This window comes from Budorcas taxicolor, chromosome X (assembly GCF_023091745.1).
Source record: "Budorcas taxicolor isolate Tak-1 chromosome X, Takin1.1, whole genome shotgun sequence".
In the NCBI taxonomy this organism is placed as follows: domain Eukaryota; kingdom Metazoa; phylum Chordata; class Mammalia; order Artiodactyla; family Bovidae; genus Budorcas; species Budorcas taxicolor.
Window position 1 is genome coordinate 121,536,734 of NC_068935.1, and position 144,179 is coordinate 121,680,912.

The following is a 144,179-nucleotide window of genomic DNA, read 5'->3' on the forward strand; positions in this document are numbered from 1 at the left end:
CTTAGACTGAGCGATACAGCTCCTTGATGTAGGAAGCTGTTGCTACATTTGGGGACCATCCACAAAGCTGTAGGTGACTTCTGTGGTGGGCCTGAGGGTGATGGATGAGATGTCAACAGCTTCAGCTGCTGAAACTCTTCCTAGTTTCCCACAGAATAGTATCTCATTACAGGCTTTATTTTGTGATGTGGATCATAAAGTTGATACATAATCAATTTTGGCCTTTCCTACTGGTATTTTTTCCATATTTAACTTGAGTGTTAACAAGAATATGATAGGATAACACCAGAGTTATCAGAGGGCTTAGTTCTGGATTGCAGTGGGAATTCTCTATAGTCATAAAATTCTACAAACTTGTTAAAAATTGCTTTTCCCTTTCATGTGAATAAGAAGAATCTTTTGCCATTGTAAGTAATAAATCTCTAGCTAGAACTTGGCTAGTGTTGGGCATATTAAAAAGACTGTGAATACAAGATAGGGCCATACTCTTGGTTATTACTTGGGAATATCTGAGTAATTTTGTGTCAGTCATTTACCCTCTTGGAACTTCTGTTTCCTCATCTGGCAAATGGATAAAATGATACCTACTTCACAGAGCTTTTATGAACACTGTATCAGATGACAATGACACTTGCCCAGCTCTGGCAACATGAAAATACACGATAAATGTCAGATGGAGAAATGACAGAATAATTTATCCAGTAAGGAGCATTTTTAAAATGTTTATGGTTTCTTGTGCTTAGGTTCAATGTAATGGTCAATGTGCCTGATTTTCATATTTCAGTGAGCTAGATTTACCTTTAATGTATATGACATTTGGAGCTGAAGGTTTTAAGTAAAGAGATTTGGCTATTAATAAGTTTTGAATGCTTAGTGATGAGCTATTTCAAATCCTGAAAGATGATGCTGTAAAAGTGCTGCACTCAATATGCCAGCAAATTTGGAAAACTCAGCAGTGACCACAGGACTGGAAAAGGTCAGTTTTCATTCCAATCCCAAAGAAAGGTGATGCCAAAGAATGCTCAAACTACCGCACAATTGCACTCATCTCACACGCTAGTAAAGTAATGCTCAAAATTCTCCAAGCCAGGCTTCAGCAGTACATGAACCATGAATTTCCAGATGTTCAAGCTGGATTTAGAAAAGGCAGAGGAACCAGAGATCAAATTGCCAACATCGGCTGGATCATCAAAAAAGCAAGAGAGTTCCAGAAAAACATCTCTTTCTGCTTTATTGACTATGCCAAAGCCTTTGACTGTGTGGATCACAATAAACTGTGGACAATTCTGAAAGAGATGGGAATACCAGACCATCTGACCTGCCTCTTGAGAAATGTGTATGCAGTTCAGGAAGCAACAGTTAGAACTGGACATGGAACAACAGACTGGTTCCAAATAGGAAAAGGAGTACATCAAGGCTGTATATTGTCACCCTGCTTATTTAACTTATATGCAAAGTACATCATGAGAAATGCTGGACTGGAAGAAGCACAGGCTGGAATCAGGATTGCTGGGAGAAATATCAATAACCTCAGATATGCAGATGACACCACCCTTGTGGCAGAAAGTGAAGAGGAACTAAAAAGCCTCTTGATGAAAGTGAAAGAGGAGAGTGAAAAAGTTGGCTTAAAGCTCAACATTCAGAAAACGAAGATCATGGCATCTGGTCCCATCACTTCATGGGAAATAGGAAACAGTGGAAACAGTGTCAGGCTTCATTTTGGGGGGCTGCAAAATCACTGCAGATGGTGACTGCAGCCATTAAATTAAAAGATACTTACTCCTTGGAAGAAAAGTTATGACCAACATAGATAGCATATTGAAAAGCAGAGACATTACTTTGCCAACAAAGGTCTAGTCAAGGCTATGGTTTTTCCAGTAGTCTTGTATGGATGTGAGAGTTGGACTGTGAAGAAGGCTGAGCGCCGAAGAATTGATGCTTTTGAACTGTGGTGTTGGAGAAGACTCTTGAGAGTCCCTTGGGCTGCAAGGAGATCCAATGAGTCCATTCTAAAGGAGATCAGCCCTGGGTGTTCTTTGGAAGGAATGATGCTAAAGCTGAAACTCCAGTACTTTGGCCACCTCATGGGAAGAGTTGACTCATTGGAAAAGACTCTGATGCTGGGAGGGATTGGGGGCAGGAGGAGAAGGGGATGACAGAGGATGAGATGGCTGGATGGCATCACTGACTCAATGGACGTGAGTCTGAGTGAGCTCTGGGAGTTGGTAATGGACAGGGAGGCCTGGCATGCTGCAATTCATGGGGTCGCAAAGAGTCGGACATGACTGAGTGACTGAACTGAACTGAACTGATGTTTTAACACTATAAACAGGCTTGCCATTTTAGCTACCATTGTTATTGCCTGTGTGAATATGTGTGTGTCGGGGGGAGGGTATGTACATGCATATGTGTATGCATGGCATATATGCTCTTGTGTATTGAAAAGAGAAGAAAGGATGAGATAAAACCAGGCAGAGGAAAGAAGAAAATCTTACAGGTAGGATAGGGGTGAGGTTTGTGCTGTTCAATTGCAGATACAAATCCTCCATCTGCAATTGAAGAAGGTCATAGGGTTTAGGTGTGAAAGAGGCAAATAGGTTCATTAGCATGGAGCCATATACCAACACCTCCTACCTGGAGAGAGATGAGATACATCTTCATTCTGAGAAATTTAGCACAGTGTAAATGTGGTTAATATTAAATAGCTTCACCAATTTAAATGCAATTTGGTATAATTTAAACCACCCACACAGTTTTCCTTTGAAAACACAAACATGTGACCCTCTCAAAATTCTCACCCACACTCATTGCTTGTGCTTCAGACTCTTGCAGACTCATTTTGCAACCTCTGAAGTCATCTTCCTGAACTCTTAGCCCTTTGAATGTCCTTAACTTTTATGACAAGAAAGTACTGTTTTTTCAATACAACTTTTCACTTTCACTTCTGGTACCTAAAAACAAAAAACAAAAAACAAAAAAACAAGATGGTTTAAAAAGGCAAGTTCTCTGCTTTCTTTATTTTCTCACTTTTCCTTGGAGCATACTATTTCATGCTCTTCTAGGGGTTCCCTTTCCATGACCAAGGCACATCATGGGGGATGGGAGGCAGTGTCTCTTTTTGCATGATTTTGTGGGTCAGGAATTGAGGTGGGGCTTAACTGGAGTATTCTTCTGCTTACATGTTAATTGAGGTCACTCAGTGATACCAAGCTGGTAGCTAGTTTTGTCTGGAGGGTTCAAGACAACTTCACTCATGCCTGGCGACTTGGTAGGAATGTTTGGAAACATGGGCTCAGCTGAGTCACTTTCCCTCTCCATTTTCATTGCAACTCCATGTGGTCTCCCCATCACAGTAGTCAGACTTCTTCCATGATGGCTTAGGACACCAAGAGACAGAGGTGGAAACTCCCAGGTCTCTTAGTGGCTGGGCCAAGAACTAACACATTATCACTTACCCATTCTTGTGATATGTTAAAATATGCCCAGGCTTGCTTAGATTCAAGGGTGGTGGAAATTGATCCCATCTCTCAATGGGAGAAATGTAAAACAATTCTCATCAATGTTTAATCCATCATAGTTGAAGGTATAAAATTCACCATTAGAATCTTTGTTCTTCTTAAGCCTAAATCTGTAGTGTAAGTCTCAAAAGAAAAATCACAGAAAGATCTCTCTTTTTATTAGAAAGATTTCTAATTACAGAAATGACTCATATCTTGCCATAGAAAACAGAATTTTAAGCCAGTGTATAAGGTCTCAATACACTGTATTAGGTCTCAATTCAGTATTAGGTCTTAATACCGTCAGTTAGATCTTTATTTTCTTGGGCTCCAAAATCACTGCAGATGGTGACTGCAAGCCATGAAATTAAAAGACGTTTGCTCCTTGGGAGAAAAGCTATGGCCAACTTAGACAACATATTAAAAAGCAGAGACATTACTTTGCCAACAAAGGTCCGTCTAGTCAAAGCTATTGTTTTTCCAGTAGTCATGTATGGATGGGAGACTTGGACCATAAGGAAAGCCGAGCACCAAAGAATTGATGCTTTTGAACTGTGGTGTTGGAGAAGACTCTTGAGAGTCCCTTGGACTGCAAGGAGATCCAACCAGTCCATCCTAAAGGAGATCAGTCCTGGGTGTTCATTGGAAGGACTGATGCTGAAGGTGAAACTCCAATACTTTGGCTACCTGATGCAAAGAACCAACTCATTGGAAAAGACCCTGATGCTGGAAAAGTTTGAAGGCAGGAGGAGAAGGGGATGACAGAGGATGAAATGGCTGGATGGCATCACCGACTCTATGGACATGCGTTTGAGCAAGCTTCGGAAGTTGGTGACGGACAGGGAGGCCTGGTGTGCTGCAGTCCACGGGATCACAAAGAGTTGAACACAACTGAGTGACTGAACTGAACTGATTAGGTCTCAAATCCTGGTTCTGCCTCATTTAGCTGTGGGACTTGCAACAAATTGCATAATCTCATGATTTTCTTCATTTTGAAGAATGAAATGATAGTGCTTACTTCATACAGTTGAGAGGATTGCGTAAAGTAATACATGTAGAGAATCTTGGAATCGTGCTCGGAACATGATGAATGCTGTGGGAAGGAATGGGTTCAGCAACTAGTCTGTAATCGATTTCTCTCTTGTTACTGGGGGAACATTCATAGGAAAACAGGAAGGCAAAAGACCTGGCCTCATCTCCTTATGAACAAGCTAATAGGGAATCCCCTGGCGGTCCAGTGCTTAGGACTCCATGCTTTCACTGCTGAGGGTCGGGGTTTGATCTCTTGTCAGATCCCAAAAGCCATACAGCGTGACCCCCCAAAAATGCTAATAAATGATCTGGTGAATAGACTAGTGACATTGGTGAGGAAGAGAGGTCATGTCTTCAGACTGCTTTTGGCACAGTGTCTCTGGTTTAGGGTTGCTTATGGTAAACACACCTAGGGTCTGTGGATTTATGGGGCATGGCTCTCTGGAAAATGTCACATAAGCTGTGTAACTATCTGGCTGTAAATGAAGATGTTTCATAACCTAAAATATTGCCTTCTGTGCAAGGTAATTGTACACCCAACTTAGAGAACTCATCTTTGAACACAGGTCAGAGAGTGCATCTCTTATGTGGGAAGCAAGGGGCAGAGAACCCTGTCCTGGGTGTCCCAGCTTCATACTGCCTCCCAGTGCTTGTATCCTTGAAATGATTAGTAAAGCATGTTACCAGCTAGTAGCTCTGACTCATATTTGGTCTGATTTGGTAATCTCATTCTTTGTGTTAACTCGTGCTCAAGAAATGTTAAGTAAAATGATGATTAAGATGATATACACTTTTTAATTTTTTTTTTTCCCCCATGGAAAAATGAGGGAGGAGGAACAGTCTTAAATATTTTTCTGCCTTTTCTAATTTCACTTTAATTAAGTTACTGGAGGCCCATAGGGCTATATTTGAGGACAGAATATGTCACTCTCTCTTGGGAGTATCCATAGTGTCATGGAATGTATATTTGTTGTATTATGGCTGTGCTCTAGTTTGATCTTGAACTGGTGATCATATTTCAAATGATTCAGGGAGACCGGTTGTGGTATTAAGGAATTCAGTTTTCTCAATTATATTATGGTCTATAAGCTTAACAAAAATTCCGAAGTAAGGCCTTTAGTTTATTATACGTGTAAGTGTAGTTCCCATGTTTTCTATGTTGTTGATAATTCCAAGTGGTTTCTAATCCAAATGCAAGTTCTTTTTTGTCTTAAAATTTGTACTTACATTTGGGCATTGGTAGGCCAGAATTCTAAACCTTCCACTTGTCACAGACATACTGATGGAAGCAGCCCAGCTGCTTTAGATATGCAGTTTACAGAGTGGTTTTATATTCATTTCTGAAACAATCATATGTGAGAGTTAGGAAACTCACCTAGTCCCCTGTCACATTTCTCCCTTTCTTGCTGCTGATCTTGAGTTTCTGAGGCTAAGGGCCTCTGCAGAAAATGTGTATAATGTCTCTGCTTTGTCTTTGAGCTCACTTTATATCCGAAAGAAGTGGTGGTTATGTAAGGAGGAATTCTAAATTCCTTTCTTCTGCTGGAAGAGCGTCACTGGACAAGTGACCACAATTAAGCGTGGGTGGAATTGACACAGACAGTGCTGCAGGGTAGCACTTTGTTGGATGGCATGATTTCACAAAAAAAGCGAAGATTCACTAGGGATAAATAAAGGGAAAACTAATATTGTCACAAAAAGCTTCAAAACAAAAAGCATCTTGAATATATTGCACTGCAAGATAACAAAGAATAATAACAAAAAGTATTTCAGAGGTTTGCCTCATTCGACCTACCCAATGACACCAAATGATAGGCTGGGCAAAAAATGTTGAGTTTTTATCATTGAGAAACCAAAGCTGAGAGAGGTTGATACACCCCAGCTCACATGGTAGTGAGTGGCAGATTCTCTGAACCCTTAAACCATGTTTCTCTCTCAGAAGTCACCCCATAAATATCCTGAACAATTGATTGAATTCAACTGAACCAACTTTTACTGAATGTATCTACAAGGCAGCATTTTAGATGCTTTGGGGGATTAAAAAAAAGATTATTCAGATCCTCTTTCTGTCTTTAATGATTTCATAAGTTTGAAGAGAAAGGAAGTGACATTCAAGTAACCTCAATCAAAGGCACAATAGTGAGATATCATGCAAGTGACTTGATTTATTCAATTTTTAAATAATATCAATTAGAAACCCCATGTATGTAATGATAGCCCTTTGGATCGAGGGGAAAAATGGAATCGTTTGTACTCTATTCACATAGATGCCAGCTCATCACATTAAGAATGATGCTCTTGTGTCTGAAAATGAGTGGGACTCTGGCTGAGTTTGCTGGTGCGCTTAAACTAATTCTAGCCCAGTATAATGAGTAGCTTCCCATTGAAATCTAGTATAAATATTTAGAGAAGAAATTGGACTAGCTGTTGCTAGATATTGTTATCACTGTATGAAGACTGGGTGCTTGAACTAAATGTGGCTTTGAAATGCAAGTTTGTCCTTATTATGTAAATTAGGACTCAGAGTTCTCAGCTGTTTTCCCTCAATACACACAAAGCTTGACTGCAAGGTCCAACGAGCTTTCATAGTCTTATCCAGCTGTCTTGGCAACATTAATTCCTGTAGAAGCCAAAAGAATGTGTTCTGGCTTTGCCTGGAATATTAAAAAAAATAGAAAAACAAAGCTACACTTATGGATGTTGATTAAGATAATGGGACAGGGAGTTTGATGTGAAATAGCCTTGGAAGTAATGATATGATATCTTATTTAACCCAAGTTTAGTTTTATAAAATAGGACCTTATTCATGAATTTTAAGCCTATATTATATACTAAAGTCTGGAAATTATGTTATCATTATAAAACCAGTCTAAATAGAGGCTTGGGGGTTGCATTCCAGGGGAAGTGTGCTATCTTCTCCTTGTCAGCTTAGTTCTTTTCTTCCATGTGGAAAAGATGGCTATCTCCATTTCAGTCTTTATAGCCATGTTCCAGACAAAGGAAGAAGGAAGGATATGTAACCCCACTTCAATCAGTCCCCTTCAAAGGGTTCTTAGAAGCTACACCTACAGACTTTTGCTTCCATCTCATTCGCTATCACTCTATAGTAGGCTGAGGTCTGTAGTCTTCTTTACTCCCTCCTTTTCCCTTCCCTCAATCTCTCCATACCTCCCTCTCTTTCTTCCTTCCTGTACTGCTACAATCTATAAGAAGGAGAAGGAGAATGAACTGGCAGTTTCCTCTACAGATAGACCTTTATTTCATAAATTATAGCTTCTTTTAAGCCTTAACACATAAAAAAGTTTACACATGATGAGAGAAAATGATTTCTCTGAAGTTTTTGTAACAACTCCATTGCTACTGAAGATATGTATGTCTGCTCGATACATCTTGGGTTCGGATTGCTAGGTATCATTGGTTTTTCTTTTCTCTTTTTTATTCTCTCTTTGTATTATTACTACACTTCAGGGATTTTTTTTCTTGTCCTATGACTAGTGTCTTCCAGAAAAGTGAATGCCTTAGTTTCATTCTTGGTTGTTCCTAAAATACATTCATGTTTATTGTCTAATTTTCCTCTCAACAATCCTGCTATCCTGGAGCTAGCAGGATAAAAATTATCTTCCCAATTTTATAGCTGAGGACACCAAGTCTCACAGTTTTAGTGGTCACTCAAGGGCATCTAGGTAGTAAGTAGCAGTAAAAAGACCTGGTATTTGTACCAAATGACTCCATCTTTAAGTTCACCCCTGTTTCCAAGACATCCAGTCATTTTGTTTTTGACAGGGCTTCCATGTGTCTTGTCCCAGTTGCTTCCTTTGCTCCTCCTTGGTGGTAACTACTAGTTGCTGAGCTTCCTCTACTTGCCCACAGCCCACATTGTTGTCTCTCAGACCATTTCACTTTTGTGACGTAACTGAAGACTGTGGTCCACTAATCCTGAACATGAACTTTTGAGATAGACTTGGAGTGCTGGTATTTCCTTAAGAACTTTGATTCCTATAGCTATTTATGTATTTTGCCAGTTCACAGGGACAGGACCAAAGAAAATCAGGGCTTGGCTAAAAATTATACTGTGTGAAATGTCCGAAATTAGGCTTAGCCAGGGGAATTGCTGGATAGACTTATGACCTGTGTCATTTCCCCTGGCATGTTCCATGGAGATGACCATGTTTCGAAGGCTTTTACTGGCATAGTGGGTTATGTTTCTTGCTGAGAAGAACAGATAACTACTGGATTGCTCTCTTACCAAAGGGTGGAAGTAAAATCAATCTTCTCAAGCCTACTTGGAATGATCTTCCAGCTCTCTGACTCCTGCTTGTAATTGGAATAGTGGCTTTAAATGCCGCTTCAGGAATCAAGGAAAAGATAGGGATTGAACTGTGTTTTGCCTCTGTGCTAACATTCCTCTCATCGTCAATCAGAAGTTGACTGTCAAAAGAGGACAGGGACTGAGAGATGATAAAACAGTACTACTAGTCATGGGAAACAAATTTAAGAGATGATCTTCACCAAACTTGCCTTCAGTATGTGTATGGCATGCTTTGCATCTATTTCCTGGAAATTTCTGGAGTGTGCTTTTATGTTTTCCTGGAATATGAGATAGTGTTTATGAAGGGCATCCTCTTCATCATACTGCACATTGTGTTTTCTTCCTTCCAGGCATGAAGTAGAGTATGGTTATAAATGTGGTTGTCTGTTTTCATGAAATAGTGATAGTTCCAGTGTCTCTAACTATACTAGAGTTAAGCCAAGCCTACCATTTGAGTCACATGGCACTTTTGAGCCCATCATGTATGATAGGTAGCTGGAGGGTGAGAGACTAAAATATTGAATGTTTCTAATAGGGCATTGCCATTTGAACAGCAGCAAGTTATGGTAATGTTTGATAGAATGAAAACAATGCCATTTGATGCCTTTTCAGGCATATGGATGCATATAATGTAGTGGCCAGGCACTCTGTTAAGATCATATACATGTGACTCTAAATTGCCTCTTGGAAGTTAAGCAACTTTCAGGAGTGCAGAAATGTGTAATTCTAAAGGCTTCACATTCATACTCTAGACCGAAGGCTCCCCATTCATATCCTAGACTCGGTAGGTGCTGTGTTCTAGATTTGCATAGTGCACAGCTTATACAACAGTTCATAGTGACCCTTTGTACTTTGTTATACAAATCCTGTGAAATGCTCAATACCTTGGGGGATTGAAGATCTATACATTGCTGTATTTACAATGATTAGCTATGTTTTCTCATAAGTGCAGCAACAAAAATTAGCATCCAGAATTTAAATGGTTTTATTTAAGTTCTTTCAATTTCCATATACAAAATACTAAGAATACAAAAAACAAGGAGATATCTACTAGTGTGCAGTCTTCTATTTTTTTCTAATGTTATTGCTGACAATTAAAAATGCAAACAATTTAAGTATTAACTGGATGGTCAGGTGAGGTGCAATGAAAAATATTTAACACTACACTCATCACATTCACATGACTCTCTTTGTGTTGATGAGTTTTGAGGAAATTATGCATGGGAGCAAAGGGAAATGTGTACAAAACAATGAGAGACCATAATGCTTTATGGATTCTTTTCCATGTGTCCATATCTTTTTCATCAGAAAGAGCTCAATGATCTCATTCAAAATAAAAATATATTCACTTTTATAACTCTCAAGTACCTAGCACAATACCTTGTAAGAATAAGTCATTCAATAAATTATTGTTTTTATTTTTATTTAAGCATTACTACTTACCATATTTATTCCACATACCAGATTTCTCTAGGCCATTGTCACTTTGACAAAAATTTCATCATGCTGAATGGTATATCCCCCTCTCTCATTAATTTTTTTCTGGCACCTTACTATGTTACTGATGTTAATTGTTTTAGCAAAGCTTGATTGTGTGAATTCTCAAAAAATTCCATAATTCCATTTGTAAATTTTATTTGCAAAAACATTCTTTCAATTGTTCATCTATCACTATAGTAATAAATTATACAAAATGTGAGTCAAGGATTTTTATCCATAATGTTTATTATACTATGAATTGATTTAGAAAATTGCATGCCCTAGAATTAGAAATTCATTTTATTTGTTTGCTCTATAAATACAACCAGGAACAAAATATGATTTGATCAAGAAGTCACCTCTGCTGTTTGGGATCCAAGATGGGAGGGGTCAGTCAAGTGAAATCAGCATTTGGGTCATGGTTTTGCTAGGTTCCAAGAAGCCTGCAAGTCTTCCCATAGGTTACCTTTCCTCATCTCTCAAGCTCTTTACCTTTGTCTTGCTGGCATGAGTTGATTGCTCATCACTGTTTGCGTTACACTGTGTGGATCCCTGCTGAGATCACTGCAGATGGAGAAGGATGGCCTCCATCAAAGCAAATCAGAGAAACTTCCATGAGGGAAGCCAAGGTGTCATTTCCTGGGACCAAATGGTCAGTACTCCCTTTATTTAGTCTTTCCCAGCAGGCTGCTCTGTAGGTCACCAGCAAATGCACTTTTCCTCTTTACATTTAGTCTAAATGTTCTCACAACTGACACTTTGAAAATGGCATGCCACATATAATTGCCTGTGTCAGTTGCCAATCGATTTTGTGGGTGACCAGTCAGCATCTTTGATTAGGGTGCAGAGTAAATGCGAACAAGGTTATTGGGTTACTGGTTGATTCTTCCTTTGTGGTTACATACTGGATCCCCATCAGGCCTGAGTTGTCACACCCAAGGACGAATGCAAATAGAAGATACACTTCAGTACTGCAGGAAAACACAGTATCTAAGGCGTTCTGACAAGTGGGCTGAGCACTGTAATAGAGAATCCAAAATGATAAAGTCAAGCAGGGTTTCCAGCCTATTTGCTGAATTTTATGCCAGAAATAGCCAGAGTCAGTGTGGTGGAAATTAGGACAGCCTCTTGGAGGTCCTAAGATATTAGAATGGTCATCAAAGCAAGGATAAAGGCAGATGTTCACATAATGCATGGGATATTAATATGGGAGCTGAGACAAAGTGAATCACAGAGCTCTAGACTTGATTCCAATATCCCAGCTGGACTTGTCTGCTGTAATGCTTTTTGCACCCAGGACTTGGGGGATGTCTTAGTCCTCATATGAGAATCAATGGCCTTTAACTGAAGATGGAGGAGGGGTGCAACTGTTGGGAATCATGCTGGATCTGAGAGGCCCTGGCCACTGGAGCTGCAAATAGGTGTCCTTAGTCATAGGGAAGCACATCGCAGGTGTTGAGTGCAGAGATTCTCAAATGCGATCATGCAGCAAATCATCTGGAAGTCTTGTGAAAACACAGAATGCCAGGTTCCACCCCCAGAGTTTCTGATTCAGTAGGCTTAGCATGAGAGAATTGGCATTTCTGAAATGTTTCTAGGTGATGGTGATGTCTATGTTCTAGGGATTGTGCTTTGACTATCACTTGTATAGACAAATGCTATTTCATTTATTGAAGGAACAGCAGAATAATCTTTTCTGGCTTCTGGTTCAAGAAGACAGACCAGGTCCTTGTGGTTTTCTTCTCTCTGTCCTGAGAGGGCAATAAAAATATTTAAAAAAAAACAAAACACCAAATATGGAAGAGAATCTCATTTCTTGAAGAAGGAAATGTATGACATCCAAGGAAGAGGATTTATGGATGTTAATGGATAAAATAAGATGGGAAACAGCAGGCTAGGATATGTATTAATAGAGAAGATCTGTATCATTTTCTCAGATGATTGCTAGACAGCTTCAGGCTCAAAGTTGCCAGCAACAGTGGACAATGGAAGTTAGAAGGGTAATTTTAAATGGGGGACAAGACTGCAAGAGATGATTACATGAAACATTACGTGCAGAATAATTGGCTCCTCATAATCCAATCCCCCCCTTCAGAATGCACAGTAGGCAGAAAGTAGGTCACCCAGCATTTCACTCTGAGGCAAAAATGAAAACAAACCAAAGAAAATCATATGAACAAACCACAAAGACTTGAAAGGCTTTTATTTAAGGAAAATGTAGAAATTTCCTGGGAGGAAGTAGGATTACTGTGGTAGATGCTGGTATCCTCATTGTTGAATTTCGGAGCCTTGTAAAATAAAGTCTACCCATTAACAAGCCCCAACTATGTCAAAGAGTTGTTTATCTAAGGAGAAGTCTAGCAAGATAAGATCTACATGTAGAGCAGCTATTGATTTTAATTATGAAAGTTTAACCAAAGACCACCAGACATGTAACAAAAAGAGCAACAGATAGGAGATAAAAAGACCAATTGACCCTAGAAGTAAGTGGTAGTTTTTGAAATAGAATAACACAACAAAAATAGGTATCTTACAAGTGATGAGAAGATACTATCACACAAGAACAGAAAAATATGGCAAAGAAAATTAAAGAGTGAGCTCTTGGGAATTAAACATACAATTGCCAGAATGTAATTTTGCATAGAAGTTTTAGAACATGAAGTCAAGGAGAACTCTGAGAATAGAAAATTTGTAGAAAATATGAGAGAAAAAAATGACACAAAGGATTTATGGGAGGGCTCACATTGGCTAAGAGGAGTTTGAGAAGGATAATGGAAAACAAAGGGGAAGAAATCATTGAAGACATACTAGAAGTACATTTCCTAAACCTGAAAAAGGAAATGTTTACTGAAGGAATCCAAGGAATTCTGGAGTGAAGGAATAGGAAAAGACGAGGTGGACATGTTATGCAATGTCAGGGCACAACTGATAAAAGATCATAAAAGCTTTGAGGGCAGGGGTTGGAGTTTACCTGCCAAACATTATAGAATCAGATCTGCATCAGATTTCTCTTTGGCACTGTAGAAGATAGGAGACAATGGAGGGAGAAATCAAAGAGAAAACCATTTTAAACTTAGAATGATATACACTACCAAGATGACTAGAAATAATACTACCCCGAATTGGAAGGAGGATAGATGTGAAATTTTATATAAATTTGGGAAGATAACTACCAGAAACAGTAAAAATTCAATCTTTCACAAATAGTTTGCTTCTGAAGAGCTGGACTGATTTTAGTGGGTACAGGATTGTTGTTCTTCATAATAATTCCTTCAGATTATTCTTTTTTTTACCAAGTACACATTATTTTTCTAAAATCAAGAAGGAATAAACAAAATCCAAAATTCCTTTGCCACTGAAAAAGGACTGCAGCTTTAAGATAACATGCATGATGAACACACACTTTTTGTTGTGAATTCTTCCATTAAGGAAACATTGGCTGAAATAGCTGCCTGTTTTAGAAAAAGAAATCTTTAGGAATTATAGTGCAGAACTAGCTGTTGATATCAACAACAACAGCCCTTTCCCCAGTTCTTTTAAGCTCATCTGCTTAGCAATATAGGAAACCTGGAGTCAGATTGGAAAAGTACTTTTCTTTTATGCCTACAATAAGTGGGCTCAAGGCTTAGTATAATTTGGAGAATTCATAAAGTATACAAATATAGATGAATGTAGGCAGTGCCAGTATTAAGAGGAAATCTGAAATCAATAAATTAGCTTTTTTATATGCCAGAATAAGCAGATGCTTTATTGTAGTATCAAATTATATGTACCCTGGAATATAGACTATGTTGATCAGAAACTAGTGTAGCTTCTGAATAAGTAAGCACTCACATGGAGAAGGCAATGGCAACCCACTCCAGTACTCTTGCCTGGAAAATCCCATGGATGGAGGAGCCTAGTAGGCTGCAGTCCACGGGGTCGTGAAGAGTCGGACACGACTGAGCGACTTCACTTTCACTTTTCACTTTCATGCATTGGAGAAGGAAATGGCAACCCACTCCAGTGTTCTTGCCTGGAGAATCCCAGGGACAGGGGAGCCTGGTGGGCTGCCATCTATGGAGCTGCACAGAGTCGGACACGACTGAAGCGACTTAGCAAGCACTCACAAACCTAATTTCTTTCTGTGACAGAGAGATGGTTTGGTAAATGAAGGAGAGGCTGAAAGAGTAGTTTCAGTTGATTGAAGGAAAGCTCATAGAAATGGAGGTGACACTGTAAATGGAAGATGACTATGAACTGGCATCTGTTTTCCTGAAGAAGGTGCTTCAGATTGTTGTTGTTGTTTAGTCCCTAAGTCATGTCTAAATCTTTGTGACTGCGTGAACTTCAGCATGCCAGGCTTCTGTGTCCTTCCCTACCTCCCAGAGTTTGCTCAAACTCACGTCCATTGAGTCAGTGATGCCATCCAACCATCTCATCTTCTCTCACCCCCTTCTCCTCCTGCCCTCAATCTTTTGCAGAATCAGAGTCTTTTCCAGTGAGTCAGCTGTACACATCAGGTGGCCAAAGTATTGGAGCTTCAACATCAGTCCTTCCAATGAATATTCAGGGTTGATTTCCTTTAGGATTGACTGGCTTGATCTCCTTGCTCTCCAAAGGATTCCCAAAAATCGTCTGCAGTTCCACAATTCAAAAGCATCAGTTTTTCAGCACTCAGCCTTGTTTATGATCCAACTCTCACATCCCTACATGACTCCTGGAAAACCCATAACTTTGACTATACAGAACTTTGTTGGCAAAGTGATGTCTCTGCTTTTTAATATGCTGTCTAGGTTTGTCATAGCTTTTCTTCCAAGGATCAAGCATCTTTTAATTTCATGGCTGAAGTTACCATTCACAGTGATTTTTAGAGCCCAATAAAATCTGTCACTGGTTTTACATTTTCCCCATCTATTTGCCATGAAGTGATGGGACCAGATGACATGATCTTTGTTTTTAAAATTTTGAATTTCAAGTCAGCTTTTTCATTCTCTTTTTTCACCTTCATTAAGAGGATCTTTAGTTCCTCTTTGCTTTCTGCCATTAAAGAGGTATCATGTGCATGTCTGAGGTTAATATTTCTCCCTGCAGTTATGATTTTAGCTTGTGAGTCAACCAGCCCAGCATTTTGCATAATGTACTCTGCATACAAGTTAAATAAGCAGGGTGACAATATACAGCCTTGATGCATTCTTTTCCTAATATTGAACCAGTCCATTGTTCCATGTCCAGTTCTAACTGTTGCTTCTTGTCCTGCATACAGCTTTCTTAGGAGACAGGTCAGGTGGTCTGGTATTCCCATCTCTTGAAGAATTTTCCACAGTTTGTTGTTATCCACACAGTCAAAGCAGTCAAAGGCTTTAGCATAGTCAATGAAGCAGAAGTAGGTATTTTTGTGAAATTTCCTTGCTTTCTCTGTGATCCAGTGGATGTCGGCAATTTGATCTCTGGTTCCTCTGCCTTTTCTAAACCCAGCTTGTACCTCTGAAAGGTCTTGGCTCATGTACTGCTGAAGCCTACCTCGAAGGATTTTGAGCATAACCTTGCTAGCATGAGAAATGAGAGAAACTGTCTAGTAGTTTGAGCATTCTTTGGCACTGCCCTTCTTTGGGACTGGAATGAAAACTGACCTTTTCCAATCTTGTGGCCACTGTTGAATTTTCCAAATTTGTTGGCATATTGAGTGCAGCACTTTAACAGCATCATCTTTCAGGATTTGAAATAGCCCAGCTGAAATTCCATCACCTCCACTAGCTTTGTTTGTAGTGATGCTTTCTCAGGCCCACTTGACTTCACATTCCAGGGTGTCTGGATCTAGGTGAGTGACCACACCATTGTGGTTATCCCAGTCATGAAAACATTTTTTGTATAGTTCTGTGTATTCTTGTTACCTCTTCTTAATCTCTTCTGCTTCTGGTAGGTCCTTACCATTTCTGTCCTTTATCATGGCCATCCTTGCATGAAATGTTCCCTTGCTATCCAATTTTCTTGACGAAATGTCTCGTCTTTCCCATTATGTTGTTTTACTCCACTTACTTGCATTGTTCATTGAAGAAGGCCTTCTTATCTCTCCTTGCTATTCTCTGGAATCCTGCTTTAAGTGGATATATCTTTCCTGTTCTCCCTTGCTTTTCACTTTTCTTCATTCCTCAGTTATTTGTAAAGCCTCCTCAGACCACCACTTTGCATTCTTGCAGTTATTTTTCTTTGGGGTGGTTTTGATCACTGCCTCCTGTACAGTGTTACGAAGTTCTGTCCATAGTTCTTTAGGCACTCTGTCTACTAGATCTAATCCCTTGAATCTATTCAGCACCTCTACTGTATAATCATAAGGGATTTGACTTAGGTCGTATCTGAATGGCCTAGAGTTTTCTCTACTTTATTCAATTAAAGTACAGGCTAGCAGTAAGCCAGCCAGGACGAAGTGCAAGCTTGGAGTCATCCAATCAGGGCAAAGTACAGACTAGGATTCAGCCAATCACAGCAAAGTACAGGCTAGGAGTCAGCCAATCAGGGCAACATGCAGGCTAGAAATCAGCCCAAACAGAGCCACGTAGAGGCTAGGATTTGGCCATTCAGAGCAAAGACAGGCTAGAAGTTAGCCACTCAGGGCAAAATACAGGATAGGAGTCAGCCAATCAGGACAATGTACAGGCTAGGAGTCAGTCAAGACTAAGTGATAGGAGTCAGCCAATCAGGGTTAAGTACAGCATTTTTGTTTTTCAGTTGCTAAGTCATGTCCCGCTTTTTCAGCCCCATGGACCACAGCATGCCAGCCATCACTGTCCTTCACGATCTCCTGGAATATGCTGAAATTTATGTTCATTGAGTTGGTGATGCTATCTAAACATCTCTTCCTCGTCACCCCCTTATCCTTTTGCCTTCATTCTTTCCCAGCATCAGGGTCTCTTTCCCAGTGAGTCATCTGTACACATCAGGTGGCCAAAGGATTGGAGCTTTAGCTTCAGTGTTAGACCACAAAATTAATATTCAGTGTTGATTTCCTTTAGGGTTGACTCATTTGATCTCCTTGCAGTCTAAGAGACTCTCAAGAGTTTTCTCCACCCCCACAATTTGAAGGCATCAATTCTTTGGTGCTCAGCCTTCTTTACGGTCCAACTTTCACAGCCATACATGACTACTGGAAAAATCATAGCTTTGATTATACGGAACTTTGTCAGCAAAGTGATGTCTCTGTTTTTTAGTATGCTGTCTAGGTTTGTCATAGCTTTTCTTCCAAGGAGCAAGCATCTTTTAATTTTGTAGCTGCAGTCACCATCTGCAGTGATTTTGGAACCTCCCCAAAATAAAATCTGTCACTGCTTCCAGTTTCTCCCCATCTATTTGCCATGAAGTAATGGGACCAGATGCCATGATCCTAGTTTTTTTGAATGTTAAGTTTTAGGGCAGGTTTTTCACTCTCTTCTTTCACCTTCATCAAGAGGCTCTTTGGTTTCTGTTCCTACTTACTTTCTGCCATTAAAGTGGTATCATCTGCATGTCTCACATTGTTGATATTTCTCCTGGCAGTCTTGATTCCAACTTGTGAGTCATTCAGCCCAGCATTTCACATAATGTACTCTGCGTATAAGTTAAATAAGCAGGGAGACAATAGCCTTGATATACTCCTTTCCCAATTTTGAGCCAGTCTCTTGTTCTGTGTCCGGTTCTAACTGTTGCTTCTGGTCCAGCATACAGGTTTCTCAGCAGACAGTTAAGGTGCTATGGTATTCCCATCTCTTTAAGAATTCCCCACAGTTGGTTGTGATCCACACAGTAAAAAAAACTTTAGCATAGTCAATGAAGCAGAAGTAGATTTTTTTTTTGGAATTCCCTTGCTTTTTCTATGATCCAGTAGATGCTGCCAATTTGATCTCTGGTTCCTCTTGTTTCCAGATTGTACATCTGAAAGTTCTTGGTTTATGTACTGTTGAAGCCTTGCTTGGAGGATTTTGAACATAATCTTGCTAGCATATGAAGTCAGTGCAATTGCACAGTAATTTGAATATTGTTTGGCATTGCCTTTCTTATGGACTTGAATGAAAACTGACCTTTCCTAGTCCTGTGGCCACTGCTGAGTTTTCCAAATTTGTTGGCATATTGAGTGAAGCAGTCTAACAGAATCATTTTGGGGATTTTAAATACCTCAGGTGGAATTCCATTATCCCCACTAGCTTTGTTTGTAGTGATGCTTCCTCAGGCCCACTTGACTTTACTCTCCAAGCTGTCTAGCTCTAGGTGAATGATCACACCATCATGGTTATCCGGGTCATTAAGACCTTTTGTGTACAATCTTCTGTGTATTCCTGCCACCTCTTCTTAATATCTTCTGCTTCTGTTAGGTTTATACCATTTCTGTCCTTTATTGTGCCCATCTTTGCATGAAATGTTCCCTTGCTATCTCCAATTTTCTTGACTAGACCTCTAGTCTTTCCTATTCTATTACTTTCCTCTATTTCTTTACATTGTTCACTTAAGAAGACATTTTATCTCTCCTTGCTATTCTTTCAAACTCTGCATTCAGTTGGATATATCTTTTCCTTTCTCTCTTGCCTTTCACTTCTTTTCTCAGCTATGTGTAAGGCCTCTTCAGACAACCACTTTGCCGTCTTGGATTTTCTTGGGGATGATTTTGGTCACCACCTCCTGTGGGACATATTAATGCACTGTTATTCCCTAGAAGAATTGTTAAGTGATATCCTTTAATTGTAAGTTTGGGGATAAGTGGTTTGGTATCCTCATATGTGACATGTGATGGAGTCGAGAATGTTTCTTAAAACAGCAACAGAAAAAAAGCTTAAAGGGAGGATGAGAGGGAGAACCCTCTCAAATCTTTGCAAAGTCTATAGGTAACTCTACACATTGGCCAGTTCTCTTCCAACTACATCTAACCAGTTTCACTCCATTGGATTATTTACACATTCAGTGGATGACTATAATAATGGGTGAGCTTGCATGTATAGACACAAATATCAGAATTTAAAGTGAAGCTGGTACCAAGAAAGAAAGTGTGGGATTAGCATGAATTAGTAGTTTGTAGAACTACTAGTAGTTTGAGATTGATACATATATACACTATTGATACTATGTATAAAGCAGATAACTAATGAGAACCTATTGTATAGCACAGGAAACCCTACTCAGTTCTCTGTGGTGACCTAAATGGAGAAGAAATCCAAAGATGGGAATATGTGCATACATATAGCTGATTCACTTTGCTGTACAGTAGAAACTAGCACAGCATTATAAAGCAAGTCTACTCCTATAAAAGTTTTTTTTTTTTTAATGACAAAGTAAAACTGATACAATAGACAAGTTGGAGGAAGGATAACCAGGGAAAGAAAAAAACAGGCCCAGACAGAAAGAGAGAGAGCAGGGCACTTCCCTGTAGATGTAAGGAAATCCAGAAATAATATCTCAGTCATAACAAGTGACAAACTGACCACAATATTGGGAGATATCCTTCTATTACAGTATGCTTAGTTGAGTGCTATGCAGTTTGCTACTTATACAGCATAAAGGATACAGAGGGCATTGAGAGGGTTCTTTTTTTTTCAGATTTTATTTTATTTATTTATTTTTTTACTTTACATATTGTATTGGTTTTGCCATACATCAACATGAATCCGCCATGGGTGTACACGTGTTCCCAATCCTGAACCCCCCTCCCACCTCCCTCCCGATACCATCTCTCTGGGTCATCCCAGTGCACCAGCCCCAATACAGCAAAAGAGACAAAGATGTATAGAGAGGGTTCATTTTTAAACAAAGTTAAGACCTGTGAGGAGAGGATGAAGAAAGTGGAAATTTTAAGAATAAAGGACACAACAACTGAGAAGAATTTATTCATAGCCTTTAGGAATATAATAGAATCTTCCTCAGAACACAGACTGCCTTTTCTGCTGAGGGAAAAACAGCAAGAAATACTCAGTTAAGATCTAGGAAAGGGAGCTTCCCTGGTGTCTCAGATGGTAAAGAATCCACCAGCAATATGAGGTCTGGGAAGAAGCTCTGCTATTATTGCTAAAAGAATGGACAGCATTTGAGCCTGTTCTTATGTTTAAACAACATGGCAGACATCAACCTCAACAATAACCCAATTAATCCAGGATTGTCTGAGAAAAAGTAATTTTTACTTGATGAGTGCTATATTAGCTCGAGAATGAAAAAAAATATAGAGAGATTGATAACAAAGAAGGAATTGGATCACATAGTTATGGAAGCTGACAAATCCCAAGATGTGCCATTGGCAAGAAGAGTTGATGATGTTGTTCAGTCTGAATGCTGCAGAACTGAGACCCAGAAAGAGATGTTTCAGTTCAGTTCCAAAGGCAGGAGAGAATCTATGTCCTGGCTCTGAGCAGTCATGCAGGAGGAGTTTCATCTTCAGTCCAGTTCAGTTGCTATGTCGTGTCCGACTCTTTGTAACCCCATGGACTGCAGCACACCAGGCTTCCCTGTCCATCCTGGAGCTTGCTCAAACTCATATTCATCAAGTCAGTGATGCCATCCAAACATCTCATCCTCTGTTGTCCCCTTCTCTTCCTGCCATCAGTTTTTCCAGGATCAGGGTCTTTTCCAGTGACTCAGTTCTTCGCATCAGGTGGCCAAAGTAATGGAGTTTCAGCTTCAGCAACAGTCCTTCCAGTGAATATTCAGGGCTGGTTTCCCTTAGCGTGGACTGGTTTGATCTCCTTGAAGGCCAAGAGACTCTCAAGAGTCTTCTCCAATACCACAGTTCAAAAGCATCAATTCACTGGCACTCAGTTTTCTTTATGGTTCAACTCTCACATCCATACATGACTACTGGAGAAACCATAGCTTTGACTAGACAGACCTTTGTCACCATAGCAATGTGTCTGCTTTTTAATATGCTGTCTAGGTTTGTCACTAGCTTTTTTTTTTCAAGGAGCAGGCATCTTTTAATTTCATGGCTGCAGTCACCATCTGAAGTGCTTTTGGAGCCCAATGCAATAAAGTTTCTCACTGTTTTCCTTTTTTCTCCATCTATTTGCCATGAAGTGACAGGACTGGATGCCATGATTTTGTGTTTTGATTGTTGAGTTTTAAGCCAGCTTTTTCAGCTCTCCTCTTTCACTTTCATCAAGAGGCTCTTTAGTTTTTTTTTGCTTCCTGCCATAAGTGTGGTGTCACCTGCATATTTGAGGTTATTGATATTTCTCCCGGAAATCTTGATTCCAGCTTGTGCTTAAACCAGCCCGGCATTTTGCATGATGTACTCTGCAATCAAGTTAAATAAACAGGGTGACAATATACAGTCTTGACATACTGCTTTCCCAGTTTGGAACCAGTCTGTTTTCCATTTCCGGTTCTAACTGTTGCTTCTTGATCTGCATACAGATTTCTCAGGAGGCAGGTCAGGTGGTCTGGTATTCCCATCTCTTTCAGAATTTTCCAATTTGTTGTGATCCACACATTCAAAGGCTTTGGTGTAGTCAATAAAGCAGAGGTAGATGGAACACTCTTGCTTTTTTGTGATCCAACAGATGTTGGTAATTTGATCTCTGGTTCCTCTGCCTTTTCTAAATCCAGCTTGAACTCCTGGAAGTTCATGGTTCACATACTGTTGAAGCCTGGCTTGGAGAATTTTGAGCATTACTTTGCTAGTGTGTGATATGAGTGCAATCATGTGGTAGTTTGAACATTCTTTGGCATTGCCTTTCTTTGGGATTGGAATGAAAACTGACCTTTTCCAGTCCTGTGGCCACTGCTGAGTTTTCCAAATTTGCTGACATATTGAGTGCAGCACTTTCACAGCATCATCTTTCAGGATTTGAAATAGCTCAGCTGGAATTCCATCACCTCCACTAGCTTTGTTTGTAGTGATGCTTCCTAACGCTCACTTGACTTCACAGTCCAGGATGTCTGGCTCTAGGTGAGTGATCACAGCATCATGGTTATCTGGGTCATTAAGATGTCTTTTGTGTAGTTCTTCTGTGTATTCTTGCCAAGTCTTAATATCTTCTGCTTCTGTTAGGTCCATACCATTTCTGTCCTTTATTGTGCCCATCTTTGTATGAAATGTTCCCTTGGAATCTCTAGTTTTCTTAAAGAGATCTCTAGTCTTTCCCATTCTGTTGTTTTCCTCTATTTCTTTGCACTGATCACTGAGGAAGGCTTTATTTTCTCCTCTTGATATTATTTTGAACTCTGCGTTTAGGTGGATATATCTTTCCTTTTCTCTTTCACCTTTAGCTTCTCTTCTTTTCTCAGATGGGGATAATCTTGATTCCTGCCTCCTGTAAAATGTCACAAACCTCTGTTCATAGTCCTTCAGGCATTCTTTCTATCAAATCAAATATCTTGAATCTATTTGTCACTTCCACTGTATAATCATAGGGGGTTTGATATAGGTCATACCTGAATGGTCTCATGGTTTCCCCTACTTTATTAAATTTTTTCTTGAGATGCAATATTTTTATTAGCCTAGTGCAATTAGCTTTCTTTTTTTTAATTTTAATTTTTACTTTATTTTACTTTACAATACTCTATTGGTTTTGCCATACATTGACATGAATCCACCACGGGTGTACATGTGTTTCCAAACATGAACCCGCCTCCCACCTCCCTCCCCATAACATCCCTCTGGGTCATCCTCGTGCACCAGCCCCAAGCATGCTGTATCCTGCGTTGGACATAGACTGGCGATTCGATTCTTACATGATAGTATACATGTTAGAATGCCATTCTCCCAAATCATCCCACCCTCTCCCTCTCCCTCTGAGTCCAAAAGTCTGCTATACACATCTGTGTCTTTTTTGCTGTCTTGCATACAGGGTTATCATTGCCATCTTTCTAAATTCCATATATATGTGTTAGTATACTGTATTGGTGTTTTTCTTTCTGCCTTACTTCACTGTATAATCAGCTCCAGTTTCATCCATCTCATCAGAACTGACTCAAATGTATTCTTTTTAACGGCTGAGTAATACTCCATTGTGTATATGTACCACAGCTTTCTTATCCATTCATCTGCTGATGGACATCTAGGTTGTTTCCATGTCCTGGCTATTATAAATAGTGCTGCGATGAACATTGGGGTACATGTGTCTCTTTCAATTCTGGTTTCCTCGGTGTGTATGCCCAGCAGTGGGATTGCTGGGTCATAAGGCAGTTCTATTTGCAATTTTTTGAGGAATCTCCACACTGTTCTCCATAGTGGCTGTACTAGTTTGCATTCCCACCAACAGTGTGGGAGGGTTCCCTTTTCTCCACACCCTCTCCAGCATTTATTGCTTGCAGATTTTTGGATCGCAGACATTCTGACTGGTGTGAAGTGGTACCTCATTGTGGTTTTCATTTGCATTTCTCTGATAATGAGTGATGTTGAGCATCTTCTCATGTGTTTGTTAGCCATCCGTATGTCTTCTTTGGAGCAATGTCTGTTTAGTTCTTTGGCCCATTTTTTGATTGGGTCATTTATTTTTCTGGAATTGAGCTGCATAAGTTGCTTGTATATTTTTGAGATTAGTTGTTTGTCAATTGTTTCATTTGCTATTATTTTCTCCCATTCAGAAGGCTGTCTTTTCACCTTGCTTATATTTTCCTTTGTTGTCCAACAACACATTAAAAAGATCATACACCATGACCAAGTAGGCTTTATCCCAGGGATGCAAGGATTCTTCAATATCCGCAAATCAATCAATGTAATTTACCACATTAACAAATTGAAAAATAAAAGCCATATGATTATCTCAATAGATGCAGAGAAGGCCTTTGACAAAATTCAATATCCATTTATGATTATTGCTTTCCTCCAGAAAGCAGGAATAGAAGGAACATACCTCAACATAATAAAAGCTATATATGACAAACCCACAGCAAACATTATCCTCAATGGTGAAAAATTGAAAGCATTTCCCCTAAAGTCAGGAACAAGACAAGGGTGCCCACTTTCACCGCTACTATTCAACATAGTTCTGGAAGTTTTGGCCACAGCAATCAGAGCAGAAAAAGAAATAAAAGGAATCCATATTGGAAAAGAAGAAGTAAAACTCTCACTGTTTGCAGATGACATGATCCTCTACATAGAAAACCCTACTTTATTAAATTTAAGTCTGAATTTTGCAACAAGGAGTTCATGATCTGAGCCACAGTCAGCTCCTGGTCTTGTTTTTTCTGTCTACATAGAGCTTTTCCATCTTTGGCTGCAAAGAATATAATCAATCTGATTTCAGTATTGACCATCTGGTGATGTCCATATGTAGAGTTGTCTCTTGTATTGTTGGAAGAGGGTGTTTGCTATGACCAGTGTGTTCTCTTGGCAAAACTCTGTTAGCCTTTGCCCTGCTTCATTCTGTACTCCAAGGCCAAATTTGCCTGTTACTCCAGGTATCTCTTGACTTCCTACTTTTGCATTGTAGTCCCCTATGATGAAAAGGATATCTTTTTTTGGTGTTAGTTTTAGAAGGTCTTGTAGGTCTTCATAGAACCTTTCAACTTCAGCTTCTTTGGCATTAGTGGTTGGGGCATAGACTTGGATTACTGTGATATTTGAATGGTTTGCCTTGGAAACAGAGATCATACTGTAATTTTTGAGGCTGCACCCAAGTACTTCATTTTGGACTCTTTTGTTGCCTATGAGGGCTAGTCCATTTCTTCTAAGGGATTCTTGCCCACAGTAGTAGATATAATGGTCATCTGAATTAAATTCACCCATTCGAGTCCATTGTAGTTCACTGATTCCTAAAATGTTGATGTTCACTCTTGCCATCTTCTGTTTTACCACCTTCAATTTACCTTGAATTGTGGCCCTAATGTTCCAGGTTTCTATGCAATATTGTTCTTACAGCATTGGACTTTCCATCTATCACCAGTCACATCCACAACTGGGCGTTGTTTTCACTTTGGCTCCATCTCTTCATTCTTTCTGGAGTTATTTCTCTGCTCTTCTCCAGTAGCATATTGGGCACCTACCAACCTGGGGAGTTCATCTTTCAGTGTCATATGTTTTGCCTTTTCATACTGTTTATGGGGTTCTCAAGGCAAGAATACTGAAGTGGTTTGCCATTCTCTTCTCCAGTGGACCACATTTCATCAGAACTCTCCGCTATGACCTGTCCATCTTGGGTGGCCCTACAGGACATGGCTCATAGTTTCTTTGAGTTACAGGAGGCTGTGGTCCATGCGATCAGTTTGATTAGTTTTCTGTGATTGTGGTTTTTATTCTGTCTGCCCTCTGATGGATAATGATAAGAGGCTTATGGAAGCTTCCTGATGGGAGAGACTAACTGATTGGGAAACTTGGTCTTCACTTGTCCAAGGCATCTTCCCAACCCAGGGATCAAACCCAGTTCTTCCACATTGCAGGCAGATTCTTTACCAGCCAAGTTACTAGGTGAGCCCCAAGTTTTGTCTTACTCAGCCTTTTTGTTCTATTCAGATCTTCACTTGATTGGATAAGACCCACCCACATTAGTGATGTTTCCTACTTGCTCATATGCAGACTTAGGACAGGACAAGTATTGGGAATGGCAATTGATATTTCCATAGGGAATATTGAAAATAATTAACATGCATACAGTAAGTAATGCCCCATAAAAGTATTTTATGAAATGTAAAGCCTCAGACAAATGTTAGTGGATATAAGGATATAGAAAACTAAATGAAATTATCTTCTGACTGAGGCTAAGGATTGTGAAGTCATCTACAGAAACAGGTTAATTCAAAGAGCAAGTCAATAAAAATATAAAAAATGAAACCAGAGTGATAGAGAATAATATAAAAATCAATCATAACATTAAATGTGAACAAGAAAGGTCAACAACTATATTAGACATTGAATCAAAACAAGACATATAAAACTAATATGCATTTACAAATAATTAGATCATATGAGGCCTATTCTATGAATGCAGAATACAACTAGGAGTTGTTATTTTGGTATTAAAGAAGGTAAATTTTGCAAACAGATTGATCACCACAATAAAAGATAAATTAAGCAACCCAAACCCTAATGTCGAATTCATGTATAACAGCTATCATACCATATCATATTTTTTTCAAAATAGGTACTTTTTATTAAAAAAACTATACAAACAGGTTTGTTGCTCACAAATTATAATGAAAAATTTAAAACAATTTGTCTCCTCACTCCAAGAAAGTATGTTTTGCCTGTATAACCTTTTCTGGTAGTGCATGTTGATGGTATAGAAAAAAAACCTCACAAACATTCCATATAACTTTGTTAGAACTTACAGTGAAACAGCAGAATCCAGAATCCTTACACAGCGAATAATAAAAAAAAAACACATTTTTCTTCAAGTTGAAGTGTTTTTGAAGTTATATAAACAGTGAAGATTGCAGAATAAATAGTGTCTAAAAAACAAAATAAAAAACTTTGCTCCTATATGGACAGATGGTCATCAGAGTTCCATCCTGCTCACATTTCCCTTTCCTCTTTGACCTTGACATTTTTTTAGCCACTGTATTGTCACTTGACGCTATACCCAGAAATCCACCTCATTGTCACATTACTCCTTCTGTCTAATCCTGGACCTCAGACCTTCCTGTCTAATCCTGGAAACCCACAGTTGGTTTCCATGTTTACATCAGAATAGAACAAGCTTAAAAAAAAAGACTCAAACTGGAAATTATGTTATTCAGCAGTCTGAAAAAGAAGAAAATTTTGTGTTACTGAGTAGAAAATATATTTTTAAAGTCTACATAACTTTTCTTATGGAAAATAATGAAAGCTATGGACACAGAGATGCTGAGATAATCTATCACATTTTAAGATAAGTAAAAAAATTTATGTCTTAAGATCGGGCATCCACATAGAAATAAGAGTATTTTCTAAATAATGTGTCAATCAGGAAGAAAATCTAGTACACTACTAACAAAAAAAAATGAAAGTGTAACATGAAAATTAATGTGTTTCAGTCAAAACTGTAAGTAGGTTTTTTCCTTTCTCTTTGAATATATATTAATTTAAAAAATTAGGCTAAAACACATAAAAATAAATATGAACAAAGAATAAAAAGGGAAATTTATGCTTCAATAAATGAAAGAAACTATGAAAGGATTGAAAATCAGTAGATACTTAATGATCAAAATTGATAAAATATATTTATATTGTTGGCTCAGTTAATTGAAAGCATAAGTTAGTAATATCACAGATAAAAATATAAAAATATCTTAATTCTAGTGTAATGCCATAGAAAAGAACTGAAGAATTTGTCAAAGTTCTACCCCTAAAACAGCCACCAGATTCATAGTGTTTGTGTACAAGTTCTACCAAATCATTAAGGAATAATTTCCACATTATAGAAACTGTTTCAACACATATCAATAAGATAAAAACAGTGATAACCTGTGAGATATGAAGTAAAAACAGAGAGCAGAAAGTTGGGTGAGAAATGTTGAATTCAGTGTTTAATATGCTGAGTTTGAAAAGCCAAATGGACTGTTTGGCTGTATCTAGTGAGATATTGGCTATTTATTCATTTATACCGAAAATTTTTTTTGAATGCCTCTTTGTGTCAGGCACTAAATACAAAATGGTCTGTACCTTCAAAATTATTATGTGAAAGAGACAAAGAATTGACCCATATAAACAATGTACTGCTAAAAATGCTAATAATATGGGTCTCCTTTTTTAATTTTTAATTTAATTTTTAATTTTTTTTAATTTTTATTTTTACTTTATTTTTGTTTTTTTTATAGTTTTTTATTTTTTTAATTTTAAAATCTTTAATTCTTACATGTGTTCCCAAACATGAACCCCCCTCCCACCTCCCTCCCCATAACATCTCTGTGGGTCATCCCCATGCACCTGCCCCAAGCATGCTGTATCCTGCTCTATTGGTTTTGCCATACATTGACATGAATCCACCACAAGTGTACATGCGATCCCAAACATGAACCCCCCTCCCACCTCCCTCCCAATAACATCCCTCTGGGTCATCCCCGTGCACCAGCACCAAGCATGCTGTATCCTGCATCGGACATAGACTGGTGATTCGATTCTTACATGATAGTATACATGTTTCAATGCCATTCTCCCAAATCATCCCACCCTCTCCCTCTCCCTCTGAGTCCAAAAGTCTGCTATACACATCTGTGTCTTTTTTGCTGTCTTGCATACAGGGTCATCATTGCCATCTTTCTAAATTCCATATATATGTGTTAGTATACTGTATTGGTGTTTTTCTTTCTGCCTTACTTCACTCTGTATAATCGGCTCCAGTTTCATCCATCTCATCAGAACTGATTCAAATGTATTCTTTTTAATGGCTGAGTAATACTCCATTGTGTATATGTACCACAGCTTTCTTATCCATTCATCTGCTGATGGACATCTAGGTTGTTTCCATGTCTTGGCTATTATAAACAGTGCTGCGATGAACATTGGGGTACATGTGTCTCTTTCAGTTCTGGTTTCCTCGGTGTGTATGCCCAGCAGTGGGATTGCTGGGTCATAAGGCAGTTTTATTTGCAATTTTTTGAGGAATCTCCACACTGTTTTCCATAGTGGCTGTACTAGTTTGCATTCCCACCAACAGTGTGGGAGGGTTCCCTTTTCTCCACACCCTCTCCAGCATTTATTGCTTGCAGATTTTTGGATCGCAGACATTCTGACTGGTGTGAAGTGGTACCTCATTGTGGTTTTGATTTGCATTTCTCTAATAATAAGTGATGTTGAGCATCTTCTCATGTGTTTGTTAGCCATCCGTATGTCTTCTTTGGAGAAATGTCTATTTAGGCTCTACTACAAAGCCACAGTCATCAAGACAGTATGGTACTGGCACAAAGACAGAAATATAGATCAATGGAACAAAATAGAAAGCCCAGAGATAAATCCACACACATATGGACACCTTATCTTTGACAAAGGAGGCAAGAATATACAATGGAGTAAAGACAATCTCTTTAACAAGTGGTGCTGGGAAAACTGGTCAACCACTTGTAAAAGAATGAAACTAGATCACTTTCTAATACCGCACACAAAAATAAACTCAAAATGCATTAAAGATCTAAATGTAAGACCAGAAACTATAAAACTCCTAGAGGAGAACATAGGCAAAACACTCTCCGACATAAATCACAGCAGGATCCTCTTTGATCCACCTCCCAGAATTCTGGAAATAAAAGCAAAAATAAACAAATGGGATCTAATTAAAATTAAAAGCTTCTGCACAACAAAGGAAAATATAAGCAAGGTGAAAAGACAGCCTTCTGAATGGGAGAAAATAATAGCAAATGAAACAACTGACAAACAACTAATCTCAAAAATATACAAGCAACTTATGCAACTCAATTCCAGAAAAATAAATGACCCAATCAAAAAATGGGCCAAAGAACTAAATAGACATTTCTCCAAAGAAGACATACGGATGGCTAACAAACACATGGGTCTCTTTTTTGTGTAGTGAGTTGAGGGGAACTTGCAGAGAGGTATTGGGGCGAATTCATCTGGCTTTAGAAATGGTTTTGACATCTGTTAATCATTCATCTAATGTACCTACAGAATCTGTGAGATAAGAGTCTGATATAAACACCTCACTTAACTAATCTATTGAGAGGAACACAGGACATTATAACTGGTCTCTTTGTCCTCACTTTTAGCAGATCTTTGGGTGTTGCCTAAGGGGCCTGGAATGGAGTGTAACCCTGGAGAAATATGATGATCACAGCTAAGAAAATTGCAAAAAAAAAAAAAAAAAATTCCTATTGTCTTAGTTTGAATTCTTCCAAGACAGATCCTGAGATGAGGCTGCATGTGCACATAGTTTATTTGGGAGATGATCCCAAGAAGTATGGTAAGAGACTGAGAAAATAAGGGGAAGGAAGACATTCAATAAAATGGGAAGCCTGTAGTCGATTGAACTGCTACTCTGGTGGGGTGGGGTGCTCTGAGAGAACGGGGGAACGTCCTTTAGAATCGATGGTCCTACCAAGCTGGAAGGAAGCTGGGGTATTTATCCAGCAACTCTCATCCCTCACTGGTTGAGGCCTGTCTTGTAATGCTACTCTTTGGGGCTGCCCTGGGGGCAGGCAGAGCAGACCCTACAGCCAGACCATGCCTGCAGGCAAGACACAGTGCGTGGTTGGTATAGGAACTCACTTTAGGAGGTTCCCAGGGGTGTTCTGGGGCTACTGACAGCTTCTGAAAGGCCGGTGAAAGATCTCCAGCCCCGGATGATATTCCTCTTTCATTAAGGAAGAGAGTCTAGAGACATGAATGTTGCCAGAATCTCAGTTACGTGAATGGTGGAGACATTGGTGGTGGCAGGATTGAATTTCAACAGAAAACTGCAGTTTACCGAGTGAGTGGGCTACACGCATTCATCTGAGGCACACCTCATACCAGACTCAGGTCAGGAAGACAGATTTCATTCTCTGGCTTTCAAGGGCCTGAATCTCCTGACTCAATGGACCATAACTGAAGGAAGGCCAGAAATAGAATTGATTTGCCCTTGTGTTTTCAGTGCTGAGTCAGTGTCTGACACGTGCCCAGACACTTGATTCGTGTCTGTTGAACTAAATTGGTTAGTATTGCTTTGACTAGGAACCAGATGGGGCTCAATCTGCAGAAAGAGGATGGGAAAAGCCCAGAATGACACACTTTACTTAGGGCTACATTCAGGGCTCTGTGGTCAATCAGATTCATGCAAGCAGAAATCTTACCTAGAACTATAATTTGCCAGTAATTAGCAAAGAATATGTGAAAAGAGCCTTGGCAAATCCACATTGCTATCCAGGATGCCCAAATCCGTGAGCTTTGGCTTCCTAATCCCCTTTCCATATCAGAATGTTTGTGCTGGGGAAAAGGAGGAATCTGTGAGCAGTGAAAGATCAGAAGATTCACTCAGTTCAGGAATCTCTCATTTTTAGACCTTACTACCCATGTAGCCAAAGTGCCTAAGTAACTGACTTCCATTTTCCACTTGGCTCATTTATGCATAAACTGCAGAGTTATTTGCAATAAACAATCCAAACAGATCACATATACCCTGGGAAATGGACTCCTTATACAAGTACTGGAAGAGTTTAGTTTGTTTTATAGCTAGTAAATTTTTATATTTTATATATATATATATGTATTGGTTGAGATCAAAATGGATTTAGAGATGGCCCCCAAGGAAGAAGGAATCAAGTTACAGACCCATTGTTAAAGTTCTCTTCCCTACTATGGATCTAGAATTCTTCAGTATAGTTTAAGGATACAGACTATGTTATAGAATAATTTTATAGTTAGATTAATTTTCTGTTTGAACTTAGTAGTTACCATCCTAGTGAAAATCAAGTTTGATGAAAGCAATAACTTCATGTGCTTTGTTCACCAATGTATCTTTACCAGGGCTGACAACAGATCTCAACAAAAGTTTGTTGAATGAATACATGAATGAACCCAGGTATTTTTTATGGTCTATCTTTATAGTTTATCACATTACTTCAGAGATGCCAAGAAGTCATATAAGAAAGTATTAATTTAAACTAAAAATCAAATATCCACATAATTTATTTAAAACTAAAGAATAACAGAAAACAGAGGAATTATTGCCTTAAAAACAGAAAATTTTGAAGTTGCTTTTTGAAATAACCCTCCAAAAAACATAAGGTTACATCTAAAAAGGGATAGAAAATATGTCCTATTTTTTAAAAGGAGCCAATTATCTGCTAAGACTGTCTTAGCAGACAAAAGAAATTACAAGGCAGTAAGCTGGTGCAGGAAAATCTCAGAGTATAAAATGAATTCAAAAGCATTTCACACTGATATATTAATGAAAGACAGCTGGAAGATGCAATGAATACAGAATCTAGTCACAATAACTTTAAAATAATTTTGTGTTAATATAATTCAGGGCACATGGAATTTATTACAGGATATAATTAAAATTATGGGAGATTGAAGAAAGATGTACAAATAAGGTGATACATCTTAGCTAAAATGGAGATGGTAGTTTCTCTAGGGTATTTTATAGATTTAATGTAATCTAATACCTTTGTAGGTTTATTAATACATGTTGAAAGTAGTGATTTTCATCTGGAAGAATACATCTCTAATAATACTAATAAACATTTAAAAATGTAATGATGGTGGGTGGTCTCCATCAGATTTAATGAATTTGTTCAAACTTCAGAATGTATTCCAACTAGACACATATGAGAACTGATTGGTACCGACTTAGCTATAAAACCACTGAAAGAGTGGAATAGAGCTTCCTGAAAAATACTCAAATCACCATATTTATTAGGGTGGGGTATTCGAAAGATTCTGAATCAGAACAAGAAGCATGGTTCTTGTCATGGCTCTGTGGTGCATTGTTGGTGTTAACTTTGGGCATTTTACTTAGTATTTATGAATTCATGTTTTTCATTTGCAAAATGAGGAATTTCTGCTTTCTCTCCAAGAGCTTTTGTTATTGTATGAGATTGTGATATGCATCATAAGCCACATATCAACCATATAATTTATGTACTTCTGTAACTTGTAAGAAATATATATATATTTGAAAAGCTAGAAGCAACTGAGCTATGGGAAAAAGAACACAAAGTTAACATATCTGGTTGGGAAAACTGGAAGGCAATATGGGGACTCATCAACAAAAACACATGCCAAATCTCAGACTGTACATTATAGTGTTTTCTATTTGTAATGAAGGATTAATGTAAAATAATACATATAAAGGTATAAAATTCCTTATCATATCTTAATACTATTCAGGCATGCATTTCTGATTATTGAAGAAATGGAGATTTTGATTACAGAACAACTTAAATATATAAAACTAAGTAGTTTTCACTCTTAAAAATGTAAGACAGCAGCTGCAAAGGGAAAAAAGCAGAACAGCATGTATCCAACATACCTGGTAAATTCTCTTAATATGGATAACCATTCATAAAATTCTCCCCCTGCTAATAAATGGATATGAGAAGCCAGTTTGAATATGAGAAAATCATCCCATGGAACTAGAAATGCTCAGCTTTAGTAGTAATTAGAATGCAAATTTAAACACTTCAGGAACATCATATAGACATTAAATTTAAACTATCAGAAGAAAAATGTCAATATAATCAGTATTAGTGGAGCACTGAAAAAATTCTGCTTTTAAATGATAGTAAGATGCACATCTCAACATTTTAATTTCTTGAAATAAGGATGTCTCCTATGATAAATATCTTTGTAACAGTGAGTCACCATTGAATTGGCAGCTTTTTTTTCTTTTTTTTATACTTTCTAAGTCCTATAGAAAACAATGGTGTGCTTTACAACTGATGGTATCTTAGATTTGATTAAATATGGTAGGCATTGCCACCTGCACTTTACACTGATTTTTGTCTGTGGGGAACAGCCTGGCAATCTATTACAAGAGTCATGATACTTTGACTTGATATATATACTTTGGGGAACAAAAACAGATGAAAAACCTCAAATTAAGAAAGAATTAAATTGTGTACTAGTTGGATAAAAACGCCCACTAGTGTTGGAATGACAAAATCTCTGTCCACTAATACAAAGAATGATGCACAGACATTTAAGTGATAAGCATCAAGTTGATCCATGGAAATGTGTTGACTAATCACTCAAATTAAAAAAAAATTAAATATTATATAAACATCAGTTAAACATAGTAAAAGTAATTTATATATGTAACATAAGTAACAGAAATTGTAGAAATGAAATGTAATGTTCATAAGATTTCTTTCTTTTAAGTCAATTGAATTCATAAAAATGGATTTTTACCAGATAGCTCTAGGGAAGCAAGGCTATTTCTTTTAATATATCCATGAAGCTATTTAATTTTTTTCTTAATATGGAAAAAGACAGTACTTGAATGTTTCTGTATTTCTATGGAGTTTAACTATTCAATTTAGAAACTCTAATATAGAAACAAATCTCTAAACTTAAAACACGTTGCACAATGCATTCCAGTGACAAAAGTTTAGTCTGTATCTTCCTCTGCTTCAGTTTTGGAAGAAATCTAAAAATTACTTTGATTAAATAGTTAAAGTTGAGCAGTTTTTTCTTCCTAATGTAGTTAGGGCTAAAAATCATGTTTAAAACATCTCCAGACTCTCTTTTTGGATCTGAGGCAAATGGCAGAATTTATCATTTTTGGAGAGTTTTAATACCATGATAACTACTTTAGAACCCTAATGGATCCTCCAGAATTGTGCCTGGAGATCATTTTCATGTCTGAAATAGCAGGTATCAAGGATAATTTGGCTGGGGTAACTCTGACAAATTCTCATAACAAATACCCTGATTACTAAAACAGTATATTTTTTTAGAAGCCCATTTATTGAACTGGGCCTGTTATCTACAGATAATTTATAATAAGATGAATTACTTAACCTATATTAGGTGTATAGTTCTCAGAAGTTAGATTTTAAAATAGTTGTATGATTAGAATAAGAGAGCCCTAATGGATGAAATTATGTTTTAGTCAACAATGGTGATCTCAGAGAAAGAACATGGAAATATTGTGTAGGAGAAAAGATAGGTATATTTGGCTCGATAATGGAATAGGTCCTTTCTGAATTTAAGAAGACGCTAACAATGTAGCAGTTTTCATATTGGGGCTGGACCACACTGAAGAGTATTTCTGTGTTTACTTGTTGTTTGTGCTGCTTGGTTGGGGGGAGGAGAGTGCTTATGCCTGGCCACAAATATTTGTCATCCATCCATCCATCTGTCCCTTCCAAATAGCATTTACTGGGCTTGTGCTTATTCTAGCTAAATGCTGGGGATAAAAATTAATAAAAGATGGTGGCTGCTATCAGTGTAGTTCAACAGGAAGTGTTCAGGGAGGCAAGAACCAAGCATAGATGATACACAGAGGATGGAACAAATATGGACTATCTCTAACAGGATCCCTTTGTACAAACCAAGAACAGTACTATTTTTTATAGAGATCTGCCCTCTTGATTCTTCCACCAATTTGGTATCATGGAATTTCATTGTCTTCTTGAAATATTGTCCTCACTTTGCTCTGTCTACATAGACCTGTAATTCAAAGTCCAGTTAGATTATATCTTTCCTTGAAGCTTCCTGTATGTCTGTGCTAAGTGCTATTTTGTTGCTCTGGTGCAATATGGGGAAAACTTTCCTAGATTTGTGTTGGTTACATAGACTGAGTACTTACTGACAAATGCTAATATTTATTGATTATTCCAGTCATGTTGGGCCCAGATGTCCATTTCTACCCAAAATGAAGAACTCTTTTTCCATATTGTATGTGGATTGTGAATATAGTCAGAATATTTTCTCATTCAAAAACAGAAATATTATTTGACAGAGTCTGTCATTTAGTCAAAATATCAAAATTTCAGTCTCCTTTATAAAATTTAGTTTTTGCCTGGGGTTCACTCCCAAGAATTTTGTAGCTCTCATCTTTTGTCAGTAAATTGATTCAACAGCTGGAGGCAATGGTTTGCATGTCACTTCTGATGAAATATTTTCCATTTCCTAATTGCTTAATGAATATTTTGTCGAGTGAGTGAATGAAAGTTTGATACCATGTGAAAGGAAGTAATGAAAAAATTGGAAAGAGAGAGAGAGAGAGAGAGTGTGTGTGTGTGTGTGTATTCCAGTAAATCTGTCATCTTAGTTGTACACATTCAGTAGAGCATTTATTCTCTGCTGGGAGCATGAACCTGCTGGAGTGTCTGATGTGGAAAAGGACAGATGACCCACACTAAGTCTCCTTCCTTGGTGCAGAATTCTATTTCCTCTTTGGTTCCCAGCACAAGCAAAACTTTTCTCTCGCTCTGGCCTTGCCTAACTGTGTGAGTCTCAGGCAGTTTCAGTCTTGGTAAGATTGTGACTCTGACAACTCTGTAATGAGGGATGCCTCTACCTCTGAGCCCCTGCAAATAATGATGACAACTGTAGTGTATTCAGTAAGGTAATGCCAGCTGCTGGAAGAGAAACCTCCCGCTCTCAGTCCCTTAACACAATAAAAATATATTTCTCATTCACGGTGCTGCTCATGAGCAGGCAGCTGAACTTCCGTGATGGTGCTGATACTTGTGCTTCCATCATGTTCTGTTCTTAGCTTCCAAGGCCATGCAGGAAAAAGGACAGAGCAGGAAAGATGATGTGTGGGATGGCTTTTAAGGGCTAAGCTTGGAAGTGGCCTAATGTCTCATTTGCTCACCTGTTATTGGATAAAAAATCAATCAAAGGCTGCACCCACCTCTAACGACAGCTAGGAAACAGTCTAGGTGGGTATCTAGGAAGAAGAAATGGATGGTCAACTCACCATTTCTTTTAGGCATGGGACACATTTTTTCCAACTCAGGTCCAGGGTAGATCATAAACAGTTTAGTCTCTGCAAAGAGAACCTGAATTTAGATCTAGAGTTCTGGCTCAATGAGATTGCTCCCTCATACTCAAAAAGCATGTTGTTGCTGCTGCTATTGTTGTTCAGCCTCTAACTTATGTCTGACTCTTTGTAGCCCCACGAGCTGCAGCACACCAGGGTGTCCTCCACTATCTCTCAGAGTTTGTTCAACTTGATGTCTGTTGAGTCAGTGATACTATCTAACCAGCTCATCCTCTGTTGTCTCCTTCTCTTGCTCTCGATCTTTCTCAGCATCAGGGTCTTTTCCAACAAGTCAGCTCTTAGCATCAGGTAGTTAAAGTATTGGAGCTTCAGCTTCAACATTCAACATCAGTCCTTCCAGTGAATACTCAGGGTTGATTTCCTTTAGGATTGACTGGTTTGAACTCCTTGCAGTCCAAGGGGCTCTCAAGAGTCTTCCCAGCATGACAATGAGAAAGCATCAATTCTTCAGTGCTCAGCCTTCTTTATGATCCAACTCTCACATCCTGTGATTGCATGGCAAGGGTTAAAGATTGTCATTTGCTGGTGAGTAGTATGAGAGGCAATCAGAACTATTTTGAAAATCAGGCTTCCAGGAAATAGAGCTTGGTTGAGAGATGTGATAGCATTTCCCTATCTCATAACAGAGTGCCCGAGAGGCAATTCTTCCCAGCTTGCATCAATAGGGTAGTTCTCTATGAATTAATATTTAGTTAGTGCCTCTTTTATACAGTGGTTGCTTTCAGCTTATTGCCTCACTATCTTTGCATTATCTCATTGCCCGTCGAGACCTTTTAAACTATAACATATTGTGGTTAAGTTTTTGTTTTAATTGACTGTTATTAATTTGTTCCTCTTTACTGTCTTGTAAACATGGTTGCTTAATTCTGTGCATTATGTATATGATAAAAATACCAATACCGTGTACCTTACAGATAAAATAAATCACCAATAAGTTTTTTAAAGGCCTTAAAGTAAATAAAAGAAATCACCAATAGGTTTTTTAAAGGCCTTAAAGTAAATACATATGGATTTTTAAGTTGGATGATGTGAAACATGGGGGAAATGGCTTTATAGGCCATTGGCCGAGGCTTTCCAATTTGATTAATACATTAATCTACTATTATTGTGGAACACACATTACATATAGGCCTGGTATAATAGAATTTCACTTTTAGAAGAACGACTATGTAATTCCTGTGTTCAACAGAAAGTTTTATGCAACCTGGATTGTTGTGTAATGCCTAATGTCAAAGCCTCTTGGCACAATTTTGCTCTCAGTGTTTGGAACTTATTCCCCTTCTCAGTACACACATCAAAATGATTCTTCTATGACAGAAAATAAAGTAGAAGTGACATGGAGTTGAAGTTTTTTTTTTTTCACATAACAGGACAGAAAATAAATTCTTAGATTAAATGATTACAAGGTTTCCAGTTAGGCTCCTAAATTATGAGTAAAATATAAATAGCCAGAAATGATATATACAGAGAAAAAAAATACATATATAGAGAGAGAGGAAGGGAGGGAGGCAGATAACACGAAGGCTTGTAGTCATGGCTTCATTTCTTCTTCCTAAGGTTTGAAAGGAAGTAGCTATTCAGAAACTGGAGTCAAAGAATAGGACATACTGTGATGGTGACCATTTTCCTTGCTGAGAATAATTACTCAGAGTGAGCAGGAAGTGTCAGAAAATCTGTTGCTCAGAAATATCCTAGGCCCTTTGATTGGAAGATCATGGAGGCTTAATCAGGCTTGCCCATCACACCTTCTTCATCTCAAGTAGACCTCTGAATTTCAACTTCCTCAATCATGTAATCTGTAGGAATTTGGATGATACATTGACTGCTCAGTCCCTCAGTCATGTCTGACTCTTTGTGATCCCATGGACTGTAGCCTGTCAGGCTCCTCTGTTCACAGGATTCTCCAGGCAAGAACTAGGTTCTTGGAAGTTAGGAAGGGAAGCATCTATATGCATATGGCACACATCTACATGCTTTTCCGAAAGCTCCAGTCAGGAGGAAGGGAAACAGGAAAGAGTGAGGGTAAAAGAAGGAAAAAGCCCAGAATATCCAAAAAATATTGCCCTACTTCTCCTGACAATTTCCTTTCTCAGGAGGTGGTGAAGAGATAGGGGAGTGCCATGCTTGGCTTTTGTTTAACTAGTGGTCCAGAGATAGTTGGTGATATGTAGGGAATGGGACGTTTGAGGCTACAAGATTGAACGTGGGGTCTGAAAATTTGTCAGCATGGTTAGACAAGGAAAAATGATTTCTAAAAACAAGGAAATAACATAAAACTTGTACAGAAACTTGAAAGGGGAATATAGATCAAAGGCATTGCAAAGCTCTGAAAACTGCATTTTCAATTTCATGATTATGTTTCCTTCAGGGAAGAAAAGAGGGAAGGGATATTTTAAGAAGCTAATGTTAATACCCTTAAATTTTGTCTAAGTGCATGTTAAAAAACTGTGTTCATCAATGTATATATTTTTAAAATTTTTATTTATTTATTTTAATTGGAGGACAGTCACTTCACAACACTGTGGTGGCCCCTGCCACACATCAACACAAATCAGTACCTTTTTATCATAAAACAATCTCAAACTTTCAGAAAAGTTGCAAGTTCAGTACAAAGAACCTTTTTTTTCTAGAATCCTTTGAGAGTATATTGACAGCATGATGTTCTAACCTTCCTGAACACTTAAATACAGATTTCCTAAAGACAAAGATATTCTCCTACATATCTACTATACAACTATTAAAATGATGAAATCAACACTATTAACACTGACATGTTACTACCATCTAATGCTTAGACCTCATTCACGTTTCAGCAGTTGTCCCAATGTTTTTAATAGCAAAAAAGATCCAGTACAGAATCATGCAGTGCATTTAATTGCCATATGTTCTTCTTCAGACTGATGAGCTCAGATTTAAAAAGACATGTTCTAGACTGTGAAAGAATGGATATATGACCAAGGACAAGTTTATGAGTGATATAATCCCAAAGGGAAGATTAAACCCAGAAACACAAGCAACAAAATGATTTTTTAAAAGACTTTTTAGTGCATTTTTAAGTTTACAGAAAATTGCAAGTAAGGTAAGGAGACTTCCAATATACCCTCTGTTCTGGCATATGCAAGTATTCTACCATTGTCAACTTGCCAATCACCAGGATACCTTTTATTTATTTATTTTTTAATTAACCAGTAATAAACCTGTATTGACACATCATAATTACCTGGAGTCCATAGTTCACCCAAGAGTTCACCGTTGGTGATATACATTCAATGGGTTTGGACAAATGTATAACGACATGTATCCATTTTAATATCACATTCATCTCTTCCCACCACCCCTGGGAACCACCGATCTTTTCATAGTCTTCATAGTTTTGCCTTTTCTGGAATATCATACAGTTAGAATTGTATAAGATATAACCTTCTCACATTTGCTCCTTTCACTTAGTGATCTGCATTTTCGTTTCCACCATGTCTTCTCATGACTTGATAGCTCATTTCTTTTTAGCACTGAATAATATGTCATTGTCTGGATATACTACAGTTTATCTTTTCATCTACTGAAAGACATCTTGGTTGCTTCCAAGTTTGGGCAGTTATGAATAAAGCTGTTTTAAATATCTGGGTGCAGCTTGTTGTGTGGAGATAAACTTTCAACTCTTTTGGGTACATACCAAAGAGTGTTACTGCTGGGTTGTATGTTAACAGTATGGTTAGTTGTGTAAGAACTGTCTTCCCCATGCCTGTATTATTTTGCATTTCCACCAGCATTATATGAGAGTTCCTATTGCTCCACATCCTTGCCAGCGTTTGGTGTTGTCAATGTTCCAGATTTTGGCCATTTTAATAAGTGAGCAGTGGTATCTTGGTGTTGTTTTAATTTACAATTCCCTGATGACATGTGTTATGGAGCATCTTTTCATATGTTTACTTTCCACCTGTGTGTCTTCTTTAGTGAAGTGTCTGTTAAGGTCTTTGACCCATTTTTTGAGCAGGTGGTTTTCTTGCAAGTGTTGTTTCTATATTTTGTGTAACAGTTCTTGATCAGATTTGTCTTCTGCAAATACTTTCTCCTGGTCTGTGGCTTGTCATCTTCTTTTAACATCCACTTTCACAGAGCAGAGTTTTTTAATTCTAATAAAGTCTATGCTTATTCTTTATTTCTGTCTTGGTTTGTGCCTTTGATGTTGTATCTAAAATGTCATACCAATACCCAGTATCATCTAGGCTTTCTTCTGTGTTACCTTCTAGTAGTTTTATAGCTTTGCATTTTACATTTAGTTCTATGATCCATTTTGAGTTATTTTTGTGAAGGATGTAAGGTCTGTGGTCTACTGTTTTTTTCTGGTATGTAAGTGTTCAGTTTTTCCAACACTATTTATTGTAGAAACTATCTTTGCCCCTTTGTATTGCCTCTGCTCCTATGTCAAAGATCAATTGACTATATGTGGTTTATTTCCAGGCTTTAGATACTCTGGTACAAATACTCTGGGTTTATTTGTTTACACAATGTGTTTAGTTATCTTCTATGCCACATGAATAAAGGGGAACTTCAGAAAGGTGATATAATGATAATCTATGATGTGGAGAAAAGAGGGCGCAATACCATTGCAAGTTGGAAAGGGTAACAAAAACTCCATTTAGGGCAGACTGAAACCTCAGATGTAAGAGAAGATAATTACAGAGTATTTCACAATTTCAAATGAATTAAACTTTGTCCAGATGAATTACCTCTGAGAAACTGTCAAAATATGCATACACTGTATATCATCATTGTTTATTTTGAAGAATCATGGAAAACAGTAGAGAAGCTAAATGAAAGCCTTGATTCTTAAATCAGCACCTACCTGGAGGATGTTTCTAGTGGAATGCTTCTGAGCACTGTCCACAGTAGTGAAGTGTTCAACATGCTTGTTAAGTATTTCTTGAAGAATATACTTACTCAGTTATTGTTGATCTTGGGATAAATGATATACTACCTGACAAAATGAAGGCATAAGACTTTTTTGATGAGATGGAATGATGGACCAAAATTAACAGTTGAAAGTATAATGAGAGTTATTATCAAGTGATTTTTTTTAATAAAGGTGCAAAGGTTACAGACAGGGAAGTGTTGAAAGTTACTTGTAGAATGAACTATGTTGTAATGGATTATATTTGGGGACATCTGTATGACCTCACATTTAGCTTAATATAGATACATATTGATGATTTTGAAATATCTACAGATATATGTAATGACTCCAGGTGGCTCAGATGGTAAAGAATCTGCCTGCAATGCAGGAGACCTGGGTTCAACCCTTGAGTTGGGAAGATCCCCTGGAGAAGAGGAATGCCTACCCACTGCACTATTCATACCTGGAGAATTCTGTGGACGGTGGAGCCTGGCAGGTTATAGTCCATGGGGTCCCAAAAGAGTCAAGGGAACATTTCATGCAAAGATGGACACAATAAAGGACAGAAATGGTATAGATCTTACAGAAGTAGAATATTAAGAAGAGGTGGCAAGAATACACAGAAAAACTGTATAAAAAAGAGTGACCCAGATAGCCACAATGGTGTGGTCACTCACCTATAGCCAGATATCCTGGAGTGTGAAGTCAGTGGGCCTTAGGAAGCATCACTATGAATAAAGCTAGTGGAGGTGATGGAATTCCAGCTGAGCTATTTCAAACCCTAAAACATGATGCTGTGAAAGTGCTGCACTCAATATGCCAGCAAATTTAGAAAACTCAGCAGTAGCCACAGGACTGGAAAAGGTCAGTTTTCATTCCAATCCCAAAGAAAGGCAATGCCAAAGAATGTTCAAACTACCATACAATTGCACTCGTCTCATATGTTAGTAAAGAAATGTTCAAAATTCTCCAAGCAAGGCTTCAGCAGTACGTGAACCGAGAACTTCCAGATGTTCAAGCTGGTTTTAGAAAAGGTAGAGGAACCAGAGATCAAATTGCCAACATCCGCTGGATCATCATAAAAGCAAGAGAATTCCAGAAAAACATTTATTTCTGCTTCATTGACTATGCTAACACTTTTGGCTATGTAGATCACAACAAACTGTGGAAAATTCTTAAAGAGATGGAAATACCAGACCACCTTACCTGCCTCCTGAGAAATCTGTATGCAGGTCAAAAAGCAACAGTTAGAACTGGACATGAAACAATGGATTGGTTCCAAATAGGAAAAGGAGTACGTCAATTCTGAATCTTGTCACCCTGCTTATTTAACTTATATGCAAAGTACATCATGCGAAATGCTGGGCTGGATGAAGCACAAGCTGGAATCAAGATTGCCAGGAGAATATCAATGACCTCAGATATGCAGATGACACCACCCTTATGGCAGAAAGTGAAGAGGAACTAAAAAGCCTCTTGATGAAAGTGAAAGAGCAGAGTGAAAAACCTGGCTTAAAACTCAACATTCAAAAAACTAAGATCATGGCATGTGGTCCCATCACTTCATGGCAAATAGATGGGGAAACAATGGAAACAATGAGAGACTTTATTTTCTTGGGCTCCAAAATCACCACAAATGGTGACTGCAACTATGAAATTAAAAGATGCTTGCTCCTTGGAAGAAAAGCTATGACCAGCCTAGACAGCATATTAAAAAGCAGAACTCAAACAGGGGCTCTGTATCAACCAAGAGGGGTGGGATGGGGAGGGAGATGGGATTGAGGTTCAAGAGGGAGGTGACATACGTACACCTATGGCTGATTCATGTTGATGTTTGACAAAAAAACACCAAAATTCTGTAAAGCAATTATCCTTCAATTAAAAAATAAATAAATTTAAAAAACCACCCCCAGACGTGGAACTGAAGACAATTAAAAAAAAAAAGCAGGGACATTACTTTGCCAACAAAGGTCCATCTAGTCAAAGCTATGGTTTTTCCAGTAGTCATGTCTGGATGTGAGAGTTGGACCATAAAGAAATCTGAGTGCCGAAGTACTGATACTTTTGAACTGTGGTATGAGAGTCCCTTGGACTGCAAGGAAATCAAACCAGTCAATCCTAAAGGAAATCAGTCCTGAATATTCATTGGAAGGACTGATAGTGAAGCTGAAGCTCCAATACTTTGGCCATCTGATGCGAGGAACTGACTCATTTGAAAAGACCCTGATGCTGGGAAAGACTGAAGATGGGAGGAGAAGGGGACGACAGGATGAGATGGTTGGATGGCATCACTGACTCAATGGACACATGTTTGAGTAAACTCTGGGAGTTGGTGATGGATAGGGAGGCCTGGCGTGCTGCAGTCCATGGGGTGGCAAAGAGTCGGACATGACTGAGTGACTGAACGGAACTGAATGTTTCTGTATCAATATCTTTCATTTGTTGTGATGAAAGTATCATACTTGTGTAAGATGTTAATAGGGGAAACTGGGTCTAGAGCATATGGGATCTTTCTGTACTGTCTTTGCAATTTCTCTTGAAATTTAAAAGCATCCTAAAATTTAAAAAATCTAATAGAGATGAATAGCAAACCTCTGTACTTGGATTAACATTCTAATCCTAATACTCACTCTTTATCACTGAAGTCTTCAATTCAGTCTTTCTGTTCCCATTCTTCATCTCCTCTCCACAGAGGAGCCAGAGAAATTTTTCCTAGTGTCAATCCTATCACATTTTTCTGCCCCACAACCTTAGAGTGTCTTTCCATAATACCTCAGATAAAATCCAAACCCTTGACCGTGGTATATAAAATCCTACATGATCTGGCCACTCATTTCCTACAACTCATCTCCTACCATCCTTCCTCTTATTCTCTCTTTCCCAGCTGCAATGGCCTCCTGTTTCTCAAGTATTCAAATGTTTGGTATATAACAGAGCCATTATTGGGTTGGCCAAAAAATTCATTTGAGTTCCAGAATAAGCTTCTTGGCCAACCCAATACTTTGCCTCAGAAGCTCTCTCTCCAATCTTTGGATGGCTTCTTACTTTATATATGTCAGATGTTTGTTCAAATATCATCTCCTAAAAGAGGTCTTCCCTGAACCTCAATTTACTGTGGCTTCTTGTTAATCCCTTTTTAACTCTTTACTTTGCTTCATTTTATTAATAGTACTTTTTACTAATCATGATAATGATTTCAAGCTTTGAAAAAAATGCATATATGTAACAGTACATGTTTGGCTTGTCTATTCATCCTGTACTCTCATTGTCTGCAACAGTCTGAAAAGTAAGTTAGTGAAGGAATAAATAATCTGGTTGTTTTAATTAAGTGCAAATTCTTAGTGTGAGCCAGTAGTGGGGTTATCAGACATGCTAACACATACATTCCATTAACAGAAATACATTCCTTAAATAAAGGGAAAAAAAAAAGAATGGACTGATTTGGCCATTGTCTTATCAACCAACTTCTGGAGCTATTTGTTAATCCTGATTATCACATTTTTATATGTTCATGTACAAATTGAATTTGTCTAAATGAATGCAATCAATTATAATGTATTTAGAAGCCATCAATTGGAAATTGAGAGAACTGGGCATGATTGTCCTGAAGACTTGGGGAGATCTTGATAAATGGCTTTTAAGAATTTGGCTCATTTAAGTTCTCCAATAACTTTGATAGCCTATTATGTGCCAAGTACTGTGCTCAGTCCTGGAAATGAAAAGAGTAAACACATGAATGAGGTAAAGATTTCTTTTTCCTCCTATGAGTGTTATCAGCTTTCATTTGTGGATGTTTTAGTTGTGAAGATTTTGATTTAAAGTAATAAAACAAATTTTTAATAACAAACACTTAAAAGAATATTTAAAAGCTGACATTGGGTTCCCTCAGTTCAGTTCAGATCAATCGCTAAGTCGTGTCCAACTCTTTACGACCCCATGAATCACAGCACGCCAGGCCTCCCTCTCCATCACCAACTCCTGGAGTTCAGTCAAACTCATGTCCATTGAGTCAGTGATGCCATCCAGCCATCTCATCCCCTGTCGTCCCCTTCTCCTCCTGCCCACAATCCCTCCCAGCATCAGGGTCTTTTCAAATGAGTCAACTCTTCACATGAGGTGGCCAAAGTATTGGTCCTTCCAATGAACACCCAGGGCTGATCTCCTTCAGAATGGACTGGTTGGATCTCCTTGCAGTCCAAGGGACTCTCGAGAGTCTTCTCCAACACCACAGTTCAAAAGCATCAATTCTTCAGTGCTCAGCTTTCTTCACAGTCCAACTCTCACATCCATACATGACCACTGGAAAAACTATAGCCTTGACTAGATGGACCTTTGTTGGCAAAGTAATATCTCTGCTTTTGAACATGCTATCTAGGTTGGTCATAACTTTTCTTCCAAGGAGTAAGCGTCTTTTAATTTCATGGCTGCAGTCACCATCTGCAGTGATTTGGAGCCCAAAAACATAAAGTCTGATACTGTTTCCACTGTTTCCCCATCTATTTCCCATGAAGTGATGGGACCAGATACCATGATCTTCATTTTCTGAATGTTGAGCTTTAAGCCAACTTTTTCACTCTCCTCTTTCACTTTCATCAAGAGACTTTTTTGTTCCTCTTCATTTTCTGCCATAAGGGTGGTGTCATCTGCATATCTGAGGTTCTTGATATTTCTCCCAGCAATCTTGATTCCAGCTTGTGCTTCCTCCAGCCCAGCGTTTATCATGATGTACTCTGCATATAAGTTAAATAAGCAGGGGGGACAATATACAGCCTTGACGTACTCCTTTTCCTGTTAGGAACGAGTCTCTTTTTCCATGTCCATTTCTAACTGTTGCTTCCTGACCTGCATACAGGTTTCTCAAGAGGCAGGTCAGGTGATCTGGTATTCCTATCTCTTGAAGAATTTTCCACAGTTTATTGTGATCCACAGAATGGCTTTGGCATAGTCAATAAAGCAGAAATAGATGTTTTTCTGGAACTCTTGCTTTTTTGATGATCCAGCGGATGTTGGCAATTTGATCTCTGGTTCCTCTGCCTTTTCTGAAACCAGCTTGAACATTTGGAAGTTCACATTTGGAAGGACATCACCCCTTGCATAGAGTCTTCTCTTGTGTTGTTGGAAGAGAGTGTTTGTTATGACCAGTGCGTTCTCTTGCCAAAACTCTATTAGCCTTTGCCCTGCTTCATTCGTGTTCACGGTTCACCTATTGCTGGAGCCTGACTTGGAGAATTTTGAGCATTACTTTGCTGGTGTGTGAGATGAGTGTAATTGTGTGGTAGTTTGAGCATTCTTTGGCATTGCCTTTCTTTGTGATTGGAAGGAAAACTGACCTTTTCCAGTCCTGTGGCCACTGCTGACTTTTCAAAATTTGCTGGCATATTGAGTGCAGCACTTTCACAGCATCATCTTTTAGGATTTGAAATAGCTCCACTGGAATTCCATCACTTCCACTAGCTTTGTTCGTAGTGATGCATTCCAAGGCCCACTTGACTTCACATTCCAGGATGTCTGGCTCTAGGTGAGTGATCACACCATCATGATTATCTGGGTCGTGAAGCTCTTTTTTGTATAATTCTTCTGTGTATTCTTGCCACCTGTTCTTAATATCTTCTGCTTCAGTTAGGTCCATACCATTTCTGTCCTTTATCGAGCCCATCTTTGCACGAAATGTTCCCTTGGTATCTCTAATTTTCTTGAAGAGATCTCTAGTCTTACCCATTCTGTTGTTTTCCTCTATTTCTTTGCATTGATCACTGAGGAAGGCTTTGCTATCTCTCCTTTCTATTCTTTGGAACTCTGCATTCAGATGCTTATATCTTTCCTTTTCTCCATTGCTTTTTGCTTCTCTTCTTTTCACAGCTATTTGTAAGGCCTCCTCAGACAGCCAGTTTGCTTTTTTGCATTTCTTTTTCTTGGGGATGGTCTTGATCCCTGTCTCCTGTACAATGTCACAAACCTCTGTCTGTAGTTCATCAGGCACTCTATCAGATCTAGTCCCTTAAATCTATTTCTCACTTCACTGTATAATCATAAGGGATTTGATTTAGGTCATACCTGAATGATCTAGTGGTTTTCCCCACTTTCTTCAATTTAAGTCTGAATTTGGTAATAAGGAGTTCATGATCTGAGCCACAGTCAGCTCCTGGTCTTGTTTTTGTTGACTGTATAGGGCTTTTCCATCTTTGGCTGCAAAGAATATAATCAGTCTGATTTCGGTGTTGACCATCTGGTGATGTCCTTGCGTAGAGTCTTCTCTTGTGTTGTTGGAAGAGAGTGTTTGTTATGACCAGTGTGTTCTCTTGCCAAAACTCTATTAGCCTCTGCCCTGCTTCATTCCGTATTCCAAGGCCAAATTTGCCTGTTACTCCAGGTGTTTCTTGACTTCCTACTTTTGCATTCCAGTCCCCTATAATGAAAAGGAAATCTTTTTTGGGTGTTAGTTCTAAAAGGTCTTGTAGGTATTCATAGAACCATTCAACTTCAGGTTATTCAGCATTACTGCTTAGGGCATAAGCTTGGATCACCGTGATATTGAATTGTTTGCCTTGGAAACAAACAGAGATCATTCTGTCGTTTTTGAGATTGCATCCAAGTACTGCATTTCGGACTCTTTTGTTGACCATGATGGCTACTCCACTTCTTCTAAGGGATTCCTGCCTACAGTAGTAGATATAATGGTCATCTGAGTTAAATTCCCCCATTCCAGTCCAGTTTAGTTCGCTGATTCCTAGAATGTTGACGTTCACTCTTGCCATCTCCTATTTGACCACTTCCAATTTGCCTTGATTCATGGACCTGACATTCCAGGTTCGTATACAATACTGCTCTTTACAGCATCGGACCTTGCTTCTATCACCAGTCACATCCATAACTGGGTATTGTTTTTGCTTTGGCTCCATCCCTTCATTCTTTCTGGATTTATTTCTCCACTGATCTCCAGTAGCATTTTGGGCACCTACTGACCCAGGGAATTCCTCTTTCAGTATCCTATCATTTTGCCTGTTCATACTGTTCATGGGGTTCTCAAGGCAAGAATACTGAAGTGGTTTGCTTAATCAGTGACTGCCTGGTTATCTTCCTACATCTTAGGGGGAAAAATCTTTCTTATAAAAAATAAAAACTGAATCAGTTACCTCTATATTTCTAAGTCTAAAATTCTATGATTCTAGGGAATTGTAGGTTTTGTGTGATGATAGCATAAGCTGTTAAGTAGAATAATCCTAAGATCTTACTTAGAAAATGCCACATTTTTCCTACTGCTGGGAGTAGAATGCTTAACCAGTGTTTTTTCTGTGTGGCATTCTGACAGCCTTAGGTGCCTGCAGTATTTCAGCAGAGAAGAGATTAGATTAACTATTGTTAAAATTCTTTACAAGGAAGTGGAGGAGGTCCAAGACTTGATTTACAATCTGATTTCCTTGGCAAAAAAAAAAAAAAAAAAAGAAGAAGAAGAAGAAGAAATATGGGCCTCCAAAATGCTGTCTTCATGCTGCAATTAGAGCCATGATCTCTCTTCAAATCTGAGGGATAACTAAAAAAGATAATGACAATTAGACTGCTGAAAAGTGTCCAATAACTTCAAACTCTCTTCTCACTCAAGATGCCCCATTGTATGGCAGAAAATACTAAGCATTTACAGAGTTATTTTCAAAAGAATATTTGAGTAGTGGTAGTGGAGAAGGCAATGGCACCCCACTCCAGTACTCTTGCCTGGAAAATCCCATAGACGGAGGAGCCTGGTGGGCTGCAGTCCATGGGGTCGCTAGGAGTCAGACACGACTAAGCGACTTCACTTTTACTTTTCACTTTGATGAATTGGAGAAGGAAATGGCAACCCACTCCAGTGTTCTTGCCTGGAGAATCCCAGGGACAGGGGAGCCTGGTGGGCTGCAGTCCATGGGGTCACTAAGAGTCAGACACGACTGAGTGACTTCACTTTCGCTTTTCACTTTCATGCATTGGAGAAGGAAATGGCAACCCACTCCAGTGTTCTTGCCTGGAGAATCCCAGGAACAGGGGAGCCTGGTGGGCTGCCATCTCGGGTCGCACAGAGTCGGACATGACTGAAGCGACTTAGCAGCAGCAGCAGCAGCAGCAGCAGCAGCAGCAGCAGCAGCAGCAGGCAGGGTTAAAGGAACATTGTTGAATGGTCAAATACTTAGTAACAGCAGGAAACCATCCCTACCCCTGGGCCTTAAAGGGAGAGGGGAAGAAGTTGTTACTAGAACTCAGTGAGAACTATGACTATGCCCATGAACCTGCCTGACATGGTCTGTTGTCAAAGGTAGGTGAGTTCCTGAACTGCACTGAGAGGAAGCAGGGGAATGAACACTTCAGATTCTCTCTGTTCTCTGATCTCCTGCTGGTGCTTCCCTCTAACCAGACTTACCCGGAAGCCAGGGGGCAAGGAGGCCTTGCTGATAATCCACAAAGGTCAGCATCCTGGGAGTGGTGTGGAGAAGAGAGTGGATTTAAAGAGGCAAATGGAAAAGAACCAGCACTCTAATTGTCTCCTTGATAATGACCTTCATGGACTCCAAAAGCAAGCAATAGCACTTTTGCAGACAAGTTAAGGTTCTATTCATCATACCATGTTGCTATCTCCTGGAATGCTATTCTTATTTGTATGAATACAATTTTCTTCCCAGTTCTAGGTCCTTGTTTCAGCCTGGAGAACAGGAAAGAGAAGTGGAGGCACATTGTTCTGTACTTACAAGGATGTTGGACACATCATTTTGTTCATAGTCGAATACCACAAAACATTCACATTCATTTATTTAACACATGTTGATTAAATGCCTATTGCATGCCAGGCACTCTGGGCACTCGAGATGCCAGAGAACAAAACAGAGATCCCTCTCTTTGTGGAGATTGCATTCTAGTAGGGAAGACAGACAATATATAATAATAATTTAGTAAATTAGACTGTCTAAGGAAGTGATAAGTGCTATGAAAAGAATTACAGTGAGAACAGGGTAAGGAGTAGTGGGACTGCTGCAGGAAGAAGGATTACAATTTCCAACAAGGTAGGTAGTTAGGCCTTTCTCTTAGACGTGTAAGTGAAGTGAAGTGAAGTCACTCAGTTGTGTCGGACTCTTTGCGCCCCCATGGACAGCAGCCCACCAGGCTCCTCCGTCCATGGGATTTTCCAGGCAAGAATACTGGAGTGGGTTGCCCTTTCCTTCTCCAGGGGATCTTCCCGACCCAGGGATCAAACCCGGGTCTCCCGCATTGTAGGCAGACCCTTTACCGTCTGAGCCACCAGGGAAGAGTGGTAAGACAATATCAAATAGGGTTTTGTAGGACATTGTAAGAGTTGGATTATACAGCAAGTCAGCCCTGGTGACTCAGCGGTAAACAATCTACTTGCAATGCAGGAGTATTGGGTTCTATCCCTGGGTCAGGAAGATCCCCTGAAAGAGGAAATGACAACCCACTCCAGTATCCTTGCCTGGGAAATCCCATGGACAAAGGAGCCTGGCGGGCTACAGTCCACAGGGTCACAAAGAATCAGACATGGCTTAGCAAGTAAGTAACAACTACAGCAATGTTCAGTTCAGTTCAGTCATTCAGTCGTATCCGACTCTTTGCAACCCCATGAACCACAGCATGCCAGGCCTCCCTGTCCATCCCCAACTCCCAGAGTTCACCCAAACCCATGTCCATTGAGTTGGTGATGCTGTCCAACCATCTCATCCTCTGTTGTCCCCTTCTCCTCCTGCCCTCAATCTTTCCCAGCATCAGAGTCTTTTCAAATGAGTCAGCTCTTCGCATCAGGTGGCCAAAGTACTGGAGTTTCAGCTTTAGCATCAGTCCTTCCAGTGAACACCCAGGACTGATCTCCTTTATGATGGACTGGTTGGATCTCCTTGCAGTCCAAGGGACTCTCAAGAGTCTTCTCCAACACCACAGTTTAAAAGCATCAATTCTTTGGTGCTCAGCTTTCTTCACAGTCCAACTCTCACATCCATGTATGACCACTGGAAAAAGTATAGCCTTGACTAGATGAACCTTTGTTGACAAAGTGATGCCTCTGCTTTTTAATATGCTGTCTAGGTTGGTCATAACTTTCCTTCCAAAGAGTAAGCATCTTTTAATTTCATGGCTGCATTCACCATCTGCTGTGATTTTGGAACCCATAAAAATAAAGTCAGCCACTGTTTCCCCATCTATTTGCCATGAAGTGATGGGACCAGATGCCATGATCTTAGTTTTCTGAATATTGAGCTTTAAGCCAACTTTTTTACTCTCCTCTTTCACCTTCATCAAGAGGCTCTTTAGTTCTTCTTCACTTTCTTCCATAAGGGTGGTGTCATCTGCATATCTGAGGTTATTGATATTTCTCCCAGCAATCTTGATTCCAGCCTGTGCTTCCTCCAGCCCAGCGTTTCTCTGCAACAGGGAATTGTAAGCTAAACGGAAACTCATTATAAGTTTTGAGCAGGAGGGTGAATGATCTGACATAAGACGTAAAAGATTTTGTTGGGTGCTTTACTGAGAGAAGACTGTAGGGACAAGGGTAAAAGCAGAGAGCCCTGTTCGGAGACTGTTGCAGGAATCCAGGTGAGAGATGATGGTAGCTAGAACCATATCTCTTTGGACATCATGAAAAACTCTGCAGTGGCTTCCCATTCATTTAGAGTAAATGGCAAGATATGCAAATATGTGAATATAGAACAATTTGGTATAAAACTGTGATAATAATGTGTAATTTATGTACTTCAAATCCAGGTAAAATGATAATATTGGAAAATATTAATGAAATTCTTGCAGTGTGTGGTTGAACTTGGGATATTTTAGAATTGTTGCATTGTCCATGAGAAGGAAGGATATTGTAGTCATCATTTCGCAGTGTACATGCATATCAAATCCATTGAACACCTTAAATACATCCAATTTTCATTGAATAAAAGTGGAAAACAATTTTAAAGGAGATTGATTAACTTTAAACTTTGAAAGATTTAGTATGTTTCCTTTATTATCCAGAGTGACCACTAAATGATTAAGACAGAAACTTTGTTTTGCCAAAAAGTAGAAAGAAAAAAAATACTGAAATCAGTTTTTAAGGAGGGATTGGGGGGAGGAGAAGAAGGGGACGACCAAGGATGAGATGGCTGGATGGCATCACTGACTCGATGGACGCGAGTCTGAGTGAACTCCGGGAGATGGTGATGGGCAGGGAGGCCTGGCGTGCTGCGATTCATGGGGTCTCAAAGAGTCGGACATGACTGAGCGACTAAACTGAACTGAACTGAACTGAACTGAAGGAAGAAAGAGGAAAAGGGGATGGGGAGGAATTAGAGATGCAGGAAAATAGTAAGGACAGCATAAGATTGTGAACTCCATATGTGACTATATATGTGTATCACAAACTTTATGTAAATTGACTAATCTTTTAATCTTTTCAGTTCAAAGAGTAAGATTGAATTTTAAAAAATCATCCAGGTAAATCATGAGAAGCATATCTATCTCAAAAAAAGCTGTTGAGCCTTGAAAGTCAAAGGGTGGAAAAACATACTATGGAAACACCAATGACAAGAAGATTGATCTAGCTCTCTGAATATTGGCTCTCTGAATATTTTCAGCTAAAAAGTATTACTAGATATGAATAAATTCACTACCTTTAATAATTAATAGATGGGTGAGCTCAGCAGGAAAATATGACTATTTTTAGTTGCATGCTGCTAAGAGTATAGCTTCAGATATATAAAGCATTATGTCAACAACTAATATTCCTTGAATAGTTTATCAACTAAGCAAAAAACAAAAAAATTCTGTACTCCAAACTGAAGAGTGTATTTTGTGTTCTTCAAAAATATATGTGAATTTATCTCATATTAGACTACTAAAAATGTCTGACCAAATATTAATGAATTGATATCTCCTAGACCACATTGTCCTGTCACAGTAGAATTAAGTTGCAAAGGAACTAGATTTTTACATTTAATAGCACCTCTAAATTGCTTGTGCATGAAAGAAGAAATCATAGTAGATATAAAATAAACCAAATTATAATTATAATGCTGTGTATATAAAAATTTGTGTCATACAGCTAAAATAATAGGGGAACATTTGTAACCTTAAATATATATAGTAAATGAGAAAAAGTAAAATGATTTAAGCCTCCAACTTAAGATGTTAATAAGAGAACAGAGTAAGCTCAGATGATGCAGGATGAAAATAAATACAGAAAGCAGAATTAAACAGGAAAAAACGTGTAGTAGCCAAAAGCCATATACTGTGTTTTTTAAAAGAATAACAAAATTTACAAACCTCTGGCAAGACTGATGAAGAAAGAGGATACAAAAAAGCAATAAATTGGAGACTACAAATAATTACAAGGGCCAGAAAGTTTGAAAATTTATGTGAAATGGACAAACTGCTAGAAAAATATTGCTGAAAATGAGTCGGAAACCCATCAGTGGTTCTATAGCCATTAAAAAAAAAAGTTGAATCATTAAATCCAAAAATTCCTACTGCAAACACAAGGTCCAGATGATCTACCAAACATGGCAGGGACTGATAAATCTAATCTTTCACAAATTCTCCCCAAATTCTTCAACTCATTTTATGTGGCAGATGTAACCTGGCTACCCATTACTAAATCAGGACTGTGTATGAAAGGAAAATTACAGGGCAACCTCACTCATGAATATGGATGTGAAAACTGTAAACAAGTTATTAGCAAGGAAACTAACAACCCACAGTATTCATAATATGTCATGACTAAGTTGGGTTATTTTAGGAATGCAAGGTATTTTCAACAGTGGAAACATCTAATAATGTAATTCACCACATTAGCACATAAAAAAAATGAGGAAACAATCATCTCAGTAGAGGAAGAAAATAGATTCAATAAAATCCAATAATTAATGATTAAACAAAAAACTTAGCAAAATAGGTATCAAAGGGAATTTCCTATCCCTTATTGGTAGTACAGAATATCAAGGGCTTGCCTAGTCATGATGCCCAGACAAGACTGCCCATTCTCATTCAGTGTTGTAATGGGGTCCTAGGCCATCCATTTGTGACAGCTCAGGCAAAAGAAGATGCAAAAATTGTAACAGAAGAAACCCAATTATCATTTTCAGTTGATGTGGTTCTCTACCTAGAAAAGATATAGAAGAACCTGCAGAAACACATTTGAAATAAAGAAGGATGTTTAGCAGGGTGACAGCTGCATTTAAATACACTGCAACAAACAGAATATAAAATAATATGAAATAAGAGATAGCAACTTACAAGTTTTCAAACTTGGTGAAGGAGCATAGGTGGATAGTTCCCTCCCTCAAACGCAGACCTATACAAACCACAGAAATGGAAGCAAGCCTGGATCAGAGTGACTAACAGAAAATCTGTGGGCTTTCCCTGGGGAATCTGAAAGCTGTTGGTTGGGTGATGGTAGACTGGAGCCAGGGCCAGCAGATATAGTGATGGACCGAACTTGCAGGAGACAACTTTTGGGTTCACTTCTTGCTTCTCTCACAATGCCTGGAGAGGAAAATTGCTTGCTCCATCTCCCTCAAGACAAAAGTCAGAAGTGGCTCATCAGATGTGGCCTTTGTATGGAAGTATTATGGCAGCACCATAGCACTGCTGGAGGGTGAGGAACAGATGAAAATTATGGCAATTCTCTCAGGATCTCTTGGGGGAATCTCCACTGCTCCCCTACCAACCTATAAGACTATAGCACTGCTTCAAAGTGTTCAGAAGAGAATCCTTGAGCTCTGTGGAAAGGCAGCAATGATGGTAGGCCAAGGTGGTGGCAGTGAATTAACTTGCCTCTTTCTTATGGAATTACTATTGGATACATATTGGACCTCTTAATTACACTCTTCAAGTCTTTTAACCTCTAACCTCGAAGTCTTTTAATGCTCAGTCATGTCCAACTCTTTGCAACCCCATGGACTGTAGCTCCTCTGTCCATGAGATTCTCCAGGCAAGAATACTGAAGAGGGGTGCCATTTTCTCCTGCAAGAGATCTTCCTGACCCAGGGATCAAACATGCATCTCTTGCATCTCCTGCCTTGGTAGGCAGATTCTTTACCACTAGCACCACCTGGCAAGCCCCTTTAACCTCTAATATTTTCTATTTCTTTATATGTCTCTATATTACCTGTATATATATAATATATAAATCTGTCTATATTACATATACATATATATAATATATAAAAATCTATACTGCTTTGTATCTTGTTTTTCTGTTTTCTCTTTTTATTTTTTTAAATGCTGTTTACTTGTTTTTTATTCATTTCAGTAACTTTTATTTATGAAAGTTCTAATTCATTCTTTTTTTAAATGTACCTTTTGTCATGATATTTATTTCTTATGGCCTTTAAAAATTTAGGGGAATTCATAACTTTAAATACATGTACTTTAAAGATTCTTTCTGACTGCTAGTCTGTTAGGTTATTGGATTTTCATTTCTCTGCTGTGTCATTGCTAATTCTCACTGATGGTGATGGGATTTTCTCTTGTCTCCCCCATCTCCTGGTCCCTCATGAAAATCCTATGATACCAGGATTTGGGGTAATGGAAGTATTACTCCAAAGTATTTTTGCTTTTGCCAGGAGTCCCAGGATATCACCATCGTAGGACAAATATTTATTGTTATTTTCCCAGTTTGAGGGTTTCTAGCCCATGTAGGTTGTGAAAATTTGAACTTAAACCTTTATGAGATGCAGAACTATGGCAGAGGGATCTTTCTCTTTAAACTTTACCGGTGGGCAAACTTTTTCTTGCTAATCCCTTCACCAAAGGTGTAGTCCCTTGTTCTGGGATTTCTTTGAGTCTCAGTGCCATCTTGCTCTTCACGGATACTAGGGCTTACCTCCTTTTTCTACATGAGCATTAAAATCCAATCTCCTGTATTACTGGGGCTAACAATCACCACTACATTTGCTTCTGTTTGAAATACACAATAAAGATTTTTAAATGATGCGTGAATGAGGATATTTTTTGGGAAAAACATAACTCTTGAGTCTCTCAACCACATATTAAATGGTAGTGGTGGTTGGTGTTTTAGTTGCTAAGTTGTGTCTGACTCCTATGACCCCATGGATTGTAGCCAGTCAAACTCCGCTGTCCATGAAATTCTCCAGGCAAGAATACTGGAGTGGGTTGCCTCTCCAGGGGATCTTCCCAACCCAGGGATCAAACCTGTGTCTCCTGCATTGGCAAGTGAATTCTTCACCGCTGAGCCATTAGGGAAGCCCAAATTATCTCTACTACATTTTTATGGTCAAAATATGGGACTATGTTCCATCTAAGCAGTTCTTTTCTTTCCAGTTGTGGTTTTTTTTTTTTGACATTTATCTTTTGCGAGTCTATATATTTATATTATTACTATATTTATAAGCACAATTTTAAGTCACCTAAAGCTAGAACATGGAGCATTAAGCATTATACTGCAGGTATCTCAAGTTTGGGACATTTGGAAAAAGGTTTGTATTAAAATGGCATTTATTTGTAAAATCCATGTACTTTATTAAATCATTTGTTAATTTTAAGATTTGACTTCATTGTAAATAACTCTGAGATTAAACACAGAGACATGTCACAGTCTTCATTATTTGCAAAGTATTCATGTGTCTAGGAAAGCAAATGTGCTAAAATAATATAGTTTGAGCCTGTGGTGAGTCCTAAATTAAATGATGCCTAGATTGCTGCCAATATATAGATTTTTATCAAATTTATATCCTCTTTTCTATTTATCTGTCAGATGACTATATATTAGATCAGTAAGCAGACTTTGTATGGCTACAGTTGTGATTCTGAATAATATAAAAAAGCAGTCCTGAATTGGTTAGGATTAACCAAACAATGCTGTAGTAAGAATATTACAGTGTGACAGACATGGACATAGAAACCTGGATTTCATTAGTGTATATGGAATCATCAAAGTTCTAGAAACCAGAAAGAATGTGTTAAATGGTGTCTGTTTCGTGTATGTGTGTGTGTTGAAGGAGAGGGGGCAGAGAGAATCCTCACTAGCTAGGAATCACTTCTTTAGTAGTCAGTGGTATGATGACTTTAGGGTTGCGTGTTGGCAATGCCTGAATCAGAATTGCTTGTCGAGCAAAAAAGACAGATGTGTATAGCGGACTTTTGGACTCAGAGGGAGAGGGAGAGGGTGGGATGATTTGGGAGAATGGCATTGAAACATATATACTATCATGTAAGAATTGAATCACCAGTCTGTGTCCGATGCAGGATACAGCATGCTTGGGGCTGGTGCACGGGGATGACCCAGAGGGATGTTATGGGGAGGGAGGTGGGAGGGGGGTTCATGTTTGGGATCGCATGTACACCCGTGGTAGATTCATGTCAATGTATGGCAAAACCAATAGAGTATTGTAAAGTAAAATAAAGTAAAAATAAAAATAAAAAATAAAAAGAGTATTAAGCAAAAAAAAAAAAAGAAGAAGAAGAATTGCTTGTCTATGTAGTTATGTTAGCACGTGCTATTTATTCATGGGCTTTGCTTATAGATCCCTGAGAGAAGTGAGATGAGATTTCTAAATTATATCATTGGTCCTAAGGGCAACTGTTTACTTTGATCCTAGATGGAAAATAATTCTGGAGAGGGTAGTTTCACTGAGAACTTTTAGTAAAACAACATAGACTTCACTCTGGTTTCCAGATTAGGCCAATGCATATTATTCTACCATTAAAAACTCATGAAAAATGATTGCCTTCATAATAGCTAGTGTTTGCTCCATTGTGAACCAAGGATTTTATGTTGGGTGCTAGTTGGTTGATTGTTGGATAAGAGCAATGTGAGTATTTTCTACTCTTCCCTTACTTTTTAAAATTTTTTATTTTTATAAATTATGAAAGCATGATAACACATTTATGGGAAACTTGAAAAATACAGAACAAGTTTACATAATTGTTGCACTATGTATTACAATTTTTTTTAAGTAGGTAAATTAAGATACTCTTCCCTTGTTGTGAGTGTAAAAGCAAGCACAAGTGAGCAGTCACTCTCACAGTGTCCTTAGTAAGGACACTTAGACATAAAGAACAATTACAAACCAAGAACTAGCAACCAATTAGCAATTCTTTATTAGAACCCTGGGTCCATTTCTTCTTTTATTAAATCAGCACGTTGATACCCAGGAGTAAAGAATAATCCTTTTGAAGGGTTTGTTTTGCATTTCAGGGAAGGGGTCCAGGATTATTTAGCTTTTTCAAGTACTGATGCCTTAAAACAAGATTTACTTAGTCCAGTTTAGGTCATTGACCTATGACAGTTTGAAAGCATCATACATGCCAGTATTTTTAGCTTTCATAGATTGTCTCATCTCATAGTATCTATTATCTTTCAAAGCAAACTTAAAATTCTTAGTAAGAATTAACTAGACAAATCAGAAAACATAAAAAATTTTAAAGTTTAGGTAATTGTAAAGAATAAAAACTAGAGGTCACTGTGATTCTTGTTTGCAACAGGCTGGCTTTAGGATAATGTAGTTTTTATAAAATTTTATGCAAAGTAGGTGCTTCCCTCATTCAAATATAATATACTTTAAAAGAGGAACAAATTTGGCATATTGTTTAAAAATCCAGATGCTAGCTTATTTTCTTCTAAAACTTTCAACCTTTTAACTTAGACAACTCTCTGCTTAAAGGAAATTGTCTTTGCTATAGCTGTTTCAGAACAGCTTCATGGAGGTGGGAGAAATTAATTTGAGCTACAATAAACATATGGCATCTAGTAGGCAATTGGCTTTTCAACCTTAACCATAGCAGTCTCCTCCATACATGGCATTATGTTTTATTAACGTAATTTAAATAAGGATGTTCTGGGTTATCATTTACACAGATTAAATTCCCCACCTAATGTACATGTAACTAAATGCACATTTACCTACATAATAGCTATTGGTCACAGTTTTCATGGTGGTCGCTCAGCCAGAAAATAAGGTTGTAGTTCTTTATGTGTATGTGTTAATGAATACATGTATACATGCTCCTTCACAAATCCCTGGGCTGGTATGAGGACTACTCCCTCACTCAGCTCTCAGGAAGCCCTGCTGATTGGTTGACATCATCCCCAAACCAGCAGCAACCTTTCCGTCCCCCAATCAGCTGCTTCAGATTTCAAGAAGTTGATAATTTTGTTTTCACTGAGCAAAGTGTTTTAACTGAATCATTTGTAATCAAAACCATTCCTCACTTTGAGCCAAAACAGAATTTTATGAGTGCATGTAGTCACTCAAATTGAGGACTACATGCTATAACCTTTCTCAACTGGACTAAATTAAATATGTAATACTCCCAGGAGCAACTTTTGAGAAGAGCACTTGGCCTTGCTTTAACTAGTAAATCATTAAAACACACGTGGAAACATTCCATATTATTTTGATTTGACCCTTTGGCAGTAAATGGCCACTTCCTTACAACTTATATTCTTTTTTTTCCAAAAATTATTTACTGCCACCTGGTTTGCCTTTAGGCATTTTCCTGTGTGTTCAAAAACATTAATATGTTTCTCTGGATTTTTATAAGATCCATATATTCTTTTGAGTCAGCTTCTTCTAATTTCTTAATATTTTATCTGCATAATATCTAAGTGTTAGTGACATGAAAACTCTGATTCTATGGTTTTAAAGAGGGGACTATAAGCTGTTTGCCCTTTAATTAGTGAACTTTTAAATATCCTTCCTTTGTTTCTTACATGAGCAGAGAATAAAAATGGCATAGTTTTCATTAGTCCTGACTTAAAGTAAAATTAATTGCTGATATTCTTTTCTTTCTAGATATCTTCCTTATTGCTGAGACCAGTATTAAATTCTGTATCAAATAAGTACTTCTAAACAGATATTCCTCAACGTGACAAATTCATGTAAAAACTACTCTTAGGTCAGTGTAGTGCTGTGAATTAAGTACATATGAATTTCAGCAGAGCCTTTGAGCAAGTCTCTGATGATAGCCGTGTTATTTAGATGGTGAAATAGGGCCTATCACCAAAGACAGTGAAATACACTTGACCTCTTGGTGTTTTGAACAATCTCCTATTCCCTGTTGAGGTTATGAAGCTGAATCCGGCCTCTGTAACCCAACACCGAATTAAATCTCAGAGACAAGAGTTTGGAATGAAGTAGAAAAGAATAGCTTTATTACTTTGCCAGGCAAAGGAGGCCACAGTGGGCGAATGCCCTCAAAACTGTGTGTCCCCATCTGAAGGGGGTAGTAAGAAGTTTTATAGTAATGGTTCAGCTCTTGGACATTCTTTTGACTGGCTGGTGATGAGGTGTGTGGGCATCAGCATCATCTGTTCTGATTCCAGCCAGACTGGGGTCTAGTGCTTGTGGGCAGCACACAGTTAGCTTCTCCCACTTGGTGAGGGTTTCATTCTCTGCAAACAGCTCAAAGATAATTTTTTGTGTGTATTCTTTGAGAGGGGACCAGGACCCTGCCCCAAGGCTGTTCTTTTCTTCTGAAGACTCCTCCCCAGTCTCTGCATCTAATTAGCATCTGTTTGAACCTGCTCTTTGGAACTCAGGGAAGGTCAGGGAGGCTGAATGAAGCATATTTCCTGTAGTCAAAAAATGGGGGACGCAGAAATAGTTTTGTGCCCAGGAACCCCACAGGGTCCTGCTGGGTATCATTTACTGAGAATTCAAGCCTCTAAAAGTCTCTTGTCTCTTCCCCACAACTCCTCCTCATTCTTATTGTTGATAGTATTATTGTCCTAAGTTATGACAAACAAAAAATAAAAGGGAGAATTACAAATAACAATAAAAAGGCATGTTACCAAACTGTTGGATGGCTCTGGAGAAGATATGAAGACTGAGCACAGAGACAAAAAATATGAAATATGAAGATGAAAATGTAAGAGGCATATTAGGAAATGGTGAAAACTACTAGCATAGATATAACCAGAGTCAGAAAAGGTATTTTGTATATAGATAGTAAACATTTTAAATTGTACAGTTAATTATTGTGATATGCCATTTATATTTATATTTTTTAATATTTTGAAATTTACTTTGGTCAAAGAAGTGAGAAGAGGGATTGATTTTTAAAAAAAAATATCATTAGTTTTCCTAACATCATTTAGTATATAATTCATTCTTTCCACAAGATATTAAAATACCCTCTTTGTGTGTGTGTGTGTTCAGTCATGTCTGACTTTGTGACCGCATGGACTGTAGCTCACCAGGCTCCTCTGTCCATGGAATTTTCCAGGCAAGAATACTGGAGTAGGTTGCCATTTCGTACTCCAGGGGATCTTCCTGACCCAGGGATCAAGCCTACATCTCTTATATTTCCTGCATTGGCAGATGGATTCTTTATCACTTTAAATAATAAAATAAATTTAGGGAAGTAATAGTAAAATACCCTCTTTAACATATATAAAATATTATATATTTTGGTATTTCTGAGCTTGCTATTCTGCGTAGAAATGGATCTTCCTTGATCTGTGTGTATAAATGAGCAATGGCTGGATTTTTAACTAATGTGGTTTTATGTTTAAATAATTGATAGGATGAAGTCCATTCTTATCCTTCCCTATCAGGGAGATCCTTGACTTTCAGTGTGCATTTGTCGTTTGAACTGGTCCTAAAGTCATTTCGTCAATATAAAAACATGCTACTGGGATTTTTAGTATAATTATATTAAACTTACAGGTTCATTTGAGGAAATAATAATATTGAAACTATGAATATTCCTATAGAGATTCATGGTATCAGTTCAGTTCAGTCACTCAGTCGTGTCCAGCTGTTTGTGACCCCATGAACCACAGCATGCCAGGCTTCCCTGTCCATCACCAACTGCCAGAGTCTACCCAGACCCATATTCATTGAATCAGTGATGCCATCCAACCATCTCATCCTCTGTCGTCCCCTTCTCCTCCTGCCCCCAATCTTTCCCAGCAGCAGGGTCTTTTGAAATGAGTCAGTTCTTCCCATCAGGTGGCCAAAATATTGGAGTTTCAGCTTCAGCATCAGTCCTTCCAATGAATATTCAGGACTGATCTCCTTTAGGATGGACTGGTTGGATCTCCTTGCAGTCCAAGGGACTCTCAAGAGTCTTCTCCAACACCATAGTTCAAAAGCATCAATTCTTCGGTGCTCAGCTTTCTTTATAGTACAACTCTCACATCCATACATGACCACTGGATAAACCATAGCTTTGACTAGATGGACCGTTGTTGGCAAAGTAATGTCTCTGCATTTTAATATGCTGTCTAGGTTGGTCATAACTTTCCTTCCAAAGAGTAAGCGTCTTTTAATTTCATGGCTGCAATCACCATCTGCAGTGATTTTGGAGCCCCCCAAAATAAAGTCAGCCACTGTTTCCACTGTTTCCCCATCTATTTGCCATGAAGTGATGGGACTGGATGCCATGATCTTAGTTTTCTGAATGTTGAGCTTTATGCCAACTTTTTCACTCTCCTCTTTCACTATCATCAAAAGGCTCTTTAGTTCTTCGTCATGGTATAACTTTCTGTTCATTCAGTATTCATTTGTATTCCTGAGTAAAGAATTGTAATTCCTTTCATATACATTTTACATGTTTTTGTTGTCTCTTTCCTAACTATTATATATATTTTATCATTAAAGAGAATTCAATATTATATTCACAGTATTTTCTATCTGGTTATTTCCAGTATATAGGAGAGATTTTTAAAAATAACTTGTAACTTGCCACCCTATTGAATCTCTTAATAGTTTTAATTGTTTTAAGATGATTCTCTTTGAATGTCCAAAAAGATAATCATATCACTTAATTACTATTTTGTTTCTGAAATATTTAAATCTCTAGTGCTTTTATCACATGGCATTTTTCTAGAACTTCTGAGACAGTATTGAATAAAAATGATAATTATTAGCCCTGTGTTCTTGATAAATTCTCTCATTCACTTATTCAAAAGATTCATTAAGTGCCTACTATATTCTAGTCTATAAGGTTAATGCAATTCCAATAAAATTCCAACAATATTTTTCATATTGACCAAATGACTTTAAAGGTCATATCAAAGAATAAATGCACAAGGCCACAAGGGAATGTAACTGATTAAAACACAAAATGTTTCCTTTAATGCATGCATTACCTGGCATCTCAGCTGGTGAAGAATCCACCTGCAATGCAGGAGACCCCGGTTTGATTCCTGGGTCAGGAAGATCCACTGGAGAAGGGATAGGCTACCTACTCCAATATTCTTGGGCTTCCCTGGTGTCTCAGCTGGTAAAGAATCTGCCTGCAATGCAGGAGACCTGGGTTCGATCCCTGGATTGGGAAGATCCTCTGGAGAAGAGAAAGGCTACCTACTCTAGTATTCTGGCCTGAAGAATTCCGTGGAATGTATAGTCCATGGGGTTGCACAGAGTCAGACACGACCGAGCAACTTTTACTTCCACTTTCACCTTAGAAGGAACTTAAATTCTAACAGAGGGAAGCAGCCAACAAATAAGTAAGCAGGAAATACAGATTTGCATATTAATGTGAAGATTATGAAGAAAATATAATTGAGTATCTCAATAGATAGAGACTATGAGTGATACTAGTGGTGAAGAACCCACCTGTCAATGTAGGAGCTGTAAGATTTGGGTTCGATCAGTCAGAAAGATCCGCTGGAGAAGGAAGAGGCAATCCTCTAGTATTCTTGCCTGGGAAATCCCATGGACAGAGAAGCCTGGCAAGCTTAGGTCCATAGGAATTGCAAAGAGTTGGACATGACTGAGCAACTAAGCACATGAGCTAGAGGGTGCTGTTTTGTAATTGGAAAAACCTTTCAGAGGAGGTAGCATTTGAGGTGAGATTTGTAAGAGGAAAAGGCAATCATATGAAAATCTGGTGCAAGAGTGTTTGTTGCTGGAATGAGGACAGTAAGTACAGGCACTCTGAGCTTGAACAAGCTTGTCATGTTGAAGGCACCAGGAGGTTCCTGTGGCTGGATGTGGTTGGTCAGTGTGAAAGAGGTAGACTTTAGGGTCATAGAGGTGAGGTGCAGATGCTCAGTGCCCTTCTAACTACAGGGAAGCCACTGGAAATTGGTAAGCAAGGGCAAGATACAAATTGAACTTTAAGAATACTCTGGATGCTCAGTGGATGACAATAGAGAATCTAGAGTGCAGACAGGGAGACTAATTAGGTTTTTGTAATTAGCCAAGTATGAGAAAGGTTGGCGGCTTATGCTAGGTTGTAAGCAATGCTAATATGAAAGATGCTCAGACTCAGCAAACATTTTGGTATTATGACAGTGAAACGTGCTGATAGGTGACTAGTTACAGTTAATAGGTGACAAGTTAGGGTGCACAGATGGCAGGTGCATAGATCTGCAGCCTAAATGACTGGTTGTACAGTAGCACCACTTACTGAGATGGGGGCGGCTTGAGGAGGAGTGCATATTAAGGACAAAGGCCAATAGTTCTTTTCTAGAAGTGTTAAATAGCAAAATGAGAAGGCTAAATTATCATACAGAAGACATTTAAAGCCATGGGACTGGATGATGTCACCTAGGGAGCATATATAAAGACCGTGATGTCCAAGGGAAACAGAACTGGGAAGATAAAGAGAAGCTAGTGAGACAGAAGGAAAACTAGAAGTATCAGGTCCTATGCTAGATACAACGAATACAATGGTAGCCCTACCACTTACTGCTTATTGTCTAGTCTCTTTCGATTCTAATGATGATGGTAGTGCCTCTCATTTTACCCTTCACCATAATGATGTGGGCAGCTGTTCTTTTGATAGATACATTTTCAATGTTAAGCAGGTACCCTCTAATTTCTAATGGACAAGGAGATTTTATTATTTTACAATCATGAATGCTTGTTGAATTTTATCAGATGGCCTGTCAACTTCTATCAGGCTGATCATACATTAATAGATATCCAGAAGTTAAACCAATTTGCATTTCTGAAGTAAACCAATTTTGGTCATGGTGAATTACTTTAAAATCTTCTGATGGGTTGACCCTGCAATTAGTTTTAGATTTTTGCTTCCATGCTTGTGTGTGTTCTGGCTTCAGTTTATGTTATACTTTTTAAGGTTCAATATTATGGTTTTGCTAACTTCATGAATTAAATTGGACAGCTCACTTTTATTATGTTTGAAAGTGAAAGTGTTAGTCACTCAGTCGTGTCTGACTCTTTGCAACCCCATGGACTAGTCTGTGAGACTCCTCTGTCCATGGAATTCTCCAAGTAAGAATATTGGAGTGTGTAGCCATTCCCTTCTCCAGTGGATCTTCCTCACTCAGGGATCAAATCTGGGTCCTCCTGCACTGGCAGGCAGATTCTTTACCATCTGAGCCACCAAGGAAGTTAAATTACACAAAACATTTTTTTCCTTTAATATTAGATAGATAATCCTTCCATTCTCTGATAGGACATCTGAATTCCAAACTGTTCTCTTCAGTGAGTGTTGTTTTATTAAAGTTTTTTCTTTCCTTGGTTAGTTTTGCATATTGATAGTTTTTCTTGAAAAGTTGTTCATTTCATGAAGATTTTCAAATTTATTAGAATTAATGTATTTATATAATATTTAAAATCTCCATTCTTATCGTTAAATCTTGTTTCTGACTCTTGTTGCATATTTGCAGTTTCTATTTTCTCTCAGATTTTCAGGAGGCAGGCAATTTTTACCAGTCCTTTAGAAATACTACCTCTTGGTTTCATCATTTCTAGTCTTTGCTATTTTATTTTGCTTCCTAGTTTAAAAATCCTTCCTTCTTCTTTTAATTTATCATACTGTGATTTTTCAAAATTCTTGAATTTGACTTCTTAGTTCATTTATTTTCACATTTTTGTATAGCCTTAAAAGTCTTTTAATTCTATAGGTATCTGAGCAAGCTTTGCCTGAATTTCATATATAGGCTTCTTAGTGTCATTAATTTATAAACACTTTACATATGAAATTTAGGTTTTGTTTTAATTGCAGTCATTTCAAATAGAGTATTTACATTTCCTAATGGCTAGAACTCTTTATTCTTTGTTATTAATATCCAGTTCTATTAAAGTTGTATAGTAGATTTTTAAAGGTCCCATCTGTTTATTTTTTGTAAATGTTGAATACATTTTGAAAAATAAGATATTTTTTATTACTTCTTTGTAGGATAACATTCTTGACCCTGATAGTTTAAGCTAGTCTCATTATTTATAGTATTTGAAGTCACTGTTACTCTTTTTCTGGCTTGCTTATTTGATTTGCCGGTTTCTTAGAGAGATACGTTGAATTCTCTATCAAGACTGTTTTATTTTTAAACTTTTCATTTCTCATAATTTTGCTTCATATATCCTAAAATATTCAATCCTACTTTTCCACTGGCTGACTACAGATGGAAATTGTATTTAGTTCTGGTTGTCACTTTTAAGGAAAACAGACTATGGATCATAGCTAAAAATAAAAAAGTGATCAGAGTGATCAAAGAACTGAAGTCATGTCACTTGGTGACTAGTAAAAGGAACTGGGGCATTCCATTTGGATGTTAAATGGGTATAACTTTTTGATATGCCATTGGACAGTGAAGTTAAGGTTGATCTGAATAACTTTAAATAGCAGAACTGGAAAAAGTTTGGAAAAATAATAAGGAAGCTGGGTTTGTCTCAGTATACGGAAGGTATTCTGATAAAGTTGTTCTGAAATGAAGCTGAAAGCTGCTAGAAATGGTGAAATTGATGTCACTGAGCTAGGCTAGCAGAGGCTAAATTACTACTTGCCAGGCTACTATGGGACTTCCCTTGTGGCTCAGATAGTAAAGCATCTGTCTGCAATGCAGGAGACCCAGGTTCAAGCCCTGGGTTGGGAAGATCCCCTGGAGAAGGAAATGGCAACCCACTCCAGTACTATTGCCTGGAAAATCCTATGGACAGAGGAGCCTGGTAGGCTACAGTCTATGGGGTCGCAAAGAGTCAGACATGACTGAGCAACTTCACTTTCACTTTTAGGCTGAGGAGAGCGAAAAAGTTGGCTTAAAGCTCAGCATTCAGAAAACGAAGATCATGGCATCTGGTCCCATCACTTCATGGAAAATAGATGGGGAAACAGTAGAAGCAGTGTCAGACTTTATTCTTTTGGGCTCCAAAATCACTGCAGATGGTAACCGCAGCCATGAAATTGAAAGATGCTTACTCCTTGGAAAGATGCTCAACATCACTCATTATCAGAGAAATGCAAATCAAGACCACAGTGAGGTACCATTTCACACCAGTCAGAATGGCTGCGATCCAAAAGTCTGCAAGCAATAAATGCTGGAGAGGGTGTGGAGAAAAGGGAACCCTCTTACACTGTTGGTGGGAATGCAAACTAGTACAGCCACTATGGAAAACAGTGTGGAGATGCCTTAAAAAATTGCAAATAGAACTGCCTTATGGCCCAGCAATCCCACTGCTGGGCATACACACTGAGGAAACCAGAATTGAAAGAGACACATCTACCCTAATGTTCATTGCAGCACTGTTTATAATAGCCAGGACATGGAAACAACCTAGATGTCCATCAGCAGATGAATGGATAAGAAAGCTGTGGTACATATACACAATGGAGTATTACTCAGCCATTAAAAAGAATACATTTGAATCAGTTCTGATGAGATGGATGAAACTGGAGCCGATTATACAGAGTGAAGTAAGCCAGAAAGAAAACCACCAATACAGTATACTGACACATATATACGGAATTTAGAAAGATGGCAATGAGGACCCTGTATGCGAGACAGCAAAAGAGACACAGATGTATAGAACTTTGGACTCAGAGGGAGAGGGAGAGGGTGGGATGATTTGGGAGAATGGCATTGAAACATGTATACTATCATGTAAGAAATGAAGTGCCAGTCTATGTTTGATACAGGATACAGGATGCTTGGGGCTGGTGCATGGGGATGATCCAGAGAGATGATATGGGGTGGGAGGTGGGAGGGGGATTCAGGATTGGGAGCTTGTATACACCCATGGTGGATTCATGTCAATGTATGGCAAAACCAATACAGTATTGTAAAGTAAAATAAAGTAAAAATAAAAATAAATAAATAAATAAAAAATAAAAGACACACACACACACACAAAAGAAAAGTTATGACCAACCTAGATAGCATATTCAAAAGCAGAGACATTACTTTGCCGACTAAGGTCCGTCTAGTCAAGGCTATGGTTTTTCCAGTAGTTGTGTATGGATGTGAGAGTTGGACTGTAACAAAGGCTGAGCGCCGAAGAATTGATGCTCTTGAACTGTGGTGTTGGAGAAGACTCTTGAGAGTCCCTTGGACTGCAAGGAGATCCAACCAGTCCATTCTGAAGGAGATCAACCCTGGGATTTCTTTGGAAGGAATGATGCTAAAGCTGAAACTCCAGTACTTTGGCCACCTCATGCGAAGAGTTGACTCATTGGAAAAGACTCTGATGATGGGAGAGATTGGGGGCAGAAGGAGAAGGGGACGACCGAGGATGAGATGGCTGGATGGCATCACGGACTCTATGGACATGAGTCTGAGTGAACTCCGGGAGTTGGTGATGGACAGGGAGGCCTGGCGTGCTGCGATTCATGGGGTCGCAAAGAGTTGGACACGACTGAGCGACTGAACTGAACTGAACTGATGAAAGAATTCAAGCATTGGCTCAAAGGTAGGATGAGGGGATTGTTATCACTTTTAGTGTTAAGGAGACTTGTTCTTCATTGTTGTGTATTTTCTCGTTCATACTTTCTCATATGTAAATAAGATATTTACAAGGCTCAACTTAGTATTGCAGGACAAAACTGTGTTGTTTCATGTCTTCAACCTGTGGGACAACAAGCAAGGGCAGAGCTTATATAGACCTCCTTCATCCACCTGGTATGATTGACAGAATCCGAAAATGGCAGCCACTCTGTGGAATCAAAGAATGATAGCAATAAATGTGGTTTAAAAGACCATCTAAACTCACCTCCCAGTCAGGCAGATCGTAGGCCTCAAAGCTATATTTCTCATTATAAAAGTTATTCAGTTTATTTTTACATCTGACAGTTTTTTTTTTATCTGCATAGAATAGTGTTCTTTCCTTGTAGTGTCCTTTATGAATTTTTGTGTTAATTCAAAGATTTTGTGACCCATTCCTCCTCTTTCATGTCATATTTCCTGCCATTTTTTTTGTTATTTGAAGTTTCTTGTGATGAATCATGTCTTCCTTTTTTTAAAAAAATCTTCTCAACATCTTTAGCAGGGTTTTGTTTTTTTCCAGTAGGAATTAATGTGCCTGAATTATTGAACAATACACAGAGTGGTTTTCTGGTTGCTTATTCTAGTCACTCCAGGAGTATTACTGGCTCAGGACTAATTTTTTGGTTAATATCTGAACTTAAAAAATCCAGCATCACTAAGGAGGGCACATTTCAATTCTAAATTGGTATGTGACACCATCTTGAATTTTCACTTCCTCATGAGATTTGTTTTACATTTAGAGACAAAGTGAAAGTGAAGTTGCTCAGGCATGTCTGACTCTTTGCGACCCTGTGGGCTGTGGCCTACCAGGCTCCTCAGTCCATGGAATTGTCCAGGCAAGAGTACTGGAGTGGGTTGCCATTTTCTTCTCCAGGGAATCTTCCTGACCCAAGGATCGAACCTGGGTCTCCTGCATTGCAGACGCTTTACCGTCTGAGCCACCAGGGAAGCCCAATTTAAAGACAAAAGGCTCAGTCAATTTTTCTTGCCATTTTATTGAGCTGGTGGAGTATGTCTTTCACTATATATGCAACCCTTCTTTTGAGGGTTCTGGTTTTAAGAAAAATGTCTCAACACCAAATTCTTGCTTTGTACCCATCTAAGCCTTCATTTATTATCTTTTTTTGTTGATTAGAACAAAAATTCCATATCAAGAATATATGAAAAATCTTAAAAATTTAAAAGCTGAACAACCCAATGTAAAAACAAAAAATTAGTGTAGTATTTAAACTAACACTTTACAAAAGGAGATAAACAAATGGACTATGAAAATGTGCTCAATTCATTACTAATCAGGAAAGTGCAAATTAAAATCACACCTTTTTAGGCTAAAATTCAGAAGGCTGTCAAGACCAAGTGTTGATAAGCATGCAGAACAACTGAAAGTCTTAGCTATTGTTTGTAAAAGGTAAAATAATACAGCATCTTTAGTGAACAATCTAGCAGTTTGTGAGAAAGGTAATCATATACTTACATGTAACCCAACAATCCCATTCCTTAATATTTTCCCAAGAAAGTTGAAAATATATCTCCACAAAAATGCTACTCTATGGAAACAACCCAAATGGACATAAAGAGGTGAATGGATTAACAAAGTAGTGTGTATTTATACAGTGGAGTATTACTCAGCAATAAAAAGAATGAACTACTAATACATTCTTTATTAAGGAATCTAAAACACATGCAAAGTGAAAGAAGCTAAACATAAAAGAGTACATGGAGTAATCTACTATTTATAAAATTTTAGAAAAGGCTAAGCTCCATTGGTGATAGTCTGGACTGGGTAGAGGCACTTTTTGGGGATTTGAATATGCTCTATAGCTTGAATATCGTGGTGGCTACATGGCATGTACACTGAACAAAATGCATTGGATTGCACTGCAAAATATATGCATTTTAATCATATGTAAACTGTATCAAATGTTATTAAAAATATAAAACAAAGATAACATCCCCTGGCATGGCTAGCATATCAGTTAGTGTACTACTTTGACTTTTAAGTCCTGCATTTCTGGCACATAATATTTTTCTGTTTTTCTTCTTGTGCATTGTCATTTTCTTCAACTTTACTGAGATATAATTGACATATAACATTGCATGTGTTTAATGTCTACACTGTATTGATTTGATATACTTAGCACTGATTAACACTATAAGGTTAGTTAACAGCTCCATCACTTCACATAGTTGCCTTTGTGTGCGTGTGGCGAGAACATTTAAGATTTATTCTTCTGTCCACTTTCAAGTATATAATTGGAGAAGGCAATGGCACCCCAATCCAGTACTCTCGCCTGGAAAATACATGGACGGAGGAGCCTGGTAGGCTGCAGTCCATGAGGTCGCTAAGAGTTGGACACAACTGAGTGACGTCACTTTCACTCTTTACTTTCACGCATTGGAGAAGGAAATGGCCACCCGCTCCAGCGTTCTTGCCTGGAGAATCGCAGGGACGGGGAAGCCAGGTGGGCTGCCGTGTATGGGGTCACACAGAGTCAGACAAGACTGAAGCAACTTAACAAGTATATAATACAGTATTGTTAACTATTATCACCTTGTTGTACAATGTTGTTGTTCATTGTTCAGTAGCTCAGTCTGTCTGACTATTTGCGACCCCAGGGACTGAAGCACTCCAGGCTTCCCTATCCTTCACCATCTCCTGGAACTGCTCAAACTCATGGCCATTGAGTTGGTGATGCCATCCAACCATCTCGCCCTCTGTCATCCTCTTCTCCTGCCTTCAGTCTTTCCCAGGATCAGAGTCTTTTTAAATGAGTTGACTCTTTGCATCAGGCGGCCAAATTATTGGAGCTTCAGCATCAGTTCTTCCAATGAGTATGCAGGGTTCATTACATTTAGGATTGACTGGTTTAATCTTTGCAGTCCAAGGGACTCTCAAGAGTCCTGTCCATCACCAAAGCTCAGGAGCATCAATTCGTGGGCACTCAGCCTTCTTTCTGGTCCAACTCTCACATCTATACATGAGTACTGGAAAAACTAGCTGTGACTAAATGGACTTTTTGTCAGCAAAATAATGTCTCTACTTTATAATATGCTGTCTAGGTTTGTCTTAGCTTTTCTTCCAAGGAGCAAACATCTTTTAATTTCATGGCTGGGGTCACCATCTACAGTCATTTTGGAGCCCAAGAAAATAAAGTATCTCACTGTTTCCATTGTTTCCCTATCTGTTTTCCAAGAAGTAATGGGAGCTGATGCCAAGATCTTAGTTTTTTGAATGTTGAGTTTTAAGCCAGCTTTTTCATTTTCCTCTGTAACTTTCATCAAGAGACTCTTTAGATCTTCTTCACTTTCTGCCATAAGGATTATGTCATCTGTATATCTGAGGTTATTGATATTTCTCCTGGCAATCTTGATTCCTGCTTGTGCTTCATCCAACCCGGCATTTCACATGATGTCCCCTGCATATAAGTTTAATAAGCAGGGTGACAACATACAGTTTGACATACTCCTTTCCCGATTTGGAACCAGTCCTTTGTTCTATGTGTGGTTCTAAATGGTTGCTTTTTGACCTGCATACAGGTTTCTCAGGAGGCAGGTCTGATATTCCCATTTCTTGAAAATTTTCCACAGTTTGTTGTGATCCACGCAGTCAAAAGATTTAGCACATTCAATGATGCAGAAAGAGTTGTTTTTCTGGAATTCTCTTGCTTTTTCTATGATCTAATAGACACTGGCAATTCGATCTCTCGTTCCTCTGCCTTTTCTAAAGCCAACTTGAACATCTGGAAGTTCTAGGTTCAAGTACTGTTGAAGCCTAGCTTGCAGAATTTTGAGCATTTCTTTACTAGCATGTGAGACGAGTGCAATTGTGTAGTAGTTTGAACATTTTTTGGCATTGCTTTTCTTTAGAACTGAAATGAAAGTTGACCTTTTCCAGTCCTGTGGCCACTGCTGAGTTTTCCAAATACTGAGTGCAGCAGTTTCACAGCATCATCTTTCAGGATTTGAAATAGTTCAACCTCCCCTAGCTTTGTTCATAGTGATACTTCCTAAGGCCCACTTGACCTTGCACTCCAGGATATCTGGTTCTAGGTGAGTGAGCACACCATCATGGTTATCTGGGTCATTAAGAAATCTTTTGTATAGTTCTGTGTATTCTTGCCGCCTCTTCTTAATATGTTCTGCTTCTGTTAGGTCCATACCATTTCTGTCCTTTATTGTATGCATGTTTCCATGAAATGTTCCCTTGGTATCTCTAATTTTCTTGAAGAGGTCTCTAGTCTTTCCCATTCTATTGTTTTCCTGTATTTCTTTGTATTGATCACTTAAGAAGGTTTTCTTATCTCTCCTTGCTATTATTTGGAACTCTGTATTCAGATGGGTATATTGTTCCCTTTCTCCTTTGCCTTTAGCTTCTCTTCTTTTCTCAGCATCTGTAAGGCCTCTTCAGACAACTGTTTTGTCTTCTTGAATTTCTTTTTCTTGGGGTGGTTTTAATCACTGCCTCCTGTACAATGTCACAAACCTCTGTCCATAGTTCTTCAGGTACTCTGTCTATTAGATCTAATCCCTGAATCTATTTCTCACTTCTACTGTATAATCGTAAGGGATTTGATATAGGTCATACCTGAATAGCCTTCTGGTTTACCGTACTTTCTTCAAGTAAGTCTGAATTTGGCCATAAGTAGCTCATGATCTGAGGCACAGTCTGCTCCTGGTCTTGTTTTTGCTGACTGTATAGAGCTTCTCTATCTTCCACTGCAAAGAATATAATCAGTCTGATTTTGGTATTGACCATCTGGTGATGTCCATGTGTAGAATCATCTCTTGTGTTGTCGGAAGAGAGTGTTTGCTATGACCAGTGCATTCATTTTGTACTCTAAGGCCAAAGTTGCCTCTTATTCCAGGTATCTCTTGAGTTCCTACTTTTGCATTGTAGTCCCCAGTGACGAACATGATATCTTTTTTTGGTGTTCTGAAAGGTCATGTAAGTTTCATAGAACTGTTCAACTTTAGCTACTTCAGCATTAGTAGTTGGAACATAGACTTGGATTACTGTGGTATTGAATGGTTTGCCTTGGAAATGAAGAGAAATCATTCTGTAATTTTTGAGATTGCACCCAAGTACTGCATTTTGGACTCCTTTGTTAACTATGAGGGCTACTCCATTTCTTCTAAGGGATCCTTGCCCACAGTAGTAGATATGACGGTCATCTGAATCAAAGTCACCCATTCTAATCCATTTTAATTCACTGATTCCTAAATTCTCAATGTTCACTCTTGCCATCTCCTGTTTGACCACTTTCAGTTTACTTTGATTCATGGAGCTAACATTCCAGGTTCCTATGCAGTATTGTTGTTTACAGCACAGTACTTTCCTTTCACCACCAAACACATCCATGACTGAGTGTTGTTTCTGCTTTGGCTCAGCCTCTTCATTCCTTCTCGAGATATTTCTCTACTCTTCTCCAGGAGCATATTGGGCACCTACCGACTTGGGAAGTTCATCTTTCAGTGTCATATCTTTTTGTCTTTTCATATTGTTCATGGGGTTCTCAAGGCAAGAATGCTGAAGTGGTTTGCCATTCCCTTCTCCAGTGGACCACGTTTTGTCAGAACTCTCCACCATGACCCATCCGTCTTGGGTGGCCGTACATGACGTGGCTCATAGTTTCATTGAGTTAGACAAAGTTGTGATCCATGTAATCAGTTTTGTTAGTTTTCTATGATTGTGGTTTTCATTCTGTCTGCCCTCTGATGGATGAGGATAAGAGGCTTGTGGAAGCTTCCTGATGGGAGGGAAAGGCTGTGGGGGAACTGAGTCTTGCTCTGGTTGGTGGGGCCATGCTCAGTAAATATTTAATTTACTTTTCTACTGATGTTGTATATTAGGTTTCCAGAATTTAGTTATCTTAAAACTGGAAGTTTTTACTGTTTGATCAACATCTTTCCATTTTATCCAACCCTGAATCTGTCATAACAACTGTGACTCTCTCTTTCTATGACTTGCCTTAATTTCCACATGTAAGTAATACTATACAATATTTGTCTTTCCCCATCTGACTTAATGCTGTCAGACTCCATTTATGTTGTTGCAAATAGCAAGGTTTCCTTTTCTCATGGCTGAATAATAGCCCACTGTATATACCATATTTTCTTAATCTATTCATCCATCTGTGGACACAGGTTATTTCTGTGTCTTAGTTATTGTGAATAATGCTGCAGTGAACACAAGAGTGCAAATATATCTTTGGAATCATGTTTTCATTTCCTTCATATATATACCCACCCAGATGTGGAATTGCTGGATCATGTGGTAACTCTATTTTAAATTTATTGAAGAATCTCCATGCTACTTTCCATACTGGCTGTATCAATCTACATTCCTACCACTGATGCATAAAGGTTCCCCTTTCTCCCCATTCTTTCCATTGCATGTCATTGCTTGTCTTTTTTTTTTTTAATCTCTTGTCTTTTTGATAATAGCCATTCTAACAGGTGTGAAGTGCTATCTCACTTTGGTACTGATTTACATTTCCCTGGTGATTGATGACATTGAGCATTTTTTCATGTACCTGTTAATCAGTTGTGTGTCTTCTTCAGAAAAAAATGTCTGTTCAGTTCTTCTGCCATTTTTATTTAACTAATTTATTTGCTTCACCATGCAGCATGTGTGATCTCAGTTCCTTGATCAGGGATCAAACCTGCACCCCTTGCAGTGGCAGCACAGAGTCTTAATTGCTAGACTGCCAGGGAAGTCTCTCTTCTGCTTAATTTAAAATAGGATTTTTGCTATTGATTTGTAGGAATTATTTATTTATTTGGGATTTAACCCCTTGTCAGATATATGCTTTGCAAATATTTTCTCCTATTCCATAGATGGCTTTTTCATTTTGTTGATTGTTTTGCTATGCAGACGTTTTTCAGTTTGAATAAGTCCCACGTGTTGATTGTTTGCTTTTGTTGCTTCCACTTTTGGGTCATATCCAAAAAATTATTACCAATACCAATGACAAAGAGCTTTTTCCCTTTCATTTCTTTTAGGAGTTTTATAGTTCCCAGTCTTAGGTTTAAGTTTTTAATCCGTTTTGAGTTAATTTTTGTCTGTGGTGTAAGATAGGGGTTTAGTTTCATTCTTCTGCATTAGTTCTCAAGTTTCCCCACCACCATTTATTTAAGAGACTGTCATATCTCCATTGTTCTTTGTTCCTTTGTCAAATGTTAGTTGATGGTGTCTGTGAAGGTTTATTTCTGGGCTCTTGATTTGTTCCTTTGGTGTATGTGTCTATTTTAATGCTAATACCATACTGTTTTGATTATTTTCTCTTTGTAGTATAGTTGTGCTGTCTCCACCTGTCTTCTTTCTCAAGATTACTTTGACTATTGGGAGTCATTTGAAATTTAGGCCTTTTTTTTTTTTTTTCCTATTTCAGTTTAAAATATCATTGGAATTTTCATAGACATTAAACCTTTAGATGGTTTTGTGTAATTGGACATTTTTAACAGTATTAGTTCTCACAGTACAAGAACACAGGATTATCTTTACATTTGTTTTGTGTCTTCAATTTCCTTCATCAAAGCCTTGCATATTTCAGTGTACAAATCCTTCACATCTTTGGTTAAAATTGTTACTAATTTTTATAATGCTATAGTGAGTGGGATTTTTTCTTTATTTTTTCAGCAATATTGTTGTTAGGTTAGAAATGTTTTTTATTTGAGCATTGCTAGACAGAAGAACTGTACAAAAAGATCTTCATGACCAAGATAATCATGATGGTGTGATTACTCGCCTAGAGCCAGACATCCTGGAATGTGAAGTCAAGTGGGCCTTAGAAAGGATCACTACCAACAAAGCTAGTGGAGGTGATGGAATCCCAGTTGAGCTATTTCAAATCCTGAAAGATGATGCTGTGAAAGTGCTGCACTCAATATGCCAGCAAATTTGGAAAAGTCAGCAGTGGCCACAGGACTGGAAAGGGTCAATTTTCATTCCAATCCCAAAGAAAGGCAATGCCAAAGAATGCTCAAACTACCACACAATTGAATTCATCTCACACACTAATAAAGTAATGCTCAAAATTCTCCAAGCTAGGCTTCAGCAATACGTGAACCGTGAACTTCCAGATGTTCAAGCTGGTTTTAGAAAAGGCAGAGGAACCAGAGCAAATTGCCAACATCGGCTGGATCATCAAAAAAGCAAGAGAGTTCCAGAAAAACATCTATTTCTGCTTTATTGACTATGCCAAAGCCTTTGACTGTGTGGATCACCAGAAACTGTGGAAAATTCTGAAAGAGATGGGAATACCAGACCACCTGACCTGCCTCTTGAGAAACCTATATGCAGGTCAGGAAGCAACAGTTAGAACTGGACATGGAACAACAGACTGGTTCTGAATAGGAAAAGGAGTACGTCAAGGCTATATATTGTCTCCCTGCTTATTTAACTTCTATGCAGAGTACATCATGAGAAACGCTGGGCTGGGAGAAGCACAAGCTGGAATCAAGATTGCCGGGATAAATATCAATAACCTCAGATATGCAGATGACACCACCCTTATGGCAGAAAGTGAAGAGGAACTAAAAAGCCTCTTGATGAAAGTGAAAGAGGAGAGTGAAAAAGTTGGCTTAAAGCTCAACATTCAGAAAACGAAGATCATGGCATCTGGTCCCATCACTCCATGGGAAATAGATGGGGAAACAGTGGAAACAGTGTCAGACTTTATTTTTTTGGGCTCCAGAATCACTGCAGATGGTGACTGCAGCCATGAAATTCAAAGACGCTTACTCCTTGAAAGGAAAGTTATGACCATAGCATATTCAAAAGCAGAGATATTACTTTGCCAACAAAGGTCCATCTAGTCAAGGCTATGGTTTTTCCAGTAGTCATGTATGGATGTGACAGTTGGACTGTGAAGAAAGCTGAGCACCGAAGAATTGATGCTTTTGAACTGTGGTGTTGGAGTAGATGCTTGAGAGTCCCTTGGACTGCAAGGAGATCCAACCAGTCCATTCTAAAGGAGATCAGTCCTGGGTGTTCATTGGAAGGACTGATGCTGAGGCTGACTCTCCAATACTTTAGCCACCTCATGCAAAGAGTTGACTCATTTGAAAAGACCCTAATGCTGGGAGGGATTGGGGGCAAGAGAAGGTGACAACAGAGGATGAGATGGCTGGATGGCATCACCGACTTGATGGACATGAGTTTGGCTGAACTCCAGGAGTTGGTGATGGACAGAGAGGCCTGGCATGCTGCAGTTCGTGGGGTTGCAAAGAGTCAGACACGACTGAGTGACTGAACTGAACTGAGAGGCTATTGCAAGAGCAATTTCACATCAGTCATATTGCTAGTTCTAGAAACTGCAGCGTCCTATGCTTTTTGTCTTTGGTTTGCTAAATGGTGAATTTATCATGGGAATTAACTTTACCCCTGAAAAATATCCTAGATTATAGATGTTTGATATTTGAGAAATACACTGAGAACAATAATATTTATTTTGTATTTATTGTTTGTTGGGTGCTCTTCTATATGCTTTCACATCTGGTGGTGAATTCAATTTTCTCATACCAACATTTAGAATAAGTATTATTATCCACATTTTTGTGTGAGGAAACTGACATTAATTGACTGACTGACTTTGGTTCCTGCTGGCAACAAATTGCAATCTGGAATATAAACCAAGCCTTCTGATTCCAATTCCAGGTTTGTTTGAGGTTGAAATTTATCACATATGTAACATCGACAGATCATTCATAAAAGTAAAATATGAACATACTTTTATTATTGTAAATAGTCTTAAAGACATTGTTCATAATGTAGTTTGAGTCTCCTTATGTTATGGCCCTGGTAATAAAGTCATTCAGTTGAATACCAGTAATATATTTATCCCTTAAAAAATCTATCACAGTATGATTGTTGCCTGATTTTTTCTCATATTGAAAAGGGTCCTCATGACTTCTGCCTAGGATGATGCTCCCCTAGCTGGGGTTATTTGTGGTAGGCAACAGGATAAATTTATGACCTGTGCTCAAAAATAAGGGCAACCGTTGTCTGTATCCCAGGTGAAGGATATCTGGAAATACAGAAAAAGTCTTAAACATAACACTTTGGATTTTCAATGTAGAAATACAATACTTAAAGTAATTTATAGGCTATAACTTGTAAATAATCCATGAGGCATCATACTTGGAGAGAGAGGGTCTTCTATAGAATGCCTGCTTTTGTAAATGTAGCAGAAAAGGAAATTTTAAAGTGCCAAACTTTAAGTGATAATGATTATGCAACCCTCATGCCCTTCATGCTTTGATTGACAGAAAGTTTACTAAATTTAATGCTCAAACAATAGTAACTACATTAGGCCAGTATATTTGCAAGAAGATAAGTAGATACCAGATCGTGGACTATCCCATGGTGATAGAGTAAGTGGTTAGGATTTTTCCTGAAGTTGATGGGCAACCACTGTATTATTCAAGTGAGGGAATAGCCTGGTAATCTGTACGTTAAAAATTGCCCAGTGTCATTTTGGAGGAAAAATTGGAGTGGGACAACTCAGAAATTAATAAGACCACTGAAAATAATATTACATTAATCTTTTAGAAAGGATACATTTGACCTGTGGCATCTGCAGAGAGTCTTAAAAATAGTCACCTTACCAGGGGGATAATAGAGAAAAGGACTCTGGATTTTGGCTTAGAGACTTAGTAGATTTAAGGGCTAATTAAAATACTTAAGGCATCCATACAATGAATACGGATGCTCACCTAAATATAAGCTTTGATTAAATTAAAAAAGCCTTTGTTATGATAAGGCAAGCTCTAAAGAAGATAGAAAAGAATTTCTCAAATTTTTAATGTGAATATATAATAACTGAGCATCTTGATAGCATGGATTCTAATTCAATAGGTCTGCATTTTTACATATTCTTAAGCGATGGTGATGCTATTGGTGCTCAGAACTCACTTTGAGTGGCAAAGTTCTAGCCATCCACTGCACTCTGAATGTTTTATCTTTATTTTCACTTTCTTTGGTTCTCTTGTATTTGTTTTATTTTTGGCTTTGCTGAGTCTTTGTTGCTTTGTGCAGGCTTTCTCTAGTTGTGGTTAGTGGGGCTACTCTTGGTTGCAGTACACAGGCTTCTCATTGTGGTGGCTTCTCCTGTTGCAGAGCACAGACTCCATGGCACATGGGCTTCAGTAGTTGCAACTCTTGGGCCCTAGAGCCTGGCTTCAGTACTTGTGGCACCTGGGTTTAGTTGTTCCATGGCATGTGGGATCTTCCCAGATCAGGGATCAAACCTGTGTCCCCTATATTGGCAGACTGATGCTTTACCACTGTGCCACCAGGCAAGTCCTCTCTTGTATTTGTTTGACACTATATCTTGTCTCTTTGTTCTCTTTTCTGGGTCCCTTTGATGAATAGCTGATTTTAAATGACAATTTATGGCCTCACAGTGGAACTCAACTTTTCAGTATTGTCCTTCTTTTGAAATGAGAGATTTGGTAGTCTCTTTGCATATGTTGGAGCAGATTCTATAGGTATCCTGCCCATATGTCCTTGGCCCTTATTTCTAGTTCACACTTCCAGTTGTATTTTTTAATGACTAAAGATTTTCCTAGTGTCCAAAGAATGCTCTATTTATGTATCCATGTTCTTAGTAAGCTAGAAGAGCCAAACCAGCAACCCTGACCAATGACTGCTTGGAAAATTCACACTTTGAGGGCTCTTTTCCTCTCCCTTTCTTACTTTGCTCTTCTTTTATGTTTACCAGGATCACGTCCCAAACAAATTGCTTCCATAGAGAATCCAAAGACAAGGTTGGTAGTTAAAACTGAGCACATACATGAAATCATCAGGAGAGAGTATGTGAAGTGAAAGAGAATAATGTCTGAGATGGAGGCATGGGAAATATGATGTATAGTTGTGTGTCAAATAAAATAAGTTCAGAAAAGCAGAAGCCAGAGAGGCAGAATGAAAACCAGATCAGTCCCACTTTGCAACCCAGTTGTAACCCTGGCTTATCTATCCAGCCACTTTTTGGGCGACAACTTGAACATGAAGATTTCTGTGAAACAACCCAAGGTCATCCTTAACTTCTCTGTCTCAGTTACTATGCACATCCTACAGTATTTTGGACTCAGTGGGAGAAGGAGAGGGTGGGATGATTTGAGAGAATACCATTAAAATATATACATTATCATGTGTAAAACAGAGGAATAGTGTGAGTTCTATACATGCAGGGCACCCAAAGCTGGTGCTCTGGGATACCCTAGAGGGATAAGATGGGGAGAGAAGTGGGAGGGGGTTTCAGGATGAGGGGATACACATGTATAACTATGACTGATTCATGTTGATGTATGGCAGAAACCATCACAATATTATAAAGCAATTATCCTCCACTCAAAATATATAAAATAAAAAATAAAACCCACTAAAAACTAATGCTTCTACATGTCACATAGTTATTAAATGGAGTCATCCCTTTCTCTTTGTTCTTTACTATGAGCATTACAAAAGATCTCCAAACTTTTCCCTTTACCCCTATTTTGACCCCTTTAAGCAGTGCTCTAACAGGCAGCCACATTGATCATATGTCCTGCTGAAAGCAGTTCAAAGCTCTCCATTTCTTTCCAAAATAATCCAGAATTCCCTAGCATGACAAATGTCCTCAGACTTCGCATCCTCTTCTCTCATTGCCTTTGTGCCTGACACTTTAAGCTCTTGCCATCCTCAGCTACTGAAAGTTACCCATGATCTCTATTATTTCTTGCTTCTCAGCTCATGTACATACTGCCCCCTTTTCTGGAACTCCTTCCCCAAACCCCTTCCTTGATGACTTGACTAACTCTTCCAGACTCAGTTTGAAAGATACTTGCTATTGAAGTCTTTACCAATGTCCAAAGTGTGCGACTGGAGCCCTTCATTATTGGAATGTTTTATTGCTATTTTGTGATGTTACCACTCGGCATTATAATTATCTGGTAATTACTCTTTTTTGAACGATATACTAAACTCCATTGAGCTTAGAGACTTAAAAAAAAAAAAACTATTGTATTCCACTGCCAGAGATAAAATAAGTGCACAATAATTTTTTTGAGTGAATGAAAGAAATAGCTCAGTATTTTCAAATACTAGAGAGAGTATTTAAGCAAGATAAGACAAAATAACAGATAGTTTCTGCAACTAGAGAGAGTTATCAGTGTCTTCAGCAAAAGCAAGTGTATTTCAATATATGGTATAGTATTTGTGGTGCTTTGAACTGTAAATTAAGATAACATAAAGTGTGGAATTTTGGAAAAATCATGAGGCATGAGGGAAGCTGTTTAAGAAATACTTCACATATTCATTTTGGCTTAATTAATGTTCAGTTTGGGGAAGATGAGAATGCTATACTATGTCTTCACATTAAAAACACATTTCTTGCAACACTAGTTTATTTTGAAAACCTGTATTGTTATTCTTTAGCAGATTTTCAAAAGCTGGAAATAAAGGCAGGCAATTCTTCTCCCTTTGGCACTGCTAGTAATGTGCCTGGGAGGAGGAAATGGCAACCTACTCCAGTATTCTTGCCTGGAGAATGCCAGGGACAGAGGAGCCTGGTGGGCTGCCATCTATGAGGTTGCACAGAGCTGGACATGACTGAAGCAACTTAGCAGCAGCAGCAACAGTAATGTGCCCAAGTGAGATGTGTGAGAACTCTCATGCCATGTTACAGCATCACTAAATAGCAAGGGTTTGCTTGAGGGGCCATTAGTTGATATGAATTTTTTAAAAATGTCATATGTTTAGAGGGAGCAGCCCTAGCTCACTTCTTTTGGAAACGTGGCACACAGGCTTGAGAAATTTTCTCATCCTGTCTGTAGAGATTTTCTAGCTTTCTGATATATAAGATTGAAAAAAGGCCCCTAGATTATGAATTATTATTGGTGTGATGTGTCAAAAATGTGCTCTTATTTCAAGTATGCCTGAGGTATACTTCTTACAAATTTTACAGACATTGCTACATTTTATTCATGAAGTGACTCTTACCAAAATGCTTGGAGCATAGCACATGAATGATAAAAATGTTGGGTGTATAATGAAAAGATTGTAAATTATATAAAGAAAGGAAACAATGTCTTTTGAATGGTTCTCAATCTACATGTCTATCTTTACTTTTAAAGGACAGAACTATAATGAATTAGAAACAAAAAAAATGCTCATTGAACAACTGTATCTACATTTAGATAATCTTGTAAATAAGCTTTGTAAAGAACAACTACTGATCTAGAGTCAGAGTTTGAATAGAAATTTATTTCTTACAGTGTGATTATATTAGGGGGAGAAAACTTAGAAATAGACTCAAAGTAATAATACTTTTTAAAGCCAGTTATCACAACTTTAGAATCAAGATCAAATTACCAATCACTGCAAATTTAACTATATGCCCTATGTAATACACATGTAATATATGAATTATATGTAGTATAGTTGTAAGATGTTTAGATTATCTGTCTCCTTTGTCTATGGTATCTCTTTACAAGTAAAGCACAATTTATCTCAGGGAAATGCAAATCAGAAACTCCAAATCACCTCACACCTGGCAGAATGGCTGCCATCAAAAAGAACACAAATAGGGGAGTTGTGGTCTTTGGGGTTGAGCCACCCTTTCTCCTCCATCCATACTCTGCAATAAATGCTGTACTTTACCCTCACACAACCTGGAGGCAGTAAACCAACTTTGCTGCAGGACTGACAAGTGGATCCAAATTATATTTGAGATCAAGCTCTGAGCCTTTGAAGTGGGAACACTGACTCCAAGACCCTAGACTACCAGAGAACTAACCCTTGGGAGTATCAAATAGTGAGAACTCACACAAAGGAAACAACTTGAATATAAGACCCGGCATCACCAGCACCAGTAGTACCCTGTACAGGACAACTCATCTAAACAATAAATAAAAATACAAACACAGGAATCAGCAGACAGGATTACCACCTCACTCACCCTTGCCCATCAGAGGAAAAAAACAATCAGACAAAAGCTCAGAACAAATCTCACCCTATAAGAAGCTTACACAAACGAACCTTAATTGGGCAGAAACCAGAAGGAAGAAAGAATTCAACCTTGAAGCCTGGGAAAAGGAGACCTAAAACACAATAAATTGAAAAATATAATGAAAAGGCAGAGAAATACTACACAAATGAAGGAACAAACTAGAAACATAGAAATCCAAATAAATGAAGAGGAAATAGGCAAACTACCTGAAAAAGAATTCAGAATAATGATAGTAAAGATTATCAAAAACCTTGAAAACAAAATGCAGAAAATGCAAGAATCAATTAACATAGACCTAGAAGAATTAAAGAGTAAACATACAGAGACAAACAACACAATTACTGAAATTAAAAATACTCTAAAAGGAATCAACAGAAGAATATCTGAAGCAGAAAAACGAATCAGTGAGCTGGAAGATAAAATGGTGGAAATAACTTCTAAAGAGCAGAATAAAGTAAAAGGATGAAAAGAACTGAGGATAGTCTCAGAGACCAATGGGACAATATCAAACACACCAATATTCGAATTATAAGGGTCCCAAAAGAAGAAGAGAAAAAGAAAGGTTATGAGTAAACTTTTGAGAGATGATAGTTGAAAAATTTCCCCAATATGAAAAAGGAAAGAGTCAGTCAAGTCCAACAGGCACAAAGAGTCACATACAGGATAAACACAAGGAGAAACATGCCAAGACACATACTAATCTAACTAAAAAAGATGAAACACAAAGAAAGAATATTAAAAGCATCAAGGGAGAAGCAACAAGTAACATACAGGGAAAGCCATAGGATTAACAGCTGATCTTTCAGCAGAAACTCTGCAGGCCAGAAGGGAATGGAAGGATATATTTAAAGTAATGAAAGGGGTAAATCTACAACCAAGATTACAGTACCCAGCAAGGATCTCATTTAAAATTGATAGAGAAATAAAAAGATTTTCAGATGAGCAAAAGTTAAAGAGAATTCAGTACCACCAAACCAGCTGTACAACAAATGTTAGCGGAATTTATATAGTCAAGAAACACAAGAGAAGAAAAAAATATCTGCAAAATCAACCCCAAGCAATTAAGAAAATGGCAATAGGAGCATCAGTTCAGCACAGTTGCTCAGTCGTGTCTGACTCTTTGCGACCCCATGAATTGCAGCAGGCCAGGCCTCCCTGTCCATCACCAGCTCCCAGAGTTCACTCAGACTCACGTCCATAGAGTCAGTGATGCCATCCAGCCATCTCATCCTCTGTCATCCCCCTGCCCCCAATCCTTCCCAGCATCAGAGTCTTTTCCAAAAAGTCAACTCTTTGCATGAGGTGGCCAAAGTATTGGAGAGTCAGCCTCAGCATCAGTCCATCCAATGAACCCTGAGGACTGATCTTCTTCAGAATGGACTGGTTGGATCTCCTTGCAGTCCAAGGGACTCTCAAGAGTCTTCTCCAACACCACAGTTCAAAAGCATCAATTCTTCGGTGCTCAGCTTTCTTCACAGTCCAACTGTCACATCCATACATGACCACAGGAAAAACCATAGCCTTGACTAGATGGACCTTTGTTAGCAAAGTAATATCTCTGCTTTGTAATATGCTATCTAGGTTGGTCATAAGTTTCCTTCCAAGGAGTAAGCATCTTTTAATTTCATGGCTGCAATCACCATCTGCAGTGATTTTGGAGCCCCCCAAAAGAAAGTCTGACAGTTTCCACTGTTTCCCCATCTATTTCCCATGGAGTGATGGGGCCGGATGCCATGATCTTCATTTTCTGAATGTTGAGTTTTAAGCCAACTTTTTCACTCTCCTCTTTCACTTGCATCAAGAGGCTTTTTAGTTCCTCTTCACTTTCTGCCACAAGGGTGGTGTCATCTGCATATCTGAGGCTATTGATATTTTTCCCGGCAATCTTGATTCCAGCTTGTGCTTCTCCCAGCCCAGCGTTTCTCATGATGTACTCTGCATATAAGCTAAATAAGCAGGGAGACAATATACAGCCTTGACATACTCCTTTTCCTATTTGGAACCAGTCTGTTGTTCCATGTCCAGTTCTAACTGTTGCTTCCTGACCTGCATATAAGTTTCTCAAGTCAGGTGGTCTGGTATTCCCATCTCTTTCTGAAGTTTCCACAGTTTATTGTGATCCACACAGTCAAAGGCTTCGGCATAGTCAATAAGGCAGAAATAGATGTTTTTCTGGAACTCTCTTGTGTTTTTGATGATTCAGCAGATGTTGGCAATTTGATCTCTGGTTCCTCTGCCTTTTCTAAAACCAGCTTGAACATCTGGAAGTTCACGGTTCATGTATTGCTGAAGCCTGGCTTGGAGAATTTTGAGTATTACTTTACTAGCATGTGAGATGAGTGCAATTGTGAAGTAGTTTGAGCATTCTTTGGCATTGCCTTTCTTTGGGATTGGAATGAAAACTGACCTTTTCCAGTCCTGTGGCCACTGCTGACTTTTCCAAATTTGCTGGCATATTGAGTGCAGCACTTTCACAGCATCATCTTTCAAGATTTAAAATAGCTCAGTGGGAATTCCATCACCTCCACCAGCTTTGTTCATAGTGATGCTTTCTAAGGCCCACTTGACTTCACATTCCAGGATGTCTGGCTCTAGGTGAGTGATCATACCATCGTGATTATCTGGGTCGTGAAGCTTTTTTTGTACAGTTCTTCTGTGTATTCTTGCCACCTGTTCTTAATATCTTCTGCTTCTGTTAGGTCCATACCATTTCTGTCCTTTATCGACCCCATCTTTGCATGAAATATTCCTTTGGTATCTTTAATTTTCTTGAAGAGATCTCTAGTCTTTCCCATTATGTTGTTTTCCTCTATTTCTTTGCATTGATCGCTGAGGAAGGCTTTTGTATCTTTCCTTGCTATTCTTTGGAAATCTGCATTCAGATGCTTATATCTTTCCTTTTCGCTTCTCTTCTTTTCACAGCTATTTGTAAGGCCTCCTCAGACAGCCATTTTGCTTTTTTGCATTTCTTTTCTATGGGGATGGTCTTGATCCCTGTCTCCTGTAAAATGTCACAAACCTCCGTCCATAGTTCATCAGGCACTCTATCTATTAGATCTGGTCCCTTAAATCTATTTCTCACTTCCACTGTATAATCATAAAGGATTTGATTTAGATCATACCTGAGTGATGTAGTGATTTTCCCCACTTTCTTCAATTTAAGTCTGAATTTGGCCATAAGTAACCCATTCCATCACTCTTGCCTGGAAAATCCCATGGACGGAGGAGCCTGGTAGGCTACAGTCCATGGGGTCGCAAAGAGTCAGACATGACTGCGCGACTTCACTTTCACTTTCTAAAAGGTCTTCATAGAACCCTTCAACTTCAGCTTCTTCAGCATTACTGGTTGGAGCATAGGCTTGGGTCATCGTGACATTGAATGGTTTGCCTTGGAAACGAACAGAGATCATTCTGTCATTTTTGAGATTGCATCCAAGTACTGCATTTCAGACTCTTTTGTTGACCATGATGGCTACTCCATTTCTTCTGAGGGATTCCTGCCCACAGTAGTAGATATAATGGTCACTTGAGTTAAATTCACCCATTCCAGTCCATTTTAGTTCTCTGATTCCTAGAATGTCAACGTTCACTCTTGCCATTTTCTGTTGGACCACTTCCAACTTGCCTTGATTCATGGACCTAACATTCCAGATTCCTATGCAGTATTGCTCTTTACAGCATCAGACCTTGCTTCCATCACCAGTCACATCCACAACTGGGTGTTGTTTTTGCTTTGTCTCTGTCTCTTCATTCTTTCTGGATTTATTTCTACACTGATCTCCAGTAGCACTTACCGCCCAGGGGAGTTCCTCTTTCAGTATCCTATCATTTTGTCTATTCATACTGTTCATGGGGTTCTCAAGGCAAGAATACTGAAGTGGTTTGCCATTCCCTTCTCCAGTGGATCACATTCTGTCAGACCTCTCCGCCATGACCCATCCGTCTTGGGTGGCCCCACACAGCATGGCTTAGTTTCATTGAGTTAGACAAGGCTGTGGTCCATGTGGTCAGATTGGCTAGTTTTCTGTGATTATGATTTCAGTGTGTCTGCCCTCTGATGCTTGCTTGCAACACCTACCATCTTATTTGCATTTCTCTTACCTTGGACATGGGATATCTCTTCATGGCTTCTCCAGCAAAACACAGCCACTGCTCCTTACCTTGGACAATGTCGTCCCTCCTGACCTTGAATGTGGAGTAGCTCCTCTTGGCCTTCCTGTGCCTGCACAGCTGCCGCTCCCTGGACATGGGGTTGCTCCTCTCAACCACTGCCCCTGACCTCGGACGTGGGGTAACTCCTCTCAGCCGCTGCCCCTGACCTCGGATAGGATGCAGCAAAAGCAGTTCTAAGAGGGAAGTTTATAGAAATGCAATCCTACCTTAAGAAACAAGAAAAACATTCAATAGACAACCTAAATTTACACCTAAAACAACTGAAAAAGAAGAACAAAAAACCCCCAAAATTAGTAGAAGGAAAGAAATCATAAATATCTGAGCAGAAATAAACAAGAAATGAAAGAAACAATAGTGAAGATTAATAAAAGTAAAAGCTGGTTCTGTTAGAAGATACACAAAATTGACAAGCCTTTAGCCAGACTCATCAAGAAAAAAAGAGAGAAGAATCAAATCAGCAAAATTAGAAATGAAAAAGGAGAGGTTACAACAGACAATGAAGAAATACAAAAGATTATAAGAGACTATTATAAACAACTATATGGCAATAAAGTGGATAAACTGGAAGAAATGGATAGATCCTTAGAAAAGTTTAATCTTCCAAGACTGAACCAGGAAGAAATAGAAATTATGAACAACTCAATTACAAGCACTGAAATTGAAGCTGTGATAAAAAATCTCCCAAAAAACAAAAGCCCAGGACCAGAGAGCTTCACAGGAGAATTCTATCAAACATTTAGAGAAGAGCTAATGCCTATCCTTGGACTGCAAGGAGATCAAACCAGTCCATCCTAAAGGAGATCAGTCCTGTGTTCATTGGAAGGACTGATGTTGAAGCTGAAACTCCAATACTTTGGCCACCTGATGCGAAGAACTGACTCATTTGAAAAGACCCTGATGCTGGGAAAGATTGATGGTGGGAGGAGAAGGGGACGACAGAGTATGAGATGTTTGAATGGCATCACTGACTCAATAGATATGAGTTTGAGTGAACTCTGGGAGTTGGTGATGCACAGAGATGCCTGGCATGCTGTGGTTCATGGGGTCACAAAGAGTTGGACACAACTGAGTGACAAAACTAAAATAAATACTTATCTTTCTAAAACTCTTTCAAAAAATTGCAGAGGAAGGGGCACTTCCAAACTCATTTTACGAGGACACCATCACCTTGATAACAAAACCAGGCAAAGACAAGACAAAAAAAGAAAACTACAGACCAATATCACTGATGAGCATAGATGAAAAAAGCTTCCCTGGTGGCTAAGAGGTTAAAGCGTCTGCCTCCAATGCGGGAGACCTGGGTTCGATCCCTGGGTCGGGAAGATCCCTGGAGAAGGAAATGGCAACCCACTCCAGTATTCTTGCCTGGAGAATCCCATGGACTGAGGAGCCTGGTGGACTACAGTCCATGGGGTTGCAAAGAGTCGGACACAACTGAGCGACTTCACCTTCACCTTCAAGAAAATTTTAGCAAACAGAATTTAGCAACACATCAAAAAGCTCATACACCATGATCAAGTTGGGTTTATTCCAGGAATGCAAGGATTTTTCAATATACACAAATCAATCAATGTGATACACCATGTTAACAAAATGAAAGATAAAAACTATATAATAATCTCAATAGATGCAGAAAAAGCCTTTGACAAAATTCAGCACTGATTTATGATTAAAACTCTTCAAAAAATTGCCATAGAAGGAACCTACCTCAACATAATAAAGACCATATATATAAGCCTACAGCAAACATTATTCTCAATGATGAAAAACTGAAAGCATTACCCCTAAGATCAGGAACAAGACAAGGGTGTCCACTTTCTCCACTATTATTCAACATAGTTCTGGAAGTCCTAGCTACAGCAATCAGAGAAGAAAAAGAAATAAAAGGAATCCAGGTCAGAAAAGAAGTAAAGCTCTCACTGTTTGCAGATGATGTGATACTATACATAGAAAATCCTAAAGAGAGTATCTAGAGGTAATCAGTGAATTCAGTAAAGTTGCAGGACACAAAATCTACCCAGAAATCACTTGCATTTCTATATACTAACAATGAAAAATCAGAAAGAGAAATTAAGGAATCAATCCCATTCACCATTGCAACAAAAATAAATATCTAGGAATAAACTTACCTAAGGAGACACAAGAACTGTACACAGAAAATTATAAGACACTAATGAAAGAAGTCAAAGATGACATACACAGATGAAGAGATATTCCATGTTCCTGGGTATGAAGAATCAATATTGTGAAAATGACTAGACTACCAAACGCAATCCACAGATTCAATGCAATCCCTGTGAAATTACCAATGACATTTTTCATAGAACTAGAACAAAAAATTTCACAATTTATGTGGAAACACAAAAGACCCCATATAGCCAAAGCCGTCTTAAGAAGAATGGAGCTGGAGGAATCAACCTTCTGGACCAGATTATACTACAAAGCTACAGTCATTAGGACAATATGGTACTGGCACAAAAACAGAAATATAGACCAATGGAACAAGATAGAAAGCCCAGAAGTAATGGTACTAAAGAATTTACTTACAGGGCAACAATGGAGAAACAGACATAGAGATTAGACTTGTGGACATGGGGAGAGGGGAGGAGAGGGTGAGATGTATGGAAAGAGTAACATGGAAACTTACACTGCCATGTGTAAAATAGATAGCCAATGGGGATTTGCTGTATGGCTCAGGAAACTCAAACAGGGGCTCTGTATCAACCTAGAGGGGTGGAATGGGGAGGGAGATGGGTGGGAGGTTCAAAACGGAGGGGATATATGTATACCTATGGCTGATTCATGTTGAGGTTTGACAGAAAACAGCAAAATTCTGTAAAGCAATTATCCCACAATAAAAAATAAATTTAAACAAATGAATACAAATAACAAATGTTGGTGAGGATATGTGAAAAAGGGAACTCATGTACACTGGTGGTGGAAATCTAAATTTGTATTGCCAATGCAGAAAACAGTATGCAGGTTCCTCAAAAAGCTAAAAACAGCGTTACCATTTGATTCTGCAATTCCATTCCTGAGTATATATCCAAAAGAACTAAAACAGTAATTTGAATAGATTCATGTACCTCAGTGTCACAGCATTATTTACAATAGCCAAGACATGGAAACCACTCAAGCATCATTAACAGTTGGATACAAAGGATGTGGTGTTTGTATACATACACACACACATACATACACACAATAGACTACTGCTAAAGCTTAAAAAAGAATAAAATCTTGCCATTTATAGCACAAATCTTGTACAGATCTTTCATCTCCTAAGTTAAGTTTATTCCTGAGTATTTTTTTTTTTTTTACTATTGTAAATGGAGTTGTTTTATTTAGGTCTTTTTTGGACAGTTCACTGTTAGCGTATAGAAACAAAATTGGTTTCTGCATGCTGATATTGTATCTTATGAGTTTACTAAATTTGTTTATTAAACTCTTAACAGTCTTTGATGGACTCTTTATGGTTTTCTATGTAGAAGATTATGTCATCTGCAAACATTGACAATTTTTCTTCTACCTTTTTGATTTGGATGCCTTTTATGTTTTCCTTGCCTAATTACTCTGGCTATGACTTCATGTTGGATAAAAGTGATAAGGTCATACATACTTGCTTTATTCCTGATTTTATGGTAAGAATGTTCAGCTTTTCACTGTTAAGTATGATGTGAGCTGTGGGCATGCATGGCTTTTATTATGTTGAGTTATATTTCTTTTATACCTAATTTGTTGAGTTTTTTTTATCATGAATGAATACTGAATTTTGTGAAATACTTTTACTGTATCTATTGAGATGATCATATGGTTTTTACACTTCATTTTGTTACTTTAGTGTATTATATTAATTTGCATGTGTTGAACTCTCATTGCATCTTAGGGATAGACCACACTTTATTTTGGTTTATGATACTTTAATATACTGTTGAATTTAGTTTGCTGTTTTTTGAATATTTTTGCATCTATGTTCATTTTGAGATATTGGTCTGTGATTTTCTTTTCTTTTTTTTTTTGTAGTGTTGTCTGAATTTGGTATCAGGGTAATGGTGGCTTCATAAAATGAGTTTGAAAGGATCATGCCTTCTCTTTAAATTTGGCAGAGTTCAAGTAGAATTAGTATTAATTCTTATTTAAATATTTGGTAGTGTTCACCAGTAAAGCCATCCAGACCTGGACATTTCTTTGTTGGGAGGTTTTTTTAATTACTGGATCCATCCCCTCATTTGTTCTATTTGTTAAGAAACCAGGTTGGGATTGGATCACAAACATTGGAAATAGTGCCTTGAAACTGAAAATAAACCAGGTGCAAGATTAATTGCCACACTCAAATACTATCATCATTTTGAATATCAGCATTAGCTAAAAGTTAAATATGATATGTTTCAGGATTAAAAATGCATCAAAGAACCTGATACTACTATTTTTCACTGTAAAATGTATGAATTTATCATAATATTTTACCACTTTGGTTTTCCTTTTTGTTTTGCATGATGAAAGCAGTAACAGATTCTTTTCAAATTACTGTGCAAATGAATTGCAGGTAAACCTTTGTATTTTGTTAGCATAGTTCTCATATTATGTCCACTCACTTAACTAAATATGCACCCATCATCCACTTCTTTTGTCCTAATTAGGAGAATGTTGAAATGAGCAAGATAAATTTTTATTATCATAGATTTTGAAGGACATTATACAAAGTGGAGGGGCTTCCCAGGCAGTTTAGTGTAAAGAATCCACCTGTCATATAGGAGACACTGATTGGATCCCTGGGTTGGGAAGATCCCCTGGAGGAGGAAATAGCAACCCACTCCAGTATTCTTGCCTAGGAAGTCACATGGAGAGAGGAGAATGGAGAACTACAGTCCATGGGGGTCACAAAGAGTTAGGTACAACTTAGTGACTGAGCATGCAGGCACGCATACAAAGTGGATGAGAAAAATCACATTTCAAAAAGTATCTCATTATTTATTTGACTGTGCTGAGTCTTAGCAGCAGTATGTAGGATCTTTTAAAATTGCAGCATGGATGATCTTAGTTGTGGCATGTGAACTTTTAGTTGTGTTGTTTGGGATCTAGCTCCCTGACCAGGGTTCGCATCTGGGCCCCCTATATTAGGAGCCTGGAGTCTTAGCCACTAGACCACCAGGGAAGTCCTGAAAATTGTATTGGTGATGTACTATAGTGTTGGCATATTGAAGCAACATTACTTGAATTGTAAAGTACAGGCTTTAAATTGTCTTAGGAAAAATATCATTATTAGAACTTAGTCATCAGAATCTTCATACAGAATGTTAGTCTTACAAAATAAGGTTTATAATTTTCATCTATTATATAGCAATGAGTTTCAGTTATTTCAAAATTCCAGCATTTCAATAGGGACTATATGTATTTTCAGAAGGAGTTTTAATCATGACAATATAATTCTAATACAGAGATTCATCAGTATGATACAAATTGTACAAATTCACAAAGATGCTTCTAGGTTTTGTATTTGTTTTATTAACCATAACAGTAGGAAGAATCACTTTAGTTTTTTAATTAAACAGCAAGAATAACAGACATTTCCCCTTTCTGGTAAGCATATTAAAAAAATAATCATTAAAAGAAAGATGAGAATTGCATACTGTAATTTGTGAGATGCCATACCTCAAAAATGACAGAAGCACATTCTTTATAGTATTGATATTTAAACTTAAAATATTGAAAATCATTTTTCATATTTTAACTTACTTTAAAATGTTCACTAAATTTAAATACAAAAATATATTTCCACACATTAATTCTGCATAAATTATTACAGAAAAAATTAGTAGTATTTTAGTTGCATCTTTGGGTATTTATTTCCATTTTTTAATAGCATTTTTTCATTTTGACTTTTTGATTTCCAAGATTTGAATATGCTGATTGACATCTTAGTAAGGAAAATAATTTAGCTTTCTTTTCTCTCCATGCACATATATTAAGATTTCCTGCCATTCTGTCCTGGCAATATAGTTATATGATAGGTTACGTTAGTGCAATCTTCAATGTTTACATTAGTGTAGCTATGTAAACATTATCCATAGCTGAATTACATAATATATTGTGAATCATTTTTTGTTTCTTGCAGAATATTTTACCCTGAACCTAATAATTGCCTTGTGTTATGGTTACTTATTTTTCATGTACTTCTCACTAGTTCAGTTCCTTTCCCAAATTATCTAAATCTCCCCTTAATGTATTCAAACACACGAGATATTTTGTTAAGTTGTAAATTGAACTGATTACTAACACTTTCTGTGCCTGGTGCATATGAGTTGTTCTGAGGTGCCTTTGTCTCTGAGATCTGTGTTTCCTACATCCTGTTTCCTCCTCTGTTCTGGTTTACGCATTCCATTTTGGTACAACACTTATTTCAGTAGCTAAATGGAAAAAAAGATGCTTAGAGATAAATTTTCAAGATCTTACACACTTGAAAAATGTTTTATTTGGTTTGAAGTTTGCTTGAAGGTAGGGTTATAGGTTAGATACCATGTTCCCCAAAGTTTTGGAGTCATTACTCCATTGCCTTCTAGCTTCTTGTGTTGATGTTAAAAGGTTAGAAGTGGTCTGATTTCTGATCCTTTGTATCGGACCTGGTTACCCCCCAACCTTTCCTCTGGAAGAATATTCACTATCTCCCAGTGTTCCTTTTCTTGGCTGTACCATGGGACTTGTGAGATCTTAGTTCCCCAAGTAGGGACCAGGCATTGAACCTGGGCCCTCAGCAGTGAAGCGTGGAGTCCTATCCACTGGACCATCAGGAAATTCTGTCTCCTGGTGTTCTTAAATTCCATTGTAATGTTCCTTTGATGAGGGCCTGGTTTAATCTATTGTGTTGGTATTTGGTGAGTTCTTTCAATCTGAAAATCCATCTGGAAACATTCTCCTGAGTTAAAGTTTTCTTTCTAGAAGTATATTATGGATAGTCATGTTGTATGTTGAAACTCTTGGCTTGATTTACTTTTCTTCTGTCACTCTTCATTTCTGTCTTTTGCTTTACATTTGGAAAATTTTTCTCAATTTTATCTTCCAAGTTTTTAATCTAGCTTTTCATTTCATTGTTATTCTACAGAGATGGACCATCCAGTCTCCTAACTGGAGCATCAAACTCTGGCTGTTGACCTTTTGGAGTTGCTGACGGAGAGATCAGTGTTCTTGACATTTCGTAAGTGAATTTTCCTTTAATTACTGTATTTCCTGTATACTACTTGTACCTTCCACTGTGCCTAGTATTCTTTGTGTGGTCCCACAAGTTCCATCTCCATGCTTATGTACTATGCTCTGTGCTTTAGAAGTCTGACTTCTATGGATATCATCAGTTGAGATGAGATTTGACCAGTGGGAGGGAAGTGACTGTATTTCCATATTAAAGGGCATAGATTGGCCCTTGTGTACAACCACTGGTCTTCCTGGATTCTAGGAAATTGATCTCTTCCCTTGCCCTTGCAATCCTGAGGCCTGTAACCACCTCATGCTCTTGCTAGCCCAGGTACTTCTCCATACCATGGGTGCTAGTTTCCCTTTCCTTGACTGGAACATAAAAGAGATATTTAGAGTCATGTATAAAGTGAACATACAGATATAGTCTACATGGAAATAAAGAGATATATGAACATAGAACTTGCAAAATATGTTAGCAGGTGTTTGGAGATGACTATTCATAAAGAAGAATTTATTTCTTTACATAGGATTCATCACAGAAAACACTAACTTATTTTAAGTGCATTTAAAATAAGATTTCTCTAATTGAAATTTAGTATATGCACAACTTTATACAGTATATCAAATGATTAAAGCAGGGAGAAACTGAGAACAAAGGGGAAATTTTTCAAATTTTTTGTGAGGGCTGGCAGATTTTGAATACTGCTATAGAAGAATTTTTTGCTGTGTAATGACTGTACATCTATCATTTTGGTTTAGAAATTATACTCTTGAATCCTTAGCCCAAATAAGTGATTTTAGGTGCATGAAAATGGATTGGTGAGAATGCAGTTTTATACGTCTAGGGCATGCCTAAAATCTAATAGGGCAAGCACTGGAAAAACACAGCTACTTTTACTTTTAAGGCTCTTCAATTTGTCATTACGAATTAAGGGCTGTCAGGATTGGCTCTCCTGGTCAGGCAGGTTATCCCAAGAGCTATCTCATTACTGGGAGATGCTCACATGAGATGAGAATCTGTTTTATTCTTATGGACATGTCAGCTTTGCTTTGAGTGGGACTGTTGGACTTTACACTGTATCACTAACAGGCTATGATGTCTTCAATAACATTTCTCAAAAGCTGCATGTCAATTGAGTCTTAGAAAAAGGAATTTTTAAAGGAAAAGTGTAGCTTAAACATAATTTCTCTGTCTGCCAGGGATATTATCATTTCTTAATCATTGCATAAGCCACATTTTGTATAGTGATTAAATTCAAACTAACTACAAGGTTCAGTCTCTTTAAAAACTGGTTATCAAAGCAATTATCCTCTTGAGTAAAAGGTGTTAATAGGGAAAATCTCTAAAACTATTGGCATAGGAGAAATACAGTGGCAGCTTACATTAGAAATTTCACTGATGATATTTGCAATGTCTACAAAAACCTTGGCACCCAAGATATGGTCTGCAGACCAGTAGCTTGAGCATTACCTGGGAAATTGTTAGAAATTCACTTTCAGGACCCATCCTACAATTATGGAATCAGAATGTGAATTTTGAACAAAACCCTTGGGGGATTTGTGTGCAGGTTAAAATTTGAGAATCACGAGATTAAAGTGTAGTTTCATGGTCATTGAAACTCTGTTGAAACCTTCTCCTCTGGCTCAAGAAGAGCATATTTTCCAATGGTAGCCATGCAAAAATGGTATCTCATAGACTTTTTTTCTTGCCTTTAATCCAAGGGTTACCTGGCTAATTTTTAATTAAACTATTAATAAAGATACACTAAGAAGGGATTATATGATATCCTGGTAGATGACCATAGAATTTTGAAAATACTTATTTAAAATTCTTACAGGAACAACTTTCTTTTTAAAAAATTATTTATTTTAATTGGAAGCTAATTACTTTACAATATTGTAGTGGTTTTTGCCATACGTTGACATGAATCAGCCATGGGTGTACATGTGTCCTCCATCCTGAAGCCCCTCCCACATCCCTCCCCATCCCATCCCTCAGGGTCACCCCAGTACACCAGCCCTGAGCACCCTGTCTCATGCATTGAACCTGGACTGGTAATATATTTCACATGTGGTAATATACATGTTTCAATGTTATTCTCTCAAATCATCCCACTCTCACCTTCTCCCACAGAGTCCAAAAGACTGTTTTTCACATCTGTGTCTCTTTTGCTGTCTTGCATATAGGGTCATCATTACCATCTTTTAAAATTTCATATATATGTGTTAATATACTGTATTGGTGTTTTTCTTTCTGACTTACTTCACTCTGAATAATAGGCTCCAGTTTCATCCACCTCATTAGAACTGATTCAAATGCATTCTTTTTAATGACGGAGTAATATTCCATTATGCTAGTAAAGTAATACTCAAAATTCTCCAAGCCAGGCTTCAGCAATAGGTGAACCGTGAATTTCCAGATGTTCAAGCTGGTTTTAGAAAAGGCAGAGGAACCAGAGATCAAATTGCCAACATCTGCTGGATCATCAAAAAAGCAAGAGAGTTCCAGAAAAACATCTATTTCTGCTTTATTGACTATGCCAAAGCCTTTGACTGTGTGGATCACAAGAAACTGTGGAAAATTCTGAAAGAGATGGGAATACCAGACCACCTGACCTGCCTCTTGAGAAACCTATATGCAGGTCAGGAAGCAACAGTTAGAACTGGACATGGAACAACAGACTGGCTCCAAATAGGAAAAGGAGTACGTCAAGGCTGTATATTGTCCCCCTGCTTATTTAACTTCTATGCAGAGTACATCATGAGAAACGCTGGGCTGGAAGAAGCACAAGCTGGAATCAAGATTGCTGGGAGAAATATCAATAACCTCAAATATGCAGATGACACCACCCTTATGGCAGAAAGTGAAGAGGAACTAAAAAGCCTCTTGATGCAAGTGAAAGAGGAGAGTGAAAAAGTTGGCTTAAAGCTCAACATTCAGAAAACGAAGATCATGGCATCTGGTCCCATCACTTCATGGGAAATAGATGGGGAAACAGTGGAAACAGTGTCAGACTTTATTTTGGGGGGCTCCAAAATCACTGCAGATGGTGACTGCAGCCATGAAATTAAAAGACGCTTACTCCTTGGAAGAAAAGTTATGACCAACCTAGATAGCACATTGAAAAGTAGAGACATTACTTTGCCAACAAAGGTCCATGTATTCAAGGCTATGGTTTTTCCTGTGGTCATGTATGGATGTGAGAGTTGGACTGTGAAGAAAGCTGAGTGCCGAAGAATTGATGCTTTTGAACTGTGGTGTTGGAGAAGACTCTTGAGGGTCCCTTGGACTGCAAGGAGATCCAACCAGTCCATCCTAAAGGAGATCAGTCCTGGGTGTTCACTGGAAGGACTGATGTTGAAGCGGAAACTTTGCAATACTTTGGCCACCTGATGTGAAGAACTGACTCATTTGAAAAGACACTGATGCTGGAAAAGATTGAGGGCAGGAGGAGAAGGGGATGACAGAGGATAAGATGGTTGGATGGCATCACTGACTCAATGGATATGGGTTTGGGTGGACTCTGGGAGTTGGTGACAGAAAAGGAGGCCTGGCATGCTGCGGTTCATGGGGTCACAAAGAGTCGGACACGACTGAGCAACTGAACTGAACTGAACTGTCATCAGGAATCTTGAGTAAGTGGCTTTCCTGGAGCTGAGAGTCTTGGGTTATGGTTGGGTGTTGTCCATATCAGTTGGAAGAGGACCTGGGTGCCTGGAACATAAGCACAATTGAATAGATTGGCAAGGGTCAAGGAAGATGTCAGCTTTATTCTATCTAATGTTTCAGTTAACATTCTAATCAATGAATGGGATTGAAAGGTAAGTCAGAAAACCAAAGCAGAGGCCTAGTCAAATGGCCTGGGCTAACACGTCATGGTCAGGCACATGTAGGAATCCTATTTTTAGGCAGGACCCAGGGCAATGTATGTGTTCAAAATGGAACATTCCTACCCGATGTGTCAGGCTTATGGTAAAAAACACCTTGCTTTTAATGTTTTTAATCTTAGGTAAGAATTTCTGAGACACTCTTATCTCATTTAGGACTGACTCAATCATTAGGCATAAATCTATCAGGTTTGGGCAAAGCTAGAGAAGGTGTAATTCTTTTCAATATGAATGGATTACCACACAGGTCAATAGCATTTGTATTATGTATCAGCTCACTGGAAATATTGTCCACTGGCAAAAATCAAATTCATCAGATTGAGTATAAAGTTGTGATGATATTTGTAGTAGACAGATCATGGTTACTTAAAGATGTCTAGGTCCTAATCTCTAGAACCTGTGAATATGTTACCTTACATGGCAGAAGGGACTTTGAAGATGTGATTAAAATAAGGAGATTGTCCTGAATTATCTACGTGGGCTGAATCTGATCACATGAGTGCTTAAAATCAGAGAACCCCCTCATTACATTTGCGTGTAGTCAGAAAGAAAAATGGCAGCAGGAGAATGACTCAGTGAAGTTTGCTCATTCTGAGATGTGGGGATCTGTGTTTAAAGGATTGCATTGTACCAAGAATCATCATCAGCTAGGAAACAGATCCTCTAGAAAGTAACACAGGTTTGCCAAGGGCTTCATTTTAGTCTGATGAGACTCATGTTGGACTTCTGACCTACAGAATAGTAAGATAATAAATATGTTGTTTTAGGCCATTGTGTTTGTGATAATTTGTTATGGCAGCAGTAGAATACAGACACACTGTATCATTTGGGCACTTTATAGATTTTTAAACCACTCATAGACCAGGATTTCTATATTTTGTTCAGTGATATACAACAAGTGCTTATAATAATGCCTAGGAAATAATAGACACTCACATAGTCGAATTATTTATTGGTCATTCCAACAACTATATTTATTGAGTACATGTGAACACATGATGCTGTGCTAGATGTTGCATCAGCTGTAAAGATATAGAGACAATTTTTTCATAAAATCTGAGTCAAGAAGTTTAGATCAGTCTTCAGTAATAACAGGGGTCAGAAAACTCTTGCCTGGAGGCCAAATCTGGCCCACTATTTCTTTCTGTAAATGACTTTTTTAAAAAACAACTATGCTCAGTAGTTTACATAGTGTCTATGGGTGCTTTTTAAAAATATAATTTCTATTTATTTACTTTTGTCTCTGCTGAGTCTTCATTGCTGTGTGGGCTTTTCTCTAGTTTTGGCAGGAGGGCTCTACTCTTCATTGCTGTGCATGAGGGTCTCATTGCAGTGACTTCTTGTTGTAGGGTGAGGCTTCAGTAGTTGTGGCTCCAGGGCTCTAGAGCACAGTTGTGGTGTACAGACTTAGTTGCTCCACGGCATGTGGGATCTTCCTGAACCAGGGATTGAACCCCTGTCTCCTGCATTGGCAAGCAAATTCTTTACCACTGAGTGATCAAGGAAGCCGTATGGCTGCTTCTGTGATAAAACCACAGAGGTGAATAACAGTAACAGAGACCATGTGACCCACACAGCCAAAAATGTTTATTTTCTGGCCTTTTATAGAAAAAAAAAAAGTCAAACCCTGAATTGGAACCCTGTCTTTCCAACTTGCAGTGTCCCTTGGGGAAAATAAATAATTTCTTCAAGCTTCCCTTTTGTCTTTGCAAAATTTAGATGGTAGTACTTTTCTCATAGGATGGTTGTGAGAATTAAATGTTGGATGAGGATTAGATGATGTCTTCCAGTAGAGAAGAATTCAATAAATGATGTTTTTCTTTTTGCTTCTACTTCTGATCCTTCTACTATCACCATCAGTACCATAATCAAGTTGAAGAATAAAGGTGTTCACAAAAAGTATAGATATCACATTTCTTAATTAAAACTCAACTCTACTTTGCTACTTGGAATTTGTAATGATTTAGGATCTGCTATTTAGCTGCTAGCTTTCCAGCTGGTTTTATCTGTATCTGCTATTCCATCCTGATGAATATCAGGGTAGATCTTTATTTTCTCAGTCAAATTTTAAATTTCTTGTTCGTTTTTAAGACGGCATATAAAGGTTGTATTGTTTTGTATAAGTTTTTCATCACATTTACTGTTGAGCCTTGATGTCTCTGTGTGTGGGTTAGTATATAGACTTGTGTAATAAGTGTGGTAGATGATATTTTCAAAGATGGCCTCAGGTCTATCTCCTATCTCATGTACTCTTTTGTAATGTGATCTTGCCACTCCACCAACAGGTAGGCTTTATTTTCCCTCTATTTGAGTCTGGTCTATGCCTCTGACTTGTTTGGAATGGAACACAACTGAAGTGATATTGTATAATATCCAAGAGATCTGCAGCTTCCTCATTAACCTTTGGGAATGTTCCTGCTTAAAACCCATATGCCATATTGCGAAAAAGCCCAAGTAGCTCTGTGGAGAATCCTGTCTGGAGGAGAAGTAAATCATCCAGCTGAAAGTGCAGGCTTTACAACCATCGGGCAGGTGGCCATGTGATTGCAGCCATTTTTAGCTCTCATGTCTCTCAGCCAACATCATCTGAAGCAAAAGAAATGCCTGGTCAGTTCACAGAATCATGCAAGATAAGTTGTTTTTGTAAGCCGCCTAATGTTGGGATGTTTGCTACACACCACTAGATAATTGAAATACTCAGTTCATGTGACAGATAATTTATTTCTTCAGGATCTCTAACTGCCCATGGTCATCTGTAACTGTTCAGTTCAGTCGCTCAGTTGTGTCCGACTCTTTGTGACCCCGTGGACTGCAGCATGCCAGGCCTCCCTGTCCATCACCAACTCCAGGAGTTGAGTCAAACTCATGTCCATTGAGTTGGTGATGCCATCCAACCATCTCATCCTCTGTCATCCCCTTCTCCTCCTGCCTTCTATCTTTCCCAGCATCAGGGTATTTTCCAATGAGTCAGTTGTTTGCATCAGGTGGCCAAAATATTGGAGTTTCAGCTTCAACATCAGTCCTTCCAATCAATGCTCAGGACTGATATCCTTTAGGATGGACTGGTTGATCTCCTTGCAGTCCAAGGGACTCTTGAGAGTCTTCTCCAACACCACAGTTCAAAAGCATCAATTCTTCAGTGCTCAGCTTTCTTTATAGTCCAACTCTCACACCTGTACATGACTACTGGAAAAACCATAGCCTTGAATAGATGGACCTTTGTTGGCAAAGTAATGTCTCTGCTTTTTAATATGCTGTCTAGGTTGGTCAAAATTTTCCTTCCAAGGAGTAAGTGTCTTTTAATTTCATGGCTGCATTCACCATCTGCAGTGATTTTGGAGCCCCCAAAATAAACTATGGCTGTAGAGTTCTGTAATTTCAAATGAGGACTAGCAATACAGATATTAGGCCACCATTTGGACTCATCTTTGAAAATTTAAAGGTCTCTTTGAATAGGAGGAAAGGATGAAGAGGGGTGAGGAGAAATAAGCAGGTTTCTAATACTGGAAGAGACAGTATTTAGAAACTTGTCTAAATAAAAGGAAAATGTCCTTATCCTGATGTTAAAGGCTCCATAATCTTGTAGTGTATTACCTTTCACCTTCATATCCTCACAAGTTACTTTTTACTTTCTTACTAGCATTTCTTCACCTCTGTGGTTTCTTCTGCTTAAAGGGATTTTCTACTCTTGAATTATTTGATGAATACCTAGTTATTGTATGAAGGCCAGTTCAAAGGCCATCTCCCTCAGAAAGACATCACTGGTTGTCTCAACCAAAAATTCCATATATGCCTAAATATGAGATAATATCCAAATAAATTAGTGAGTGAATGGAATAAAAAAATATTGACTAACTTGAAATACGTAAACTTGGGGGATGTAGATTGATGTCTACTGATAATATCAAATATATGAGTTCCACGTGCATATTTAAAATCACATTATACAAAACCTCAATTATTTTACAAATACTGCTTTGTTCTGCTCTAACATTTTTTAAAAAAATTTTGTTCAAACTCTGCATCTACACCTTAAGTATCACTGTTTTATGATCACTGAAGTTAGTCCTTTTGGTTCTCTAACATCGTTTTCCAGAAGATACCATCTTCTCTACTTCCTGTGTTGCTCAAGCTCACTTCATGTGGTGCTGTTATTGGAAAATAACCCAAGCTGCAAAAATCCATGACTGTGAGAGAGAACAGTGTTTTATTTCTTTATTTTCCATTCTTTCTTTTAGGCCCAGGAAAGTAATTTCCACATTTTAACTGTGTATTATCATGTTACAAATGTAAGGTCACACGCCCTAGGAAGAATTACTGAATGTGGGTCAAATGTATTTGCTTCTTTAAGAAACTTTTTAGCTGAAATTAATTGGCGTTTATCTAAAACTTCTGTTTTCACCTCTGGATTCATCCTTGAATCACCAGAAAAGCACTAAAAACTACAAGTGGGGATTCTAGTGGGCTATTCCCTAATATTATAATTTATTATCTCTGGGATGGACCCAAAATTTCGTTTTTGAAAAGTCTCGAGATGATTAAAATGTGCATCCGGAGTTGAGAACTGCTGATCTAACCCACTAGCATTGCTAGAGTAGTGGTTCTCAAACTGAGGTCCTCAGGTCAGCAACAACAGCATCACCTGGATATTTGTTAGAAATGCAAGTTCTTGGGCTCCACCCTAGACACACTAAATCAGAAACTCCAGGGGTGAAGCTCAGCATTCTGGACTTTAACAGGCCCTCCAGGTGATACATTTAAGTGGAAACCTACTGATCTGGCTCATATGTCTTCCTTGAATAGCATTTGTTCAAATGAAATTAATTGACAGAATAGTATGTAGCATGACAAATTTATAAGGAATCTAATGTGAAGAGATGTCTTCAAGAAAATTAGAGATACCAAGGGAACATTTCATGCAAAGATGGGCTCAATAAAGGACAGAAATGGTATGGACCTAACAGAAGCAGAAGATATTAAGAAGATGTGGCAAGAATACACAGAAGAACTGTACAAAAAATATCTTCACAGCCCAGATAATCACGATGGTATGATCACTCACCTAGAGCCAGACATCCTAGAATGTGAAGTCAAGTGGGCCTTAGGAAGCATCACTACAAACAAAGCTAGTGGAGGTGATGGAATTCCCATTGAGCTATTTCAAATCCTGAAAGATGATGCTGTGAAAGTGCTGCACTCAATATGCCAGCAAATTTGGAAAACTCAGCAGTGGCCACAGGACTGGAAAGGGTCAGTTTTCATTCCAATCCCAAAGAAAGGCAGTGCCAAAGAATGCTCAAACTACTGCACAATTGCACTCATCTCGCATGCTGGTAAAGTAATGCTCAAAATTCTCCAAGCCAGGCTTCAACAGTACATGAACCATGAACTTTGATATGTTCAAGCTGGTTTTAGAAAATGCAGAGGAATCAGAGATCAAATTGCCAACATCTGCTGGATCATGGAAAAGGCAAGAGAGTTCCAGAAAAACATCTATTTCTGCTTTATTGACTATGCCAAAGCCTTTGACTGTGTGGATCACAATAAGCTGGAAAATTCTGAAAGAGATGGGAGTACCAGACCACCTGACTTGCCTCTTGAGAAACCTGTATGCAGGTCAGGAAGCAACAGTTAGAACTGGACATGGAACAACAGACTGGGTTCAAGTAGGAAGAGGAGTACGTCAAGGCTATATATTGTCCCCCTGCTTATTTAACTTCTATGCAGAGTACATCATGAGAAACGCTGGGCTGGAGGAAGCACAGCTGGAATCAAGATTGCTGGGAGAAATATCAATAACCTCAGATATGCAGCTGATACCACTCTTATGGCAGAAAGTGAAGAGGAACTAAAAAGCCTCTTGATGAAAGTGAAAAAGGAGCGTGAAAAAGTTGGCTTAAAGCTCAACATTCAGAAAACGAAGATCATGGCATCTGGTCCCATCATCATGGGAAACAGATGGGGAAACAGTGGAAACAGTGTCAGACTTTATTTTGGGGGGCTTCAAAATCACTGCAGATGGTGATTGCAGCCATGAAATTAAAAGATGCTTACTCCTTGGAAGAAAAGTTATGACCAACCTAGACAGCATATTTATTTTAATTTTTCTTTTTTGTTGTTTTTATTATTATTATTATTATTTTTACTTTACAATACTGTATTGGTTTTGCCATACATTGACATGAATCCACCACAGGTATACATGAGTTCCCAAACATGAACCCCCCTCCCACCTCCCACCCCATATCATCTCTCTGGATCATCCCTTTGCACCAGCCCCAAGCATCCTGTATCCTGCATCAAACATAAATTGGTGATTCGTTTCTTACATGATAGTATACATGTTTCAATGCCATTCTCCCAAATCATCCCACCCTCTCCCTCAGAGTCCAAAAGTCCGCTCTACACATCTGTGTCTCTTGCTGTCTTGCCTACAGGGTCATCATTACCATCTTTCTAAATTCCATATATATGTGTTAGTATACTGTATTGGTGGTTTTCTTTCTGGCTTACTTCAGTCTGTATAATCGGCTCCAGTTTCATCCATCTCATTAGAACTGATTCAAATGTATTCTTTTTAATGGCTGAGTAATACTCCATTGTGTATATGTACCACAGCTTTCTTATCCATTCATCTGCTGATGGACATCTAGGTTGTTTCCATGTCCTGGCTATTATAAACAGTGCTGTGATAAACATTGGGGTACATGTGTCTCTTTCGATTCTGGTTTCCTTGGTGTGTATGCCCAGCAGTGGGATTGCTGGGTCATAAGGCAGTTCTATTTGCAATTTTTAAAGGAATCTCCACACTGTTCTCCATAGTGGCTGTACTAGTTTGCATTCCCACCAACAGTGCAAGAGGGTTCCCTTTTCTCCATACCCTCTCCAGCATTTATTGCTTGCAGATTTTTGGATCGCAGCCATTCTGACTGGTGTGAAGTGGTACCTCATTGTGGTCTTGATTTGCATTTCTCTAATAATGAGTGATGTTGAGCATCTTTTCATGTGTTTGTTAGCCATCCGTATGTCTTCTTTGGAGAAATGTCTATTTAGTTCTTTGGCCCATTTTTTGATTGGGTCGTTTATTTTTCTGGAATTGAGCTGCATAAGTTGCTTGTATATTTTTGAGATTAGTTGTTTGTCAGTTGTTTCATTTGCTATTATTTTCTCCCATTCCGAAGGCTGTCTTTTCACCTTGCTTATATTTTCCTTTGTTGTGCAGAAGCTTTTAATTTTAATTAGATCTCATTTGTTTACTTTTGCTTTTATTTCCAGAATTCTGGGAGGTGGATCATAGAGGATCGTGCTGTGATTTATGTCGGAGAGTGTTTTGCCTATGTTCTCCTCTAGGAGTTTTATAGCTTCTGGTCTTACGTTTAGATCTTTAATCCATTTTGAGTTTATTTTTGTGTGTGGTGTTAGAAAGTGATCTAGTTTCATTCTTTTACAAGTAGTTCGCCAGTTTTCCCACCACCACTTGTTAAAGAGATTGTCTTTATTCCATTGTATATTCTTGCCTCCTTTGTTAAAGAAAAGCAGAGACATTACTTTACCAACAAGAATCCATCTAGTCAAGGCTATGGTTTTTCCAGTAGTCATGTGTGGATGTGAGAGTTGGACTATAAAGAAAGCTGAGCACCAAAGAACTGATGCTTTTGAACTGTGGTGTTGGAGAGGACTCTTGAGAGTCCCTTGGACTGCAAGGAGATCCATCCAGTCTATCCTAAAGGAAATCAGTCCTGAATATTCATTGGAAGGACTGATGTTGAAGCTGAAACTCCAGTACTTTGGCCACCTGCTGTGAAGAACTGACTCACTGGAAAAGACCCTGATGCTGGGAAAGATTGAAGGCGGGAGGAGAAGAGGACAACAGAGGATGAGATGGTTGGATGGCATCACCGACTCAATGGACATGAGTTTGACTCAACTCCTGGATTTGGTGATGGACAGGGAGGCCTGTTGTGCTATAGTCCATGGTGTCACAGAGAGTCGGACATGACTGAGCAACTGAACTGAACTGACTGAATGTGAAGGAGAGGTAATTTGTGGAAAAAATGACTTGTGTAATATGCAAGCATAGATAGTAATATCTTCTATGTGATTTAAGTCTTGTGTTTTCACTGTGTATCTGTTAACCAATGGGCAATGCATTGGTCAAGTTATTCTTTTTTGAGCTGGCCAGCTCTGTGCATTTTCAAAAGGCAAGCAAGTGCTTTCTACCCAGAGGTACCCAGTATCTCTGAGGACATATGGATAGATGCCTATACAACAGAAGTATTTTGGCCCACATTCTCCTATATTTCATTGTTAAAAATAGCTTTAGGATGATGCCATTCACCAAGATACGTTAGACAGGGATAGCTAAAGCATAAACCTCCATTATAGTGATCATCTTAGGATTCAGCCACATGTGGCTTCTTCAGTTGTACAGATAAAATTACAATATTTAATGTTACCTCAAGGCCTTAATTTAGGCATTGTAAACTTTTCGTTTCCACACTGGAGAAGGCATCAGTAATAACTTTAAAATACCCTTGAGTTTCCCTCTGCTCATTTATCTCCCAGATCTGTACTTCATGTTTTCTTTCATTGACAGCCTTTTGCTTCTAGGAATTAACTTCTGAGATTAATAAATCCTTAAAATCAGAGAAAAATTTGTCTCCTTGAGAACAGGTGCAGATAATTTTTTAGGAGAGAGAAGTGAAAAGATACAGTTATTGTTTTGTAAAGCCAGCAGCAGCTTATGCTGGCCATAAAGGAGAGTTGGTGTGATGCTTTATGGAACTAAAAGTTTTGTCTTTGCTTTTCCTGTTCACTTAGAAAGTGTGTTCGTCTGTTTTTGAACACCACCAGAATTTTTATAAGCATAAAAAACAGAGCCAAAAACTATCAAACCCTTAATTGCTGTTGAAACAAGCTGTAGGAAAGACAAGACAGATGATGTATACAATGAACATTCATTGCTCTGTAACATTAGTAGAAGAGAACAAACACCTTGAGATGTCACCAATTTTGATCAAATCTTTCCTTGGGGAATGCATACAGGAGCAGTCCCATTAGTTTGCATGAAGTGTGAACTGAATTCCTTAAAAAGGACAATGGGAATCTAGGCAGTAGTTCTCTGCTTGTGTATCACACAACAGACTGCTTAAACACTATCCCAATCTGCTTCTAGTTGACTTCCAGTGCCCCAAAGGTGGGAATGTTCAAGAGAATTCTTGAAGATGATGTTTCTTATGTGATTTAGCTTCTGCCAAAGGGATCTGTATGTGTACACACACAGGAAATCAGTAAGGCAAAAGCAAGTATCACATGGCACAGCCCAGCGATTCTTTTGATATGTGTGATGATGAAGTCATTTGACTCTTCTGAGGCATGTGTGGAGAAGTTTTAATGTCCAGTCCTAGCTTCATTGGTGTCAAGTAGAGAGCAGTAGCCAAAACCTCTAGGATTTGTCCTGGGATACTCCTGTGATGTGACTGGAATTTCTTTTGCTGGGATGGCTATTGGCTATGTGTCATCCAAACTCATTTGCTCAGGTCCTTCCCAAACTTCTTAAAACCTTTGGCATCTACAGGTTAGAAGGAAAATTTAGCACCCAGGACACCTTTCTAAGAAGGATTCTATGAAGAAAAGGTGGTACAGTGAACATAAATATAAATATTTTGAAAAGATGAAAGTGCATTTTCCGTATACTTCTCTACCTCACCCTAAACTCCATGTGCCATCGCCCTCTGCTCTTGTCTGTGGATCTGTCTCTAGTGCTCATGTCTTAACATCCACAAGCTACTTGAAGTCCTTTAAGTAGCATCTGGGCTCCACCTTCTACTATCTATGTGACCTTTGGCTTGTCATCAACCCTAATGAGCCCACATTATAATACTTCACTTTTCCTGTTCATATCTACATACAATTATGTTGTTTCCATTAAATGAATCAGTTAAAACACATAGGAAATTAGTTTTTTTAGTTGCCCTGCTATATCAAAAGAGAGTTCACTCAACCATCTTGCACATCTATGTGTCCACACATGCATGTGTGCACACAGACACATAAACACACACGTCTGACTGTGTTGGGTTCCTTGGTTGTCTGTTGAGGCTGATGTAAATTGTGTTTGAAACCTGTAACTTGGAAGTACTTGCTAATCCCTGGCCCCTTATCATGTCTGTCACTGGTTTAAGGAAAAGCCAATATCACCTTGAGTATTTGTTTACCACAGAAGCTCTTATAAAGGAGCCAGTGAAGGAATGATGAGAAGACCAGAGGAGAAGGGAGGAATCTGATAGAGACATGATCTCTGTGTGTGTTAATGTGTGCACATGCACATATGTGTGAAAGATGCTTTAGTCTCCTTTGATTTGATGGCACGTCAGGATAATTCATATTAAGATACCCATTTAAAAATTTATATATTTGTCCATGCTGAGCCTTAGCTGTGGCATGTGGACTCTTAATTGTGGCATGTGGAATCTAGTTCCCTGACCAGGGATCAAACCTGGGCCCCTGCATTGGGAGTGCAGAGTCTTAGCCAGTGGACCACCAAGGAAGTCTCTGCATTTGTCTGAGCTGATTCATTATATATGAATTCATATGACTATGTATGGGGAAGGTATGGAGTTTTACAATGTCAAAATAGAAGAAACTTTTTAAAATAAAGCAGATATTATTTATTCCTAAAGTGTTTTCAGAAAGACAAGAGAAAGGTTTTATCTCATTGTCAGTGATTTTAAAACAGAGTTGAAATATAATTGCCAAGGGACAGGAATCCACAGTATACTACTGGAGAGTCAGCCATCTATAGAGACTATGGTGACTATGCAGCGAGGTCTCTTATCAGTCTAGATTTTTAAAAATCATTTCCAAAATTAAAGTGGATTATAGAAGAAACAAGAACCATAATTACATACTACTTTTTTTTTTTTAATTTTAAGTATCATGGTACTAAAAGCATAGCAAGTAGGATGAAAATGACTAAGAGGTAAGTAAACAAAAAGATATCTAAGGAATAAGGGATACCGAGCTGCTTTAGATGAATGAACCTATTTTCAGAACTAGATGAATTACCTACAAAGATATAGGAACAGGTGTTTGTATATGATAAAAATATATGGAACCTTTCTGAGAATTGTGTAAAAACTGTATCTAACAGTCTCCAGTCACAGAATGCATATGCTACCAATGACTATAAAACTAATTCTTGTTTGTTGAAATTGCCAAATAGATTGTTAATAGATTGATATTGAGCACTTAGTAAACAAAATAATGATTACTAAGAGATAGCGTAGGTTCCTTAACACTAAGAAATGGCAAATTCATCTTTTTTCACTTTTTACTTGGAATTGTAAGTGGAAAGATAAGGAAAAAAGTCCATAGACATAATGTATTTTGATTTAATTAATATATTTCAAAAATATTTTGTGACATTTATAAAGAAAAATGGAGAAATGTAGATTGGATGATATTCAGCAAAATGGATTTACAGTTTATCAAATCATTTCAGCTCCTACCCCCACCCCATGCACAGTCCTTATTTCAAAACAAATAAAATGTGCAATATCTCTGCTCTTGGTCTTGTCCTACTCAACATTTTAATGATATGTATAATGACACAGAAGGCATACTTATCAAATTTGCAGATGACATAAAGCTTGGAGCAATAGCTAATACACTGAGTAACTGAATCTTAATTCAAAACAATCTTGACAGGCTGGAACTCTGGCCAAAGCTAACAAGATGAAGTTTAATAGATATAAATGTTAAGTCCTGTGTTTAGGTTCAAAAAAACCCAACTGTACAAATACTGGATGAGAGGAAATTTGGCTTAGAAGCCATTTCTGTGGGGCGAAAAGTCAGTTATTTTTTGGCTTATAATCTCAATGTGAGCCTCCAACTTCCATTGGTAGAAGCCAATTGATTGAAAAAGTATTTGTTATAGCCCCACGAAGTGCCAACTACATTCATTATATTATTTAACTCTTATATTATTATCTCTCCAAGATAGTTATACTTATTCCTAGTTTACAGATAAAAAATCAAATTAATTTGTTCATCTGTATGCCACTACGAAATGTTAGAACTGCAATTCAAACCTCTGCTATTGCCAGGTTCGGCGTAGACCTCTTGGATCATAATCAGAATTTGCATTTTAACTGGATCCTGAGGGGAACTGTCTGCACAGTAAAACTTGAGAAGCACACCTGCCTCAGGTTAGCATTGTAGAGACAAAAAGTAACATCATTTGGGGAGAAGGCTGGCTGGTTGGCTGGTGGCTTGAGTGGACCTCATGGGATGGCATTATTATTCTTTTTTATTTTATCACATTTGTAAGTAACCATGTCTGCACTGGTTAGATAATATCTCAGAAATCCTCCTGATTTTCATATGCCAGATTTTAAGATGGAGTGCTAATAAACTGGCAGGTCCAGGAGACAGAATTAAGTAACGAGAGATTTTATAAACCAATCCTAAGAAGAAATGAAGAAATCATTAATGTACAACTTTGAGAGATATCTTAGATAAGGTGGGATCATTTTTTAAAAGTATTTTGGGGCAATGTCTTTAGGAGAAAAGAATGTTAACAGTTCAGTGATTCATCTTTCCCATTTTTTGTTTCACCAAATATTTATTGAGCACCTACTGTGTACATGGCATTGAAATATGCCTATCATTAAAATATTAAGTAGGATAAGACCAGGAGCAGATATATTCTATTTTTTATTTGTTAGAATAAAGAGAGAAAGACTGCACATGGGTGTTGGTAAGGAGCTAGGCATTAAGATTCCTGTTGTGGGTACTTCCCTGGTGATTCAGTGGTTAAGACTCAGAGCTTTCACTTGCAGGGGGTGCAGGTTTGATCCCTGGTTGGGGAACTAAGATCCTGCATGTCATACAGTGCAGCCAAAATAAATAAATAAAAGATTACTATGTGTGAGTAAGAAAAAGAAAGTGGTTGTCCTAAAGGAGGTAACAATACAGTGATAACGTGGTACATAGTTTACTAAGTGTATAGATAATATTCATTAAGTAAGCGTTTGCCAATATTATTTAGTAGGGGGAAGCTAGTTTAGTTTGAAAGCATCGAGTGGTCAGGAAAGGGCTTTGAGCTAAAGTCTGAGTGACAACATGGCCCTAGCCATATGATGAGCTAATGGAAGAGCATTCCAGGTAAAAGGAAGAGTAGATGCAAAGACTGTGAGAAAGGAGTGAGCGTCTAGGATGGTATGAAATGGGGACCATGAGGATGAAAAGGCCAGATGTCCAAAGGTAGAATGTGATTCACGGGTTTTGGAGGACCTTCCTACCAATGGTAACATACAGCAATGAAGGGGAGAGTGAGCCCCTCATCATACATACATTCCCATGCAGGCCAGGTGACTCATCAGGGAAGATACAGAGAAGAATTTTACAAGTAAGACATTGGAGGGGATGTTCTCCAAGTCTTAACCATCCTAAAAATCACATAGGATGGTAAAAAAGTATTTTTGTTCCTTATCGTTATAGCTCTTCCTAGGAAAGAAAACAAATTGCTATTTTAAATATTTATTTTTTATTTTTATTTATTTATTTGTCTGTGGTGGTTCTTAGCTGTGGTGTATGGGATCTTTAACTGAGGCATGTGAACTCTTAGTTGTGACATGTGGGGTCTTGTTCTCTGACCAGGGATCGAACCCAGGCCTCCTGCATTAGGAGCACAGTCTTAGCCACTGGATCACCAGGGAAGTCCCCCAAAGTTGCTATTTTAAAATGTCTTTATTATTATCTTTATTAGTAGTATTTATCTCTCTCCCCCCATGCCCTCTCATAATTGCAAGTATAAATCAACCCCAGGGTAAATTGTGGCTGCAATTAAAATGGTATATTAGCTTAATCACAAATAAATAGCCCCTCTGCTGTTATCTCAAGATGGAATGTATGTGATTATGGCTAGAGTACGTTTTCTCCTCTGTGCCACTCTAAGCTATGGCGGCAGGCTGAAAAGTAACTGATTGGTTACCATGGTTTCCAAATGGAGGCAATGTAGCATGTAATTATTGCATACAGCTATCATTACTAAATTTTGTATGTCATTTTGATGTAATTCAATAAATAATTTGAGTCATAGCTCTAGAAGGAGGTGCAACTGCTTAAAGGGTAATGTTTTAGGGAAAATTACATAAACTATTTGTACACAGCTGTGAGGGGCGCTGAGGAGTAAAATTTGATACTGGTTCTAATTGCTTTGCTCCTATCACAAGAAAAATTGGATAAATGAGGTTTCAGGTCTGCCTTGATAGGTAAAATGGTGTTGATTCAGGTAAGAAATGAAGTAAAACCCTTCATTTGGTTTTTAGCATGGTACTTAGTGAATCTTATTTTCCTGGGTTTGTACTTTAACAATGAAATAAAAACGTATGCTTTGTGAAACATATAATAAAGAAGAGAGAGAGAGACTTTCTAACCAGTCTCCCATCTCCTCCCTCCCTACAGATTCCAGAGCAAGTTTCCCCAATTTGTCACGGAGTGCTAACTAATTAAGGAGTTGTCACTTTCCTGGCCTTCTCTCAGTGCTATGCTCACTACAGCATATAAATGTGGGTGTGAGGGTAATCCTTCATTATATATTCAAGGGAACTGCCAAGTGTTTCCATTTGTATTGTTATCATTTGAAGATAAATCATTCTAATTTATTTTAATAAAAGGCAAACAGGCATGTATCTGTGTTAATCTGCTTTATGTCTTTGATAACCTGCATTCTTAATCAATTTTCCCAATCACTTGCTTTCTGTATTACTGTGTGAGAAAGCCAAAGGCTTAACTAAGTCACAAATTGGTACCAGCACAGGGAAATGGAGAAAGACTGATGCATAATTGTTGGTAACCTTTTTACAAACCACGTGTCCTTCTGTTATGTTTGTAATTCATCAGTAGCAATCTGGGATACTTGTGGGAATCTTCTCATGGCTTTCCTATCTCCTGAGTTCTTCTCAAGCATATGTATGATGTTATGTGCTCTTTGTTACTCAAGATGATGTTGGAGGTGGGATACGGAGAAGGACAAGGCAGGGGTATTATACTCAGTTCCTTCTCAAGTCTACTTGGGGGAGATGAGAAGCACACACAATATAGGCAGCATATTAGTAGAAACTCATTAGATATTGTAGTGCAGCTAAGCTGGGTTTAACACCTTCTCTCAGTTTATCTACAGTCTTAATTCACCTCTCTGGACCTGTGTTCTCTTAGATGTCAAATGAGGATACTCAAAGCTGGCTAAGAGTGTACATGCGAGGATCCATCTGATAAAATATTAAATTGGCCAGAAAGTTCATTCTGGTTTTTTCATACACTCTTACCGAAAAACCCAAATGAATTTTTTGGCCAACCCAATAGTATGTAAACTTTATAAATACTGTACTTGGCATGTGGAGGGTATTCAATGGACCACAACAAAAATAATGACGTTTGCATGTTTTACAGAGATACTGAGCATTACACAGTTGGGTGGGAAAAGGAATTGGAGTGATTGGGAAAGACATGGATGAAGTAGGATTTAAACTTAGACTTGAACAGGTAGGCATGCTTCCAAGGTGTGGAAGCAAGGGAAGTATTTTAGGTGAAGGAAATATGTAGCTATCTTCCCAGTTGATTTGTTTCCCTCTCAATTTGACCTTTTTAAAATCTCAGTTGATAGAATTGAACTGTTTTATTTTTAATCTATGTTTGTATTTTCTTATCTGCATGGTCGTGTTCAGATTTTTTAATGTAAATTTTCTCTAACATTGATTTTATTTATTTATTTGGCTGTGATGGGTCTTTTTGAGGGATTCCCAGGTGGTGCTAGTGGTAAAGAACTTGCCTGCCCATGCAGGAGACATAAGAGATGCAGGTTCAATCTCTGGGTCGAGGTCTTCTTTGGGCTGCACAGGCTTTCTCTAGTTTCAGCGAGTGGGAGCTACTCTTCATTGGAGTGCACAGGTTTCTCACTGCAGTGGCTTCTCTTGTTGTGGGGCACAGGCTCTAGGCATGTGGGCTTCAGTAGTTGTAGAACTCGGGCTCAGTAGTATGTGGGCTTAGTTGCTCCTCAACATGAGGAATGTTCCCAGATCAGGGATTGAAGCCACATCCCTTGCATTGCAAGGTGGATTTCCAACCACTGGACCACCAAGCAATTTCCAGATTTTGATTGATGAACACATTCACTGTTTCCCAGCAAGTACTGGGTGAAAATATGCTATGGCACCATCCCCGGGACTGCCAATAAAGCAATCACAACAGGCCAAATGGAAGGAAAATTTGGAAAGTGGAAGTCGTCTGCAACAGGGTTTCTTTGGCTCGTTCTCCTCCTAGGGTCCCCCTTCCCCAGTCCTTATAGTTATTCCTTTCATCTCGTAGTAGCTTTCTGTTGTGCCTTGCCTGTGCTCTCCCCCTCTGTTAAAGCAATTTGATAAATGAATCTCATTAAGCCCAAATGACTAGCCATAAATGTAGTAGCATTCAGGGAGTTTTGGTTTTTTAGAGTTGGGTCAGGAAGACACATCAAACATGAGACCCTGTCTTAGATGATAACTCAGTACGACTTAAAGTATTGTACTGTGGTGAAAATCAACCTCAGCTTTGAATAAGGCAGGTAAGCTAGACATCTGTATTTAAATTGGGGACAGTGGTTAGTCCAATTAAGAATGGGTATCAGAGAAGGCAATGGCAACCCTCTCTAGTACTCTTGCCTGGAAAATCCCATGGGCAGAGGAGCCTGGTAGGCTGCCGTCTATGGGGTTACTAAGAGTCGGACATGACTGAGAGACTTCACTTTCACTTTTCACTTTCATGCATTGGAGAAGGAAATGGCAACCCACTCCAGTGTTCTTGCCTGGAGAATCCCAGGGACATGGGAGCCTGGTGGGCTGCCGTCTGTGGGGTCGCACAGTGTCAGACACGACTGAAACCACTTAGCAGCAGCAGCAACAGCAGCAGCATCACATGCAGTGTGTTTTTGAGGCAAGAGCTCAGTTGAATGGATTCTTCTCTTGGGCTTGGACCTTCCTGGCTATCATATTGGTGGGAGAGGCAGCTCTGCCTGCAGAGTCATGCAAGTGTGTCTTCCCCTGTCCATGTCCCCACTGTATCTACTGACACATGCTCTGAACAAGAGTGTGTTGCAAGTGGATGGTGCTGAGGCAGACCAATGTGTAAAAAATCCAGTTTGGAGATCTTCAGTAGACAGTGTAATGCTCGTGCCAAACCTCTTTTCATTGAAAGATAGGTTTCATCAGTTGCTCTGAGCACTGCTGTCAAATAGCCTTCAATTTCCAGCTCCTTCCAGGAATTGTCACAGTTGTAGAGGACAGTCTTATCTACAGTCACACCCTTTCCTCAGGTGGGCTACATCCATTGACTGATTGACATGAAAGTACAAAGGCATAACCACCTTGGCCTACCTTAGGATCACTTTGTGGGGCCATTAGAGCTCCAGAGTTCAATGTGGATTTGGCTGAGTCTACCATTTGGCCCAGATTGTAGTTTGACATCTCTGCCCACTCATGCTGCCATCCTTCCCTCCCAAAGTGTTGGTACCAAGGATACTCCTTAAATAAACACCACACAGTCACCAAAACCTTATCTCAGAAGGTGATTCCTAAGGAACCCAAATTACACCAAGATCTTTTCTTTTAGGTTAAGTCAGCTCCCCAACCAGTGTAATATGAGACCCTGTTCTGCCATGAAGATGAAGTTGTATTGGGATATTCAGTCTTGAAGCATGACCAGGCATGGCTTAGAGCCGGTGGGAGCCCTGGTGTCATCCAATACCTTGACCGCTTATCCCAGGTGGCATGCAAACAGTTTTATTTTATATATGATCCATTCCATTTAAAGGCTGAATGAAGGCATTGTGTTTTCAGAAATCCTCCAAAGAGCCCATGTTATTCTTAGGAGGTAGAGCTAGCTTTTGCTCTTAGACATTATCACATCAAGGTTGACATAGTTCTCAATCATACAACTGGAAACTGAAAGGAAGAGCCTAGAATTCTGAGGGACTGAGATACATGGTAGATAAGTTTTGTTTGGGGGATAAAAGAAAGATGGGAGTTTATACTGAACATGAAGAAGTATCAAGTTAAGGAGATTTTACAGATTCTTTACAAATAAATCAAAATAGCTGAAGTTTTCATTTAGACTGTGTTTTGCTGTTACTTTCTCTTTTTTATACCACCCACTCAGAGTTCTTCATCTCCACGAGCTGTACATAGCATTTTTCATAATACATTATATTAATTTCACAGCTATACTTTAAATAGTGGCACAGCTGCAGTTGTTGTTGAACAGTGTATGAAATAACCTTGGAGTAGTAACTGTTATTTATTCTTACTGTGGTCGGGTTTAATTGTATGTAGGCTTTGCCTTAACTTATGGAAGACATTTGTATAATCCTCATTAATAACTGTAATTCCAGAAGTTAAAAGTTATAATAAGAGTTTACTTTTTAATAACACCATTCATACTAGTACCTGAAGTATTTGGTGGAAAAGAAAAAGAATTCTAAAGGTCAAAACTTCTGTTATTTGGGTTTTGTGTAGGCTTTTGGATAGAAGGAATTATTCCAAAGTCATCTGGGGATAGAAAAGGGTTTCTCGCTGTTTACTTTAGCTCCCAAGAAGATTGCCTTCTTTAGAACAGGAAAGAACTGCATGTCAGGGTTGGCAGGGTAGGAGAAATCTTGCATGTGTCTAAACTATTCTTGAAGTCATTGCAAGACTATATTTTAAGCTATCTATCAGTGGTGTGCTGGAGCTGTTTCCTACCACCTTGAGAGAGTTGACTTGGGCACATCTAGTCTTAATGCTGCATCCAGGAACATCATATTGGTAGCTAAAATTAGATGTGGCGGGAGTATTTACACCAATGCAAAAGTGAAAAGAATCAGGACTTGCCCCATTCTATCCCAGGGGAACCCATTGTTGGACAATACCAGTGTATTACTACCATCCATTCATCTCCTTCACAGTATAAATTATGGTCTTCTGTGGAGAATTTCTATAAGACATAGTGTCCCACAGATTTTGGGTTGTTGTGTTTTCATTTTCATTCATTTCTATGTATATTTTGATTTCTTTTTTGATTTATTCTGTGATTTGTTGGTTATTCAGCCTCCATATGTTGAAGTTTTTAATAGTTTTTCTCGTGTAATTGAGATCTAATCTTAATGCATTATGGTCAGAAAAGATGCTTGGAATGATTTCAATTTTTTTGAATTTATCAAGGCTAGATTTATGGCCCAGGATGTGATCTATCCTGGAGAAGATTCCATGGGCACTTGAGAAAAAGGTGAAATTAATTGTTTTGGGGTGAAATGTCCTATAGATATCAATTAGGTCTAACTGGTCTATTGTATCATTTAAAGTTTGTGTTTCCTTGTTAATTTTCTGTTTAGTTGATCTGTCCATAGGTGTGAGTGGGGTATTAAAGTCTCCCACTATTATTGTGTTATTGTTAATTTCCCCTTTCATACTTGTTAGCATTTGTCTTACATATTGTGGTGCTCCTATGTTGGGTGCATATATATTTATAATTGTTATATCTTCTTCTTGGATTGATCCTTTGATCATTATGTAGTGGCCTTCTTTGTCTCTTTTCACAGCCTTTGTTTTAACGTCTATTTTTTCTGATAAGAGTATTGCTACTCCTGCTTTCTTTTGGTCTCTATTTGCGTGGAATATCTTTTATAGCCCTTCACTTTCAGTCTGTATGTGTCCTTTGTTTTGAGGTGGGTCTCTTGTAGACAACATATATAGGGGTCTTGTTTTTGTATCCATTCAGCCAGTCTTTGTCTTTTGGTTGGGGTATTCAACCCATTTACGTTTAAGGTAATTTTTGATAAGTATGATCCCATTGCCATTTACTTTACTGTTTTGGGTTCTGGTTTATACACCTTTTCTGTGTTTCCTGTCTAGAGAAGATCCTTTAGCATTTGTTGAAGAGCTGGTTTGGTGGTGCTGAATTGTCTGAGCTTTTGCTTGTCTGTAAAGCTTTTGATTTCTCCTTCATATTTGAATGAGATCCTTGCTGGGTACAGTAATCTGGGCTGTATGTTATTTTCTTTCATCACTTTAAGTATGTCCTGCCATTCCCTCCTGGCCTGAAGAGTTTCTATTGAAAGATCAGTTTCTATTGAAAGTTATCCTATGGGAATCCCCTTGTGTGTTATTTGTTGTTTTTCCCTTGCTGCTTTTAGTATTTGTTCTTTGTGTTTGATCTTTGTTAATTTGATTAATATGTGTCTTGGGGTGTTTCACCTTGGGTTTATCCTGTTTGGGACTCTGTGGGTTTCTTGGACTTGGGTGATTATTTCCTTCCCCATTTTAGGGCAGTTTTCAACTATTATCTCCTCAGGTATTTTCTCATGGTCTTTCTTTTTGTCTTCTTCTTCTGGGACTCCTATAATTCAAATGTTGGAGCATATCATATTGTCCTGGAGGTCTCTGATGTTGTCCTCATTTCTTTTAATTCTTTTTTTCTTTTTTCCTCTCTGATTCATTTATTTCTACCAGTCTGTCTTCTATTTCACTAATCCTATCTTCTGCCTCCATTATTCTACTATTTGTTGCCTCCAGAGTGTTTCTGATCTCATTTATTGCATTATTCATTATATATTAACTCTTTTTTTCTTTTTAAATTTTTATTTAATTTTTAATTTTAATTTTTACTTTATTTTACTTTACAATACTGTATTGGTTTTGCCATACATTGATATGAATCCACCATGGGTGTACATGAGTTCCCAATCATGAACCCCCCTCCCACCTCCCACCCCATATCATCTCTCTGGATCATCCCCATGCACCAGCCCCAAGCATCCTGTATCCTGTATCGAACATAGACTCGCGATTCATTTCTTACATGATAGTATACATGTTTCAGTGCCATTCTCCCAAATCATCCCACCCTCTCCCTCTCCCTCAGAGTCCAAAAGTCCGTTCTATACATCTGTGTCTCTTTTGCTGTCTCGCATACAGGGTTATCATTACCATCTTTCTAAATTCCATATATATGTGTTAGTATACTGTATTGGTGTTTTTCTTTCTGGCTTACTTCACTCTGTATAGTTGGCTCCAGTTTCATCCATCTCATTAGAACTGATTCAAATGTATTCTTTTTAATGGCTGAGTAATACTCCGTTGTGTATATGTACCACAGCTTTCTTATCCATTCATCTGCTGATGGACATCTAGGTTGTTTCCATGTCCTGGCTATTATAAACAGTGCTGTGATAAACATTGGGGTACATGTGTCTCTTTCGATTCTGGTTTCCTTGGTGTGTATGCCCAGCAGTGGGATTGCTGGGTCATAAGGCAGTTCTATTTGCAATTTTTAAAGGAATCTCCACACTGTTCTCCATAGTGGCTGTACTAGTTTGCGTTCCCACGGTGTAAGAGGGTTCCCTTTTCTCCACACCCTCTCCAGCATTTATTGCTTGCAGATTTTTGGATCGCAGCCATTCTGACTGGTGTGATGTGGTACCTCACTGTGGTCTTGATTTGCATTTCTCTGATAATGAGTGATGTTGAGCATCTTTTCATGTGTTTGTTAGCCATCTGTATGTCTTCTTTGGAGAAATGTCTATTTAGTTCTTTGGCCCATTTTTTTGATTGGGTCGTTTATTTTTCTGGAATTGAGCTGCATAAGTTGCTTGTATATTTTTGAGATTAGTTGTTTGTCAGTTGCTTCATTTGCTATTATTTTCTCCCATTCAGAAGGTTGTCTTTTCACTTTCTAACACCACACACAAAAATAAACTCAAAATGGATTAAAGATCTAAACGTAAGACCAGAAACTATAAAACTCCTAGAGGAGAACATAGGCAAAACACTCTCCGACATAAATCACAGCAGGATCCTCTATGATCCACCTCCCAGAATACTGGAAATAAAAGCAAAAATAAACAAATGGGATCTGATTAAAATTAAAAGCTTCTGCACAACAAAGGAAACTATAAGCAAGGGGAAAAGACAGCCTTCTCTTTTATTTCTTCTAGGTCCTTGTTAAACCTTCCTTGCATCTTCTCAATCCTTGTCTTCAGGCTGTTTATCTGAGATTCCATTTTGATTTCAAGATTTTGGATCATTTTCACTATCATTATTTGGAATTCTTTATAGAAAATTCAGAAGAATGGGCAACCACAACCTTTCTAAAGTTCAAATGCATCCAGAGCCTGGCATCTTGGTGAGCGCTGGATGAAGTCAGAAGTTTTGGGTAATTTCAGAAAGGTAACTCTCCTGCATCTTTTCCTAGACCTCAGATCCAACATGTTCCAACATGAAGGCCTCCTTTTAGGTGTTTTCTATGGCCCAGATTTATATTCACTCTAAGGAAAAGAAAACAATATTCTCAGGGGGCTGAGGTGACTTCCCTTTGCTTTTGAGTTTTAAGATATTGTACCTGAACTCAACAAGAACAACCTGATTGATACATGCTGACGCTCCCTTGAATTTTGGCAGAAATAATTTATTTAGCCCTAAGGATTCAGGGCTGAGCCAGAGGGTGATGAAGGGGTATCCAATAGTTGGGGGATAGGAAGAGTCGTGATGTGATGTGTCAATTCAGAAAGGTGGTCAGAAATCTGGAAATCCCACCTCTATTCCATGAATCCATCCTCTTTCCCTGCTCAGGGTGGATGACATCTAGCATTGTAATAAGACACATCAGAACACATTAAACTTTGCAGGTAATACAGCCACAGTTTTTATATAAAATGTGAAAAGTTCCATGCATTTAAGTTTGGTATTATATCTGACAGGTTTATAGTCAATTTATGCCCTCCATATTGCCCCTCATAGAGCCCTTAATAGTTCTTTACATTAATACATATGATTACCTCCATACAGACAGCCCAGATTATTATAAAAATTATAAATTTGGCAATGTTGTTGATTGTAATATCTACAGTATTGTACTATACAAAACAAATGAAAGCTTGCAGTAATAGTAAGTAACATAATGACACACACATAGAAAACTATTAAACAATGGCTAAAGTGGGCAAGATCACAGAAAATTCCTCCTGAAGCTTCATTAAGTACACAGAAAAAGCAATTTATTTGTCCAAAACAGGGTCAAAAATAAATAAGCAGAAACCAGGCAAGGAAACTAACATGAGTTTATGAAATCAACTTAAAAAGTGGTGTTCTAGTTGAAAAATCAGGTTCTAGTGCAGAAAAGAACACCTAGCAAAGGAGGATTCAGTAAAATCCTAAGAATTCCCCTTGATACCACTGAATTTGGGGGAAAACATTGTAAGGGTATGAATAAACAGTACTGGGAGAAATGAATCTTTGTGACAACATGCTCTTACATTCAAGGGCAAGAAGACTGCAAATCTTGTTTTCCTAGGAAAAGTGCAAAGTTCAGAAAACAATTTGGATACACTAGGCCTTGGTACAGGATTTCAGAAGAGAGGAGGCACTTAAATTTCTCAACAAGTATTTCATAAAGTTGAAGCCAAATTTTGACTCCTCCTCCATTCCCCAGAAACTCAGGCAAGAAGTGAAGTGCTCAAACTGAAGCTTAGAAGAGTAGGAAAAAAGAATCTCAAATAAGTTGTGAATGGTGTCCAGGAGAATTGACTCACATGTATATCTGAACAGAGAAAATATGAAATATACCAAGTATAATACAGATGAAGTAAAGTAAAATATCAGCCGTGATAATATAGTGGAACAGAAACAGAAAAGAAATGAAAGAGGGAAAGAATGAGTGCAAATTGTAAAAGGAAAACCAAAGGAACCCAGTCTTGGAAAAAAAAAGAAAAACTAAAATAAAGGTGAAAATATTTCAAAATGCTTCATACTATGGAAAATTTACAAAGAATATTGACCAAGTACAAGCAGAGCAGAAGGATCAGAAGATGAATAAGATGCCAAAAAAGATTGAGTAAGCAAATTGAGAACAAAGATATCACGTTCCCAGCTTATAAATAAATGAGAAAGATTCAGCATAAAAGGAAATTATAGTATAAAATCTGGATAAGAAAAATATTTAGACATAGAATAGAGGAAAATAAGAAATAAAGAAAAAAACTAAAACTTAAAAGAGTGTACCTCATAGCAAGAAAAATAATTTGGAATCAATGAAACTGAGACATATTCTGGTTAACACATTGTACTGAAGGACAAAGACACAATTCTTAAAGAGTCAAAATTCTGCATATACTCAGGCAGAAAAATTAATTCACAAGTGGAAAAAAATCAAGGCAGTCTCATAGTTCTTCATGGTAATATTTAATGCCTTGAGACAATGGTGAGATTCCTGAAATTTCCAAGAGAAAAGAAAGTGGAACCTAAGAATATGACACATAGCCAGGTAATTATTTTAAAAATTGCCAGTAGCCACTCCCAGACTGGAAAGAACTTGAGTTCTTAGACATCATAACAAAAACTTGCAGAAATAGTATATAAAAATTAGATTAAATATATTAGGGATTAGGGCTGCAGATGGAATGCTTAGGGGCAGTGGGAAGAGAGAAGTGTTAAGTGTGATAACCACCTTACCTTTCATAGTATCTGGTCACATCTAAAATTGAAGCAGGTACATAAAAAAATAATGATTCCAAACTTCAAATGTTTTCTAATTTTTTTTCCCCTTAGTATTTTCAAGTTTGGCACTATTGACATCTTCTGCTGGGTGATTCTTTGTTGTGGGGCTCTCTTTTGCCCTGTAGCATGTTTAGCAGCCTCCTTGGCTTCTACCCACTAGATGCCAGTAAGACCTAGTTGTGATGTCCAGAAATGTTGTCAGAGCATGTCAGATGTTCCCTAGGGGACAAAATTTCTTCTATTTGAGAACTACTGCATTAGGTGGGTCTTTTAGAAAGAAAGACTTTTGTGACAAAGGAACAATTATACTCAGCATTTCCTTGAGATTCACTTTTGTCCTGTTATATTTTAGTGGAATTAAGTTTAGTTTAGTATTTCAAAAAAAGTAGCTTATTGTATATATGAATCTTTTGTTAAAGTAATTTTGACTCCTTATCTATGGCTATCAAGCAATCATTTATTATCTCTTTTTTTAACTTTTTATTTTATATTAGAGTATAGTTGATTAACTTTACTAGCATGTGAGATGAGTGCAATTGTGCGGTAGTTTGAGCATTCTTTGGCACTGCCTTTCTTTGGGATTGGAATGAAAACTGACCTTTTCCAGTGCTGTGGCCACTGCTGAGTTTTCCAAGTTTGCTGGCATATTGAGTGCAGCACTTTCACAGCATCATCTTTCAGGATTTGAAATAGCTCAATGGGAATTCCATCACCTCCACTAGCTTTGTTGGTAGTGATGCTTTCCAAGGCCCACTTGACTTCACATTCCAGGATGTCTCGCTCTAGATGAGTGATCACACCATCGTGATTATCTTGGTCATGAAGATCTTTTTTGTACAGTTCTTCTGTGTATTCTTGCCACCCCTTCTTAATATCTTCTGCTTCTGTTAGGAGATCAGTCCTGGGTGTTCTTTGGAAGGAATGATGCTGAAGCTGAAACTCCAGTACTTTGGCCACCTCATGTGAAGAGTTGACTCATTGGAAAAGACTCTGATGCTGGGAGGGATTGGGGGCAGGAGGAGAAGGGCACAACAGAGGATGAGATAGCTGGATGGCATCACTGACTCGATGGACATGAGTTTGAGTGAACTCTGGGAGTTGATGATGGATAGGGAGGCCTAGCATGCTGCAGTACATGGGGTCACAAAGAGTCAGACACGACTGAGCGACTGAACCAAACCAAACCAACAGTTGATTAACAGTGTTGTGTTAGTTTCAGGTGTACTACTTATCTCTCTTTGTATCCATGTATGTGTACAAGGAGATGCTCATAAATGATGAGACTAGTTATCTGGGTGATGACATTTTAGTTTAATTGCTTATTAAAGCATTGCTTAGTTTTTTAAATGTTAGCAAAATACATGTTTTAGTTAAAAAAAAACTATTACTTTAAAAATTTTATAGATATACTTCATTTTATAATTCTCTTATTTATAACAAGGCCTTGTCATAAAGTCTTAAAAATATTTGTAACTTTTAATGCAGTCTACTTTGTACAAATCAGCTGAATAGAATAATTGAAAAATGTGTTAAGCAATTGTAATACAAAACTCTCAAAAAATAGCCCACATGACCTATTAGTAGAAATCAACCTAATAAATTATGATACAGCCTATGCAATCAAATTATAATCATCTGTTAGTAATAAGATTGCACATGACTACTAATTACTAATGTTATATTATTAATGTTATATTATGTGGTGAAAATGTTTTCAAATGTCCTTACTATATTATTCCTAGTTTATAGAACAAGACTGCCACTATGCACATCAAGGTTTTTATCTTAAGGTGACATGTGGCTTTTATTCATTATTTTTAATATTTCAGTTTTCTACTTTGAAAACCTTTAATGAATTATTTGTAATAAGAAATATTATAAAATAGTTTTAATCTCAAAATGAAGATGGTACCATAGATATCCAGGCTCTCCAGGTACCCTTGACTCCCTGTAGTCAAATATTACCCTCAATTTCCTTCTTACCTTCTTTGCTTAAATGTTACATGGGAATGGACATTAGACAGGTTGAATTTACAGGAATGAATGTTTGTTATTTGTTTTGGACCAAAAAACTGTACAACAATCCAATATAACAGGACAGACCCTGAGAATAGCTCCTTAGGAAGAATAGCAACATCAGAGTCCAAAGGAAGAAAAGGTGGGTGAAAACATTTCAATACCTCAGTTACAGTTGTGGAAGAGGGACAAAGACAGGACTAACCAGGAGAGGAGGGATGGGTTTGGTGGTGAGTGTGAGAAATCATATGTGTTGAGAAACCATATGTAAGCATTTTTCTGCTTCTTTACCTTGCATCTGGGTATCAGTGCATGTACAGATCATTGGTGTGCAGAACCCTACAAAGAATGCAATAAAGCACTCGGCTCTAGTCCTCATGGAACCCTATCCACATCAGAGATGCCTCATAGAATTTCTGGAGCCTTTTTTTTCCCTGAAAACATTTATCTTAAGATACTTTACAAATGAATCTTATTTTTTTATTATTTATATAGTAAACACACATATATACAATCATATGCATATGGTCACTTGTAATGAATCTATTGGCAATTATAAACCATCACTCTTCAACTTAATAATTTCTATAACTGAGATCATTACGAAGTATATGTCATTAAATCAGTATTTGTGAACCTTACATTTATATTTATATAATTAAAAAGAAAACAAGACATGGGAACTGTGAAACATGAGTTCTGTACTTGAAATTGCTGCTGTTATTCATGAAGTAGTGATTTCTTTATCAAAATAAAAAAAACTGACTTCGTTCCTTTCAGTTTTAAGAATGAAAAAATTAGTCTAGGGAAAGCACATTACATACTTATGGTGGTGTAGTCAATAGTAGAGTTTACAGTAGAAATCAAATATTCTGATTTGTGGCCAAGAATGTGGACCACCAAATGTGTATCTCTTTCACAAATGCAAACTACCATAATGTTTTTTTCTTTATTCTGTATCTTAGTTCAGTATTGATTCCCTTTGCCCTCATCTTCCAGGAAAGTCATTATAAGCATTATAGCCAACTATACAATGAATGGAGGAGGGCATGGCAACCCACTCCAGTATTCTTGCTTGGAGAATCCCATGGACAGAGGAGACTGGTGGGTACAATCCATGGGTCACAGAAGAGTCGGACACAACTGAAGCAACTTAACACACACACATAGAGTGAAAGCTCATGTTTTTCTGGAAAGTTGGTGCCTACCTAGACACTCTGTGTTCATAACTATTTCTGGGTAAGAGTTGTAACCAGAAGAGGTACCTGCAATTCAGTGTCAGAGGCATGGACAGTAGAGTTTGACCTAGCAGAATGCCCATGGTCAACCTAAGACCCTCTGAATAGTGAAACTATGGAAATAAAAGCCCTCAAATTAAATGGAAAAATGTCAGCATGTGAGCAAAGCTGTATTTATTTTACATTATTTTTTCAAAGCTCTGTTTATGTAATGATCCAGTTATGTTAGTTGCCTTAGAGAACATAAGAACATAATACTGTGAAGCAAGCTGAAATTATAGTTACAGGTATTTCTGTACTAACCCTCTCAGACTTCATTTACCCATTGACATTAGATCATCCTGGTTATTTGTAAGTTGCTGTTAAGTCTCTGTTGCAGAATTTCTGATCTGAAATTAAGAAAAATAGCAAAGTGCTAATTCTCACTAACCAACCATGGATTGTGTTTTGAGTATTGCCTTTGCATTTTTTGAGCATTTTATTTTATTTTTACATTAATTTATTTATTTTAATTGGAGGCTAATTATTTTACAATATTGTAGTGGCTTTTGCCATACATTGACATGAATCAGCCATGGGTGTACATGTGTCCCTCATCATGAACCTCCCTCCCACATCCCTCCCCATCCCAGCCCTCAGGGTCATCCCAGTGCACTGGCCCTGAGTGCCCTGTCTCATGCACCAAACCTGGACTGGTAATCTATTTCACATATGGTAATATACATGTTTCAATGCTATTCTCTCAAATCATCCCACCTTTGCCTTCTCCCACAGAGTCCAAAAGTCTAGGGTCATCATTACCATCTTTATAAATTCCATATATATGTGTTAATATACTGTATTGGTGTTTTTCTTTCTGAAATACTTCACTATGTATAATAGGCTACAGTTTCATCCACTTCATTAGAACTGATTCAAATGCATTCTTTTTAATGGCTGAGTAATACTCAATTGTGTACATGTACCACTGCTTTCTTATCCATTCATCTGCCGATGGACATCTAGGTTGCTTCCGTGTCCTGGCTATTGTAAATAGTGTTGCGATGAACATTGGGGTACACGTGTCTCTTTCAATTCTGGTTTCCTTGGTGTGTATGCCCAGCAGTGGGATTGCTTGGTCGTATGGCAGTTCTATTTCCAGTTTTTTAAGGAATCTCCACACTATTCTCCATAGTGGCTGTACTAGTTTGCATTCCCACCAACAGTGTAAGGGGGTTCCCTTTTCTCTGCACCCTCTCCAGCATTTATTGATTGTAGACTTTTGATAGCAGCCATTCTGACAGGCATGAGATAGTACCTCTTTGTGGTTTTGATTTACATTTCTCTGATAATGAGTGATGTTGAGCATCTTTTCATGTGTTTGTTAGCCATCTGTATGTCTTCTTTGGAAAAATGTCTATTTAGTTCTTTGGCCCATTTTTTGATTGGGTTGTTTATTTTCTGAAATTGAGCTGCATGAGCTGCTTGTATATTTTTAAGATTAGTTGTTTGTCAGTTGTTTCATTTGCTATTATTTTCTCCCATTTTGAAGGCTGTATTTTCACCTTGCTTGTAGTTTCCTTCATTGTGCAAAAGCCTTTAAGTTTAATTAGGTCCCATTTGTTTATTTTTGCTTTTATTTCCATTACTGTGGGAGGTGGGTCATATAGGATCCTGCTGTGATTTATGTCTGAGTGTTTTGCCTATGTTTTCCTCTAGGAGTTTTATAGTTTCTGGTCTTACATTTAGATCTTTAACCCATTTTGAGTTTACTGTTGTGTATGGTGTTAGAAAGTGTTCTAGTTTCATTCTTTTACAAATGGTTAAGCAGTTTTCCCAGCACTTGTTAAAGAGATTGTCTTTTCTCCATTGTATATTCTTGCCTCCTCTGTCAAAGATAAGGTGTCCATAGGTGCGTGAAAATATCTCTGGGCTTTCTATTTTGTTCCACTGATCTATATTTCAGTCTCTGTGCCAGCACCATACTGTCTTAATGACTGTAGCTTTGTAGTATAGTCTGAAGTCTAGGTTGATTCCTCCAGTTCCATTCTTCTTTCTCAAGATTGGTTTGGCTATTCAAGGTTTTTTGTATTTCCATACACATTGTGAAATTATTTGTTCTAGTTCTTTGAAAAATATTGTTGGTAGCTTGATAGGGGGTTGCATTGAATCTATAGATTGCTTTGGGTAGTATACTAATTTTCACTATACTGGTTCTTCTGATTCATGAACATGGTATATTTCTCCATCTATTTGTGTCCTCTTTGATTTCTTTCATCAGTGTTTTATAGTTTTCTACATATAGGTCTTTTGTTTCCTTATGTAGATTTATTCCTAAGTATTTTATTCTTTTCATCACAATGGTGAATGGAATTGTTTCCTTAATTTATCTGTTTTCTCATTGTTAGTGTATAGGAATGCAAGGGATTTCTCTGTGTTAATTTTATATCCTGCAACTTTACTATATTCATTGATTAGCTCTAGTAATTTTCTGGTGGTGTCTTTAGGGTTTTCTATGAAGAGGATCATGTCATCTGCAAACAGTGAGAGTTTTACTTATTCTTTTCCAATCTGGAATCCTTTTATTTCTTTCTCTTTTCTGCTTGCTGTGGTTAAAACTTCCAAAACTATGTTGAACAGTAGTGGTGAGAGTGGGCACCCTTGCCTTGTTCCTGAGTTTAGGGGAAATGCTTTCAGTTTTTCACCACTGAGGATAATGTTTGCTGTGGTTTTATCATATATGGCTTTTATTATGTTGAGATATATTCCTTCTATGCCTGCTTTCTGGAGGGTTTTTATCATAAATGGATGTTGAATTTTGTCAAAGTCTTTCTCTGCATCTGTTGAGATAATCATATGGATTTTATCTTTCAATTTGTGATGTGGTGTATATTTGCAAATATTGAAAAATCCTTTCTTCCCTGGGATAAAGCCCACTTGGTCATGATATATGACCTTTTTAATATGTTGTTGGATTCTGCTTGTTAGAATGTTGTTAAGGATTTTTGCATCTATGTTCATCAGTGATATTGGCCTGTAGTTTTCTTTTTTGTGGCATCTTTGTCTGGTTTTGCTATTAGGGTGATGGTGGCCTCATGGAATGAGTTTGGAAGTTTACCTTCCTCTGCAATTTTCTGGAAGAGTTTGAGTAGGATAGAATTCAGCTGTGATGTCATCTGGTCCTGGACTTTTGTTTGTTGGAAAATTCCTGATTACAGTTTTGATTTCTGTGCTTGTGATGGGTCTGTTAAAATTTTCTGTTTCTTCCTCGTTCAATTTTGGAAGGTTATACTTTTCTAAGAATTCATCTGTTTCTTCCAAGGTGTCCATTTTATTGGCATATAGTTGCTGATAGTAGTCTCTTATGATCCTCTGTATTTCTGTGTTGTCTATTGTGATTTCTCCATTTTCATTTCTAATTTTGTTGATTTGATTCTCCTCTCTTTGTTTCTTGATGAGTCTGACTAATGGTTTGTCTATTTATTTTCTCAGAGAACCAGCTTTTAGTTTTGCTGCTTTTTGCTATAGTCTCCTTTGTTGCTTTTTCATTTATTTCTGCCCTAATTTTTATGATTTCTTTCCTTCTACTAACCCTGGGGTTCTTCAGTTCTTCTTTGTCTAGTTGCTTTAGGTGTAGAGTTAGGTTATGTATTTGATTTTTCTCTTGTTTCTTGAGGTAAGCTTGTATTGCTATGAACCTTCCCCTTAGGACTACTTTTACTGAATCCCATAGGTTTTGGGTTGTCGTGTTTTCATTTTCATTCATTTCTATGCATATTTTGATTTTTTAAAAATTTCTTCTCAGATTTGTTGGTTATTCAGAAGCGTGTTGTTTAGCCTATATATATATTTGTATTTTAATAGTTTTTTCCTGTATTTGACATCTAATCTTACTGCATTGTGATCAGAAAAGATGCTTGGAATGATTTCAATTTTTTTTTTAATTTACCAAGACTAGATTTATAGCCTAGGATGTGGTCTATCTTGGAGAAGGTTCTGTGTGCACTTGAGAAAAAGGTGAAATTCATTGCTTTGGGGTGAAATGTCCTATAAATATCAATTAGGTCTAACTGGTCCATTGTATCATTTAAAGTTTGTGTTCCCTTGCTAATTTTCTGTTTAGTTGATCTATCCATAGGTGTGGGTGGGGTATTAAAATCTCCCACTATTATTGTGTTATTGTTAATTTCCCCTTTCATACTTGTTAGCATTTTCCTTACATATTGTGGTGCTCGTATGTTGGGTGCATATATATTTATAGTTGTTATATCTTCTTCTTGGATTGATCCTTTGATTATTATGTAGTGTCCTTCTTTGTCTCTTTCTATGGCCTTTATTTCAAAGTCTATTTTATCTGATATGAGTATTGCTACTCCTGCTTTCTTTTGGTCTCCATTTGTGTGAAATATCTTTTACAGCCCTTCACTTTCAGTCTGTATGTGTCCCTTGTTTTGACATGGGTTTCTTGTAGACAGCATATATATGGATGTTGTTTCTGTATCCATTCAGCCAGTCTTTGTCTTTTGGTTGCAGCATTCAACCAATTTACATTTAGGGTAATTATTGATAAATATGATTCCGTTGCCATTTACTTTGTTGTTTTGGGTTAGAGTTTATACACCTTTTCTGTATTTCCTGTCTAGAGAAGATCCTTTAGCATTCGTTGAAGAGCTGGTTTGGTAGTGCTGAGTTGTCTGAGCTTTTGCTTGTCTGTAAAGCTTTTGATTTCTCCTTCATATTTGAATGAGATCCTTGCTGGGTACAGTAATCTGGGTTGTAGGTTGTTCTCTTTCATCACTTTAAGTATGTCCTGCCATTCCCTTTTGGCGTGAAGAGTTTCTGTCAAAAGATCAGCTGTTATCCTTAATGGGAATCTCCTTGTGTGTTATTTGTTGCTTTTCCCTTGTTGCTTTTAATATTTGTTCTTTGTGTTTGATCTTTGTTAATTTGATTAATATGTGTCTTGGGGTGTTTCACCTTGGGTTTATCCTGTTTGGGACTCTCTGGGTTTCTTGGACTTGGGTGATTATTTCCGTCCCCATTTTAGGGCAGTTTTCAACTATTATCTCCTCAAGTATTTTCTCATGGTCTTTCTTTTTGTCTTCTTCTTCTAGTACTCCTATGGTTTGAATGTTGGGATGTTTAACATTGTCCCAGATGTCTCTGATGTTGTCCTCATTTCTTTTAATTCTTTTTTCTTTTTACCTCTCTACTTCTTTTATTTCCACCATTCTATCTTCCACCTCACTTATCCCATCTTCTGCCTCAGTTATTCTACTGTTCATTCCCTCCAGAGTGCTTTTGATCTCAGTTATTTCATTATTTATTATCGATTGACTCTTTATTTCTTCTTCGTTCTTCTTAAACATTTTTTGCATCTTCTCAATCCTTGTCTCTAGTCTATTTATCTGTAACTCCATTTTGTTTTCAAGATTTTGGATCATCTTTACTATCATTATTCTGAATTCCTTTTCAGGTAGACTCCCTATCTCCTCCTCTTTTGTTTGGTTTGATGGGCCTTTATCATGTTCCTTTACCTGCTGAATATTTCTCTGCCTTTTCATTTTGTTTAGATTGCTGGGTTTGAGTTGGCCTTTCTGTATGCTGGAAGTTTGTAGTTCCTCTTTATTGTGGAGGTTCCTTGCTGTGGGTGGGGTTGGACGAGTGGCTTGTCAAGGTTTCCTGGTTAGAGAAGCTTGCATCTGTGTATCTGTGTTCTGGTGGGTGGAGCTGGATCTTTTCTCTTTGGAGTGCAATGAAGTGTCCAGTAGTGAGCTTTGAGGTGTCTGTAGGTTTGGTGTGACTTTGAGCAGCCTGTATTTTAATGCTTAGGGTTATGTTCCTGCATTGCTGGAGAATTTGCATGGCATATCTTGCTCTGAAACTTGTTGGCTCTTGAGTGGAGGTTGGTTTCAGTGTACATATGGAGGTTTTTGGATGAGCTTTTGTTGATTAATGTGCCCTGGAGTCAGGGGTTCTCTGGTGTCCTCAAGTTTTGGGCTTAAGCCTCCTGCCTCTGGCTTTCAGTCTTATTCTTACAGTGGCCTCAAGACTTCTCCATCCATACAACACCGATGATAAAATATCTAGGTTAATGGTGAAAAGATTCTCCACAGTGAGGAACACCCAGAGAGGTTCACTGAGTTATATGGAGAAGAGGGAGGAGGGAGATAGAGGTGACCAGGAGGAGAAGAGGGGCAGTCAAAAGGGGAGAGACCAATCTAGCCAGTAATCAGTTCCCTAAGTGTTCTCCACACCCTGGAACACCCAGAGAGATTCACAGAGTTAAGTAGAGAAGAGAAGGGGGAGGGAGGAGATAGAGGTGACCTGGGGGAGAAAAGGGAGAGTCAAAAGGGGAGACAGCAACCAAGCCAGTTATCACACCCCTTAGTTAAAATGGGTACTGAAGATTAGATTCTTAAAGGTACAAAAATGATAACAAATACCAAAAAGCAAAGGTTAAAAATCTAGAGTAGAGGTTAGACTCTCAAAAATACATTATTGAAAATACAAAATGAAATCAATCACAAAAACTATAAAAAATATGTATGTGAAATTTGCTTTAAAAATAGGGTCTTGTTTTGCAAGGTAATAATAGGTTATAAACAGAGAAGGCAATGGCAACCCATTCCAGTACTCTTGCCTGGAAAATCCCATGGGCAGAGGAGCCTGGTAGGCTGCAGTCCATGGGGTCGTGAAGAGTCAGACCCTACTGAGTGACTTCACTTTCACTTTTCACTTTCATGCATTGGAGAACGAAATGGCAACCCACTCCAGTGTTCTTGCCTGGAGAATCCCAGGGATTGCGGAGCCTGGTGGGCTGCTGTCTATGGGGTCGCACAGAGTCAGACACAACTGAAGCTACTTAGCAGCAGCAGCAGCAGCAGCAGGTTATAAAAATGAAAATTAATGGAGTAATAAAGAACTTAAAAATAAAAGAAATTTAAAAATCATAATAGTAAAAATATATCTAAAAATTTATCTGGAGCTGTTGAGGGCAGTGTGGGGTCAGTTTCGGATAGTTCCTTATTCCAGCTTATACTTCTTCTCAAGGTCTATAGGCCCCTCCAATGCTTAGTCAATGCTAACTACAGGATTTTAATCTGTTGCACCTGTTACTTCCAGAGTGGCTCGCTCTTCTTTGTTTATTTTGGCTTTGTCTGTTTGCAATCTCTTCAGTGTCTAATTTCCGCCCTGAAACAAGTGGGCAAAGGTGGTCACTTATTTAGGCTCACTTGTTCAGTTGTGCTGTGGGGAGGGAGGAACACTGCAAATAAGTATCACTGGTGTGTTTGGGGAGTGCTCACAGTGTATGGACTGCACTGGGTTTGACCTAGCTCACAGCACCTATGCTTTCCCGGTCTACACTGCTCAGGCTCCATGTTCCTCTGAAGGGCAACTGTCCAAAGCATGCCCTGGGTTGCGTGCACTTCCCAGACCTAAGCTGTTCAGGTTCTTGGGTACTCCACAAACGCACAGACTCAGTTGGGCCTGCGTTTTGTGCCCTTCTCAGGTCCGAGGAGCTCAGATGACCAGGTGTTTGGCAAGCGCAGTATCCCAGGTGTGTGGTGCATCTTATCCCCTCTCCCATCCCAGCCACTCTGTTTCCTGGGTGCACTGCAAGAGTGCCATCTCAGGTGTGCCATGTGTCTCCTCTGGGGGGATGATCTCAGGCTGTGACCCTCCTGGCAGATGTCAACTGTCTAGGATCCCAGGAAGACTTGGTTAGCAACTGGGAGCCTGCTCACAGTTTGGTGGAGGATGCTGTCTCTGGGGCTGAGATTGCCTCTTGCCTTCCGGCTCTGGCTGACGCCTGCCTGCCTCTCTGCTTCCGGTGGGGGGGGATGGGCCAGTCTGCAGCCAGCTAGCTCTCCTTTAGTATTTGCTCAATCCTCTGTTTTGTGAGCTGGCCAAGCTGTGCCTTAGGTTAGAGCTTTCTGTGGGAAAGTTCTCTCTCTCTCTCTCTTTTTTTTTTTTTCTCTCTCTCTGGCTATCCCACAGTTTGGGTTGTTATCCCTCATTAGCTCCTTCAGATTGTCCTCAGGGCATTCAGGCCCAATCCATACCCTAAGTATGCAACCCATGCCTCCCCCCACTCGCTGGTGGCAGACGCGAGTGTCTGGGCTATTTCTCCACTGGGAGTTGTGGTTAAGGCACATATTCTTTTTTTTTTTCCCTCCCAGTTATGTTGCCCTCTGAGAGTCCAAAACTCCCCACAGACCCACTGATGAGAGGGTTTCCTGGTGTTTGGAAACTTCTCCTCCTTCATGACTCCTTCCCTGGGATGCGTCTCTGTCCCTAACTCTTTTGACTCTCTTTTCATCTTTTATATTTTGTCCTACCTCCTTTTGAAGAGAATGGACTGCCTTTCTGGATGCCTGGTGTCCTCCGCCAGTGTTCAGAAGTTGTTTTTTGGAAGTTACTCAGCATTCAGATGATCTTTTGATGAATTTGTGGGGGAGAAAGTGGTCTCCCCATCCTATTCTTCTACCATCTTAGGACCGCCCCCTTTTGAGTATTTTAATAGCCTATAGATCTATTAAATTTCTTTTCAGACAGCAGCAGCATTTAAAAAATTACTTCCCTTGTCCCCCTCTTGCCTTGTTACAGTTTAACTTATACAAAATGATTGTCACACACAGGTCACATGGTAGGGAGCCCAAGTCTACCTACTAACTAATTGGAATGTCTGTGTAACCCAACAGATAGGCAAATTTCCACCAAGATCTGTCTCTAAGTTTGCAATGATGTGAATATGTTCCTGAATACAAGGAAAGAAAAACATTTGTCTCTAAGGGACAGATTAATTTTTATCTCTTCAAATAGATTTTTTATTAAGGTTTACTGGGTTTATTTTTTCTGCCTAGCTGAAATGTTTGTAGTTATTTCACTTTCAAATACAAGATATTTTGTAGTTAAATTAGCACTTTCTTCAGTGGGAACTAGGGCAGATGAAATTAGCTTACATAGTTGAATATTTCTATTCAACTATGTAAAATGTTTTTTCATGTGGAGGTATAATTATACATCTGAATGCAATATGAGTCAATAAGGTATTATATCTATCTCCTTAAAGAAAATGAAAAATTATTGATTATTACTTAAGAATAAAATAATAGCCTTAGGATTTAAGAGACTAATAATCCAAATTAATTATTTATTTATTCAGTAAGTCATCAAAATTTGTATTAAGCCTACTATGTGTCAGTTTGGAGATACAGTTGTGAAAAAGACAAAATCCATGATCCCACTGTCTTTTTAGTTTAACTCATAAAAAGTAAGTCCTGAGCCAAGACCTAGAGACCATAAAATATCTGGGGAGTTCTGTTATGAGGTAAGATTGAATAAGCAGCTCCATTCTGTGTCTCCTGCTGAATACAGCTATAAAACTTGGACATAATGTATAGAGCAGATATTTGAGGGCTCTAAAATATAAACAGTAGTGTGCAGAAGGGAAGGAAGATCAGAATTAAAAGTGGCACAGAACTGGCAGTTAGTTTACAACTGTTTCTTCTTGAGTATTCCCCAGCATGAAGATAATGCACCGTAAGACCCAGAAGCAAACTTGGGGTGAAGAGGGAGAGCTCTATGTGAGGACCTCTGTTTTTGACTCTAGAAGCAGGAAAGAGATCTCTTAATGCTCAGAACTGGGCAGTCTCCCTCTTTTTTTTCTTTCTTCCATTCTCTCATGTCTCAGCCCAAGCAATCCTAGAGCAGCAGATGTGAGCCTAACAACAAGAACACACTAAAGCATTGAGAAAGGGGACTCTTTGTCTCTGATGGAAAGAGCCAAGATACCTAGAGGTTGGGAGTAAACTCTTTTTGACATTTTTCTTTCTCTGTACTTCTGTCACTTGGCCCTAAAATGCAACACAGGTGGCAGGAAATGTGTGGCAAAGTAAGATGAATAAACCCACAGTTTTCTAGCCAAAGTACCATCAAAAAAGAGCACCAGGACACCAGAAAGTCCTGGGGAGATGATAGAGACAGGAATTTGGGAAAGTAGCCTCTTAATGTTCACTGAGTTCTCAGACTCATCCATGACTGTGTGTGCACACATCTAATCTGTGTAGCATGCCATAAACTTGGAAGACTGAACAGATAGACCACTGCCTAGGTCCCAAACTGGCCACTGGGTGGTGCACATGAAGGACAGGTCCAAACAGCACTGAAAAGTCTTTGAAATTGAAACAGCTGTTGAAACTGCAGTCTATAGAAAGCTAATCAAAACTTGTGACCTGAACCCAACTGGTTCGATTACCTCCTAAAGCAATAACAAAAATTCTCTGTATGATGGAAACACAATCTGAAGTCCTATAACATGATATTCCAAATGTTTAGGATAAAATGAAAAATTACACAATATCCAAAGAAATGGGAAAATCTTACTTGCCTAAGAAAACAAAATCAACAGACACCAACATTGATATTACACAATTGTTAGAATTCTCTGACAGTTACTTTAAAGCAACTGTTATATAACTGCTTTAATTAGTCGGATGGCCACTCTTGAAAAAAAAATAGACAGAAATGACAGCAAACAAATGGAATTGAGGAACAGATAGAAATTTTAGAATTGAAATATAAAATTACTGGAAGAGTTTAATAGAATGAAAATTAGAAAAAAGTCTAAATTTTTAGATAGGTCAGTAAAAATTAACCAATTTGAGCAGTTAAGTTTTTTAAAAAAAGATGAAAATGTAAACAGAATGTCAGGAATCTCTGAGATAATAAAAGAAGAGTTTTTATGTCATTGGAAGCCCAGAAAGACTGAAGAAATAATGAGATGCATAAAAACATTTGAGGAAATAATGGTTAGAAACTTCCCAGATTTGTCAAAAGACATGAACCTCCTATAGATTCAGAAGTTCAGGAAACTTAAAACAAGATAAAGTCAAAGAAATACAATCCCAGACATATCATAATCAAACTGCCGAAAGCTAAAGTCAAAGAAAGAATCTTGAAAGTAACCAGAGAAAAACATAACACTCAGGAACAATTATTCATTTGAGAGCTGATTTCTCATTTGAAACCATGGTGGCAGAAGGAATTAGAACATTTTTAAAGTGGTAAAATAATTGTACAATCCATAATTCTATATCTAGCAAAAATAATTCTTCAGCAATAAAGATGGAATAAAGACACCCTCAGATGAAGGAAAACTAAGAAAATTTGTGGCCAGAAAACCTGCTATGAAAGCATTAATAAAGGAAGATGTTCAGAAAGGAAAGACATTCCATAGAAAGGCTTGAAACATCAGGAGTGAAGAGAAACATAAATGGTAAATATTTGGGTCTATGTAACAAACCAGTCTTCTCCCATTGAGTTATTTAAAATGTTTGATGATTGAAAGCAAAAATTATAATGCTGTCTGATGGGTTTCCAATGTTAATTAGTGTTAAACATAAAGCAAATATAACATAAAGGGAGAGGATAAAGGAGCATATATAATGAAGTTTTCTGTAGCACTTTAAGTGCCAAAATATGGATTCTGTATAGACAAAATGTTCAGTATGGGACAGAGAACAAGATGGTGGAGGAGTAGGTAGACATGGAGTACAGCCCTCTCCACTGATACATCAGGAATACATCGTCAGACACAAAAGTGCATGCAGAACACCAGCTGAGAGTGGACAGGAGTACCTGACCAGAGGAAAAGAATATACAGAACCATGCAAAACTCGGTAGGACAAAGGAATGAGGGGGAAAAACAGGAGTGTTAGTAGGACTGGACCTGCCCTTGGCCAGTAGGGGAACTGAAACGGATCTGATCCCCACATTGAGGCACTTGTCTGAATCAGAGGAGAAACATTTAAAGCTGAAAGTGAAACAGCTAATCTGTGACAGCCTAAATGGAATGAGAATCAGACAGTCCTTGCCACAGCCATACGTAACCTGGACAGGGATGCAAGTCTCCTGGAAGGCGCAGTGGCTTGTAGCTGAAATTTAGGGATTGTGGAGCAATCCCAGGGCGAGGGCTGCTGTTGACTGCAGAGAGACAGATCAAGGGGAAGTGAGGGAGGAGATTGTGGTGGGAAATGCCTGTTGGGGAAAGTCGGGCACACATAGAAGCAAGGTGATACTGCTGAGTCATGGAGTTGGAGCCATCACCATAGCCTCTCTCCCCCAACATGCCAGCATCTGCAGCTGAACAATAGAGAAGCTGGCCCATCAAACACCTGACACTGAACTACAGAGCAGGACCCCACCCAGGGTACTCCTTTAAGTGACTGATGCGCTGAACTACAGAGTAAGACCCCAGTTAGGGGAGCCCCTCTATGGGCCTGACATGCGTTGTTTGCTTTTCCTACTGTTCTTTTCGCCTTGCAGTTAATCTTTAATGTATATAAATCTTCATCTACCTCTATTTAACTTTGCATATCTATTCTTTCTTTCTTTTCTTTCCTTCCTTTCCACTCAATATATGTGTTAGTTTTATTTTCATTGCTTTATTCCCCACTTGGCACCTTGCTTTAGTTTTGTTTTCCAGTTACTGCTTTAGTTAATTTTGTTCTGGTAGGTACAATTTTTGGTTTCCTTTGTTTGCCAGGTTAATCTATTGTACTTTATTTTTGGTGGACTGTTTTGATTTTGCTTATGAGTGTATATGTATATGTGTATATTCAGTAACACTTTTTATTGTTGCTATCAACCTCTGCCTCCACATTGGGCTTTTGCAGCTGTGTGGAGTTTTCCTTTTTTTTTCTCTCTCTTTCTTCTTCTGTTTGCTTTTTTCTTTTCTCTTTTTTATAATTTTAATTTTTTAAACTTATTATATTTTTCTGTATTTATTCCTTTGTTTGCCTTTCCTACTCTTCTTTTCCCCTTGTAGTTAAACTTTAATGTATAAAATCTTCTTCATCTACCTCTATCTAACTTTGCATATCTATTCTTTCTTTCCTTTCCTTTCCTCTCAACATATTTGTTAGCTTTGTTTTCATTGCTTTATTCCCTACTTGGCACCTTGCTTTAGTTTTGTTTTCCATTTGTGCTTTAGTTAGTTTTGTTCTTAATTGGTAAATATAATTTTTGATTTCCTTTGTTCACAGGTTCAACCTACTGTACTTTATTTTTGTTGGACTGTTCTGACTTTGCTCATGGGTGTATATGAATATGTATATATTCTATTATTTTAATTATTATTTGCCTGATTTTGTAACTGCCATTTGTCTGGGGTTCATCTTTGGTTTCTTGTTTCCGAATATTTGTTTTAATCTCACTTAATGCCATAACAAACCACCTGTGGAATTTTTTTCTTGACCAGAGATCAAGAACACTCCAAGACTCCCACACTGACTCCAAGATGCTAGACTACCAGAGAACTAACCCTAGGGAGTATCAAATAGTGAGAGCTCACACAAAGGAAACAACTTGAATACAAGACCCAGTAGCACCCTGTGGAGGACACCTCATCTAAACAACAAACAAACAAAAATACAAATCCAATTATCTGCAGACAGGATTACCACCTCACTCAGCCTTGCCCTCTGAGAAGGCAATGGCAACCCACTCCAGTACTCTTGCCTGGAAAATCCCATGGACAGAGGAGCCTGGTGGGCAGCTGTCTATGGGGCTGCACAGAGTCGGACATGACTGAAGTGACTTAGCAGCAGCAGCAGCAGCCTTGCCCCTCAGAGGAAAAGCAAACAAACAAACAAAAACTCAGGACAAATCTCACCCTATATGAAGCTTACACAAACCACTGGACCAACCTTATGAGGGCAGAAACCAAAAGGAAGAAAGAATTCAACCTTGAAGTTTGAGAAAAGGAGACCTCAAACACAATAAGTTTAAAAAAAAAAAGAAAAGAAAAGGCAGAGAAATGCTACACAAATGAAGGAACAAACTAGAAGCACAGAAGTCCAAACAAATGAAGAGGAAGCAGGCAAACTACCTGAAAAAGAGTTCAGAATAATAATAGTAAAGATGATCAGAAACCTTGAAAACAAAATGGAGAAAATGCAAGAATCAACAAAGACCTAGAAGAATTAAAGAGTAAACATACAGAGAAAAACAACACAATTACTGGAATTAAAAATACTCTAGAATGAATCAATAGCAGAATATCTGAAGCTGAAGAACGAATCAGTGAGCTGGAAGATAAAATGGTAGAAATAACTTCTGAAGATTGGATGCAATCTCAAAAACGACAGAATGATCTCTGTTAGTTTCCAAGGCAAACCATTCAATATCACGGTAATCCAAGTCTATGCCCCACCCAGTAACAACTTTATTTTTTTGGGCTCCAGAATCATTGTGGATGCTGACTGCAGCCATGGAATTAAAAGACACTCCTTGGAAGGAAAATTATGACCAACCTAGACAGCATATTCAAAAGCAGAGACATTACTTTGCCAACAAAGGTCAAGGCTATGGTTTTTCCAGTGGTCATGTATGGATGTGAGAGTTGGACTGTAGAGAATGTATGGATGTAGAGAGTTGGACTGTAGAGAAAGTGGAGCACCGAAGAACTGATGCTTTTGAACTGTGGTGTTGGAGAAGACTCTTGGGAGTCCCTTTGGACTCCAAGGAGATCAGTCCTGAATGTTCATTGAAAAGACTGATGTTGAAGCTGAAACTCTAATACTTTGGCCACCTCATGCGAAAAGCTGACTCATTTGAAAAGACCCTGATGCTGGGAATGATTGAGGGCAGGAGGAGAAGGGGATGACAGAGGATGAGATGGTTAGATGGCAGCACTAACTCAATGGATATGAGTTTGGGTAAACTCCAGGAGGTGGTGGTGGACAGGGAGGCCTGGCATGCTGCAGTCCATGGGGGTTGCAAAGAGTTGGATACGACTGAGACAGAACTGAACTGAACTGAACTTCTGAAGGGCAGAATAAAGTAAAAAGAATGAAAAGAATTGAGGATAGTCTCACAGACCTTGAGACAACATCAAATGCACCAACATTCGAATTATAGGGGTCCCAGAAGAAGAAGAGAAAAAGAAAGGGTATGAGAAAATTTTTAAAGAGACAATAGTTGAAAATTTTCCCAACATGGAAAAGAAAATAGTCAATCAAGTCCAAGAGGCAGAAGGAGTCCCTTACAGGATAAGCCCAAGGAGAAACATGCCAAGACACATAATAATCAAACTAACAAAGACTAAACACAAAGAATGAATATTAGAAGTAGCAAGGGAGAAGCAACAAGTAACATACAAGGGGAAAGCCCATATGCTTAACAGCTGATCTTTCAGCAGAAACTTTGCAAGCCAGAAGGGAATGGCAAAATATATTTAAAGAACTGAAAGGGAAAAATCTACAACCAAGATTAGAGTACTTGGCAAGGATCTTATTCAAAATTGATGGAGAAATAAAAAGTTTTTCAGGCAAGCAAAAGTTAAGAGAATTTAGTACACCAAACCAGCTTTACAACAAATGTTAAAGGGATTTATGTAGTCAGGAAATATAAGAGAAGAAAAAAGATCTACAAAATCAACTCCAAACAATTAAGAAAATGGCAATAGGTGCATATATATCAATAATCACTTTAAGTGTAAATGGATTAAATACTCCAACCAAAAGACACAGACTAGCTCAATGGATACAAAAACAAGACCCATATATATGTTGTCTACAAGAAATGCACTTCAGACCTCAAGACACATATAGACTGAAAGTGAGAGGATGGAAAAACATATTCCATGCAAATGGGAAGGAAAAGAAAGCTAGAAGTAGAAATTCTTATGTCAGACAAAATAGACCTTAAAATAAAGAAGATTACAAGAGATAAGGAAGGACACTACAAGGGATCAATCCAAGAGAAAGACATAACAATTGTAAATATCTATGCACCCAACATAGGAGCACCTCAGTACATAAGACAAACACTAACAGACATAAAAGGAGAAATTGACAGTAACACAATAATAGTAGGAGACTTTAACAGCCCACTCACACCAATAGACAAATCATCAAAACAGAAAATTAATGAGGTAACACAAGTCTTAAATGATACATTAGATGAGATGGATCTCATTGATATCTTCAGGACATTCCATCCAAATCCAGAAGAGTACACCTTCTTCTCAAGTGCACATGGAACATTCTCAAGGATAGACCACATCTTGTATCAGAAGTCAAACCTCAGTAAATTTTAGAAAATTGAAACCATATCAAGCATCTTCTCAGACCACAATGCTCTGAGACTAGACATCAATTACAAGAAAAAAAAAACTGTAAGAATCACAAACACATGGAGATTACACAACACGTTTCTAAATAACCAACAGGTTACTGAAGAAATCAAAAGGGAAATCAAAAAATTTCTAGAAGCAAATGACAATGAAAACACGACAAACCTATAGGATGCAGCAAAAGCAGTTCCAAGAGGGAAGTTTATAGCAATACTATACTACCTCAATAAACAAGAATAACATCGAGTAGACAACCTCACTTTACACCTAAAACAACTGGAAAAAGAAGAACAAAAAACCCCAAAATTAGTAGAAAGAAAGAAATCATAAAGATCTGAACAGAAATAAATGAAAAGGAAATGAAAGAAAACATAGTAAAGATTAATAAAACTAAAAGCTATTTCTTTGAGAAGATAAACAAAATTGACAAGCCTTTAGCCAGACTCATGAAGAAAAAAAGAGAGAAGAATAAAATCAACAAAATTAGAAATGAAAAAGGAGAGGTTACAACAGACAATGCAGAAATACAAAGTATTATAAGAGACTATTATGAAGAACTATATGGCAATAAAATGGATAACCTGGAAGAAATGGACAGATTCTTAGAAAAGTTCGGTCTTCCAAGACTGAACCAGGAAGGATTAGAAATTATGAGCAACCCAATTACAAGCACTGAAATTGAAGCTGTGATTAAAAAAATCTCCCAAGAAACAAAAGTCCAAGACCAGATGGCTTCACAGGAGAATTCTATCAAACATTTAGAGAAGAGCTAATGCCTATCCTTCTAAAACTCTTGCAAAAAATTGCAGAGGAAGGAACACTTCCAAACTCATTCTGTGAAGCCAC

The 144,179-nt window shown here is 38.2% G+C and overlaps 1 non-coding gene across 1 annotated transcript; it reads right to left on the reverse strand.

Moving 5' to 3' along the window:
* Nucleotides 1–109,873: 109,873 nt before the first annotated feature.
* On the reverse strand, nucleotides 109,874–109,945 carry TRNAG-CCC (transfer RNA glycine (anticodon CCC)). The gene has a single exon. It is a non-coding gene; the product is annotated as a tRNA-Gly (tRNA).
* Between the last annotated feature and the right edge of the window lie 34,234 nt (nucleotides 109,946–144,179).